Genomic DNA, 112181 nt, shown 5'->3' with positions numbered 1-112181 from the left:
TTTAATCGCAACTCTTTTGCAACATGCCCTTGCTCTGGTGCATGCTTATTGAATAATTTATATTGTTAGGTATTGGTTTCCCTGAAATTATTCTTCGGAACAATCATGTGAAAAAATATATATTGCTACGAACATGCATCCTATGTTGAAGACAAACCTCTTCTGTATGTATCTGAGTGGGGAAAAGCATGCTATTTTAATTTGCTATCTGAAATGCCATGGTGTGTTTCTCATCAGTTCAAGTTCGTTTGCATTAAATGGAGTCTATGTCATGTTTAATACAGCAGTCGATATTCAGGAAGGCCTTTATTTGCGTTGCAATGATTGAACTAAGGGTAACTTTAAATATCAACGTGCGGATTTCACATGATGATTCATTCAATGATATAAAGGATTGTGATTACCTTATAATAATGTATATATTGATAATGATAGCTCATATTTGGGTTAATTACCTAATAATAATTTATTTATTGATAAAGATATAGCTCATATTTTGGTAAAATTACTCAATTAAAATTAAAACTTTGTTCAAGGGTTGTAACTTTTAAACATATAAAGGTATTTACAGGAATGCAACTACAATAATGATGCTGGGACATAACGACGGGGCGGCTTGGGAAAGTACCCCCCCCCCCACACCCCCCCCCCCCCCCGAAAGAAAAAAAAACACATACACCCAAACACGCTTGCCCTAGATTAGTCGCTTTAATGGTAAGGGTATTAAAAGTGAACCCTTCACTCCATTTCAATCGAAAGGTTGGGTGTACATCCTCCGAACCTCGGACAAACTATCTTTGTCTCTCTCAACCCAGGTGTTTAGTGATGTCTGTTAAAATCAGTTCCTTGACCTTGTCTGTCGCAGGTAAATCCTAGGAGTTAATTTTATAATTACTATGAAAACGCGTTAGGACGTTTCTCTGTCAAAATCCGAAATATGCACAATACGATAGTCAAAATGTCATAATTGATATTTGAAGGAAAAAAAAACAGGGGCAAAGGAACAAAAGAATAACAAACTAGGAATACGTCAAATGAATTACCTTTCACCTGTCTTCAAAGACGTCAGCTTTCACCTCGATTTCCTAATACATCATGTTCATCGATCAAAAGATAATAGAACTATTTGAAGTGTCCGCATTTCATTGTGTACTGGAGAAAGATATAGGTTCATTCGATTACACGTTCCCAGAAGCGTGTCCGCCGGCTACCGTCTGACGGTAACATTCATGCTTTCAAATAAACAGCGGAACAGCTGCATTTACTGATCCAAAAACCAGTAAAAATCCAAATTGATTTTCCCCTGGTCGCCTGCTCCGCTTGTCTCCGCCGATGAAATGGGTACCGTACGCCAGAGGAGCCTATTTGACAGCCGCCGACGTGCACGGTCGTTAACTTGCATATCGGCAGCACGTCGTTCGTTTTTGGTGTGTGTGGGTGAAACCTAGCGTATCCATTCATATTATCGGGACCTCTGATTGGCTTAAGATATAATTAGACTGGGCCAGGGTATGCGTGTTTCTCTTGGTGTTCCGTGTAGACATGTTACCCTTGGAATCAAGCTAAAACTTTATCTATTTGCCCTTGAAAGATGTGCAATGCGGGAGTTTGATGTGGGAGATACCGGTATCATGTGAATCATAATGATTTATGCCCCCCCCCCTCCCCCGGAAAAGAGCCTGGGCACAATTACGTTTCCAAAATAATCAGAAAAGCAAAATAAAAAGTTTTGAAACTGATCCTAATGAGCATAAATTTGTCTGACGAGCAAAAAAAGCATCAAAATGAAAAAAAAACATCACTGGATTCATTTAAAAAAAACACTGCAATCTCCTTTCCCTCACATAGTTATCCCCCCCCCCCCGCTCATTTCAACATTATATCTTATATAATTTGTGTGCTTATTATAACTTATGTATGTTTATATGTTTTGTAAATATGTTTTTTGATGTTTTTAACTGATGGGCTACCATGTCGCCCCCCCCCCCCTCCAACAAAAAAAGGCAAATAAATGAATAATAAATAATACAAAACAGAATTTTAAAAGTTTTTCTCCTTCTAAATTTAGCATGGAACGAAGCTCGAAGATGTAAAGATAAAGCGTATTTTTGCCATGGGTATACCATGGACCTACTCCGTGGGTATACTGACCCCCTGTGACCCCTGATCCCCCCCCCCCCCCCTCCCCCTCGTGGATCCGCCTTCATGATCACCATCAAGTTTTGTATTTTTGGAGAACCGCTTGCAGTTATCAAAGGATTTGTGATTTGTGATGCTCTGTAGTACAAAAAATTACACTACCAGGGATGCTTTTAATTGCTGAGAATCATAATAACGGCGCCTGAAGGTTGAAAAAGAAATCATCCCCTGGGTTCCACTTTCCTATCTCCATTCCCTCATCAGCACGTTGACGTTTTAAGTCAATGGCTCAAAATAAATATAAGATTCATGGATGAGACTCCAAACTCGACAACTGCACATTTTCTGCAACATACAAGTTATTGCCAACATAACGAAAATATAGGGTGGGGTGATGCAGTAAAAGTGTTGCTTCTTTACATCTTCGGAAGTCTTCCCTTAAAGGGATTGGGTGTCTTTGTCTCAGGTTCTGAAACAAAATCCTAGATTCAGCTCATGCTGCAATGATAATTATAAACCTTTAGGTCAGTCAGGAACCCCATGACTTTTACAAGCCGATCGCCTGTCTGATTATCAAGATATTTATGATTGGAAATCGAAATTTTAAAAACCGTTTTCCTAACGGTTTTTATAACACTACGGTCTATTGGGAGAAATGAGTATGGTAAAACCGGTCACTCAAAGATTTTTAATTTTTGAGACGCTTCATGGTCACTTTGAAGTGTTTTTGTTTAGGGCTTCAATACTACACCATATCACAGACACTAATAACACGTTGGGCCATGCATCTCAATTTAACATTGTTAACGATGCCTTTAGCAGTAACTGACTGTTAATGTACAGTTGGTTGAAAGGAAATTTTTGCAACATGCTCTATTGTACATAATCCTTTCTGGGCCGTGTTACTGTGGCAATAAATGCACAAAATTATATACAAATAATTTGCTTATGAGTTCAATGGTGCGAATCTTTTCATGAGTTGAAAGATTAACGTTCTATTTGAGTTGAATTAGAATTAACGTTAATCTTTCTAAAAATATTCGCACGAGTGAATGACTGAAAAACATCCATTATTTTTTTTTATACAACTTTGAAGTAGATTTAATAGAACGTTAATCTGTCAAAAAATTATGCCTTGCTCCTGATATCAAAGATAAATTAAAGTTGGAGTCAGGCCTTCTCGAACATTTAGATTGCCTTCACGTCAGATGCACGTAACTAATATAACAATGGGATACGCGCAGGGCAGAGAAGCACGCAGTCTGATTATAACCAAAATGCACGCTCGTTGGATAGTACTACGGCGAACAGTACCAAAAGTGCACGCCCGTGCAATAGTATATATATATATATATATATATATGTGTGACCAACAATCCTCCAATCAAATGACAAGAATCTTTTTAGGTGTTGTATAAAGCATTTCAGTTGATATTGAGAACTGTTTCATTCTCTGCCTTTTCAAGATGCAGCCATTTTACTTTTTACTGGTGCTGTGTAATTCTTGTAATGCTTATTCTTAATCGAAGATTTGGCTTTAAAGGTAATTTGTAGGAGCTGTGTGACGGTTGTTAAATCAATATAAAGAACTCCCCACCCAGACAAAACCCAAAATAGACTTAAAGGTACAGACCAGTTTTGGAACCGCCCCCCTCTCAAAAAATGAGATGGAAGCTCTTAATTACCAATCATGTGAAATACTATGTCTTGACTAATACGTGATGATACAAATTTTGCCAGGAAACCGCCTACTAATATTTGGTAAATTATCATATCTATCCGCCTTCGCGTAGTCCCATATACATCTTTATGTGTACCGTGCTTGTAACTTTACCAAGACTGGGCCAAATTTCGTATCAGTTTGATGATTCCAGAACCTTGCAGTACACGCCAATACTTATATGCTAGATGATAAACCTTTTTTTTACCGATTCCACAACGTTTCTTTCACAATGCAATCGCATGACCAGAACTGGTTTATACCTTTAACGACATATTTTTGTCCTAAACGAAATTCATGCACATTATTCTGTAAGTGCCCGTTTGTCACAAAATATTGCCATATTAGCAGACTAAATATTTTCATTTTATTGTCATGTAACTGTTAAATAAGGCTCAGATACACACCAGCTATCGGGTAATTTACTGCAGTACATTTTCAACTTCTTCACTCTAACTTCCCCTTCCCTATATTTCCTTTTATTGCCCTGGTTCTCTCTCTTCTTCTTCTCTTTCCCTTCTCCGTCTATTCTTCTTCTCTTTCCCTTCTCCGTCTATTCTTCTTTCTCTTTCCTTATTGTTCAATATGAGAATCAGACACAAGCCTATGCTTTGAGGACTTAAGCCTCCTTTCCTGTGTGTTAAAACTGTTGATGCCAATAAGACCGATTGTGTCATTATTTATGTACAAATTATCTTGCTGATATGGAATAAAGAAAAAGAAGAAAAGAAATGTTACTTTGAAAAGAAAAATGAAATGAAAAATATATACGAATATCAGTATTATTAAAATTGTCAATTATGTTTTCTTCAGCATTGTCTTTAGAAAATACGACGTATGCATAATTCAACCTTATTGCTAAAATGTTAAATACATAGGCCTACAGGATTTTTCAGGAACTCTATATTATTTTCGCATTTATATCAGTCCTATTTCTGTCCGAGTGGGCCGTATAGCTCAAAATATGGAAATCTCGATCATAAATTGTCCTGAGGGAAAGGAGAAAATCGGTGAGACGTTATAATATATTTGAAGGTTTGAACGAAACCAGATGAACAATAATTTTGGAAAGTTAACGTTTTCTTTCAATTTCAAATAATTAAAATTATAGGAATGTGTTCTCTCTCTCTCTCTCTCTCTCTATCTCTCACCCTCGTCCTCTTCCCCTCTCTTCCTCTCTCTCTCTTTCTCTTTTTCTCTTTCTCCCTCCTTCTCTCTCTCTCTCTCTCCCTTTGTTCCATCCTCCGACTCTCTATCTCCGTTCATACAATTCGACGTACTGCTAAGATTTTTCAGGTACTGTAAATAATTGCGCCAATCCTTCAAGGATCATGAATCCGTTGGCTTCTTATTATAACTGAACCTTAACAACTGCATTCAAAGTTCGGAAGACTCCGTCAGTTACATGGGTTCCTTCCATAAACAACTATTATTGTACAAAACGTTTGTTTACTTCATCAAATGGATGTTTCTTATGTGATTCACCGTATATAGAAACAACGTATATGGTATAATTATATACAATAACATACAGAAGGGCTAACGTAGTTACAAAGAGCATATAACATTGATAAACCGGTGCCCTTTTCAGGTTCCCGACAACATGTCCTTTTTTCAGTTTGGCCCGAATTCACAAATGGGGTTTGTCGACAGACCTATATAGGTTTAATGTGCGTCATATGACGCGTTTCAACGCGTTTTTTTTTACAAACCTGGTTTGTAAAAACGTATCGAAACGTGTCATATGACGCACATAAACCTACGTTTGTCGACAAACCTCCTTTGTGAATTCGGGCAAAACAAAATATACTCAAAGACTTTCTCTCTCTCTCTCTCTCTCTCCCTCTATCACTTCCCTTCTCTCTCTCTCTCTCTCTCTCTCTCTCTCTCTCTCTGTTTCTCTCACATTTCGCTTTATGTAATTAAAAAAAACCTCCACAATGTAGTCCAAACACTTATAATTGGGGAGTTTATAATCATTAGAGTGGCAATAAAACCAACCAAAGACCATACCGCGATGAGATTTTACATAAAAATGAGATAATGATATAAAGTCAAAAATTAAATGAAAAGCACTCAATTAGAATTATTATACTGATATCACTAATAATCTAACGCTATTCGGTGTCGGGTTTTAACGTGTGTGCATTTGTGAATTGCTACTACATGCATACCATGCGTGCTTTAAAGATAAAGACCAGTTATGGTCATGCGATTGCATTGTGAAAGAAACGTTGTGGAATCGATCAGAAAAGGTTGATCATCTAGCATATAAGTATTGGTGTGTAGTGCAAGGTTCTGGAATCATCGAAATGATAAGAAATTTGGCCCAGTCTTCGTAAATTTACAAGCACTGTACACAGAAAGATGTATATGGGACTACGCACACGTGCGTTTATCTCTCACACACCAATACATAAACTAATTTACCAAATATATCAATTAGTCGGCGGTTTCCCGGCAAAATTGTTGTCATCCTGTATTAGTCAAAACATACTCTTTCACATGATTGGTAATAAGAGCTTCCATTTCATTTTTTGAAATTGGGGCGTTTCCAATACTGGTCTTTACCTTTAAACATTTTTATCAGTTGGGGGAAACGTCATGTGCTATCATGCATTAAAAATCGATGACACGAATTGAAAATTCATTGAACCTACTCATTTTGAGAAGCTGCATGCCTTTATTACTTTGTATTTTTGACATGGCAAGGCCTTTTAATTGTGACATGTGTATTTGAAAAGCGTTAACTGAAATACAGTATGTGGCAGCACCGTAGGGTAAAGGCATGGGGCACCACTCTAAAAACCGAAATGATCAATATCTATTTAAAAGGGCCGAGGAGTGACCACTTTTAATAATGGTTTATTAACACTTTGAACATGCTGGATCCAACATTATAAAGATTAAATCTATCAGGTTATAAGTAAGGTCACTCCTCGGCCCTTTTAAATGGTGATTTATAACATTTCAGTTTTTATAGTGTACCTTTCGAAGCACTGGTATGACCCCCCCCCCCCCCCCCCCCCCTCCCCCCCTACCGACCGCTGCCCATGTATAGTCGGTGCAAGTTGATAGTGATAAGGCTTCCTTTACTTCAAATAGTAGGCAGAGCAAAAAATCCGGATTTTAAGAAACTCCTTCCATAATGAGTAACAATATACCTCAATTGCAAAATGAATATATTATTGAAGGGAGAGAAGGCCTAAAATATACGCCTCCTCTAGTCCCTGGCCCTCTTCCGCACCCGATCTATCCTATATAACATCATTTAAAAAAGTGGAAATGGGGCATCGTGACAACCAATCGCCATCACCTTTTACAGGGGGTTAGAATTGTTAACTTAACGGAGCTGTTTAAAAGCTGATGGGACCCTCTTGTTAGGCTTTGCCGCTTTCATGCAATGCTGGCTCTCGTCCACACCCGTTAGTAGTTACGTTTTATAAGATGATGACGTGGATCCTAATTAATTAATGATTGGTTGAAAGCGTACTCGTGACCAGGCATATATTTTGCCTAACGCGTATTTTGGATAATGACCGGTCATTATCCAATGCGGTAATGACCGGTCATTATCAAAATCATGTTATACAACATTATTTTATTAAAAAAGTGAAATATTCTTATAAAAACAAATAATACACATTATTTTGTTCGGGCATTAGTAATATTACCCACATTCAGTACCTTTAAAACAATCCAAACGCCCCGATAACTGTTAGACTGTTCCAAAGGTACCTCGTGTGGGAAATTCTTACTATAAATGCCCTCACTGATGTGTATTACTTGTATAATATATACCAGCATAGGCAATTAAATATCCCCATCCCCTACGCCGGCCCTCGAAATTTCCCCTTTTAACGAAATTAAGGTTGTGGTATAGTGGTTCATTCACTTGACTCTCTATCTTAAGGTTGAAGGTTCGAATCCCGGCCAGGCACTAACGTCCTTTGGCAAGATCCACATTTGCTTCTCTCTCCCCGGGTGTTATATGGGTATCCGATAGGATGCGAAAGTCATTACAGTTTGCTCAGCACTGCAGTGAGCGTCTGTAAATTGGCGCCTGACTAGAATGCTCCCCAGGGAGTAGAGAATGTGCATACGTTGTGCGCGGGCAAGCCGGAATCTGATGACTGAGGTATTGCTATTATCGGTAAAGCGCTTATTCATGAACATCGCCAATGGTTAAGTGCTATTATAATGTTATTATAATGTTACTAAATCCTGGTGCTGTAACATACATCGGTGTGCATCCATCTGTATATGGATAATCCCTATAAGTGCTGTTTTGGAAAGAAGGAATGTGCCTCAAAAGCAAAACCGCTGTGACAAACATGAGGATTCCATGTTAAGGGTCGGTGTTCATGCATGATATTCAGGGGCACCGCTTATCTAGAGCAGTAGTGGATCTATATAGGGGGGCCTCCCCCTGGCCCCAAAAACAGGTAAATTTAACCTGTTTTAAATAAAAAGGAAGACGGGCCCCCTCCCTCTGGCACAAGGGGGGTGGGTGTTGATTCGGCGCTAAATATTTTCTCACGAATTTGGGAGAAGAACAAAAATGAGTTACTAAATCCTGTTGCTGCCACTATGTAACATACATCAATGTACATCCATCTATATGCATAATCCCTATAAGTGCTGTTTTGGGAAGGAATAATGTGCCTCAACCACAAACCGCTGTGACGATCATGAAGATTCCATGCTATACAGGGGCACCGTTCAGGTAAGGGTAGTGGCAGATCTAGGGGCGGGGCTCACCTGGCCCAAAACAGTTAAATTTAGCCTTTTTTAATAAAAAAAGAAGACGGGCCCCCTCCCCCTGGTGCATGGGGGGTGTTGATTCGGCGCTAAATATTTTCTCACGAATTTGGAAGTAGAACAAAATTAGTGCTCCTTACCCGTCCCCCCCCCCCCTGCTTATTCGCCGGCTGGCTGACTCGCCGCTAAACATTTTCTCACGAATTGGGCCCCCTATTTGGCTCCCTTCCTTGCCGCCGGCTGGATCCGCCCCTGGGTAAGGGTTCGGTTAGGGATTCTCGGCTTTTATTCACGGAAATGTCTGCTACAATGTGGGATTTCTGGAGAAAAACATTGGGATACAGCTTTCAAAGTGTGTGCCTGGAAAATGAGTTACTTGCCTCCCCGCCCCCACCCAAAAAGAAATGACAGACAGTGACAGTTAACTTGTGCAATGGGCAGTGGTTGTTGTGTGTATTTGGATTAAATCTCAGTAAATAACACATAGATTTGTCACATCACTCAGATGATAAATTATCATTTTGATTTCAGTTATTTTAAATATTTATTACAGACAATATTAATTGATTAATTCATAAATTGGCCTGATGAGAAACGTCGTAGTTCGGTCGCAAAACAGGGTTGTTCCATATAGGTCCTACAGTACTTTACTTAAATGCATCTAGAATGAAACAACGGACGCAGTCTGCTTTTTAGACTTTTCATTGAAGTCAGCAGGGCACTTGTGGTGCACAACATGCAGTATCGCGCTTTCATGATACTCCATCAATACAACGGTAGAATGAATTAGTAACCAGGGGCGACGATTTCTTGTCATGACCGGGGAGGACAAAATTAATGCGTGGCAGGAAGGGACTCCATAAAGGAGCAAGAGGAGTTTTCAATTTTGTAGCACTGAAGTTAGCACTGATCTATTTCTATAACTCTTAATCTTGTAAACATACAGTGTAAACGGTCCTTACGTGATACCACTGAATGTACTTGTACATTTTAAAGGATATTATGCAAGGGAGCGAGAAGATTTTTGCATTTTTATCAGTCTGAACGCTGCACTCTAGTGCCCTCCAGAGCCTACAAGAGTGTGTTGCAGTCTTTAGTCAGTAATAACCTGCTATCCATTTTTATATCCATAAATAATTGTGGTGGACGTGCCCCCTCCCCCCCCCCCCCCCCCCGTCCCCCGGATCGCCGCCCCCGAGTATTACAATATTATAATTCCTCAATGTCACTCTCTCTTTCTCTCTCTCCCTCTCACTCTTTTGTATTAGATTATTAGATTATTACTCTCTCTCTCTCTCTTTATCTTTCTCTCGTGAAGAGTGTAGATGCATGCTGTAAATCTAGCTTACCCTAGCTTGCCTTTATGCCTGGGAGGCGAAAAATCACCACCTTCTCACTATGAATGGTCACTTGTTCGTAGTCTCGCCTTATTGTACATCATTATGTATTTCATTGAGTTATAATAAGCTCGTGGTCTAGGGTTTAATATTCAGACTGTGACCAGCCCCACCCCACCCCTCTTTCCCTCTCTCTCTCTCTCACTCGCTCTCTTTCTCTCTCTCTCTCTCTCTCTCTCTCTCTCTTCCTCCCTCTCTCTCTCTCTCTCTCTCTCTCGCTTTCTCTCTCTTGTTAAGATTGTTACACTCTAAAAACTGAAATGTTAAATCACCATTTAAAAGGGTCGAGGAGTGACCACTCTTTCAAAATGGTAGATTAACACTTTGAACATGCTGGATTCAACACTATAAAGGTTGAATCTAGCAGGTTAAAAGAAACAATCTGACATTTTGAAAGAGTGGTCACTCCTCGGCCCTTTTAAATTGACATTTAGCATTTCAGTTTTTAGAGTCTATTGATGCATGCTGTACATATCAATAAGTCGTTGCCAAAATAAAAATAATATCAATTAATCGTAGTAACCTTTGTCTTAGAAAAAGAAGAAGAAGAAGCCGTCTCTTCTTCCAAATCAAACGTTGTGGTTTTGTTTAGCGTTGATGGCGCTCGAACCGCCTTCTCTTCAGAGCCATCCGACTCAATAGCAATGCGAGTCCCTTCATCTTTGGAAAGGAAATGAGCCCATAATATAGTATGGTGTTGATCGGTAATTGCAATGCCTAAATTTACGCAGTTTCGTTCTCGGGTTCGTTCTCCGGCAAATGGATCTTCGGACCATTAATACACGCACACTCCTCTTCGGCTCTTCCTCCTCTTCCTCCGTCCTCCATGTTGCGATCGAAAGCAGAAAAATGAAAGCAGGTGTTTTTGCCTTGTTTTGGATGCGTTCTTTGGGTGCCTTTTCGACTAATTTCTGCCCGGGGGAGGGGGGGGGGGGTGGGAACACTTAATCTAATCCATGCCCACCTAAATAACAGAAATTTAGCCTCAAACGTGTTGGTAACAATCTATCAGTAGGCTACCTTCTTATGCGACATGTACAGGCATACCAGGCGCGTACGCAGGATTTTTTTGAGAGGGGGGGGGGGGGGTAAATTTTAAAATCTTGCCGAAAATTTCGCAACGACTCAGTCAGCCGCTGAATAAGCGGGGGGGGGGGGGGGAGGGGAGGGGGTAAGAGGACATTTTTTTTGGGGGGGGTGCCAAAATTTAAAAATTGGCCGATCGATATTTCGTTTCGTTGGGGGGGGGGGGGGAGGGTAAGGTCAGGTTTTTGGGGTCACCCAATACCATTATTTTTGTTAATATTTTGTTTATAGAAAAAAAACGCAAAGGGGGGGGGGTCCTCAAACATACACACATAAAACGAGTCAAAGGGGGGGGTCAACCCCCCCCCCCCCCCTGCGTACGCGTATGCCTCTGACTATGATTTAAAAAGCAATACTACTGTATATCAACGGTAAAAGGAAAGTCAGCAGTGGATCAAGCCCCTGAAATTTTCTTCACCCCCCCCCCCCAAAAAAAAAATGGATAATAAATGAATTAAGCGGTTTTGTCTTTGGTTTCTTAAGTTTCATTCTAGAATGACTGAACTTTGATTGATTTAAAACTTGAAGAAAAGGGGGGGGGGGTGAAAATGTGTGAAGTACATTCAACTAGCCTGGGTTGGCTATAAACTCACAATAAATTTACCAAACGGTCTACCAAGAATCAATATAAACGTAAAATGAATGCAAGAACACTGAGCCCGCCAACCTCCCCCCCCCCCCCCCCCCCCCCACTGAAAAACAGTAAAAATATGCTATAACCGCGCATGCATATGGGAAAAATAGGCCTATCTTCTACATATAGGCTATCAGGCCTAAATGTTTTGTTTGAGAATCCAACGACAAGAGGGGACAGGTAAAATTCTAGCTGAAGAATTTCGGGGGGATTTTCGGGGGGGGGGGGGCATGGGTTTTTCAGTTTCTACATTTGTATCGCGAACATTGGGGTGGGGGCTGCGGGGGCGGACCCAGGGTACAGCTAGAGCCCCGAACGCAGTTGCAAGGGTGCAATCTCCTTACGTATGAGTAAGTAGGCCCGCCAGAAAGAAAATGAATTGATTAGCTGTTGCCTGTTGGTCGGATGAGACCAGGGACCAAGGGTCATTTTAAAAGTATTTTGCTTCGTGGCGCGCCGGTGCTTTAAATGTCTGTACTATAGACTGCTTGAATGATTACAGTATGCGAGGGGGCGGTGGGGCCGTGTGATTGGATGACAATTTATTTGAAAGCGTAATTTAATGAATGCGCGTGCACACTGCAGGATATGGTAATTGATATCGATTGAAATTATGTATGATTACAAGTAGGCAGCGATATTATCGATCGTCTGCAAAATTAGATAGCGCGTACCGTTAGTACAGTGCGCATCCAATTAGCATGTTGTACGCGCAAATTTTCGACACAGGTTCTGTATGTATACTGTACGTTGGATGGAGCGCTGGCTTTTCATCTTTTCTAGGTCTAGAGATTCTATACCGGTATCTAATCTATTATCCTGTGTACGTGTGTATTCCTCGAAAATGGCATTTTCTTCAGACCTTAGAATACAAGTAGCAATAAATAATCACTGAACTGGCTATATTTTGTCCAATCTGGTGGCTTAAAGATGTCTAACCATGATCAACATTTCGACAGTGGTGGAGCTGGGGCAAGCGACAGGCGGCAGTCTACCTTCCCGGGAGGAGGAGGCAGACTGCGCACACAGCGGAAGAGTGTGGTTGGTGCATTGCAGGCTGAAACTCTGAAAGAAAAACAGGTGGGGGCCGCTGTCTAATTGATCCTTACCATTTCTATTTCTATTCTGCTACTTGCCAAAGCCTGTTCAGCATCTAGACAAGGATGACCTTTTGCCGACGGTGGACGGCTTGTGTGAATGTGTGCCTAATTATAGATCTAGATCCTCTAGATCTAGAATCTAGACATGTTTATGCCTTAGGCTAGGCATAATTTATGGTGCACGTAAAAATGATAACAATGATGATGATCGATGCTTCAAATCCTGACTAGGCCTACACTATTTGCTAATTGCTAGTATGATTGGATGACCAGAGTTCACACAAATATGTATGGCCCTTAAATCCATCCTTTTGTTTAATGTTTAGCTAGATCTAAGCTTTTAATAAATTTTGTAGAAATTTTGTGAAAACTGTTTCTAACAGTCAGGAGTGAGTGCGAGTGTGTTTTGTGTGACTGTGTGAGAGACTTATTTGCTAATTGCTTCAGTTCAATGCTTGTTAGTAGACTAGGCCCTACTCCTAGATCTAAATCTAGGCCTAAGTTAGACCGAATTTTCCGTCTCTTTCGTTCGTTAGCCTCTTATTGGGGTAGGGTCGGCTCTCTCTCAATGGCTTCGTTTGGTAAATCAATGATAAATCAAAATCGATTTTAGCAATTGTCCACCAAAAAGAAGAGAGAGCCGACCCTACCCCAATAAGAGGCTAACGAACGAAAGAGACGGAAAATTCGGTCTAGGCCTAAGTATGATTGGATGACCAGAGTTCACACAAATATTTATGGCCCTTAGATCTAGACTAGACTAGACTAAATCAATCCGTTTTATGTTTAGATCTAGACTAAGCTTAATTGTTTTAGTAGATCTAGTATTTTATTTCGTAAGTCTCGACGGAGACTACGTGAGAAGCCCGCTCTAGCATGTAAGTCAATTCGTTCCTCGCGTGGTCAATGATTGCAGGAAACTACAATCGACTCGTCAATCTATCGATTTTTCGTCAGTTTTTCTGGGTTTTAATTAGCCCCTTCCATTTTGGATTATTTTCTGGATTATACTGATTCTGCTAGACAACTTTCAATTCATGTCTACTTCTAAGAAGAAAATGTCAGAAGGAGATAAATCGGGCTCGGCCGAGCGGGAGCGTGCTCCCGGCAAAGCAAACGAGAACGTGCCGTCGCATCCAGCCAAGCCTGGTGCGGGGGTTTCACTAGCCTGTCATCCTGAGCCCAAGCGCTCGACAGTGCCGACTCAGCAAAAAGCGTCTACCTCACTAACTACGCCGAAAAAATGTAGTTCCAAGAAAAAGCATGTGGAACCAAATCCCGAGATCGAATCGCTCAAAGAGCGGCTGAATCACTTTGAGGGACTCCTCACTAAAGTGGTAGATGCATTGCCCAAACAGACATTTACGTCTACGTCTTCAGAAAATCCGCATTTTCAGCGGGAAGGCGACAACGTTTTCACAACGGCGGATGAATTTTGGGATAACCATGATCATGACATGGCAGCGGGTAGCAGCGGGCCGCTGCAAGCCGATTACGGGGGAAACCCCGGTGAGGAACACGGAGGAATCCCCGGTGAGGAACCCGCTGGATTTGGGCTTGACAGCGACGACGCTCCGGTCCCCTCCTTCGCCGCAAAATTTGCAGTGCCAACAGGCGTGGGGAAGCCGCTCGATTCAGAGCTAGCAAACTCCGCATCTTATTTGATGGGACATAATTTGGAGGAAAAAACAATTGAAGAAACAGCTACCAAGTACCCATGCCCTGCAAATTGCATTTTGATGGACGCTCCAAAAGTGAATACCGCAATTTGGGAGAATCTCCCCGCCGAGACTCGTAGCAGAGATTTGAAACTTCAGCGGATTCAAAAAGCACTGACAAAGGGAATCGGAGCTTTCGTCCAAACCTTGGACTCTCACAACATGTCTGATACGCAACAGGATGCTCTCGCACTCCTCTGTAATGCAAACTTTGAAATGAACTGCATGAGAAAAGACATGATTAGACCAGACATGAATAAGAACTATACTCATCTTTGCAAGCCGGCTAACCCGGTCACAAAGCTCCTGTTCGGGGATGAACTGGGCAAAAAGGTCAAAGACCTTCAGGACCAACATAAGGCGGCTGCAGGTGTTATGAGAGGTGCCGCAAATTTTCCAAAACCCAGCTACCATCCTTACAGGAGATATACAGAGGCTGCAAAACGTCAGGCCCGAGATGCTGGTTGGTTTTCCAACACAGCAAGACACAACCCTGGAGCGGGTAACATGAACACTAACAGGCCTTTTTTAGGGCGCCGCCCGTCGTGGAGGGGCAGACCAGCCCCACACACTCAAACACCCCAGACGGGCCAACGCAGGCCTTTCCGAGGAGGGAAAAAGTAGTCCCAGACGCTAAACAGGCACCTGACTCCAGTGATCAGGTGAGTCAAAATTGTTCTTCTATTTCTAGTGAATACACACTGCCTGTCGGAGGTCGAATAAAGTCTTTTCATGATAAATGGCGTGCAATTTCCAATGATCCATACATTTTGAGTGCTGTTCAAGGCTACAAAATTGAGTTTGATCCGGCTCGATTTCCCCCCTCGAGGGAGAAACCTTTTCATACATTCAAGCGTAATGCTTTAGAGTCGAGACAAATTAGCTCAGAGCTTCTGAGTCTCGAGACAAAAAATGTGATAGAACGCTGTAGTCATTCACAAGGAGAATTTATCTCTAACATCTTTACCAGACCCAAAAAGAGTGGGGGTCTTCGACTAATTCTTGACTTGTCTGAATTGAATAAAAGCGTAGCCTATCAGCACTTCAAGATGGATAACATTAATTCAGCAGTTTTACTGCTATCGCCAGATTGTTTCATGGCTTCTCTCGACCTCCGAGATGCATACTATTCAGTACCAATTCACCCAGAGTCGCGCAAATACTTGCGTTTCATCTGGGAAGGACAGTTATGGCAATATAAAGCACTCCCAAATGGGCTTAGCTCTGCTCCTCGCCTATTCACCAAACTGCTGAAACCGGCCTTTGCCTCACTACACAATGCAGGCCATGTTGTACTAGGCTATTTAGATGATACCCTTATTATCGGTAGGTCTCACAGACAGGCCACAAAGGCGGTTACAGCTACCTCAGAACTGCTCTCTGAATTGGGGTTCATTATTCATCCCACTAAATCGGTGATAGAACCGGTTCAAGAAATCAAATTCCTTGGGTTTGTGCTTAACTCTATTGACATGACCGTGACCTTGCCTTCAGATAAGAAGGAAGAACTAAAGGAAACATGTACAGCATTACTTGAAAATGCCACTCCCTCCATTAGGCAAGTTGCAAGGGTTATAGGAAAACTAGTTGCAGCTTTTCCGGCAGCTCAATATGGGCTTTTGCATTATCGCGAACTAGAAAGAGGAAAGATAGTTTCATTGAGACTAAATAGGGGCCACTTTGATAGGCCCATGAAACTCTTGGACAAAGCTAGAAGGGAACTACTTTGGTGGATTGGTCATATTGACTCTTCTTTTCGGCCGATAAACCGTAGAAACCCTGATTTGGAATTGCGCTCAGACGCCAGTGGGGCAGGATGGGGTGCAACTAACATGACCACCCATACGGGGGGTAGGTGGAACAGTCAAGAGGCAGTGATAGCGAAGGGTAATGAAATTAATTATTTAGAGACTCTTGCTGCTGGCCTGGCACTTAAATCGTTCTGTTCCAATATGTCTCATAAGCATGTCCTTTTACGGCTTGACAATACCACCGCGGTAGCGTATGTCAATGCAATGGGGGGCGTGAAATCCCCACATTGTAATGAGGCTGCCACACACATATGGAATTGGTGTATAGAAAGGGACATTTGGATAACAGCAGCACATTTAGCGGGCCGGGATAACGTTGAAGCAGACACTATGTCCCGTAAATTCAATGATAGGACAGAATGGATGCTCAATGAAAGGGAGTTTGAACGCATTGCTAAACATTTCGGTATCCCTGACATAGACCTGTTTGCCTCTAGGCTTAATGCACAGGTGTCTACTTATGTTTCATGGAGACCAGATCCCCATGCCTTGGCAGTGGATGCGTTCACACTAGATTGGAGAAATCTGAATTTCTATGCCTTCCCTCCTTTCTGTCTTGTCCCAAAATGCATTCAAAAAATTATGGCCGATAAGGCAGTAGGCTTACTAGTAGTCCCGAATTGGCCTACACAGGCTTGGTTCCCTCTCTTGAAGGATATGATTATTGGAGAACCTTTGTTCCTACCCAAAAGTGAGAAACTTCTCAGACAGCCTGTGTCAAACCTCTCTCATCCTTTGTCTAATCTTGATCTTCTTTGTTGCAGGCTTGGAGCTGCTGCTACCGACAACAAGGCCTGAGGGCAAAAACTGTTGATATCATCTCTGCATCTTGGAAGGACTCAACGAAAAGACAATATAAAGTGTACATAAAGAAATGGGAGTCATTTTGTAAGCAGAGGAATTTAAACAAACTCAAGACAAAAGCTGAGAATGTGTTAGAATTCTTAAGTGATTTGTTCTATAATGGCAATGCTGGCTATAGTGTCATTAACACGGCAAGGAGTGCATTGGCCTCCTTCTTAACTCTGGAGAATGATTCTCATACAGTTGGATCGCACACAACTATTAGCCGTTTCATGAGGGGAGTTTTTCATCTTAGGCCCCCAGTTTCTAGATATACCAAGACTTGGGATGTTGGAATTGTACTGAACTACTTACGGGAGCTATATCCAGCAACCAAGCTCCCGCTTAAGGATTTGACACACAAGCTGGTTATGCTTCTAGCACTTACTTCAGCACAACGAGTTCAAACATTATACCATATGAACTTGGACAAGATGAATTTGACGGACAAGAATATGGAATGTGTTCTCGACAAGAAACTTAAGCAAAATCAACCTGGGCGTAGTGGTTGCTCCATTCAGGTATCGGCTTATAAAGCGGATAGCCGCATTTGTGTCATTCGGTATTTGAGAGAATATCTTCGACGAACCAAGGATATTAGGGGTCAGGAGAGATTCCTTCTAATTTGCTATCGCAAGCCATATCATCGTGCGTCTTCTCAAACAATTTCGCGTTGGATAAAATTAACGATGAGAAGCGCAGGTGTCAACACCGAGTTTAAAGCACACTCAACTCGCGCAGCATCCACGTCGACTGCCAAGAGGATGGATGTACCTCTTAAAGACATACTGGCTCAAGCAGGCTGGGCAAAGGAAAATACTTTCCAAAAGTTCTATGACAGGCCTTTGGAGAGCAAGGGCAAGAAGTTTACGGATGCAGTGCTTAACAGCAATTAATAGAGTGTCTAAAGATACGAACTCGTGTTCCTACAGCAAGGTTATAATATATATTCAGTAGTAAGTTAGCATTACTTTCTGTTTATAGAGTTTCTCTATGCCAGTTTATGCAATTAGGTAATTGCTCATAGAATCGAATGGGACTACTGGCTTTAAATTCTCACGTAGTCTCCGTCGAGACTTACGAAATAAAATAGAAAGATTAAATGAAAACTTACCGTTTGAAATTTGATCTTTATTTTATGAGGAAGTTGAAGAGGGAGATTACGTGCCCTCCGCTTCCCTCCCAAACGGTTAAAGTTCGAGTTTTTTCTTTTATAGAGATCTTTCTATTGATTACAACGTTGTTGGATTAGTAGTCCCATTCGGCTTCAAAGATTGACTTACATGCTAGAGCGGGCTTCTCACGTAATCTCCCTCTTCAACTTCCTCATAAAATAAAGATCAAATTTCAAACGGTAAGTTTTCATTTAATCTTTCTATTCTAGGTCTAGGCCTATCTCCAGAGTTACGAGTCAATTTTTGGATAGGTTTCTGAACAAGCGCCCAATTTTGTAGCAATTTTGTGAGTTATGGAAATTATGAATCACTGATTGCTGAATGTCATGATGTGAGCAGGATAACCAGAGACGGGGTTAGAGAAGCTAGAACTTCACTTAGATCTAGAAGCAGTCTTTAGATCTATAGGCAGTAGTCTAGACCTAGATAGTCTAGGCCTAGATCTAGACTAGTCCATGTGATTGTGAAGTTGAGATCAAACCCTTTCACTTTTTTCAGTGTGTAAATATATGTGAAGTGTAGACTTTTATTTGGATGATGCCATATTTGTTGTCACATTTTGTTCCAGTGCTGATTGTAATTATCTGATATGCTTACAGGGGCTAGATGTAGAGCTAGATGTACATTTTAAATCTGGATCTAAAACCCTACTGCCCGAATTCACAAAGGAGGTTTGTTGACAAACCTAGGTTTTTGTGCGTCATATGACACGTTTTTAAGCGTTTTTACAAACCTAGACCTAGGTTTGTAAATATGTGTCGAATTGTAAAAACGCGTCAAATGACGCTCATAAACCTAGGTTTGTCAACAAACCTTCTTTGTGAATTCGGGCCTACATGTCTAGGTCAAGCACAATGTTAGGTCTCGTCTGATTAAGTATACACAGAATATAATCATTCTGTCAAAATTTTTCATTTTCTTGTAGGCACGAGCCAGAGAGGCTAGAGAAATGCGCAGAACCAGGATATCTTCCACTCACAAATATTTGCTTGACATCGTAGCTAGTTACCTTGATATGGATCTAGCTTCTGTGGAGGAATTCATCTTGGATTCTTCTGAGGTAAATTCATCAAAATTTAAGTAAAGAGACCAAGTCAGTATGTGAACCATGTTGGTCTTTGTTGATTTAATTGTTAATTAAAAAAAAAAATTTGTATTGAGGTCCTACAATATTTATATGTGACCACAATGAATTTTTAAAAAGAGGATCATGATGGGTAAATTTATTTTGCTCGTCAGAGATGACGGCCAGAACTTGCCAATGACTTAGGGCATAGTTTTCTGTGAAAATATTATTTCATTGCAGTTGTGATTACAGTAGTTTATTTTTTATTTTTTAATTAAGTAATTTCTTATTTGAAAATGTGGAAGAATTTATTTTAAATGGATCAACAAATGATGTGTAATGGTGTTACAGTGAAATTAATCTAATTTCTGTAACATTCCATCTTTTTTCAGCAAGTAAACCTAATGGATGGTTTCCTTGAAGCTGATGGTTCCAAGGGCCTGATGTTCTTTCTACAAGATTCTGATCCTCCTGGGCATGGTAGGTCCAATATCACATTGTAATGGAAGGATGAATATATTTCTTTGTTGATTAGAGGTATCTCACATCTGTTTAATTGGTGGATGTTTATAAATGCCATTGCACAAATAATATAATGTAATTTAATTATTTTACTCTACAATTTACCTATCAATTCAGCTTAAAGCCTTTGAAGATTCTGAATTTTCCTTGCACAACTTTTCTATAGAACTGGAAGCAAAACATGCTAACAACTTGGCCAAGAGTTTACAATATAAAGATACAATGTTTGAATAAGAAATGAATTGTTCATCATTCTGTTATTAAAAGCAATATATTTCAGAATACTGTCAACTCTAGATCATATGCAAAATCATTTGCTCTCCGGCTATCAGCGATCTCTCTGTCTGAATCTTTCTATTTGCATCCAGAATCTGGACGTATCGTATCGATACCTAAGGGATCCAAGATGCAGCGCCTGTTCATCACCAGTGGCAGAGAGGAAGGTCTCACCGGGAAATGCATGTACTTTCTGCGCACAACTACGCAAGCACTCACAATCAAGAATGTCCATGACGTATGTGTTTTTATGTTACCTATGTTTAATCTTTCTTTGGTTTCCTTTCTCTTATAGATATCAATTTGAATTGAATTATTGTATATGCCATGTATATTTTATCTTTGTATGTATGTTTTGAATTCATGTTTTTATTGTACATGTTTTTATGTGAATGCAGGGCTCTCTGGGAGAGCAGGTCCAGAAATGGACTTGAAATAATACCACACTGTTTAAATAAAACTATAATAATAATAATAATAATGAATGAATTGATGAAAAAGAACTATTTACCTATGGCCTACAACACTGACAGCCGAGAGGACCAACAATGTCAGTCCCATGGACCTTCTAACAACTGTTTTAAAGGATTACTAGACCAACCTTGTCAGTTTTGTGGGCTGTCGGTCTACTGCATGGGATATTAGATTTTAGACTCATAGGCCCAAAGACGCGAAAGAAGTTTTTTTAAACCCATGGTGTAATTCTCTATGCATGTGTCCTTATGTCATGTCATATTGTGTGCAAGAACATTCTCATCATAAACATTTATTTATGGTTCCTAAAGTCCGTGGTGGAGCTCGATAATTTAGACCATGGATTCAATCTAAGTTCATTTGTTATTTCAGACCATATATTGTTGGACGGTGTACCTTTTTATTTTTTTATTTGTTTTTGTGGACATATAAAGTCTATCAACAAGTTACATGTACACACCATAGAAAATGAAAGGCAGAATTAAAACCAGGCTGTGAATGAAGCAAGTTGTGTTAGAACTTGAATATTGCTATTAGAACAGAGCAAGAAAGAACAACATTTCCTAAAATACAAATGATTTATAAACATCAAAGCTTACAGTAATACAATGCCTACATGTATATTGCATTTCTTCAGTGACAAATGCATTTAAATATATATATATTGTGTTGGTCCAATGTCTGACTTACAGGAAGTCAACTTTGGGGCACTGGACACCAAACAGGCAGGGAAACTGACTGTCCTTCCTGCTGCTAAAGAAGCCCTAAACACTGTCTTCAGACCAGCCCTGAATGCACTCGAAAGCTGGGGAGACCTCAGTGAAACACCACATGGAAAGAAGACCAAGAAAAACTTCTGTGACTCCTATGAGAACTTCATACACTTTCTAGATGGTACCGTATGCCTGTTTTATCTTGTAGACAGAATCTGTAGTCTTTAATTCCTCTGCCTGACATTTTTACCTTACTTTTTTCATCAAGAAGTGTAAGACCCCAACTGTTGACTACTGAATTACCCTTTAATATGCAGGCGTCAATTTGAAGCCTGAACCTGCGCTCCTCAGAGGTTTGGTAAATGAGGAAGCTTCAGGTCAATACATTTAAAAATGTTATAATTTGTGAAGCTTTACCTATAAAGTTGATAAAATGTGTGAAGCTTTGACCAGTAATTTGTGTTTTCTTGTGATGGGACATCAAATTCACTACATCGGTCACATTGAAAATATGACAAAGTCGTGGTGTTTCAAATAACTATCAATGACAATTGTCCAGAATGCATGCATCGTAATCACATCACAAACTACTGGTAAAAGGAGAGTAATAAAGTTAGCATCATTTTATATGAGACAATAACATAAATTTGAAATGTATTTTTATGCCTCCGTTACGAAGTATCCGGAGGCATTATGTTTTCGGGTTGTCCGTCCGTCCGTACGTCCCGTTCTCGTGATCGCGTTATCTGAAGAACTGATGGATGAATTCTTGCCAAACTTTGGTCATGTATGTATCTTGCAGAGCCGATGAACTGATTAGATTTTGGGGTCACGAGGTCAAAGGTCACAGGGCTCATTATGTATGCAAAAACAGCTCGTGATCGCGTTATCTGAAGAACTGATTGATGGATTCCTGCCAAACTTTGGTCAGGTATGTATCTTGCAGAGCCGATGAACTGAGTAGACTTTGGGGTCACGAGGTCAAAGGTCACATGGCTCATTATGTATGCAAAAACAGCTCGTGATCGCGTTATCTCAAGAACCGATTGATGGATTTCTGCCAAACTTTGGTCATGTATGTTACTTGCAGAGCCGATAAATTTTTTAGATTTTGGGGTCATGAGGTCAAGGCAAAAGGTCATGCGGCTCATTATGTATGCAAAAATAGCCTGTGATCGCATTATCATTAGAACAGATTGATGGATTCCTGCCAAACTTAGATCATGTATGTATCTTGCAAAGATAATGAACTGAGTAGATTCTTGGGTCATGAGGTCAAAGGTCAAAGGTCATGGGCTCATTATGTATGCAAAAATAGCTTGTGAACGCATTCTCATTAGAACTGACAGATGGATTACTATTTAACTCGGGACATCTTGCAGAGCCAATGAACTGAGTAGATTTTAGGGTCATGAGGTCAAAGATCAAAGGGTCATATATGTATATGCGAAATTGCTTGTTATCACGATATTCTGAGAACCTGTTAATGGATTACAATTGAACTTGAATTTGAAAATTTCTTCTGTTTTGGTTTGTAAAATTGCTCTATGAGGGAGGCATCATTTTCGACTGCGCGCAGTTGAAGTTTCCATCTAGTTAAATACTAGTTTTTCAGAGAGGAAGATATTTAACAAAGGAATACCAGTAAGTTTGTATGCCTAGGTTATAAGAGGACACTTTCAAATTTCAATTCATAACCACTCAAATGTAGTGATTTTTACAAAATGAAGCTCATTGTTGAAAAAAAAAAAATCATTTTCAGGTGCCCAAATTGATGTTACTGGAGCAGTCAAGCTGTGTCCTGGTGAAGAAGTTGAGATAGACCATATCCAAACAGCTGCCGATTGCATGGGAGCTTCCACTAATCCAGAGATAGTGGAAGCATTTGAGAATCTAGTTCATGCATGGTGCAAAGAGATTGAACAGGTACTGTTTTTTCAGCGATCCCTTCTGTATCCCAATCAATATGTAATCAATTTCTCCTTATACACATCTCTGTGGTCTCTCTAGAAAATATGCATGTATTTAATAGCAGTATCAGGCCTTAAATTTCATCATTTTTAGGGCAAGGCCAGTTTGGCCTTAGAGTACCTCATATTTTTAAGGGCACCAAGGCCAAAATATTTTTACAAAAAGGGCATCGAGGCCAAAAAAATTGATTCTATTTTTGTTAGATGTCATGTGTATTTTAAGAAACTTGTGCGGGATCAATTTCCTATGACTTTTAGCACCAGCTTCTTCACAGAATGTATAGAGGTCTACGGTACATAAAAACAAGGCGGCGGCCCGCAAGCCTTAGATTAAGCAGCCAGGAGCAAGGGGCATTTTTTTTTTTTAAGTTGCCCCTTGCCCACGGGAATTTACCAGAGCAAGGGGCAATTTTCCAAAAACAGATAGGCCCCTAATCTAATTATAAGTTCAAAGATGTTAATTTCATAATGTGAATAGAACGACCAATTTAATAACTTTTTAATCTTAACAATATAAACAGGAAAGATTGATTAAGAACATCAAACTTTTTTCTTTGTTTGTTTTTGTTTTTCATGCTACTCTACATGATAGGTGATAGCTGAGAGTGAACAGATGCGGAAGGAGGCAGATGATACTGGTCCGTTAGCTGAGCTAGAGCACTGGCGATTCCTGATGTCTCGCTTCCATTCCATCTTGGATCAGGTCAAGAGCCACCATTGTAGGACTGTCATTAAGGTTCTCCATGCTGCCAAGAGCAAGACTCTCAAGGTTGTTACAATAATATTCCTATTTATGACATAATGTATTCCATTTTAACATGAGATCCAGCTCATTTTGCAATGGAATGTAATATACTGAGAGAAATTCTGCACTTGACTGAACCTTAAATGCAAGTCCACATAATTTCTTCTTTGTTACTAAAGGACTTGGGTTGCAGACTTACAGCACTTTTTTTCATAACCTTACATTGCGTAGTTAAAGATTAACATTGATTTTCGGCTGATTGTTTTGATTCGGGATTCATTCTCTAACATTTGATGACATGGGCAGGTGAATTTCAAAACTATTGATCTGCGCTGTTATCTAGTTAACGTGTTCAATTACAATGATTGATTCCCTTTAAGCCTGTCTGTACTAGTTTGGCCAGGGGGGATAAGACCTTCCTGCAAGGTCACTGACAGGTGGTTATCTTATCAAATCAGCTCTCAAATAACATAAGAAAAAGGGGATCATGGGGAACCAACAGGCACCGATTAGGCATTGTTTGCTATATAGAGGGCGCAAGTAGCTACAAGTGCAGTGGGGATTTAAGGTGTTATCATACTTAGATATGAACATAATATAGGTTAACACTCACTGGTCATTGTAATAATGGAAGGCTTGTGGATACAATTTCATGGGAAAATACAACTTAATTGAAGCAACAGAAAAAATCTCCCAAGGTGTTATCTTGAGAGATATTACAATTATGAATTTTGAAGTGATGTTTATACCATTTCTTTCATGCAGCAATGGCGAGAACTTGACTGTCGCATTACTGATGCAGCTAATGAAGCCAAGGACAATGTGAAGTATCTCTACACCCTAGAGAAGTTCTGTGAGCCCCTCTATCATTCTGATCCGGTAATTATTATAAGATACAATATCATACTTCTTATTCAAATGAATTTGTGTAATTTATTCATTTGCTCTTCTCTATATTTTAATCAAGAAAAGGAAGAAAAATCAATAATGGATCTCTTAAATTTACAGTGTGGATGCTTTTAAATCATGAAGAAGATATCTAGTGATATAAAAAATACTTCTGGTTATATCTTCTGGTAAATATCTCATGGTTACTCTTCTCCAAGATAATTTGTAATTAAAATGACACCAAATATAATATTTTGATGCATATATATCTGTTCACCAAAATGAAGAAAAAATATTGTTCATGGATACATATATTACAACAAAATTTGTTCAATTTGTAATATACGCAGATCACATAGAACACGTAAAAAAGGGGGCGATTCAAGATTTTTTCAGGAATGCTATCAATATTAATTGTTTCTTTAAATCTACAACTATAGATTGGAATGGTGGAATGCATACCCAGTCTCATCAATGCTATTAGAATGATCCATAGCATCTCTCGCTACTACAACACCTCTGCTCGCATGACATCCCTCTTCATCAAGGTAAGAGACCCTATCCTATTCCAGAAGAGCAAAAGTAGTTCCTAGCATTATGTATATTAAATCATTATATACAGATTTATTGCCTTTCGTTTATATATTAATTCTCTGGGATGCTTTTAGTTAAAGCCTATCTGTACTAGTTTGGCCAGGAGGGATTAGACCTCCCTGCATGGTCATTGACAGGTGGTTATCTCATCAAATCAGCTCTCAATTAACATAAGACATGGGGGACCAACCGTCATTGATTAGGCAATGTTTGGTATATACATGTAGAGGGCACAAGTAGCTGTAAGTAGTGCAGTGGGGCTTTAAATGGAACCAATCATAATGTATACTCTAGATTTTTTTATTTTATCATTATCATTATGCGAAAGACCTTCTTTAAACTAAAGCTCAATGAAACAGGATTGATATCATTTCGCCATGCTTTTTGCAGGTAACTAACCAAATGGTGACCGCATGCAAGAACTACATCACTGACTATGGTATGTCACGCATATGGGATCAGTCCTACAAGACATTGATAGACAAACTACAAGTCTCTGTCAAGCTCTACAAGGAATACCAGATCTGTTTCCACAAGGCCAAGAAGAAGATTGAAGCGATTCCAGAGGAGAAACCTTTTGACTTCTCAGAGATGTACATCTTTGGCAAGTTTGACGCCTTCTGCAAGCGCATAGACAAGGTACAGCACTGTACAGGTCCAGAAACCTGTGCTTTATTCTCTCTCTTCCTTCTATCGTTGGCACAAACAATTTCATGTAAATCTCTAAGTGGTTGCATCTTGCATTTAATTTGCATTTGTTGCATGATTCAATTTGCTATAACCTGTGTAAAGAAAAGTTAAATTAATCAGTTTTGTCTGCAAGAATATCAGAAATACCAATGTTAGTCAACTATTTCTTTTGAGAGATTTTCTTTTCTGCCCTCCCTCCCTTTCTCTTTACATATACTTGCATGAGAAGCAGCAGTGATTTGTATACATGTTTAATGCATTTGATGTTATGAATGTCAAATTTCTCTGCAATGTGGTTGACATTGTTACAGATCATCCAGATGCTGACCACCATAGAAACCTACTCTGTGCTGACCACATCCCGCATTGAAGGCATTGAGCCCATGTGCACCAAGTTTCAGACCATCTTTGCCATTGTGAAGAAGAAGCCCTATGACATCCTGGACCACCGCAAGATAGACTTTGATACAGACTTTGAGGACTTCAAGAGCTCTATTTATGATCTTGAGGTGGGTCAGTGATTGATGCCAGTAATGTTCTGTATCTGAAGGAAAATATTTTGCATGATATGAACGCTCAAGATTCATGGTATGGATATATACATGAACATAACTTTTAAGACAATATTTACAATCATATTTGGCTAATGATTTTCAAATACTTATACGTTTCTTGTACTTGTTATTGTACTTATTCTGTTTTTAGAAATGATGTATTCATGCATTGTTGTATTTGCAGTACATGCTGCAAAGCTTCCTAGACACATCCTTTGAGAGAATCCCAACAGCTGCCCAAGCTCTTAGACTTCTTGGAAGGTAACAAGTTTTGTGGGTTGATCATTATATTGTAGGTTTGATGAGCGAACTTTCATTTGTTTCAGATTATATGATCTTCTGTGCAGATCCTAACTGTCATGTATAATCTGCACTTTCAGTATGATTCTATGATACATGTAAATGATTTTGACAAATAATCTTTGATCTTACAAAGAAATCCAATGTGTTGGCCAGTCTGTACCGGTATACACCTATATTCCTGTGTTGATTTTGTTCCATGTTAATCATTTATCTTGAAGCTATCTCGTTATCTATCTATGGATATTCTCTATATATGTTTTTATCTCTTTTATTCCTCTTGCAACTAGTGAGGCGTACTCGTAATTTCTTTTCTTGTTGTTGATACACTGTACTCTAAAAACTTTTCTTGTCAGATTTCAACGGTTGAACTTCCCTTGTCTGAACATAGATGAGAAGTACGGTGTTGTCTTGCATCACTTTGGTTCAGAAATTGAAGGAATCAAGAAGGTATCAATATTTTAACAATTTTTGTAATTCTTCAATGTTGTTAAATATAACCAACCACTTCCTAATAAAAAGATGAATGATGTATACATGACCAAAATTCTGTTGGAGAAAGAGTCCATTATTCCCAGCCTTTTTCATGGCAAAATTTACAAATTCCAAAACCAGTGAAGCTTGTTTATTTTTAAGAAGATCTTGTGCATTCGTTTCAGCTATATTTCTGTCCATACGCTATGTTGAATCACATAAACTTATTCAAATGATGCATATTCTTGTGTCCCATTCCAGTTGTACAACAAGCAGAAAGATGACCCGCCCATCCCTAGAGACATGCCTCCTGTAGCTGGTAAGATATCCTGGGCCAGGCAGCTCTTTCGAAAGATCGAGGAACCTATGGATATTATCAAGGTACACATTTTTGTTTTAAAAATGATCTAATTAGAGATTTTTCCTTTCTGTTATATTTTGCTTTTTTTTATTAATGTGTAAAATGAAGACGGTAGAATGAATTATCCTGAGGAGAACAGAAAGAGCTGTGATACAAAAGATGTGTGATATAACATTTTCTGATAGAAAGAACACAACCGAGCTCATTTAAAAGTTGGGCCTGGAAGAAACTGTGGTGGAAGTGGTAAAGAGAAGATGGAACTGCAAAATGAAAGGTTAATTTGTTTTGTTTAAAAAGATGTTCAAATTCTTTGAAGTGGTTGAGAGGTTTGAAATTAACATGCTTACTCACTTTTGTTAGCACTAAGACAGACATGAAATATCTTCTTCTTTTTTTTCCTTTTTCCATACATATTTAGGAGGTTCCATCAGCGATGAAAGGTGTAGAGGCAAAGAAGATTGTTCGCAACTACAATCGTACTGCGACTGTCCTGATGGAGTTTGAGATCCGCTACCACAGGGCTTGGATTGAGCAAATAGAGGCTGTCAAATCAGGTACGTACTCCTGCGATCTCTACCAAAACCATTTACAATACAAGGCCTAAGCAATAACTACTTGATCACATATCCAACATGTGTACTTGTAACTCTGTAGTCGTTTAAATATGGGGGTGGGAGAGAGGATTGGTTCTATGAAAGAAACTTGAAAGAATCATACACGTTTTGCATTTCATACAAAATGCTGTCTGTCACTTGTCCAAAGTGCTTAATAAACTAGATATTGATATTAGGACAAATGTATGAAGTAAGAGAACTGAAAATAAGACAGGAGCAGCTATATAAATGCATACATATATAATGTTACAGTTATTGAAAGGGAGGCTTTATCAAAATAGACTTCAGACTGCTCTTAGAGTCTTTAGCTTGTTAATCACAGTGCCAGTATAACATATAGTCCATGATAGAAATATTTGGTACTTGGTTGGATAATTCCTTTGGCAGCTCACTCGGAAAGCTATACTGGGATGGTAGGTGAGGCAAGTAACTACAAGGAGTGTAATGTAATTGCTAGAATGGTGTATGGACAAAGCACTTGTTAATTTACAGTAAAATATGCTAAGTCCATGCAGTGCAAGTAAAAACCAAGCTAGTACTAAGCTTATATATTTTTTAACTGAAACATCTTTTTCTTATTAAATTCTTTCAGGATTAAGGGCAACATTATTGATCAGGCACCCGGAGACTGGTCAGTTGATGGTCAACTTTGACCCACTGCTCTACCAGATCATCCGGGAATCGGTCTGCATGGTCAAGCTGGGATTGGACGTGCCTGAGGCAGCTCTTGTCATTGTCATGGGCCAGGATCAACTGAAGGACAATGTCAACTCTCTGAAGGTTATTATCATTTCTACTAATGAATGAGTCAAACTTTTGCATAAATTGAGCCATTTCTGTCAGAGATGAAGCCATTCTTTTCAGGCTTTTGTTAAACTGAATCTATCATAAATGAGAAGATAGAGTGAGTCAACAGTCCTTCGAAGGACTAAACTCTATTGGGAAAAAGTTTGTTTCTTACTGAAAGTAGAGGCATATTAGCCGAATATTCAGATCCAATTTACAATGAATAGCAAGATGTTAAGAGAAATCGTTTTCTTGAGCATGAAATTTCTATTTTCGATTATGGTAGATAAAATCATTGAATTGTAGAGGATATTGTTTCATCATAATTTGTGTATCATAAGACTAAACAAAAGAAAACATTTGCTTTATCTACTTGATTATGTTACTGTTGTTGTCAACACATTGTACTTGAAGGCTATCCTTGAAGAGAATGCAGCAGTGAGGGCCAACATAAGCTCCATTTTCCAGCAACTCATGTCACCTCACACCAAGAAAGTGGACATTGCGATCCAGCCAGGACTGACCATGCTTTCCTGGACCTCACTTAACCTTGATGCCTACTTTAACAGCATCAAGGAAACTCTGAGAAGCCTCTTTCTGCTGATCAAACAAGTAAGGATTCGGATAGGATATATGCTCATGATTTCTTTGGTCTTCATGTCAATCATTTTCTTTAAGTGAATGCAAATGGATTTGTTTGTTTTGAAAGTGAGAAAGCACAAATTTCATAAGGAATAGATTAAATCTATTTGGTGTAATAAATTTTTGTCAAATATTGACCTATTTGCTAGTGATATTGATGAAAAGGTGGAATTTGGGGTGTTTTTTTCTTCAATTTATACATTTGTTTTTGTTGTTTTTGGGAGAGGGGATTTTAGAGAAAGAGAATTGTGCATTTTGATGTAAAGGTGACACCCCAAAAGCACAACAAGAATCTTATGAAAACCATAATAACATAAATTCATTGTATCAAATAATTTGTGTATAAAAGATATATGCTTATTTACTCTGCAGTGGATCTAGAAAGCAGTTGTTGACAGGTATCACTTTACACTCTCTATTTTGTTATAATTAGGTGAATGACATTCGAGAATCTCGCATTGATTCTTGTCTGAATACCATTGCCAACACTTCCCTCGTTGAGTTGCCTTCTGCAGAACCATGGACAGCAGAGGACTTTATCTCTAAAACACAGGTAAGAAAGAACAAATTAGTTTGAGGTAAAGAAAATAAGATACAGAGCTAACAAGAATTCTGGAGGGAGCAAGAAAAAATGATTTTGATATAACTATGCAAATAAATGCTGTGAATCATCATCATCAAAATAAGGTAAAGTAATGGTGAAACAATTTTTAGAAAAGAATACTAGTGTGAGATATTAAATTAAACAGAAAATTTTAACTGTGATTTATGATCAATATTTTAACTGTCATTGTACAAGCCTTTGTAACTTTATGTCATTAACCCTCAATTCAATTCAATTCAATTCAATGATATTAAAATAGTAAATGTACAATACAATAGAACACGTTGACATAATCATATATACGGTTAACATATCGTTAGTGGCAACCAAAGAAGATAGAGATCTTGTGAACCGGTGCCCCTTGTGACAACTGTTAGAATAGCTTATTGTATTATATGATGTAGTGGAGTGTCATACCCTTTTCTAAATCCAGTCTGCCTGTGAGCAGAGGGCACTAGTGTTGGACAAGGTCAGCATGCGAGTGGAGGAGGCTGTCACAGAGCTGGTGGAGATCTTCATAGAACAAGCACACAGATTATCCTTCTCCTCTAAGACCGGCACCAATGACCGAGACGATACTGTGGAAGGAGGTGAAGGTAAAAAGGAAATCTTTCACATTTGATAAAATTTACATTTCAATGCCATAAGGGAGGGACATCTGTAGGATCTCATGGAGGAGAAGCTAATGGCCTAATCTGTACAATCTGATCTTGGAAGATATTGCAGTATTATGAGTAAAATTTTCTTTATTAAAGAGAAGGTTGAGTGCTGGGAAGAGGTGAGAAATAATTTGTGAGCATTATCATTGTATTATGCAAGTGTGGAAGAACATCAGATAAAAAATGTTCCCTGAATAGCATGGCTCTTCAAATGCCTTAGTATGGCATGTAACATCATAAAAATCGGGACAGATTTTTATGCCACATGTTCGTGTAGTCCCATAAATATCTTTCTGTGTACAGTGCTTGTAACTTTACCAAGACTGGGCCAATTTCTTATCATTTTGATGACTCCACGACCTTGCAGTACATACCAATACTTATATGCTAGATAAGCAACCTTTTCTGATCAATTCCACACCATTTCTTTTACAGTGCAATCGCATGACCAGAACTCAACTTTATCTTTAAGAGCCTTAATGCTTTCCTGATTAAAAAATCATGAATTTGGAGAAAAGTCCTGTGGCGTTAATCTGAAATTCATTTTATCTCAGATATAATCTGAGCTTTTATCACAGTGAGAAAGAATACCCTTGATATATATATCAAGTAATCATGCACAAAATGATATTGCAAGTCATTCATAAGTTGTGCAGTGGTGTTAAGTGTCGAAGTTTGCCAAATCATACATGTAGATAAATAACACTATACCAACACTTTATGACACAGACACTACTGAAGTATCCGAGTCTGAGATGAGCTTTGCTAAGGTGTGCAGTGGTCTTTAGTGTCAAAGCTTGCCAAATTCTTACATGTAGATAAATAACAATATACCAACACTTTATGACACAGACACTACTGAAGGTTCAGAGTCAGAGATGAGCTTTGCTACAACAGAAAGCATTGAGGAGGAACAGCTCCTGCAGGAGGAGTGCCAGGAGCTAGTGCTCCACTTCAACCATCGCATCCTGGAAGCATTACTCAAGGCTACAAGGAATGCCCTGGACTCCATCAAGAAGAGAGTCTTTTTCTCCACGTAAGGATTGAGTCCTTGTACAGCATCTGTTGAATCGTCAGAATGTTTTCATTTCTCTTTCCTACTATGCTTTGTGCACATTACGGAGGAACTAGCACATTATGGAGGAACTAAATATTGTAATATATGATAACTTATTGCTTTCACAATAAGACATTGAATTTATGTATGGGCTAATTATGCAAACACAGAAAAATGGTTTCTCTAAAGAATTTCCGATAAACTTGTTCAGCTTTGCACGTTTCTCTACTAAATTGTATGTTTGATTTCCTTACGTAGACATTAATGTAACATTGTTATTGCAATCTCTATACAATGCATGTCTTTAACTCTTATCATGCCACAGGGATAATCCCCATTGTGCCAAGCCCCAAATCCCTCAGTGCCAAGTTTATATTGAGATAATCTGATTAACGCGATGGTTCTATGAATAGCGCGTGCAAAACACAGTACAGCACACTACAATGAGCATGAACAATAACTGCTACTACAAAAGTGTGCATGCATTCACATGGCACCATAGCAGTGGTTTGCTCGCATGAACACAGCACTATAACGATAGCGTGCATGCAGCCACATGGCAGGCTATGAGTTAATAGTGCTTATTGATTGATTAAATGTAGCCTTTTAGCAAAGTACGGTAATAAAACCAAAGATTAGTTGATTTCATTAAAACTGATTTCTTCAGAGTTCAATATTGTCATGTTATTTGTTCTTCCAGACCCATAGGAAGAGGAGGTTCCTATGGAAGGAAAGCTACGAGGAGGACAAGGGAAGCATTCTTCAAAGTCAGTGTGGCTCTGGCGATTCCAAACGTGGTATGTTAATCTAAGTTTTGATTGGATCCATGATTTCATTCCTTCACATTTGTATGTATTTATTTAAAGGTAAAGACCAGTTATGGTCATGCGATTGCATTGTGAAAGAAACGTTGTGGAATCAATCAGAAAAGGTTGATCATCTAGCATCTAGCATCTGCAAGGTTCTGGAATCATCAAAATGATAAGAAATTTGGCCCATTCTTCGTAAAGTTACAAGCACTATACACATAAAGATGTATATGGGACTACCCTATATCTCTCACAGACCATGAGAGAAACAAATTTACCAAATATATGAATTAGTAGGCGGTTTCCCGGCAAATTTTTTATCATCATGTATTAGTCAAAACATATTCTTTCACATGATTGATAATGAGAGCTTCCATTTCATTTTTTGAAATTAGGGCGTTTCCAATACTGGTCTTTACCTTTAAGGATAGAGGTTTACATGTAGAACGAGGTTTTGATTATTATCAGTATGTTAAAAGTTGTATAACATTCATAACAGGTATTATAAATGCAAAGAGTAGTAACTGAGTGCAAATCAAAGGTATTTAACAATATAGTAATGAAAGAGTAGTACCTGAATTAGTAACTCATTTAATTATAAGTACAAGTTCAAACTTAAACATTATTTGACTTAAAAGAGTCATACCTAATCAAATAATGCAGTAAAATGAAAAGGATTATGATGAATTTATGCAGTTATAAGATTCAAATTGTTTTTATTCAAAGACAAGAAATTTGCATGCAGAAAGATTTGATTTAATACCCTTCTCCTTGAAGGTTCTGCAACCGAATCTGGAGGATATCCAGCAAGCTCTGAACAAAGCTACAACTTGTGTGCTTGAGGTTAGCCGCGGTGTAGCCCAGTGGGGTCAGAGTAGAACTAGACCTAATGAGCCAGCAGTCACATTTGAGGAACCTGGCAAACACCGACATGGAGCTCATTCAGGTAAAAAGATCTTAAAGCTTATAAAGTTTCTTTATGTTTTGAAAGGAAATCTTAAACTTATGATAACGATTTTACTTTGTGAGTCTCTTGAAGGGACTTACTGAGATCCCGCTTCACCCATGTGCACTTATTATTGCTTTGTCGCCATTTGGAGAGAGTAACTCTATTCAATTCATATTGTCATAAAGTCTTTTTCCAAGATACCTCCCTCTTAGATAAAGAGGAAAAAGAAAGATAAAGAAATGTATGTATTTGAAGGCTAGTTTAATTATTGTGATATGATTTAATTTGAAGTTAATGCAAGGATTGATTTGTGACATTGCAATCTTTACTTTATCAGGCAAGAATGGAAATAAGTTCATTTGATCGTAGCAGAGTTTGAGAAAAACATGTTTTAAGACTTAGTTGCACATATTCAAACAAAATTGTAATTGTCCAATTATTGGAAATTTATTTTGTTTGCATGTCAATACAGAATTACAGATCATATAGATACCACAAAAAAGCGATAACCCTGAATGAGCTAATCAAACAGACATCTCATCTTCTTTACCTTGAAATAGCCCCACATGTGGAGGTCATCCCGCCCCAGAAGCTGAAGAACTACTACAAAAGTATCGCTGACCACAAAGACATCCAGAAGCTGCAGATGATGCTGAGCAATGCCATTGGTCAATCCAAGCCCAAGATTCAAGAAGCTCTGGTCATCTTCTCTGGCTATCAATACCTGTGGGAGGGAGACAGGGAGGAGAGCGTCAAGGTATTTTTATTGTACAAACAAGATCATGTGATAAGAGATACAGAAAGCAGACTTTCAAAAATGACTACAGATTTCATGTAAACCATATTGGAAATATTGACTAACAAAAGAAAATTGTCAGTACCTACCTACATACTATTTAACAATGAATGTTTGCATGAATGTGTAAAAACACATACTTTGTTGATGGTGCAGTTGTTGTCACAAACCATTCATCAACGAGACCAAAAAAAATATTTGTATTGATTTTGATAAGACACATTTAAGTGGGGTTGTACAACACATGCTCCATGCTCCTGCGACAATTGATTGGCAGTCAATTCATACACTTGCCAAAATATTTCACTTTTTAGCAGCACCCAATACTATACCTAACCTTCGCCTTAACCCTACATTGTTGATGAAATAAAGCCTGGAGCAACAGTCGCAGGAGCAAATGCATAATTACCGTAAGTGGACAAATTATTGGTCGTAATTTTCTCCCTTTTGTATGTTCAGAATTTCATAAAGACGGAACCAATCCTGTCTGAATGGAAGCAAGAGATTCTGAGTTATCAGGAACTAGAATCTCAGATTGAGGAGATCAGCCACACAATAGAGGTTGGTGCCATTCGACTCTACACAGGTAAGACAACCTTTTTTTTACGTTTTCATCTTAGGCAGGAGAGCTATGTACGCATGAAAACATATGGAGATTATTTTGTTTGTGTTTTAATTGTTTTCTTTAAGTATTATCAGTGTGTGCGTTTGCTTGAAAACTTGGGGAGGCTTCTTTTGTTGTGAATCTGCTTGTTTGAGACCATTTTCACATCTACTCCAGATGTGTTAGGACTATATGCATTACAGGTGGTGATTTGACATTTAATCTAGCAGCACTTGCCCTATGCTTTTTTGTTTGTTTACAGTATAGGGTAAGGTGAGGTTTGCGATGGGTTTTAACTTATTTCCATGATTAGTGTTAGGTTTTAGAAATAGTATTGGGTCCAGGATTGAAGCTAGGAATTTAGTTGGTATGGGTATTGATGTTGAAAAAATTGTTGCCATAGCATGCACTGCACAGTCTAACATTTGGGTGCTATGGAAAGCTAGTGAGGCTTTTGTCATTGCCTATTAATTGTTCTGACCCAAAATAGGTGAGATACTGTGTTCATATCTACTGTAGATCCTATTAAATTTGAGATCCCATGCATCATATAAGTGTGGAAATGAAGTTGTGTAGTTTCAATGGCTTCTATCTTTATTCGAAGAGCTTTTGTTATGGCTCATTTTTTCAGCTAGAACAAGTGAGATAATTTGTTCACATCTACTATAGATCCTTAGTAGATTAAAATTTTGGGCAACAAATTGTTTTCTTGTTGTCGCGGGCAGCGTTGCCTGTGAGTTCCAAAAACTGTATGGGCATGAAGATGTGTAGTGGCTTCCTAAATAAATTAGGATCCTATGCAGTATTCTTAGTTGGTAATTAAGAGATCTGAGTTCTCTCAGTAGGGTAAATGCCCTGTCATCATCTACTAAAAATTGTTCATGTCTTACATGTGCGGCTATTTTGTCTCGAACCATGGGGACATTCTTTTACACTCCTTATTACAGCTTGAAATGCAATTTCCTATGGTATCTATGCCTTGGCTAATCATTCATACCTTCAGAACCAATACGCACGTCTCTCACGGTGGAAGCGTGTGCATGGAAGTTGCTGCTTGGACGCAGCCTCAACAAGGAGTACTGTGCCAAGATGGACGAGGTCAGTAACTTTGTGGGCGATTACTCCAAGAGACTCGGTCGACCCATCAAGGATCTTGATGATGTCCGCCTTGCCATGTCTGCCCTTGAAACCATACGTCAGGAGGACATCCGCATTGACATGACCTTGGGACCAATAGAGGTAGGATTCTACAAGGCATCTGTTATAAACAGTAGGCTTATTGGGGGGTCCTGAAAAGGACTGTCGGTAATCTTTCTTTCTTGAGTGTGTGTGGTGTAGTCTTGTAAAGGACTGTTGGTAGTCTTGAGAAAGACTGTAGGTTATCTTTCTTGAGCTTATAATTCTAAGGAGAACTGCGCCGGTTGAAGAGGATGGGTAGTAGGAGTGGCTCAATGTTTCAAACAGGTTGATTATAGTTTTAATTTTTGCGGATTTAGCCTTTGAAATGTATACCAGAGCTGCCAACCATTCCGTTTTTGCCAGAATTACTCCGTTTTTTCCTCCAAATTACGGTATTACGTTTTTTCTTCATAAAATACGTTTTTTAATAATTTTTTTAATTTTTTATTTTTTTTATTTATTTATTTTTTTTTTTTTACATACTGCACGTCAAACAACTGCCCTAAAATGGTGATTTGATCACAAATTCAATAGAAAACTCATTTTAAAACATATTTCAAGAGAAAAATATTCTCAAAAAAAATGAAATGCCGATAATACCAAAATAACCACCAAAAAAATTACCTGCTTGTATGGAAAAAAACAGCATGATGAATGAACATTTCTGCATTGGAAGTGTGTCGTGCCTGGTTGTAAGTTTCGTTTTCATGAATTCCTTTTTTTTGCCATCATGATTCCTTTTTTTGGTCGCACAAGGTTGGCAGCTCTGGTATACAATAAATATCTTTTGTTCATGAACATTAATAAAAAAAATACTCCCCTTTGTATGACTTCTCATCAAGTTAGCCTCAAAGGAGCAGCAGTAGTAATCCCAATCTTGTTAAACTTTTAAGCTTTGTGAAACAAACAAAGTATGTTTGATGGAATCAGAACAATTTGTGAAGTGATGGAAACCCAGCCTGCACTTGGTGAAAATGTGAAAGTGCAGTTAGCACTGTTTTTAGGTGACAGATGGCATAACATTGACAATATCTTTCAGTGGCAGTTGTGTTTTAATCTTTGGTGAGGTGATAGATATGAATGAATGATTGCTGTTTATCACTTCATGAAAAGAAGGACAATTTCATCACCTGTTGTGCAGATTTTAGGACTAACGCTTGGTGGAGAGAAAAAAATGTTGAACACACTTTATTTTTCAGCATTTGAGTGTTAAGTCAAATAATTACAAGTCTCCTTGAGCATCTAAGTAGTTTCAGTGAAAAAGATAAACTAAGTTTATGTTATTTTAATATTCTTTCTACCTTCTTTTTATTTACACAGGAAGCATATTCCATGCTGCAGAAGTTCCAGGTTTCAGTGCCTAGGGAAGAGGCCAACAGAGTGGATAGTCTCAGATACTCCTTCCAGAAACTGAGCAGACAGGCTGTGAGTTCACTGTGCTTAGAAACTATGACAGCTACTGAAATTAAACTGAATGTTATTGTTTTAGTTACAATCATAGTTTATCGGGAAGTATAGTGGAAGAACGAACTTAGATATACCAGGGGAGTGTTTCACAAAGACTAAGATCGACTTTAAAATGGACTTTAATCATGGCAGGCCTTTCATGCCAATATTTGCACTCACCATTTGTCTCTCAATTATGATCTTTTGATCATATTTTTTCCTTCAATAATAAACTATATATATTTTGTAGATTTGTGACCATGATTTTATACGTCCCTTGAGAAACCAATGCAAGGAATGGTTAAAAGAACTAGTGGCATTAACGGCCTGTCATAGTTAAGTTCAACTTATAGTCAATCTTAGTCTTTGTGAAACACTCCCCAGTTGTACTTGAAACATAAAAAATGATTTTGTATTACTCTTTATTAAAGTCTTCTGCTCAAGCTAACCTGGTGAAGATCCAGCCCACATTCAAGGGAGAGCTTCTAAGTGCTGTTGAGACCTTCCATGTCGACAATTTCTCATTTGATGCAGACTATGAAGAGGTAGGCCCTGTTTCAATTCAGTCCATGCATTCTCACTCTGTTTATTTAAAGTGCTGTGTGTGTATATTGGGTTTTTACAGACGTGTATCAATCAGATAAGATTATTTACGTCTGGGGACCGACCTTTAAACGTCACCATCCGAAAGACGTGACTCAGTTTCAAACCTGGGTCCTCGGCTGAATCAGTTTGTAACTTCCATTGTTAGCTGGATTACAGGCGCACTCCACAACGCCTAGTTTTGGCATTTTCACTCTGTTTATTCTAAGTGCTGTTGCAACCACAATGGGTTTTATATCCTCCATGATACCATTAATTATAACTACACTGCCTTCAGAAACAATTAGGGAATCAGCTTCACGGTTCAATATTCAATTTTAGCCCATGTGGTCTTATGGTCAACAGATTCAACTCAACTACAACTCGTATTCGATACTGGTGGTAAAAGTTTAAGTCCATATTTCCATCGTGATAGGGAGAATGAGTTATCAATTTGATCCAAGTACAAAGGTGTGAAATAATGTTGATTTAGATTTAATCATATTTTGCAAGAGGCAGTGACGAGTCAGGGCAAGGTCTTTATTGATCATATCATCTGCTGAGAATCTGGAGGGCCCTAACACATTTCAACACAGAGATATAGGTTATTCTGGCTCTTAATAGAGAATATTATTCTGGACACAACAGGCAAAAGACATGGGCATAGTGTCTGAATATAACATATTGTAAAGAAACTTTTTTATTAAAATGAAGCGTATAAACACATGTGTCTTTACACATAGAATGGACCCATGGAGCAAGGCATCTCGCCCGGAGAAGCCAATGTTAGACTACAAGTCTTTCAGGTAAGCAGAAGTTTTCAATACTCTGAAATGCCAATGTTATCTGTTGGATGCGATCTTAAAAATTTAAACCTGCAGTAATTCACTTTGATTACAAGGTTTAAAATCTTTAGCGTAGGTTTGAACAATTTGCAACGATATGAAATATTAACATTCTGACTGACAGTTTGCTATTAAAAATAATTTTTATGTCAGTGACTTCCTTTTTTTAAACAATCCGAACAGAACATGAAACAAACTGCACTACCACAACCATCCATGATTTAAAACCGAAACATTTAGGAAATGGTTCTCCCTTTTGAATGTCATAAATCAAACAGTATTTTAGTTTTCTGTATAAAGAAGATCATCAAAAATTTTAATTCGCCAATGGACAACAAGACAGGACCTCCAACGTTCCAACTTGTACATTGATTTTGCTTTAATAACAGACTAGATTTGATGACCTGTTGCGAAGATACAACACCTATTCGGCTGGAGAGCAGCTGTTTGGTCTCCCTGTGACTGATTACCCAGCCCTGATGAAGACCAAGAAAGAACTTAACCTCCTGCAGAAGCTCTATGGCCTGTACAATGATGTCATTGACAGGGTCAATGGTTACTATGATATCCTGTGGAGTGAAGTGGATATCGATGCAATCAACCAAGAGCTAATTGATTTCCAGAACAGGTTTGTGTCCGATAGCTTATGATTCAACCTAAATTTACCTCGGCAATTATAATATCATGTTTATAGGCATGTTTGACCAATAACTCTGATATTTTCACTGTCCATAAATTGTCTTTCTTATCATCGTTCTCAGTTATGTATCAATATAGTGATTGATTTTAAATAGCTACAGATGAGTAATGTTAAGTATTACCAATGCTGCTTGAATGGTTGTAAAACATGATATATGATTTTTATGTAATGAAGCTCATGTATATGTAAACATGCACAATTCTGCATTTTGGCTGCCAGGCATTGTTTTTGAATAAAACCATTATTGAATTGAATTGAATTGAATCTCTGTTTCTTTTCCTCAAACCCTTCTCTCCTTGTATTCATATAAGAGGAATTAAATTTCTGTTGTACTCGCCTCCACATGTGAGCTCATCTGTAGTGATGTGTATTCATACTTAACTCAATCAGATGCCGCAAGCTTCCAAAGGGTCTCAAGGAGTGGCAGGCTTTTCTTGAACTCAAGAAGACCATTGATGACTTCAACGAGACTTGTCCTCTGCTGGAACTCATGGCAAACAAGGCCATGAAGGATCGCCACTGGGAGCGCATCACCAACGTCACCGGACACAAGTTTGAGATTGACTCAGATACCTTCTGTTTGCGTAACATCATGGAAGCCCCACTGCTGCGTAGCAAGGAGGATATTGAGGTAATGATATTTCATTTCATTTCATTTTTGTTTATTTCTATTTCCAACAAAATAAATGAAGTACATGGGATTGCATTGTACATAGTAAAACAATGAAACTTAACAATATATTTGTAATTGGTCCACAGTGTACAACAGACATATAAAACAGGTTGGTCATGGAGGGGACTGCTGAAAAGCTGGGCTTGTAGATTGCAGCCCTCTATAACTTATAGTTGCAAAAGTAGTATATCAATAATAAAGGAACGCACAAATACATAAACCAAATAAACATAACATAGAAGGAAACATATGGCTGTATTATGACAATGGATTGCATAATGTATACTTGTTGATTCCAAATTTTGGAAAAACATGAAGAAACCTATTTATGTTATTTGGGATGTATGTAATCTGCACAAACAGTGAAGCAACATTTTATCCTGTACTTAATTCATCTAATAGGATTTTTTAAAATAAATATAGTATTCTTGATATTTACATTGATGCTTTTCATCAAATCAATAACCATTAGCATTAGAACATCAATCATATTTATGAGGAAGCTTAATAAGGTTATTGTGATGGCCTTTTGTGGTTTGTGTCAGTTTTATCCATCAAAGATCTCAGGCCTGTAGTAAAATCATGCAAACCAATCCAAGGTTGATGTACCTGCTTCTTCTTTTTTTTTCATTTTTTAGGATATTTGCATCTCAGCAGTCAAAGAGAAGGACATTGAGGCTAAACTGGCTCAAGTTGTCAGTGAATGGACCAACCAAGCTCTGTCCTTTTCAAACTTCAAGGCAAGAGGAGAGCTGCTTCTGAAGGGAGCCGAGACCTCAGAGATTGTAGCACTGATGGAGGACAGTCTTATGGTCCTTGGATCACTCCTCAGCAATAGGTATGTATGCCATGTATCCCATTTGCAAGAATTGTGTCATCCTATTTGTTGTGAATCCTGTTTCCTCAATTCCTATAAATGATAAGTGTTGTTTTGATTTTAGTTTTCAATCCTTTAATTTCAATCATCTCCAGAAAACTAAATTTTAAATGTAACATGGGATGTTATGGTCTTGGTCCTTCTATTCTTTGTTTTGTTGATTAGAGATATTACAAATACCTAACTTTACTTTACATCCTTATTCAATTTAGATATAGTGATAGCAACTGTACAAATTGCAAGGGATTATCCAGTAGTGAAAGGACGTCAATGGCCAGTTCATGCTTATTTTAGTCAAATTTTGATTTATATATATATTTCTTCAAATTTTCTTTTTAACAAAATCGTAGAATTGCAATAGATGTTAATCCAATAGTTTTTTATCTCAAAACAATTAATTTAAGAATGATATACATTTCAGTATTTAAATTAAGATATCAATATTCGTTCAAATCTATTTTGACCCAACAGATACAACGCACCTTTCAAGAAGAAAATCCAAACTTGGGTACAGAAGCTTTCCAATTCATCTGACATCATAGAGAACTGGATGACCACACAGAACCTGTGGGTCTACCTTGAAGCTGTATTTGTTGGTGGAGACATTGCCAAGCAGCTACCTCAGGTAAGGGTTCATACATTAATGAAGACACTATAAGATATAACATTCATATTAACAACTAGTAATTGCTGAGAATGCAGACAGAATGAGTAGAAATTGGTGGACTAGTATTCTTGTTTAGCCTGCATTAGATAGTCTGCCCAGGCTTGCATGGAATTCATCAACCATCTTTCACCAATCATCCTATGAAAGGAAATACATTCACCTGTAACACAGCAATCTGCATTTATTACATTCGTGATTTAATTTTATCGAGTTGTTCATACACGAATATAATATTGAGTGAAAGAGTTATTTGTGCCTTTTATACAATTATTTATATATTTCATATTTTAACCAATACTGAATCTCTGTTTTCAGCTTTAATACCATTGTTTATTCAGGAGCAAAAGTATTTTCATTTACAAAAGTGTGCTGATATTATCATACATATGTTTCTTTGTATAGACGCAATGATTTCATGTTTGTTCATTACATCAGATTTGCCATATTTTTGCCATTTTATTGTGAAGGAAGCCAAACGTTTCTCAAACATTGACAAGTCTTGGGTGAAGATCATGATACGAGCCCATGAGAATGACAATGTGATTACATGCTGTGTTGGAGACGAGACCCTGGGGCAGCTTTTGCCCCATCTCCTAGAACAGCTGGAGATATGTCAGAAGTCACTCACAGGGTGAGGATTATACATTTCGTACAACTTGTGATTTCTGGGATCGAAATATTGTGTCAGAGTACTTAATTGCAAATGTTTATCTTTTTCTTATACAGGTAAATGAATATTATAAAGACCGCTTTAGGGAAATAACTTAGGCAATCTTCATGGGCAGGTGGACTTTTATGGACACGTTATTTCCTTTTTACATCAATCAGTAACAAAAATGCTGTACTTCTAGATAGGTGGCCTTTCTATGCAGTTGGCCAGTTTCACTGAGTCTTAGTACTTATTCTAGCGACCAATGTGGGCTTATCTAATAAAATACTGTATCATGTATGACAGCTGCCTCAGTTGTTTTCATTGCGTTTGAATTCTAAATTTTTTCCATTTATTTCCTATTTACAGCTACCTGGAGAAGAAAAGATTGGTTTTTCCCAGATTCTTCTTTGTGTCTGACCCAGCTCTGCTTGAAATCCTTGGACAAGCCAGTGATTCCCACACTATTCAGGTAAATAATTATTTTTTCATACTGGCTATCTTGATGAGATATATGAATTTTAAATGCGACACAACTTTTATGTGATCTTTCAAACCATGACAATTAGTGAAACATTAATAAGTAACATTTGGTAATCATGCATGAATTATAAATGCAAAACAACTTTTATGTGATATTTCAAACAATGACAATTATTGAAACATTGTAATTAAGATTTGATAGTGATGAATGATTTTAAAACAGTGTATTTGCATGTCAGTTGCTACAGTTTATTGTACTTGCTGTGATTCAATTCAGGCTCATCTCCTTGGAGTGTTTGAGAATGTGAATGAGGTGGAATTCCACGCGAAGGACTATGACCGCATCATGTCTTGTGTCTCCAGAGAGGGAGAAGTCATCCCTGTAAGTATATTTTCATATTAATTCAGTTCAATTAAATTTATTTCCACTTTAAAAACAATTTACAAATCAATAACATATACATATGAATAGTAGTGGCAAGATCATGAAAAGCACTAATTGGCTCATTGAATTTGACCCCTCATTAGCTGATGCCTTCAAACTTATTGGTTTATGTACATACACATGAAACTGTATTTCAATCTTCAAACATTTTGCTTTCGCTATAAACACTGCGCAAAAGGTATCATATATTTCTGACTTTCATTTTGAAAGTTCTAAAATACATATTCTGTAAGACTTTAATCAATAAGTTAAGCTTGCTGTAGCAGAAGTATTCCCAAATATAAGTTAATGTCATTTTTATAGTTTTATTAAAGCTTATCAACACTAGTATAATTATAATAATAATATGTTGCCATCTGTTTTTCAAGAAATGTTTTTTAAAAATAGCTCAGTTCATAATTACCCAACAAGACATTCAGATGATTTTCATTTACCTCTCTTGTGGACCCTCTCAGCTCAAAAAACATTTATATATGAAGGTCCAAAGTTTTGGAATTCATTAAGTGGTGAAATAAAAAATGCTCCATCGATTAATACTTTTAAGAAAAAATTGAAATTGTTTTTATTAAAATCATATACACCTCATTGAATTATATGCCGTTGTTGCTTTTGCCTAATACAAGATCATTCTCCGCTCACTGACTCAAGATGTAATTTCATATATTATATTGTTCCTTCTCATGCTTATTTCCTTTCTAACACGCATTTCTCTTTCCTTATCTTCTTCTCAACCCCACATGCAGTTCATCTTTTAGTATTATTTTCTGTACCCTCGATCTCTCACTTCATTTTGTCATTGTCTACTCTTTGTATTATGACCGTGTTCTTCTATCTTTGTTGTATAGTATTGTCTTGTCCCTTTCTCGTCTCTGTTGGCATTCCCCTCCCTCCCCCCTATTTTGTAGTTTGTTTTTTTGTAGTTACAGATTATTTAATTTAATTACTCATTATTCCTAAGTTTCATTTGAGGTGTTCACACTTGTACAAGCATTGCTTTTTAGTGGACCCCTCTGTTTCCAACATGTATTTCTTAAATTTGTTTTAAATGCTTATAATTGATTTGTAATGTTTTGTTGGAAACATGAATAAATTTGAAATCTTGAAATCTTAGTGTGGCTAGGAGGGATTAGACCACACAGCGAGGTCACTGACAGGTGGCTATCTCATCAACTCAGCTCTCAAATAACATAAGAAATAGAGGATCATGGGGGACCAACAGGCACCGAATGGGGAAGTTTTCTATACAGAGGGAGCAAGTAGCTACAAGTAGGACAGTGGGGCTACTATTTAACTCAGGATATCTTGCAGAGCCACTGAACTGAGTAGATTTTAGGGTCATGAGGTCAAAGATCAACCACTGTCTGGTTTGTAAAATTGCTCTATGACGGAGGCATCATTTTCGACTGCATGCAGTCGAAGTTCCATCTAGTTTCAGTCTGATTTCAGATGACATTAACTCACTTTTGATTCAGCAGTGTCACTATAGTTGTATTTATCTAGAGTCTTACTTAATGTAAACGATTCTGTGTCTCATTTCCCTTTGTGACTAAAGCTTGACAAGCCTGTGATTGCCAAGGGCAATGTAGAGACCTGGTTGGGAGAGCTACTGGACACTCAGATGAGATCGCTTCATGGTATCATCAAAGATGCTTCCAGAGTCATCAATGACTCTAGCTTTGAGCTTCTCTCCTTCCTCAATAACTACATTGCTCAAGTAAGAAGTGATAGATGTTTCCTCAGAGCCCCAAACACTACCAATATTCTCTCTTATTGATGTATCGTGTGATATATTTTCTATTTTAGCTTCTTGTTATGTTACAGGGAAACAGTAAAAAGAAAATTTAAACATAATTTTGTTGTCTTGTTTTTCAATTATTTTGATGGACCCCTCCATCCTTGCTAATTCATCAGATAATTACATTATTAGATGTCCCACACATTCCCTCCATTTAGATTATACCATTTCAATTATATGTACACTGGTGATATCTAGTTAGGTTTTAATATTCAGGTTGAAATATTTTCCTGGGTATTTAATTATAAAGATTATGACTGTCACCTGGATATTTCGTTTTTGGAATTACAAATTGAATATAAAGATGCTAGAATATGACATATCTTTTGTAATGCCTTGACGAATTAACATGTTCCTTCAATGACCCTCCCCCTCCCCCCCCCCCCCCCCCCCCACCACCACCACCTCACTATCATCAATCAGAATGGTCCTATTTATGTGGATTGAAATCAATAAAATGTGATTTTGAATTTGAATTCCATCACCTCTCAGGTCGGTCTACTCGGTATCCAGATGTTGTGGACCAGGGATGCAGAGGAAGCCCTCAGCATGGCCAGAGCCGACAAGAAGATCATGCCTGCCACCAATATCCACTTCCTGGAGCTTCTCAACTGCCTCATTCAGCAAACCACTCATGATCTGACCAAGGTGGAAAGGATCAAGTATGAGACTCTTGTCACCATCCATGTCCATCAAAGGGATATCTTCAATGATTTGGTAAGCCTTTATTTAGTTGAATTAGTAGTTGGTCTTGTAAATCATTTTCTGTGGGCTTGAGCTGTTGCGTAAAATGCATATGTTCCTCAAAATTTAATTAAATTACTGTACTTTGTCATAATTTGCTTTTGTTTCTCTGTAATTGATGTTGATAATGATAGATTATTATTAATCTTGTCCTTATTTTAATATTTCTTTAGTTCATGAATTAGTAGTTTTGTGTAATTTTATTGTTTTATTATTGTAAAGCGCATTGTTATTTCTCTGAAGATGAAATGCGCTATAGAAGCCTAAGCAATTATTATTATTAACAAGGAATCTTGGAAACAGTAATTTTTTCTCTTTATGAGCTAATTAGCAGACACTTTACAGAGAGATAAGGTCTTGGAAAGAAATCAACCACTTACGAAGAGATCAAAGAGAAAAATAATTTGACTGCTCACTCTCTGTTTGTGCAGCTTGCATTTCATGCCAATTTTTTGTTACATCAACTTGAAACTTGACAATAGTACTAAAGATCTCATCTAGAGTACTGATTTGAAATCTGCATACTGTTTCATTTCATTTTATTCAGTCGGGAAATAAAGATCTTTCCTTGTAGTTTTAAAATGTTCTTGTGAAATTTGGTAGCTCTTTATTTGACTTCATTATCAAAATGATTTTAATACATGTAAGAGCTATGAAGAATCATCTAATATTTATGGTGTGATTATGAATTGTACAGGTGGCTATGCACATTCGTAATGTGAATGACTTTGAGTGGTTGAAGCAGGCTCGATTCTACTTCAAAGAGGATACAGACCAGTGCATTGTGTCCATCACCGATGTTGACTTCAGCTATCAGAATGAGTTCTTGGGCTGTACAGACAGGCTTGTCATCACTCCACTTACTGATAGGTATGCACTCAAAATGGTACTCGGTATATATCAGAAGTCAAGATTTAGATAAACAGTGGGCATGGTGAATAATACCCTGCCATTATGACCCTTATCTGGAGGAAAGGATATGTAATGGAAATATTGTGTAGTCCTCAAAGGTTAGACACAACATAACAGAAATTTAGGAATTTTTGTGTGGAATAATGAGGAAAATATACTGTGTAGTCTTCAATGGTTAGACATGACATTACATAAATTTAGGAATGTTGTTGTGGAAGAATGAATCTCTCGTAATAAGGCAATTTCCAACTATATGACAACAGTTGTTTTAAGTTGTTCCCATCTACCTTTCATTTACCCATTGTAATTGTTGGATTGAGTTTTGTTTTTCAGAGCTAGCTTTTTCATTCATTCATTCAGTTTTTGACTTATAACGTCACCAATGAACACATATGCACTCTTATGTACTGTGTATCATTTCTGTTTGTAATGTGTGTAGCTCTATCCATATTAACCAGTCAATGGATCCATGTGCATTTATGTCGAACAGATGTTACATCACACTTGCCCAGGCCTTGGGTATGAGCATGGGTGGAGCACCCGCTGGTCCTGCAGGGACAGGCAAGACGGAGACCACCAAGGATATGGGCAAAGCTCTAGGCAAATATGTGGTTGTATTCAACTGCTCTGATCAGATGGACTACAGAGGTCTAGGAAGAATCTACAAAGGTAGGACAAAACTTTGGCTGTCTGGATGGATTCTTTTTTCAATTTCTATGTTTCTAAGATCATTGTTCCTTTTCTTGACATCCTGATGGACCATTTCATGACATCCTGATGGACCATTTCATGTTTAAAAAATGATTTATCTTGTTTTTCCAGTATGTTAGTCAAGTCTGCTAAAAATATAAAAAGGTTACTTCTTAGCTGACTTACCAGTTGAACAAGTTATAGTGAAACACAATTTTGTTGTGATTATTGGTAATGACGAATTATTCATATAACACATCCAAAATGTATTTACTAGTCATAGTTTCAGTGTCAGTGCAGGACACCTACCTCAAGCTTCTGTTTACATAATAAAGCAGACTGACCTGTTTTTATGCCTCCGCCACCGAAGGTGGTGCCGGAGGCATCATGTTTTCGGGTTGTCCGTCCGTACGTCCGTCCGTCCGTCCGTCCGTCCGTCCGTCCGTCCGTACGTCCGTCCGTCCGTCCGTACGTCCGTCCGTACGTCCGTCCCGTTTGACCGTTATCACAATATCTCAAGAACCATTTAAGATTTAAACTTAAGACTCGGGAATAGTATTTATCACCATAGGAAGACGATCTGATTAGATTTTGGAGTACGTAGGTCAAAGGTCACAGGTCACAGAGGTCAACTTATGAAATTCCTTGTATTGAGTTTGTTAGCGCGATATCTCAAGAACCATTTGAGATTTAAACTTCAAACTTAAGGATAGTATGTATCACCATAGGAAGACGATCTGATTAGATTTTGGAGCACGTATGTCAAAGGTCAAGGGTCACAGAGGTCAACTTATGAAATTCCATACATTGAGATTGTTATCATGATATCTCAAGAACCACTGGAGATTTAAACTTCAAACTTGGTGATAGTGTGTATCACTATAGGAAAACAATCTGATTACATTTTGGAGCACGTAGGTCAAAGGTCAAGGGTCATAGAGGTCAACTTATGAAATTCCATACATTGAGATTGTTATCATATCTCAAGAACCACTGGAGATGTAAAAACTTCAAACTTAAGGATAGTATGTATCACCATAGGAAGACGATCTGATTAGATTTTAGAGCACGTAGGTCAAAGGTCAAGGGTCACAGAGGTCAACTTATGAAATTCCATACATTGAGATTGTTATCATAATATCTCAAGAACCACTGGAGATTTAAACTTCAAACTTAATGATAGTGTGTATCACCATAAGAAGACAATCTGATTAGATTTTGGAGCACGTAGGTCAAAGGTCAAAGGCCACAGCGCACATTATGAATGCAAAAACAGCTTGTGATCGCGTTATCTCAAGAACCGATTGATGGATTCATGCCAAAATTAGGTCATGTTTGTTACTTGCAGAGCCAATGAACTGAGTAGATTCTTGGTTCATAAGGTCAAAGGTCAAAGGTCATGGGCCCATTATGTATGCAAAAATAGCTTGTGAACGCATTCTCATTAGAACTGACAGATGGATTACTATTTAACTCAGAACATCTTGCAGAGCCAATGAACTGAGTAGATTTTATGGTCATGAGGTCAAAGATCAAAGGGTCATATATGTATATGAGAAATTGCTTGTAATCACAATATTCTGAGAACCTGTCAATGGATTACCATTGAACGTGAATTCAATTTTTTTTTTCTGTTTTGGTTTGTAAAATTGCTCTATAACGGAGGCATCATTTTCGACTGCGCGCAGTCGAATTCCATCTAGTTTTGTTCATATGTTCTTATAGTGTAATATTCATGTCATGATTGGCTGGAATCTGTCCCTCAATAGACGATAGGATTCTGTGCAATGGCAAGATATGGTAAAGTGTTCTGAGACCAGTCCGGTATCTTAATTAGTCCCAATGCTCATGTACATTGGTTATTCATATCATTTACTTATACATGGTTTATATTCTTATGCAGGTCTTGCTCAGTCGGGCAGCTGGGGATGTTTTGATGAGTTCAATCGTATTGAGCTTCCTGTGCTGTCTGTGGCTGCACAACAGATTGCCATTGTTCTGACTGCCAAGAAAGAGAGAAAGAAGGAGTTTGTCTTTATGGATGGAGATGTGGTAGACTTGAATCCAGAGTTTGGTCTCTTTCTCACCATGGTTAGCCCTTAGTTTAATGTTTCAATATCCCTTGTTTTATGTCAATGGTAACTGGGCATGATAATCATGTTATGATAGGACATGACAGTGTATGTTTTCTTTCTTCAGGTAACATGATAGCCACATTGATCTACACCAGTTTACTAGACAGACATTGTCCTGAGATTGCTTTACCGTAATTAACGTTGTATAAACCGCCTTCGTATATTAACCGCACCCCTCTTTTTCGTTTTTTCTTTTTTCTTTTTTTGCCGACTTTTTTTTGCTGACTTTTTTTATTGCCGACTTAAAAAAAAGTAGAGGACCTAGGATAGAACCTTGTGGTATGCCATGTAATAGAAGAAAAATTGGAGGAATTATTATTATAAACTACATATTGAAATCTATCAGAAAGATTACTTTCAAATCAAGATGACAGACAAATTTGAGTGTTGTTCTAGTTTCCAAGTGGTGAGTCAACACACCGATTACTGAGCTGGGAGACATTGCCAGGCATAGCGCCAGGTGGAGGGGCATAAATCGAAAATTTAAAAAAAAAAAGTGCGGTTAGTACACCGTTAATTACGGTATTTGAATGCTTTATTTTCACTTAACTTCTTGTGTGCTGTTGGCTAGTGTTTAGGCCCCAAAACTCATCAGAGCTATCACAGTCTTATACATTTTGTCATGACTATGTATTATGATTGAGGAACACTACAGAAGTAATACCTATCCAAGGTAATTGGGGAATGCATTCAAAATCAGAGATGCCAACCGGTACGATTAAATCACATTTAGTACGATAATAAGAGAGAAATATGATGATACGATATCACTTCTTAAAATACGATTTTTCATCTTTAAAAGAAATTAAAAAATTTAAAACAACACAGAATCAGATAGAAACATGTACATGTACAAGTAAACCTCTGCAACCCCCAAAAAAACTTTGCTTTACAATTTTCTCATTAAATTTTAATGAAAGGGCAAACATTTTACTTGACCGTTCTTACCAGTGAAACATTTTTCTGAAATTTCACTGGCCCAGGGCCAACGGGCCAGTGGTAGTATCGAGTTTTCTTGAAATCTGATTTTTCTCTCCATAATCTGATTTTTACGATATTCAGTCTGCCTTTTTGTGTCAAGAGGTTGGCATCTCCGCAAATTGGCTCTGATAGAGCAAGACTAATATTGAAGTATGATAGACATAACAACCTTTATTTTAGTACCTTCAATCGCAAAATCGCATTTCTATTATCGCATGCTTCTGTCTATTCCTAGAACCCTGGATATGCTGGTCGTCAGGAGCTACCCGAGAACCTAAAGATCCAGTTCAGATCAGTGGCCATGATGGTACCTGACAGACAGATCATCATGAGGGTCAAACTGGCCAGCTGTGGTTTCCAGGAGAATGTCTTACTGGCTCAGAAATTCTACACCCTCTACAAGCTTTGTGAAGAACAACTCACCAAGCAGGCATGTTCCATTGTATTTTTGCTTCTCTCTAGAAAACTCTTAACATGTTTATTCAAACATGTTAATAAGTATAATTGTATTGGATTTTTTTTGAAGGGTGGAGGGGTATATTTTGCCTGATATCCTTCAAATGTGAGTTTCAAAACATTTTATTGGTTAGCTCATGATTGGGTTCTATGACAATTGCAGCTAATTTCCTACACAAAACCAATTCATAATTTGAATTATGGACCAAACACTATTTCTAATCCTATCTCTTGTCCTAACCTAATACACAATTCCAACCCTAGCCTTAGCTGTACTGATGAAAACAAAGCCTAGAGCAATTTTCTCTGAACCAAATGCCAGGTCACCCATTCTAATGTTCTTATTCTTTGTGCAGGTTCACTATGACTTTGGTCTGCGGAACATTCTGTCAGTTCTGCGTACGTTGGGAGCCAACAAGAGAGCTAGACCAGAAGACAGCGAGTCAACCATCGTCATGAGGGTTCTCAGAGACATGAATCTATCTAAATTGGTCAGCAAGAACTTCCTCTATATACACTACTCAAATAAAAATATAAAAAAACATTTCCCCAAAAAAAGATGTGCAATGCTGTCAAACCTATTTTACAACATCTGAAAGATCTTATGATCATGTATATTATCAATGCAATAATGAGAGTAAATCAAACAGATGGCAGAGAAAAGCCTGAAAAAAATGCACATTTTAATTGTGGCACAAGCTTAGGTTAATATGCTTAATGTAAACCACACCATTAAAGGAGACCAAAAGTGCCTGAAAATATTGACAATTCAATTTTGTTAGATTATGTCCCATGTATAGATATATCTAGAATAAGTGATCAATATTATTTTCTTAATAATACCTAGCATTAATTCCCCTAGTAACTAATGATTTTGGTTTTTGTGGAGTTTCTTTCTCAGAAACTTCAATTGAACTTACAGGTGCATTTAAGAATGTGAGTTGGCTGAATGCATGAATGTTAGTTACAGTATTGTAACATTGTAACACATACATGTGTATTATTCGTTTAGGTGGATGAAGATGAGCCTCTGTTCCTGAGTTTGATCAGCGATCTGTTCCCTGGTATCCAGCTAGATAGTGCTACCTACGAGGAGCTCCAAGCAGCTTTATCGGTTCAAGTCGATGTGATGAACCTGGTAAATCACCCTGCCTGGAACCTCAAGGTGGTACAGGTAAGGATGAAATTCTTGCTAAACAAAACTGAATACTTTGGCCAACAATCTGATAAATTTGTATAAGTTGCTCTCTCATGTCTGTTCACCACTTTACTACAAAAGAGATGGTGGATCGTATCACGTGGAGTGATCACAGATTTTTCAGGGCTTTACCTATTGTAATGGTGATGTAAAGTATCTATACAGTCCAGATTTCGACTCATCAAAGATTAGAAAATACTTTTCATCAGCCTTGGCAGTAAATCCATTTGTTCATGCAAGACCTGCACCATTATTTTCTGCACATATGAAAATAAAGCAGTATATTGAAGCTATTGTGTAATGAAAACTTCCATTACAGCTCTACGAGACCCAGAGGGTACGGCATGGTATGATGACCCTGGGCCCCAGCGGTGCGGGCAAGACCTGCTGTATCAACCTGCTGATGAAAGCCATGGGGGACTGTGGGGCTCCTCACAGGGAGATGAAAATGAACCCTAAAGCCATCACAGCTCCTCAGATGTTTGGTAGGTTGGATGTAGCCACCAACGACTGGACAGATGGCATCTTCTCGACGCTCTGGAGGAAGACGTTGAAGGCCAAGAAAGGTGAGTCAGCTAGGAGAAATGTGAAACTTGGAAAGGAATATGATATGGAGAATGTAACTTAGAAAGAGGATAGCAGCATCTGCACACCAGGGGGTGTTTCACAAAGATCCTAAGTCAAACTTAACTCTAAGTTGGACTTAAACATTATGGAGAGCCATTTGTAGCCTTAAAATAGATTATATTAAAAATCAAAAATTCAAGTATTTTAGACTTTTCATAAATTCCACATCAATAACATGAAATCTGCTTGATAATAGAGAATATGGATGATTTTACAAAATATTTTTAAAGATGCTAATGGCTTTCCATAATTGTTAAGTCCAACTTAGAGACTAGTTCAACTTAGAATCTTTGTGAAACACCCCCCAGATCATACATGTGCAAGAGACATGGTTACAGCATTTATGGTTACAAGAATGGAATGAAAGTGAAGGAATGAACATGTCACCATATTTATGAAGGACAAAGATTATTCTCTTGTATGATATTCTTGTTTTGACTACTGGTACCAACCGAAGATGCAACATTGATACAATGAGAACAGCTTAGGCGAGGCGTCAAAAATAAATATACCAGCCGGCGGCAGCTAACTGCACTTATGCGTCTTGGCTGCATTTTTGTAATTAGCTGAGCCGGCTACCGCTGGCGGTAGGAAATGGTATCCAAAAGCATGCGCCGGCTGCCGCCTTTCGAATGGAAACCGAGCCTCGGAAAAAGCTAGAAAACATGAGCTCAGCCTGGCTGCCGCCGGTAGGAGGACAGTGATATGCCGCCAAACTCCAGCCTCTCGCATGGAAGCCGAGCTTCTTCTCAATGAGGTCGTCTGGGCCTAATTGAAACAGCCACCCCGCGGCCTGGCTCACCGCCACATCCTGCCAATCGATATCTTCATAAAGCAGAATCTAATTTGTCAGAGCATAAGAAACAGCGCCATCTTATGATCACTGATAAATAACTCGAAAAAACAGTATAGCCTTGCGAAAATAATCTTTTCAGATTGGACAGCCTTATAAACCCCAAAACAACAATAACAACTTGTCACTAGAGACAAATATGGGGTCATTCTTGTCTGATATGCCTTTTTCAATAAAGAGACCAGTCGTACCGTGGATATATGTATATATATTATAAACCTTACTTTAAGAATCTTTCCTAATCCTGCCATCTGATTAGTTGAAAGTAAAGTCGTGATTTTAACTATGCCCGCCAAAATGATCTGTTGTCAAATATGCCTGCCAAAATGTTATCCTTGTCAAGTCGAGGTGAGGGAGATAATATTATCTTTGTCAAGTCGAGGCGAGACAGATAATATTTATATTATATTATAATATGCCGCCGTCATGTTTTCAAGTTCTGATGAGTTGCGTTTGAAAGATAGAGTTCAGTCTAGAAATCAGGGGTACTTTGTTTTTCGAAGAATTTAGACAATATAAATCTAACGTACATCTCTATTAGTTATTTGGGGATTGAATAGATAATAAAAACAAACATGTCAACGGCAAGCAAGGCAATGAAGCATATATTGTCATATAGCTTTTTATTAAATGAATTTTCTGTAAATATATTGAGTAAATAGGTCGATAATAGAAAAGAGAGATATGTAGATTGCAAATGACTTTAAAATAACGAGGGAGAGAGAGAGAGAAAGTTGGACGTGTTGTTATGTATTATTATGCCATTTGTCTCTCCGATCAACCCCACCCCATCCGCTCAGGATTCCTCTTTAGTTTCCATTACATGTCATGATGCATATTAAAAAAAAATACTTTTTATATTTATTGTTCAGTGATATTCTTTCTGTTTCGATGTCATCAGGTGCTCGTTCTGTGTTTTTCTACTCCATATCGAGGGTTATGGTTTAATAATTTATCTCAAGATCGAAAGGTATACATACTTTCGGAAAAAAAGCAAATAGCAGAAAGGAAAATGTTCACAGAGATGGAAAATGGCCCTGAGAAAGCGAGCGAGACAGAGAGAGAGGCAGAGACAGTGACGTAGAGAGAAAGAGAGGATACTGAGAGATAATCAATCTTTTCTCATTTCATCTTTTCGTCAGTGACATTTACTAAATCACGTTTTTATCATTGCTTTATCTGTCCATGATTGTTATATATTTCAATGAATATTTAATATAGGGTCAAATTTGGTTCTACCCTATAATTACGATTAGCTATTTTTATATATGGGTAGAAAAGGCTACGTCGGAACGCGATCTCATTAAAAATCGCGAAACAGAAAACGCTATTAGAGATGTAGATTGAAATCGACTTTGAGAAAACGAGGGAGAGAGACGAAGTTGGGCGCATTGTTATTTATTTGTATTATGCCATTTGTCTCTCCGATCAACCCCAGCCCACCCGCTCAGGATTCCCCTTTAGTTTCCATTATATGTCATGATGCATATTCATTTTGTTGTTGTTGTATAATTATTGTACAATGATATTCTTTCTGTTTCGATGCCATCAGGCGCTCGTTCCGTGTTTTGTAGCGATTGTATCCCCTGTGACGGAGCGATTTCGGTTACATCGCCAGTAATGGTAAATTTGGCGATGCTTTCTACTTTCATTGCTCATTGCGCCTCATTCAGTCATTTTCGTGATTTTTCGTAAATGTAAAAATTAAAGATCAGACTTTTTCTTTTCTAAAAATATAAGTTTTGTTTATCAATAAGAAAAATAAGATCTGTTATTTTTGAGGGGAATTGCCGTCTTATCTTGCTGAAGCTTCACGTCTTTCCTTTTCAATACACTCACAATACAAATTGCGTAAGCACCGCCGCACGCGCATATCGGTCGATACCTCCTTTCATTTCCCCATTGTCAATGATTGTCGTCTGCTAAAGCTCGGCCGATTATCAACCGAGCCACTAAATAATAGGCCTAAGCCTTCATTTTACATGGGTTTTTGACACATTTTCCAACTTTATTCTGACCAACATTATGCCATGATCTACAATAAATGCCTTTTTTTTTAAATGAGCAAATCAAATATAGAGTATTAGGGAAATGAATTTTGAAATGAACATTGTTTTATTCTCGAAAACAAAAATACCATTTACTTTGAATGCTTTTGACTTCGTTTCTCATAATTTGAATATATTAATTTTGTTTTAGCTTTTGCCTTCCGCTTAATTTTGTTTATTTTTTTCTCTATCTAGTATCTATACATCTCGTAGAACCCTATTTTGATATGAGGTTGCTGTATCAATAAAATATTTATTGAATTGTTGTACGCATATTTGATTTTTGTTTGCAATGGAAAGAGCTAAATCAATGACAGAGATTAGAACGAAATCATAATTCATCACAATCATCTCTCTTTCTATCTATCTATCTCTGTCTGTCTATGTCTGTGTGTCGCTCTCCCTGTCTTCCTCCTACCCCCTCCCTCTCTGAATACGTCAGGAATTTCGTGAAATTGGGATTGTGCTTCAGTGTGTTTTATTTCCGAATCGCGTTGTTGTTGTTGTTGTTGTTGTTGTTTTTTGTTTTTTTTAAGGGTGTGGCTTATAAGGAGTTAATCGCCGTAGTCTTGGTAGTCTTTTATTTATTCGAAAATAAATGATTTGAAAATATAGTAATTCATTGTTATGAATCAAGAAAGAAAGAAGTGCAAAAAACGTGAGAATTTCAATTTATTTGTCTTCATCTCCATCTATGTTCTCGTTCAACATACCGTTTCATTAAAACTTTGATAATCCTCATTTCGTGATCAGTTCTGTAGATGGGATGTAAATGTATACATGAAATGATGGTGATGATGATGCTTACACTATTGTAATAACATAGTAATGATAACAACAAATATTTTCTTCATCTTGCACTCGCTTTTCTTCATTGCCAGAAAACTTGTCTTTATGTTGCCTTGCATTTTTTTCTTCAACAATGGTAGCATCTTTGCCCAGGAAAAGTCGCATATTCGTGGCTATACCGCCGGAGTTTCTCAAGACAGGAGTGATATTCCGTGGGAAAAGGGAGAAAGAAGAGTCAGGGGGTCGTTTTTTCAGAACATTACATTTAAACATATTATATGCCCGCTCAAACCAAGACCGGCTTTATAGGTTGATCAATATATTTTACTCAAACCTGATCTAAAATGGTTACATGCCCTCGTAAAGGATTAAGTTAGAGTGGTTGTTTGTATTGTCATGTAGATTGACCTATTTACCTACATTTAGACCTACATCCTCTTCTTTCAAAACGGTAATCTTCCAGAGTAGTTACTTCTTTACTTTCTTTTGTTCCTCTTAGGGTGGGGAATAAGCCTTTCATAAAAGAGGTCCATACATGAATGATTCGCTAAATTGGTCAAGTTTATAAAATGAAAAGCGTATCGTCATTTAAAAACACTACATCGATAAGGCTTAGATTAGTATATGAGGAAAAAATGCCACACCGTCCGGTAGGGTAGATAAATATAAATAAGTAATCAGGGTCGAAATCGAACTGATAATACGACCCGTAATACTAATATCTGAAATGCGGAAGGGTGCATGGAACTTAGAAGTAGCGTCAAGCAAGAATATCATGGCAAGAATATAGAACGGACGCGCGCGTACGCGTCCGTCTCAAGCTGTACGGGTATTTCGGGTCCTAAATAATCTAAATATAAATAATACTGCAAAGAACTTTAGCACATAATAGGTGATAATAAGCTGGAAAACTTTGTCAACATATTAGGGATATATCTCGGCTTCTGTAGAAGCCCGTCGTCTCCAAAGTGTTATGGTAAAATAATTTATCTCAAGATCGAAAGGAATACACACTTTCTGAATAAAAGCAAATAGCAGAAAGGAAAACGTTAACAGAGATGGAGAATGGCCCTGAGAAAGCGAGCGAGACAGGGAGTGAGAGAGACAGGGACGAAGAGAGAGAGAGAGAGAGAGAGAGAGAGAGATACAGAGAGAGAAAACAGCGAGAAAGAGAGAAAGAGAGAGAGAGGATGGAGAGATATAGAGAGATAATCAATCTTTTTTCATGTCATCTTTTCGTCGGTTACATTTTACTTAATCAATTTGTTCTTCCATTCCTTTATCTGTCCACGATTGTTATATATTTGAATGTATATTGAATATAGGGTCAAATTTGGTTCTACCTTAAAATTATGATTAGCTATTCTTATTTAGGAGTAAAAAAGGCTACGTCGAAACGTGATCTCATTAAAAAACTCGGAACAGAAAACACTATGAGGGATGAAGATTGAAAACGACATTGAAGAAAAAAGGAGAGAGAGAAAGTTGGGCATATGTTTATTAATTATTATGATATTTGTCTCTCCGATCAACTCCATTTTATAATTATTGTATAGTAATATTCTTCTTGTTTCGATGTCATCAGACGCTCGATCGTTCCGTGCTTTTCTTCTCCATATCGAGGTTATGGTATAATAATTTATCTCAAGATCGAAAGGAATACTTTCGGAATAAAAGCAAATAGCGAAACGGAAAAAAAAACAATACCAGAAATGAAGATGGAAAATGGCACTGAGAAAGCGAGCGAGAGAGATGTCATCACATCTTCTTGTTCATTCCTTTATCTTGCATGATTATTATTCTTCGCATGATTATTTTTTAAATTAGATTAAAATCTGGTTCTACGATATTTTTTTGATAACAATTGTTATTTAGGGGTACGTCGTAATGCGATCCCATTAACATTCTTTGAAAACAGTAACGACAACTGTAAAACAACAAGACCCCCCCCCTCCCTCCCCCCGCCCAAACGGGTGGTCTTTTCCCGGCATACGCGTATCCAACAGACCTTTACACTCGGCCACGTCCATTGTTCCTCTTACGTAACTTGGCCAGATTTTGTTTAGGTTGCATTCTTTATTGTATTCATTCAATACACATCATACATGTTGGGTGTGTGGGGAAGGGAGTCGGTGGGGGAGGGGACAAAAGGTACTGCTATGTGCAGGTCAGTAATACTGCGGCCCAAGAAAAGAAGCTTCGTACCTTTGGACAGCTTTGTCTCAGAAAGATATACACATTCATTGTTTATAGTTTGGAACTAGCGGGGGGGGGGGGGTGTCAAAGTGTGTAGATCATCAACGAGACCATGTACAGAGGCTTTGCAACATTTTGCCGTTATCCATGGGTGTCGATCCTTACGTAATACCTATTGTTCAGGGGGGATGAATGAATAGATCATCCCCCCTGAACAATAGGTATCAATGACAGATCGAAACCCATGACGTTATCGCTTCTGATGGAAATGTTTATGCATTAATTATTAACATGTATATTCCGTTTGTAGTCCCCCCCCCAAAAAAAAAAAAAAACAAACAAACAAACAAACAAAACAAAACGCAACGTTGCGCACCTACTTTAACCCCTCTCCCTTGGTTAACCGTTGATTATCTATAAGCTCAATCATTGTCGTTATCTAGGCAATGTTCGTTTACAAATTGAATTGCTTTATGCTCATACAGATAAACGTGAAAACGTTACAGTAAATTTAGGACGAAGTCGTTTGTAATATGATTTCTCACATTATATCCATCAACATTCGAAACGATGTTCTCTTGGGTCTTGTATTGGGTATATATAATTTAATTCTTATTCCATGTTAGAGATATGTACTAAGAAAAAGACTTGTTTCGGGAATTAGGGGTAGTTATAAGTTACAAAGAACGTATGCCTACTCGTCTATTCATCAACCCAAGAAAAAGAGCTTCGCACCTTTGGACAATCATGCTTTGTCTCAGATGAATGTACACATTATCGACGGGAATTAGCGGTGGGAGGCGGGAGGGGGTCGATGTGTGTAGATCATCAACGAGACAATGTACAGAGGCTTTGCAACATTTTGTCGTCATCGCTTATGATGGAAATGTTAATGCATTATCAAAGCATACATGAAGATTAACTGTAGAGATCATATGGCGATTTAAATAAACATATATAACAAAAGTAGACGGTAATTTCCCTGGATGTTGTTATATCAACATATGTATGTAATTTGTAGTTCCCCCCCCCGAAAAAAGCGAAGAGTTGCGCACCTAGTTTATCCCCCTCTCCCTTGTTTAACCGGTGATTATCTAGGCACTATAAGCTCAAACATGACTATATAGCTACATTTAAAAATAAAGTTGAGTTCTGGTCATGCGATTGCATTGTGAAAGAAACGGTGTGGATTGATTTCGAAAAAGTTGATGATTTCGCATAAAGCATTGGTGTGTATTGCAAGGTTATGGTGTCATCAACATGATAAGAAATTTTGCTCATTTTTGGTAAAGTAACAAGCACTGTACACAAAAATATGTATAAATATATATAGGACTACACAAACAGGTGTAAAAAAAGAAGACTTGTGCTCGCATGATTATATTCACCCTTGAGTGGGGACAGTGCTACTTGTCTGTATAGATACACGTAGAACTTTAATTTGTCCCAGCGTTTCAAGATAACTGTCCCCGGTCATTGATTTTGTCATATTCACATGCATGTCCAAATCACAATTCTAACACCCCCTTGAAAATAAGGGTTCAATTAACCCTATCCCCTTTGATCCGCTGCTCTTTTTCTAGCCAATGTTCGTTTACAAATTGACTTGCTTTATGCTCATACAGATACACGCGAAACGTTACAGTAAATTTTGGACGTAATAGTCGTTTGGTTATGGTTTGTCACATTATTTCCATCAACATTCGAAACGATGTTCTCTTGGGTCTTGTATATAGATAATGTACATCTCAATATTTCTTTCATAAGAAAAGTATTGAATAATTGGTTAAAGGTAAAGACCAGTATTGGTAACGCCCCAATTTCAAAAAATGAAATGGAAGCTCTCATGACCAATCATGTGAAAGAATATGTTTTGACTAATACATGATGATAACAAATTTGCCGGGAAACCGCCTACTAATTCATATATTTGGTAAATGTGTTTCTCTCATGGTCGTGTGAGAGATATAGGGTAGTCCCATATACATCTTTCTGTGTAAAGTGCTTGTAACTTTACGAAGAATGGGCCAAATTTCTTATCATTTTGATGATTCCAGAACCTTGCAGATGCTAGATGCTAGATGATCAACCTTTTCCACAACGTTTCTTTCACAATGCAATCGCATGACCATTACTGGTCTTTACCTTTAAGATAATTAAAATGACAGCAAGCTAGCAAATGAAGGGGGCGTTTCCGGGATTCCAATTTTCTTTCTTTTTTCTTTTTCTCCCTTTCTCCTTTGCTGAAAGTGTCAGGAAGTTAATTTCCGTGTCTAAATTTTGGTCTTCAAAATTTGGACGCGGAAATTATGCCCTCTCGTAAAAGTGCGAAAACGACGGAAAGTGTTTCAGAATCGTAAAGATAGTGATCGGAATATGCAGTTCGGTTGTTGAACGGTGTAGAGGACAAAAATAGCCACCAATTACCGACAAAATTAAATGCCTAATATCTACAAATTTAACCATATAAACCCGGGGCCGAAGGCTAAATTGTTTTTCCTATGGACTATCTTTAGTACTTGCGTATGCGCAAATGGTCATTTTCCTCGACGACATAAATATACGAATTATTTCGTTAACTTAGTCAGCATCACAGCTATATATTTTAATGCAGGCGCGGAGCTAGGATCTTATTTTAGTGAGGGGCGGTAGTGAGCAAGCGAATCACCTAAAGAGCGCGCAAAGCGCAAAGGGGGGTGTGGGGAATAGGCCTCCCGAGCGAAGCGCGGAAGCTTAGACGTTCCTTAAATAATTAGGAAAAAAAGACGATTTAATGTACCGTTTTCGACTGTTAATCTTGTCTGTTTCCCTTTTCTCTTTTTTCTTCTTTTGTCTTTTTCGTTCTTTTCTTTCTTTTCCTTTCTTTCCTTTCCTCTCTCTTTTTCTTTTTTCTCTTTCTTCCTCTTCTTTCCTTTCTTTTCCTTGTTTTCTTTTCTTTTTCTTTTTTCTTTTCTTTCCATTTCCCTCTCTTTTTTTCCCTCCCCCTTTTCTCTTTTTTCCCGACGGCAGCGCAATTTTACCTACAATATCCTGACAGGTGGGGGGGGGGGGGTGTGTTGCACTTCACCACACCCCCCCCCCCTTGGAGACGCCCCTGAGTAGACACCAAGTTTAAATGGTGTAAGATAGTGGATATAAAGACATAAAATGACATGAAATATTTGAAATTATACACTTAAATTGTCAAGAATAATTATGATAATAGCTAGTTCTTATATTATTATAGTAGCGCTTTTCAGGACCGAAGGCCTTCTCGAAGCGCTTCACAATTATTACCCTGGTCATCGGATTCAGGCTTTGCCGCACACATACTCCCTGGGGGATCATTCCAGCCAAGCGTCGTTTTTACAAGCGCACACTTGCTAATCCAAGCAATTTAAAAACAGGTGCGTTTCGTCTTAAAAGGCGCGATAACAATCGCCCTCAAAGCTACGTCTAAACTATGTTCCCAGCATCACGGCAGCCACGTTTGCTTGAAACATTCTGTATTCAAGATTTGTTGGGTGTTGCTAAGTTTTTGTCAAGGTCTATCACTGTATCTGTTGCTTAACGTCCATCCCTTTTTGTACGCAAAGCCCGGCGTGAATAGAAATGTAAACATAGCTTGAAATGACGTCACAATCGGAAAATGAGCGCCATTTTTTAGGGAAAGCTCAGTACGTTTCAACAAGTTGCAACTTCAAGCATCAAAGTCCAGAATCTGGCCTATTTAATTTTGATCTCCACCATACCAACGCTACCTATTCCTACTTACTTGCTACCAGCCGATGATGGAGTGATCATTAAATTAAGACGCTCGGCGAAACTCAGGCTGGGCTGGTGGCGCATATTTTTTTTACACAACTGTTTAGCCATTTTCGTGAAACAATTCCAAGAAATGCTCTGGTGAAAGAGTCTAAGTCGTCAGCGCACTATGTGCAAGCCAAGCAAGTACACCCATGACAGGCAAGGAAATTATAGAAAGGGGAAAACAAGGATAGTGGAGAGGATATGGAGAAGGAAAAACAAGGAAATACATAAGGAAAGAGAAGAGGATAAGTCAAAGGAAGAACATAGAAATGCATGATTGAAGAGCTAAGAGGATTAAAGATCTAGACTAAGGAAAAACCGTAGGGAAATACATATAAAGAAGGAGAAAGGGAATCTATCAGATTAAAACAAAGAAATAGATGACGAAGGAGAAAAGGATAGATTGAAGGAGAAACAAAGAAATACATAAAACAAAAGAGAAGAGGTTAGAATAAAGGAGAACAAAAGAAATACAAAACGAAGGAGAACTGGGGATAGATTGAAGGAAAAACAAAATATAACGAATGAGAAAAAGGATAGATTGAAGAAGAAAAAAATACATGACAAAAGAGAAGAGGATAGATTGAAGAAGAACACAGAAATACATAATGAAAGAGAATAGAGGATAGATTTAACCCGACACAAATAACGAGTATACATGTACACACGTACAGCTCCAGCAATCCAACAAAACTGCTAAGGGTAATACTAGACTCTGTCTCTAGTTGTTTGCACAGTATATTTGACTGAAGTGGCTAAACAGTCGTGTAAAAAAAATATGCGCGGGCTGGTGAGCATAATTATGAGTCTGTTGATAACGCCATCTTCGACGGCTTGGATCAAGTGTGGGGAAATTATAAAGGACCGTGCAGATTCTGGACTACAAGCATCACCGCCTGGCTACCGCCACTAAAACTTTAAGCATCTCCGTACGGCGACCGCCAGCTGGAAACTTTAAAGTTGCAACTTTAACAACCTATTTTTGGCGGCAGCCTGGCTGAGCCAATTATAGACGTGCCGCCAGGCGGGGGGTGGATGGGCCGATTACAGATTCCGGGGTAAAAGTCAGATCCCAGCCTGGCGCAAGCCGGCTGGGCTAATAAGTGAAAATTAATTGCCCCAGCCAGGCTCCGGGCGGAATTGCAGCCTCGATCCGCCAATACGTGAGGCGGAAGCCAGCTGGTATCGATATTTTTGACGCCTCGCCTTAAGAGATTTTGATTTCTGTACATGATGACATCAAAATATGATCTCTATAAAGTTTGATGATCACTTCAATTAATAAATTGGTATATGTGCATTGCATTTCATTATATTATTTAGAGATTCAAGGTTTGATGTTTCATCTTGCTGTTTATTGTATTATGTTTTTATCCTGTAATTTCCATGCTTGTATCCAGTCAAGTTTCTCTCTTCAAAAGACAAATATTTGTTTATGTCATGCCAGGTGAACACATCTGGATTGTGCTTGACGGACCAGTGGATGCCATCTGGATTGAGAACCTCAACAGTGTGTTGGACGACAACAGGACATTGACCCTGGCCAACGGTGATCGTATCCCCATGTCACCCAACTGCAAGGTAGTTTTTGAAGTGCACAACATTGACAACGCCTCTCCCGCCACTGTATCAAGGAATGGTATGGTGTACATGAGTAGTTCAGCACTGGACTGGAGACCAATCCTTCAGGTTAGTTATAGAATCTAGTGTTGATATGCTGCTGTTTCTGCTGCTGCGGCTCCTGTGTCCCATTTCACAAAGCCTTTTTTCAATGGAAATTGACAAGAAACAGTGACAAATCTGCTGATAACCAATCAGAAGCAAGGATTTCACTAGCTTATAATAAAAACTGTCATTTGTCACTGATGATGAGTTTTGTGAAGTGGAGGCCCTGCTCTTCCTCCTGCTTTTACTCCTTTTCCTGTTCCTCACACTGCTCCTGCTGATTGCTGCTGCTGCTCCCATAGACCATGAGAATGCTGAGTAAATTCTAGTCAATTGAATGCCATTTCAGAAGATGTATAGAGAAATTGGACAATTTCCTTTTGCAGTCTTCTTGCTTCTTTGTTTGATAACATGGTTACTTTTTAGAGTGCCAGTTACTACACATGGTAGAGATAGATGAATTTAATCATACAAACCTTGGATTGGAACTAAAGGTTGAGCCTACCTATATCTTCATATCTACTGAAGATTGTTAATGTTACAGTTAAGATCAAACAATTATAACTTATCATGTTGTCTAGGAATTGTAGTCCCAACTGTAAACCGCAATCACTGTAGAGGTGTCGTGGTCGAGTGGATATGTCACCGGACTGGATCACAAGGTCCGCAGTTAAGTCCTGCTGCGGCACTAATGCCCTTTGGCAAATCATTGAACTACATTTGCCACTCTCCACCCAGGTGTTAGATGGATACCCAGTAGGATGCGAAAGTTAATGTGGTTTGATGAGCAAGTGTGCGCTTGTAAAAAAGGACGCCTGGCTGAAATGCTCCCCAGGGAGTGGAGAATGTGCATACATTGTGTGCGGGTAAGCCTGAATCCGATGACCGGGGTAACGATATATCTGCGGTCCCAAAATGCGCTATAAAAGAACGAACAATCATTATTATTATCTGAAACAAATATATTTTTCTCTCTTTAAATCTCAGAGCTGGTTGAACAAGCGTGCAGCAGGAGAGGCATCCATCTTACATAACTTGTTCCACAATTGCTTTGATGACATCTACATGTATGTGTCACACAACCTCTTGCCCAAGATGGAGACTTTGGAGTGTAACTACATCAAACAGGTTAGCTACTTTACAAATTGTTTTAGTCCCTTTCACCAGTCGTGCCCATCCAGCTAATATTTTTAGAGATTAAATAAGTTTGAAGAAATACATTGTATCGCCATGTTCAGTCTGTATCAAGCTTAAATTTATATATTTCTCTGTTTGTAGAGGGTTTGATTCATTAGGTAGTTCTTGTTTTCAGCTTGGTATTCTTAGGTGAGGTCCTACTGTCCTCCAATCTTAGGAGCTGAGTTAGGAATGTCCCTTAGCCAGAATTAAAGGAACACTGACTTGGTTTATGATCCAGAATTTCCCTCTCTTGAGGAAACTACTCTAATCATCAAGCTGCATCACACATTGCACCTTCTTATGCACTCCACAAAACAAACAAAAAGGAGAGAAAAGGTTGGGGACTGCTGCATGTATAACCATAAATTGAGATTAGTCATCCTTATGTATATCAATTATTTAGAGTTAAATCCTGTCTGTACTAGTTTGGCCAGGAGGGATTAGACCACCCAGCATGGTCACTAACAAGTGGTTATCTCATCAAATCAGCTCTCAACTAACATAAGAAAAAGAGGATCATGGGGAACCAACAGGCACTGCTTAGGCATTGTTTTCTATATAGAGGGAGCAAGTAGCTACAATTAGTTTAATATCTACTGCAGATACATGTAGTTCATACTGAAGTAAACAAAAATTAACCCAAACCCCTTTAGGCTGTCGACCTGCTGGAAGGGCTGATCCCTAAGAAAGATGAGCATGACCACTCCACCATGCCTGCAGCTCACCTGGAGAAACTCTTCATCTTTGCCGTCATGTGGAGCCTTGGTGCACTGCTGGAGCTGGAAGACAGAGCAAGGATGGAGGAGTTCATGACACAACATGAAAGCAAGATGGATCTTCCTCCCGTCACAGAAGAAAGCGGACACACCATCTTTGAGTATGTGGTGACTAAGGATGGTGAGTTCAGCCCTACTAGCATGTTCAGGAACCCGTTTCACAAAAATCAGTGACAAATCTGCTTATAACCAAACAGAAGCAAAGATTTCAGTAGCTTATAACAAGAACTGTCATTTGTCACTGATGACAAGTTTTGTGAAACAGGGCCCTGATGAAAAGCTCCGTATTACATGCCTGCCGTATTATGCTTATTAATGTTTACCATCTACCCAATGAGTGTACAAATATTCCTTTTTTTGCACCTAATTTTGTATTTCTTGTATTTCACTCATATTCAAGTGAACAGTATCACATTCTCATCTTGGGTTGGGAAGAAAATTAGTTTTGTGGTTCAAGGTAGGATAATCCTCTGATGATTTAACTCAAAAATTGTTTTAGAAATCAAAATATTTGTGTAATCCAATTCAGCACCCAAGTCTCATGTATTTTCTTCCATGTTTTTATAATTACAGTCAAACCTGTCTTAGCCACCATCTGTCCATAACGACCAATAAAAATCCCCCCGTGAGATTTCATGTAGTTAAGAACCCTTGCACAACAACCACCTGCCTAACGCGACCAGCGGCCACTCGTTTTTCGTCTGCTGGCCACCCCCCAAAAAATGTCTACAACGACCACTTTTTGTATTTCCCTTGCGTGGTCGCTATAGACAGATGTGACTGTATATAATTATTATTATCCTTTCAATTTATCCATCTTAGGAACTTGGGAGCACTGGTCTAACCGAGTCCAGGAATATCTGTACCCAGATGACTCTGTCCCTGAGTACTCTTCCATCCTCGTACCCAATGTTGACAATGTCTGCACAAACTTCCTCATGGAAGCAATCGCCAAGCAGCACAAGGTCAGAATATTCTTCATCGTTTAAGTAGTAACTCCAAATTTGGGCAAATGATCACATACTGTAAAATAGTGGCTGATAATGACTCAGTTTTCATTAGGTATGGGAGGAGATCAATACAAAGTTCATTCTTGAAATCAGCATCCTGTCGATCTTGCAGGCTCTCTTTAAATCTTTATACACCAGTTTTCCACAAAATGGGAGTTCATGAAATTCTTTGGCAATGAATTTGTTTTAGCAAAAGATTAAAGTTGGAAACAAAACATTTGATGGAAACTATATCATTCTCAGTAGTAGTATTTATGTCATATGAAAATGATTAAACTCACTCATTGAAAAACAAATTCAGGGAGAGGACTATAGTTTGTTGAACTACATGAACTTGAACTTCAGCTCTTTTAGAACTGTTGTTTTCCACAAATGAATCAACGGCGGTCCCAAATAGGACTCCCACATGTTGTTACCACTAAATCTAATCATACACCATTATCAATGGTGTCAACAATTGTTTACTGCATTTCATTTTTGAGTAAGTATGAGGTTTAGAAGAATATCATGTTGTGCTCCTTGATCAAAATTCCACTCAGCCAGCTAGTCACAATTTTTGTTTAGCAAAACAAGACTCATGAAAAACACCCTCTTTTGGTGGGTAAGTGTGTGTACCTATGATATAAATATTTGCCTCTGCTATTCCATTTTAATACTTCATGATACAAAATAAATCATCACACAAAATAAATCATCACATTATTTGTTATTGCTCTGTTATTCATCCTTTTTTTCCTTTTTTTTTAAAGGCTGTGCTTTTGATTGGAGAACAAGGAACAGCTAAGACGGTCATGATCAAGGGCTATATGTCTAATTACAATCCTGATGCACATGTTAGTAAGAGCTTCAATTTCTCCTCGGCCACAATACCCATGATGTTCCAGGTAACTATTTTGCTTTTCTCTGTATGTCTCTCTCATTCACACTCTTTCTTTACTAAAACACAAACTTAATCCTTTTTCTCAACACACATCCTTTAGCTTATATTACAGTGTATATTCTTAATACATGTGTTGTTCTGTTTGTCTGTGTACCATTTGATATCTATATTTTGTTTTGTTCCATTAAATTATTTGTAGGGTTTGTTTTTATGCATATTTCTGTCTAGTTGTCTAGATACAAATATGGTAACCCAAGATATAATACTGTAGTTTTTAAATCTCTGTACTGAAATAATAGGATATATTTAAAACCAGTGTTTTGATTGTAGAGAACTATTGATTGATAGTTTAAATTTGTATGCCTCCACCCACAGAAGGGCACAGGCATATCGGACACGCAGTGGCATTTGTCTTGTTTTCTATAATTTACCTTTTCCCAATTTAAAATCACAGCGTACCATTGAAAGCTACGTGGACAAACGTATGGGAAGCACTTATGGACCACCAGCAGGAAGAAAGATGACCGTCTTTGTTGATGACATCAACATGCCGATCATCAATGAATGGGGAGACCAGGTATGTCTGTCATTTCCTTTCCACAATATATTTCTTGTTTCTAATTCTCAGAGACAAAGTAAACATTTATACAGTAGGCTTGCGGGTGCACCATGTGAGAGAAGAAGAAAGGGAGGATTGAGGAGTCCTGAAAAAGACTCTCGGTAATCTTTCTTGAGGGTGTGTAGTCCTGTAAAGGACTGTTGGTGTAGTCTTGAAAAAGACTGCTGGTATCTTTCTTAGCTTATAGTTCTAAGGAGAACAATAGCGCTTGGAGAGGATGAGTGGTAAGGGGTTAGGTATTGTGTTGTTTTACATGCTTAATTAATGTGTATTTTGGTATAAAGGGTATTTTCATATTTCAACATGAAAAGTACATATTCATCTTTAGCCAGTGACCCCAAAGGATGGTGATTTGACATTTGTTCCTGTGACATTCCCACTGGGCTTTATCTTGTAAAATGTGTAAGTTTAAGGTTAGGATTATAATCAAGTTTTAGGTTATAGTGTTGGTAGTTGGTAAGGGCCTAGGTATTGTGTTGAGTACATGGTTGAAGTTGAGAATTTTTTAAATACAGGAAATTGGGATTGTACGACACCTGCTGAAGCGACAATTATTCTTCGGTCAATTTCATACAGTATCCGAATTCCTAACTTCAACCCTGTACCAAAAACTATACCTAACCCTACATCTATGATCAGATAAAGCCAGGAGTTACTGTTGTACAACCCAAAGTGTGTACATTGTCATTTCTAAAGTGCTGCACCCTGTATTTAGGTGACTAATGAGATTGTGAGACAGATGATGGAGATGCATGGCATGTACAGCTTGGAGAAACCAGGTGACTTCACCAACATCGTTGACGTCCAATTCATCGGGGCAATGATCCAGCCTGGTGGGGGTCGTAATGACATCCCTCAGAGGCTCAAGAGACAGTTCTCCATCTTCAATTGCACTCTCCCTTCAAATGCCTCTATTGACAAGATATTTGGTAAAAGAAAAGAAATGTTTATACCTATAATAGTTTCAATATATGTTTTATAATCCAGTCATGATAGTATGAATTTAGTACAAAGTCAAGAGGAGCTATGATATTGAAAGGCTCTCTTTGAAATAAAGTTGATTTGAAAGTTTTATTTTCGTGATTATGAAACGATTTGGATACCATGGATCTTTGGCTGTTTGGGAATTTGATACTAAGATTAAAAACTATTATGCAACAAAAAAGCAATCAAAGTTGGATTCCGTCAAAAATATATTTATAAATGTCTTCAACTTTAAATTCTAGGCATTGGCTTGTATTGGGAACTTCTTCATACAATTTAACCTCAGAAATTATTGTACTCGCCTAAATGGCCATTTCATAAAAATTTATGTATTTGACCTATTTGTAGATGCTCACGGGGGAATATTTATTTTCATTTAATTTTCTTATTTTCGATTTCCAGGAATCATTGGCAGTGGGTATTTCTGTCCTACTAGATTTGGTGAGGAAGTCATGGAGCTGATTAAAGAGCTTGTGCCTGTCACTCGAGTTCTGTGGCAGCAAACCAAGGTATGCTGCCCTCTATATATATAAGAAGCATGTAATGTTGGATTGCTCCGTGTTCATTTTCTACTGAATAAGGAGAAAAGGAGAAACCCTTCAAAGGAGAGGTTATAGTGACATTTTACAAAATATTTGTGGACTTTAAGGAAGTATTGATAATTTCAGGTTTTGAAATGAAAACTGTACATGTTTTCTTTAACAAATTTGTATTAAAAAAAATTGCAGGCATGCAAGCAAAAGTATGTGAATTTCGGCTGTATGTTGCATTCATAATCAACAATGGGATTAGGTTGGCATAATCCAATAAACTGTTTTTGGCCAGTTACAAAACATTACTTCTCTCTAGTTAGTGCATGCATATAGCTCTTGCTGGGTTTTGGAATTACAGCAGTTTACCCCCCAACTTATCACTAGCTCACATTTTCACCACCTTTCACCCTGCTCTATAGAAGTACAAGACATGTTCTAGGTATTCTAACCCTATGTCTGTTTGGTTAACTCTGCTTCTTTTTATAAACTCCTTGTAAATTTTTGTTTGTTATGTATAACACTATTATTCTGTATCGAAAATAATATCGCTAGCGATATTATTTTCGATACTACATCCGCAATGGGTAATATATTTAGCATTAATATTATTCTGTTATTATTCTCATAACATTATAGGTCAAGATGCTTCCTACTCCAGCCAAGTTCCACTACATCTTCAACCTGCGTGATCTGTCCCGTATCTGGCAAGGTATGCTGCACATTGCCAGGGAGGAGTGCTCCGACCAGGCCACCGTGCTTGCTCTCTGGAAGCATGAGTGTACCAGGGTCATCGCTGACAGGTTGGTGCTGACTTTTTAATGTCAGTAGGGATTAGGGAATACAATCCATTCCAAAAGAGATATCTTTAGGGCCTGTTTCTTTCAGTTACAAGGCGTTGTACACATGGATCCATGTTTTGGGTAATTTTCAATAGATAGCTCCACAAGACTTCATAGTTGCGCTGATGTATAGCCATACTTTGTAGAAAAATCAGTTGGACTTCAGGATTTGCTCTACTTGTCAGGAGGAAAGACAAGCAGGTTAACAGTTAATGATGGTTAACAGATTCTAACTGAATTATTCATATTCAAGCAGTTTCTGAGAAGAGAGAAAGTTTATGTATATTGATCATCCAGTATTGCACATAAATACCTGGAGAGCAATCTTAGCATGTAAAAAATTATGTAATATTATGTATCTTCCTAAGATTCTTACCAAAAATCTTTTATTTTTTTCAATATCTATACATTTCGAAACTACGTTCCTATTTTCCGTACATTATACTTGATTTGAAATCTTTAATTCTTTTGTGTGTGTAATCTACGCTTATACGCTTGTATAAAATTTAAAAAAAATGTTTTTAGATGTAAATGTGGAACAAATAAACTTCAAACTATATCTGTGTTAAAACATTTCCATCCCCCTCAGATTCACTACCGAGGCAGACAAGAAATGGTTTGAGAATGCTACCTCTAGAGTCCTGAATGAGCAGCTGGGCAAGAGCTATGTGGACCAACTAGCCCAAGAACCCTACTTTGTGGACTTCTTAAGAGATCCACCTGAACCAACGGGAGAAGAGGCAGAAGATGCCAACCTGGATGCTCCAAAAATCAACGAACTTGTAATGAATCCAATATACAGTATTTGATAATTAGATTCACATTTGCTAGAATAAATCTTGATCTTAACTTTTTCTATATTGTAAGAAAAATAAACAAAACATTGATTACAGAGTAATGTTAATGACAGTTTATAAAGAAATAAATGTTTAATATGGCATATGGGTACTGTAACTGTCGGTACTAACTGTGCAGCCATACATAAAGGTAGAGGAACATACACTAAAAAATAATCTCTTATAGTTATTTCAATGACAACCAATAAATCCAATCATATCTCGTGCATTACTGCCAAATGATTTATGAATTAACCATTTCAAATGATTTCTCGTAGACAGATGTTGGCCTGCTTCTTGATAAGGCATACAATATTTCAAATTGGTATATATATATTTGATGTTTGAGAATAGTATTATAAATAGTGAGAATAGAATTGTAATTTGAATGCAGTGTTTATTAGACATTTCTCTTATGTGAACAAAATTAATTACACGAAATATGAAATAAAATTATAAATATTGATTGTTTTCATTGCGACCTCTCTTCACCCCCATTATGAACACAGGTTCCTGACTTGGAGTTCCTTTCTGATAAGCTGCAGCAGTACATGTCCATGTACAATGATGCAATACGTGGAGCTCACATGGACCTTGTCTTCTTCAAGGATGCTATGACTCATCTTGTGAAGGCAAGTTATACTCCCCTTTTTTTTTCTGAGACACCACAAAAGGGGGTGTGGGGGTGTGACACCCCCCCCCCCCCCATTTCCCTTTAATGCAATTTAATTACTAGGAAATGTGTCATATCAGAGCATTTGTAAACTTATTCTTGATCTTTTGCATGAGGGTCAAGAGACAAATGCAACAAATAACAGAACAACTGATTTGGACAGCAGTTTACATAATAAGGAAATCTGCATGTTCTTTAATCTAGACTTGTATCTCTAAAAAAAAAAAATATGTTAGTACAAAGAATATCTACAACTGAATTTAAAACCCTTTGAAGTTCTTTTATTGTTAAAAAGGGATGAAAGAAAATAAGTATCAATTTTATCTAATTGTCCAATGATTTAAAGATGCTACTGTGATAAATGCCACAAATAGACAGATGCTATATTTAAGCAACATGTATGATATCTTATACACGCATGTACTTAAATACTATGTCGATCCTTGATTCAGATCTCTCGCATCATACGGACTGACAGAGGCAGTGCCCTGCTGGTAGGAGTTGGAGGTTCAGGCAAGCAGAGTCTCACCAGGTTGGCTACCTTCATAGCAGGATACAAGATCTTCCAAATCACTCTTACGAGGTTAGTCAGCACCCCTTAATGATTGTCAGTGTTTCATTGATGGTTGTTTACTTTTCTATAATATATGGTGCTTTATGTACCCACTAACACCATTCCAGAATGTTTTCTTTCAGCTATTTTGGCACTTTAATTGCATGATATTGGCACTAACTACATAAGATTAGCCATTTTAGTAACAGAATATATTGTTTGTACCACAAGATCACATCATTCACTCATGTAGTTTTTAATGAATGAATAAACAGGATTATGTTTCTCTTTGCAATGAATAATACAGTGTCTTTTATTCATCTTTGTTTATTTGGTACAATTATTCCTACCATAATTGTTGTTACCATATGTTCCATAATAAAGTTAAGATGAAACGTTAAACTGTACCAAAGGCAAATTGTTTATTGTGAAGTTACTAGAAGATGTTGTGTCAAATATTTTGGTGTTCTTTGCTTAAAATTGAATTTTTCATTTAAATTACTGTTGTTGTGAGTTGCGACTGTTCTTTACACAGAGCAACCATATTCTAGTTCCTTGTTTATTGATATTTGTTCACTTGTGTTTGTTACTTGATGCAGTTTTTGCATGCATTTTTATCCAGTTTAACTTTCTCTATTTTTCTCTTTTTTTGTTGAATTTGATTCATTGTTGATTTATCTCCTGGGCAGCCAGCACAAAAACAAAGGTAATTATTCTTGCTTTATATGTCTTTTCTTCTGATTTTGATGTGACAATAGCAATAGTTTCCTCATTCAAGGAGATAATTGAGAGTCATCAGAGGTTTTATGAAATGCCTTTGTAATTTTTCCCCTCTTAAAATGACTGTAATTATATTTATTTTGGCGTATCCCATGTACATGGTGTTTTGAGGGATGTTTTGCTTATGAACAATTAAACTAGTTAATACTTATACACTAATGCATGATGGACTAGGTGAATCTTTATGGTAGATTTGTTATATCATTATTAATCAATGTAGGCCTGCTATGACCCTTTGAACTAAAAATTTAGTAGGCTGTCTGATGGCAATAGGTTAGATTTAACAAAAGAAGTTTTTCCTTTGAATATATATATGAATAATATACTATGAATTAAATTAATCCCAATCTCTCTGTAGCAACTGACCCAATGTTCCGGAACGATAGTTATTACATAATCACTCCCCCGGGCCCTGTAATAAAAAGAGTTGATATCAATCGTAACTATGTACATAAGAGATAGGAGATTGCAAACTTGCGATTGATTTGGATCAATCGCAACTCTTTGTAAGACGGGGGCCCTGATCTTCACTTTAGTGGTGAAAAATGTGCCCCAGCTAGACCTTGACCTTATTACTGGTTTGATATAGGTCATACAATACTAGCAACTTGATGGATGACCTGAAGTACCTGTACCGCGTAGCTGGAGCAGAGGGTCATGGTATCACCTTCATCTTCACTGACAATGAGATCAAGGACGAGGCTTTCCTAGAGTACCTCAACAACGTCCTGTCATCTGGAGAGGTAAGGTCTCTCCAAGCAACATGATAACAAAATTCCTTTCTCATTTAGATATGTACAATAAAAAATCACACTGACTTCTCCATATACCCATGCAGGAGAATAGCATAAGGTACTTTTACTTAAATTTACATTGTTGTATGCAACAAACTTGAATTACGGCCTCCAATATACTCAATATTTCATAGAAAGCAATATATAGTTTAATTCTTCTCTTATATAAAACATGTGAGTACTATGTTATTGATATCAGTTCTGATTGTGCTTGCACTTTTGCTGTTTCTCTCATTCTCCCTCCCTATCTCTGGTTTTGGGGGTTGTTGCTGTTTCCTATGATCTCTCCTGTGCTTTGTCCTTTTCTCTGTTTTTGTATCTCTTATGTTGTCTCTTTCTCCTTCTCCCTTTATCTACATTACTCTGTCCATTTCTCCCTCTACACTGTCCCCTTACTCTCTTTCTCTCTCTCTCTCTCTCTCTCTCTTTCTTTGCCATACGCAGGTTTCCAACTTATTTGCCAAAGATGAACTTGATGAGATCACACAGGAATTGATCTCTGTCATGAAGAAAGAGTTTCCCAGACGACCTCCAACCAATGACAACTTGTATGACTACTTCATATCCAGAGCATGCAAGAACCTCCATATTGTTCTCTGCTTCTCTCCAGTAAGTACTGCTAGTTCATCACATTATTCTTCATTTGATTTTCTTCTATTATATTCTCTCTGATAGAGACATGAAACAAAGGCCACCCTAGTTTTAAAAAAAAAAGTTTTTGTATTTCAATATTTTGTTTATGTGGACTATTTACTTTTCTAGGCATTTAAACAACAAAATTTTTTAGACTGGCAGAATTTTACACATAGGTATTTAAATGATATTTGACAGTACACCAGATGTGTGTGTGTGTGTGTGTGTGTGTCTCTCTCTCTTTCTCTCTCTGCTATCCCACATAATGTTCATTGTAAGATCACTCTTAACTCCATTTTGATTGTTTGCTTCGCCTACACATCAACACAAACATTTCACTTCAAATTCTCATCATGCAGGTTGGAGAGAAATTTCGCAACCGCTCCCTCAAGTTCCCTGGGCTCATCTCTGGCTGCACGATGGACTGGTTCACTCGCTGGCCCAAAGATGCCCTCATTGCAGTGTCCAACCACTTTCTATCCAAGTTTGAGATCATCTGCCCCACAGAGACCAAGTTTCAAGTGGTACAGACCATGGGCGAGGTGCACGATGGAGTGGCCACTACCTGCATTGAGTACTTTGAAAGGTGAGTTAAGCAGGACTGCACTACTTATAACTAATTGAGCCCTCCGATAGCAAACAATGCCTAAGCTGTACGTGTTTGTTCCCCATGATCCCCTTTCTCTTATGTTCATTGAGAGCTGATTTGATGAAATAATCACCTGTCAGTGACCTTGCAGAGAGGTCTAATCCCCCTGGCCAAACTAGTACAGACAGGCTTTAAATGGTCTAACTTTGTAGATTTAATGAATTTTTGATATTTTTTCTAAGAGCCGGCCAGAAGGGCGTGTATTCACATCGTTCTGCACAGAGTTAACCCCCCTTAAGCCCTAAGAAGTCACTATCTTATGTCAGTGTAAACATGTCAGCTGAGAGCAAGAATGCATTATGATGTCTATTGTATTGGAGATAAACACTGTCCGTATCTGTTATCTTCCTATGGAACAACTGAAGTGTGCTTTATGTTCATAATAGAAGTTCACATCCAAGATTGGCTGTAGAAAAAGCCAGAGTTTGAAATACATCGTGCTGTGAAGAAAAGAATGTTACAAATATATTTAGTTATTGTTTGAATAAAAAACATGCAATGATCACAAAAAAGATTTGCACTTAGATATCAGTTTTGGTACATTTAATTATTTTCTGGGACAAAACAAGTTTAGACTCTATTATGATAATAATAATAGCTAGTTCTTATATACCGGTAGCCCTTTTCAGGACCGAAGGCCCTCTCAAAGTGCTTTACAGATATATATATATATATATATATATGATTACCCCGGTCATCGGATTCAGGCTTACCCGCACGCTAGTCCCAACCTTATCTTGCTGGTACAACTCTTCCTGCTGGTTCTTTATATTAGGTATCGTCGTCAAGCCCATGTAACTCCAAAGTCCTACTTGTCTTTCCTGGATGGCTACAAGTCCATATATCTTGAGAAATATTCTGAGATCTCTGAGTTGGCTCAGCGTATGAATACTGGTCTGGACAAGCTGATCGAGGCTAGTGAGTCTGTCGCAGAGCTGTCCATCCAGCTGGTCGTCAAAGAGAAAGAACTGGAAATAGCCTCCAAGAAGGCTGACCTGGTAAACAATTCAGATTATGCAGATCGAGGCATCCCCTCTTTACTCGCTATAAATCAGTACTGCAGACTACTTTATATATATGCACTACTTGTGACATAAGTTGATAGCGGCAGTCCACCGTTTGTTCTTTTTGTCCACCAAAAGCTAATTGGAAAGAGTTGAATAAAGGTATTGGGGACTACTATCATGATGAGGTATGAACCTGATGAAGAGTTGTGATTAATGGATGAATGTGAAATATAAACATGACTATTTGACTGTAATTAGATCTCTTCTAACAAGTGTTCATCAAAAATAGTTGTACCTTTGTTTTTTTCTTTAATTATGAAATAATATTTTATTTTTTTAAACTAGGAAAAAGCAGATGTGGTTAATTTGAGATAGAGATTTATTGCTTAGCAATCAGTTGACCAATTATAATTTTCTGCAAAACTGACAAATAGAACTTCAGCCAGCTACTTAAGGCTCAAAATTAGATGTCATTTTGATATAATTCACGTCTTTCTCTTTTTATAGTACTGTTTGTACCAACATTAGTTGTGAACAATTATTGTCTTTGTATCAATTAGGTGTTAGCAGAAGTGACTGTCTCAGCTCAAGCAGCAGAGAAAGTGAAAGCCTCTGTTCAGGTCGTGAAGGACAAGGCCCAACATATTGTGACTTCGATCGAAGCAGAGAAATCTGTCGCCGAGGGCAAGCTAGAGGCTGCCCGACCCGCCCTGGAGGAAGCTGAGAATGCCCTCAACACCATCAAGCCCACCCACATCTCAACCGTGAGGAAGCTAGCCAAACCTCCCCATCTCATCATGCGCATCATGGATTCAGTGCTCATCCTCTTTCAGAAGAGAGTCGATCCTCCTTCCCTTGATCCAGAAAGACCCTGTCCCAAACCATCTTGGGGTGAATCTCTCAAGGTTTGTATTTCCCCATGCATTGGTCTATTTAGAAAAAATAAACAAATTCTTAAATAAATGGGTTTTAATGAAAAGTCCTTTTCTTTTGGAATTATCTTTATTTTTTGCAGAATTTGCCAAATCATATTGCAATATGACATGTAAGGGAGGATTTATGGATATACATTCAAGCCTCAAGTTTTTTTCCACTGGGGCTCTTCCACAAAAAACTCCTTGTGAGCCTTCTTACGGAGCTCTTTTATTAATGATGAAGGTTCTTCTTTTAGCAATGATTATTTATAGAAATATTGTGAACTATCAATGTCCATTCCCTTACATAAAGGAATCCTGTAAGACCAGAAACTTTTAATTGTTATGCAAATCTGCCAGTTTAAGTTTGCAAAAGTTTCATGCTGCAAAATTATTGAATCACAAGTGACACAACACAGATTTGTAGCAACTCACAAAAGCTTCTTGCACTGAAAATTGCTCCTGTTTACAAATCACAAGTTTCACGTCATGAAGTTTCTGGCTTCAATTTTAGTACTTGTGTGCTTTGTTTCTATCCAGTTGATGAGTGGAGGTGGGTTCTTGAATGCTCTGCAAACCTTTGCTAAGGATTCCATCACAGGCGAGACAGTGGAGCTTCTCCACCCCTATCTGAGCATGGAAGACTACTCGTTTGCAAATGCCAAGAAAGTCTGTGGAGATGTTGCTGGGCTGTGCTCATGGACATGTGCAATGGCAACGTTCTTTGGAATCAACAAAGAAGTTTTGCCCTTAAAGGTAAGCCTATGTGCTCTTAATGATATTCATGCAATGAAACTTAATGTATGTTTGATCCAAATGATTTCTAATTTTTAAAGCACCCCTTTTCATTCAGTTCTGTGCATCATTTTTCTTGACTTATTGAACCATTAAATATTTATCATCATCATCATCATCATCATCTAATGCCAGGTTTGTTACAGACAATGACCGTCAAAGCCCTCCTTTTCTGACTATTATCTGCTATTCTTAAAAGCTGGTATGGCTTGTTTCATTTTTGGTTGCCCATTTATTTAGACTTTGTTGCCTTCCCCCTGCTTCTCTTTCCAACATTCTTCCCTGTTAATATGTATTTTTTTCTAGATTATCCTTTCTCTATATGTGAGCAACAGATAGCATTCGCCTCTCTGTTATTGTGTTAATGATTGATTTTTTGTTCACGCTTGCTTCTTCTGACTTGAACACATCTTTATTTTTTTTCATCTTTTCTGTCCATGAAATATTCATAATTTTCTAGTGAACCAGGTCTTGAGAAAAAAGATTTCTCAAGGACTTAAAATACATTAAGGAAGACAAAAAACATATTTGAACTGAACTTCTCCAACCTTATGAAATTGTTACTACTTACCATGTTCAAGTGCTGCTGATCCCTACCCTTAATAATATAGAACAGGCTAATAGCCAATATAAATACATATGTATGAATAGAGGAGAAAGAAGACTTGGAGTTTTAAAAAAAATTGTAAAAAAATATGTGGATGGAGATGAAGGCCGAGGTTCCAGCTTTGTGAAATGTGGAAAAGAAATTTATTACTGAGAGGATAGAAAATCAATGAATAACAATATAAAACTTTGTATATACATATCGTTCCTGTTTTCACGAAGTGACGGTAGTGAGGAAAATCCGCACGCAAATTGTATTCGATTTTCATTCACTACGGTCACTTCGTGAAAACAGGGATGATATATGCACAAGTCTGCTCTCAACAGAAATTGGGGCTAATCATCCTATATTGCCTGATCTTAGGCACTGAAAGTAAATTGAAAATTTCAAAACATCATGATACCATGTCATTCTATCCCTTTACATTTGTCAGGCCAATCTCGCAGTCCAAGAAGCCAAGTTGAACATTGCTACCAGAGAATTGGAAAAAGCCCAAGGTCAGCTTGATGAAAAGCAGAGGGAACTGGATGAAGTCCAGGCAAAGTTTGATGCAGCCATGTTGGAAAAGCAGGTTGGTATTGTTTTCAACTCCATTCTAGTGAGTTTTACAGCAATTCAGATTGTTAACACAACATTACCGGGTACTTATAAAACACTGTTGGCCTTACCAGTGGTGTGGAACAGTATTCTCGCTATGATGTTCTAAAATGACTTCATATATATTCTCCAGTAATATCAGGGGAGTGTTTCACAAAGAATAAGATCAACTTTAAGTTGGACTTAAATAAGGCAAGCCATGCATGCCACTATTTTCTCTCATAATTTACTGGCATTGGTCTCTCAAGGTACGTATCAATCGTGGTCACAAATCTACAGAAATTACATTTTGTGATAGTTCATTATTGAAGGAATCAAAATTATCTTAAAAGCATAATTGAGAGACCAATGGTGATAGCAACCAGTGGCATAAACATCCTGCCATAGTTAAGTCCAACTTAAAGTCGATCTTAGTCTTTGTGAAACACTCCCCTGAAGTATTTTAAAGAGAGGGTTTAAAGCAGAGTTAATGCAAGAGTAGCAGCATTGAGGTATAAATTTCCCTCTGCTATCAAATCTCAGGAAAGTATAAGAAATAGTTTTTCATATACAGATCGTTCATTTTATTTACAGTGGTAAAAGTCAGATTGCTCCTCGTTAACTTTCTGCGGTCTTTCAAGATGAAGTCATAATGTTACATGTAGTATTGTGTACATGTGCAATTAAGAAGGATGTCATCAGGGAAAACTCTTGCTAACTGTGCTATTTGAATGAACTGAATATGAAAGAAGCAATTCGAAAGGTGTTCAAAATGGCAAATTGATGTTACACAAGTACATGGCTGCAAACTGGGCAGCGTCTCACGAAACCGTTATAAGTACAAGTTCAGCGACATCCCATTGGAATGTGTGTATTAAGTTTAACACGCGTTTCAAAGGGATGTCGCTGAACTTGTACTTATGACGGTTTCGTGAGACGCAGCCTGGTAACTAACAAACATTATGTAATGTGGGTTTTTTCAGACGCTGTTGGCTGATGCAGAGTCTTGTAGGCATAAGATGACGGCAGCATCAGCGCTCATCAATGGCCTTGGAGGAGAGAAGATTCGATGGACTCAGCAGAGCAAAGAGTTTAAATCCCAAATCAACAGGTCAGAGAGGAAGAATGTCAGAGAATGGAAGTCAATAGAAGAATGATATAGAAATATATAGAAAAAGAAATTCTCATCCACTCTGTATCAGTGGTTGCGATATCTGATAAGTCGGAAACCATAAGCGATAGTACATGGACATTCATTGTAGCTTCCATGTTAAAAACCAGTCACTTGAACTTTGCTTTATAGAGGCAGAAGTAACTGAATCATTGTTGTTAATAACAATAATATTGGCTTATTCTATGGTCCTTTTTCCACTTGATACAGAGTTATTACATGTATACATGTGTATGTTAAAGATTATTTTTCAATGGACTTTAAATTCAATATTGAATCAATGGTTTCACTCAAGCAGAACTCTGATTAAGTCTGTTTCAATGCATGTTTCTATGCAAATAGGGCATCATGAAATGATTCTTCACACCCCAAAACCATTTATCCTCCTTTTCTTTTATTGTTACATTAGACTGGTAGGTGATGTACTGCTTGCTACTGGTTTCCTCTCCTACTCGGGTCCATTCAATCAAGTCTTCCGTCTCATGATGATGGACGAGTGGTCCAAGGAGCTTTCCAAGAGACGCATTCCTTTCTCAGCAAACCTCAATGTCACTAACATGCTGGTGGATGCACCTACTGTAAGTCAATCGAAATATTAAAGTTTTCTTTCTATAGATGGGAATCAATTCAAAAAGTAGAAACTGACTGTTTCAATTTCAGCTGTAAAGCTCCACAACACATTTTAGTATCAATCACATAATATTATAGCTGCATACATACATGTATATTTGAATAAAACAATTTTGGGATATTGCTATAGTATTGCCTTGCATAAAGAGTTCCGTTTGATTATGAGCACATGTATATTTGAATAAAACAATTTTGGGATATTGCTTTAGTATTGCCTTGCATAAAGAGTTCCGTTTGATTATGAGCACAACTTTTCCAGATCAAACGCAAATTTATGATAGATACATGACCAAACGCAAAGTTGTGCCTGAAAATCAAACACAACTCTCTTTATGCAATGCGCAGTTGTGTTTGATTGCAAGTTGCATTTGATCTGAGTTGTGATCCATCGCAATTGGACTTTTATGCAAGAGGGCCTAGAACGGGAATGTTGCACTATTTGCGTACATGAACAAAATTCTTTGAGACCTTGGAAACTATACATGGAATTCTTTCTTTGTCAAAGAAATAATTGGATTATTTGATTATAGTAATTTTTGTTGGAACTGTTAATTTTAATTCGTTTTGTTTATTTAGATTGGAGAATGGAATCTTCAGGGTCTACCCAATGATGAGCTATCTATTCAGAATGGTATCATTGTGACCAAGGCTACCCGCTACCCTCTATTAATTGATCCGCAAGGTCAAGGGAAAGTCTGGATTAAGAACAGAGAGAGTGACAATGGGCTCCAGGTAAATTTACCAGAATCTTAGGAAACCAGGGGGTGTTTCACAAAGACTAAGATCAACTTTAGGTTTGAATTAACTATGGCAGGCAATTCATGCCACTAGTTCCTGTAACTATTCCTGGCATTGGTTTCTCAAGGGACTCACAAATCTACTCAAGAAGACGATTTACTGTCCACTGAGGGTGCATTCAAGCTGCAATACCACTTTGTAGAAGTAATATTTGAAGCTAATGTTATGAATACAGTATAGCAACATGATACCCGTTACATCAAGAGCAAAACTTGTTTTGGTGATTGGTACACATTTATGTTTTATAGTCCTAACACAACATGTAAACTATAGAATATGTCAGTACTTATTTTAACATTATTTCAGAACATAATTTACCTTTTACATGTATTTTTTCTTTCTGGTACCCTTTTACTACTTGAAAACTTTTCATTTCATATTTAACATGCACTTCCAGTGGGTTTAGTCCTTGGATATTCAGAACTTAATATTCAATAGGGGAAGGAATGATAACCATTTCAAAGCTATCAGTGATATTGATAAAATGCCATCTTCCTAGGAATGTAATAGCATCAAACACTCAGTATAAAATTCACAGTGGTAACACACACTAATGTATCATTGTTATAAATTTAGCAAGGCAGGTGTCTAAAAAAATGGGTTGACATCCTGTACTAAAAGTTATAAGTGGTTACTTTCTTGACAATAGGTGACATCGCTGAACCACAAGTATTTCAGAACTCATCTAGAAGATGCCCTGTCCCTTGGGAGACCTCTCTACATTGAAGATGTTGGTGAAGATTTGGATCCTGCCCTCGATAATGTCCTTGAAAAGAACTTCATCAAATCTGGCAGCACGTTTAAGGTAACAATTCATAGATGCTTAACAAGACAGAATGTTCTTCTATGTTACTTTAGCAATACCAGTTGGGATAAAAGTGTATTTGCTCCTACAGTTCTATTTCTATATTATGACTTGTTGTTAAAAAAAAAAAATTGTTTTTCTTGTACCTCTTGTATCTAAATTTTCTAGAAGACAACTCAATGTGTTCAAATTCAAATTCAATAGTTGAGAGGCAATGTTGTATAACATCTTTAAAATGAATGTTGATAAGTTGATAATCAAGTTTAAATTACATGCTACATCAAAGTAGTTTTGTTACTCCTCTCTTGTAAGTTTTTTAGTGATTGCATACATGAGATAATGATGTAGGTGTGGTTAGTAATTGCTAGATTTCATAACATTTTGAATATGAAATGATGAAGGAGTCAAAGAGTGAAAAATTATCAAGAATTCACAGGTTCCTGCAGTTCAATTATTGGTAACAGGTTCTTGGTAAAGGTCATTAACCTGTAGCCATGTAGGTTCTTGCACTCCCAGTCTTGTCAGAATGCCTTTTCTCTATGTTCCTTTTCCAATACGTGTAGTGATGTCTTATTACTAAACATGATTATATTCTGCTTGTAAACTTTTAAATACTGTGAAAAGATTTTAACACAGTTTTGTTTTGTCATCTTTTACCAGGTGAAAGTAGGAGACAAAGAGTGTGATGTGATGACTGGTTTCACACTCTACATGACCACCAAGCTTGCTAACCCTACCTACACACCAGAGGTAAACACATACCTTCTTCAGGTTTTCAGTATTTTGTTCTAATAGGATGGATTCTCAATTAACAGGTCCCCTTTGGGTATATAACAATGCCACAGCTGATATTTTTGTCAACTTTTTTCCCGTTATGCATCACATGAAATTGACGAATACACCGTTGTTGCTAGATGGTGCTGTGAATTCAAATTAATGGTATTGTAATACATGTAAAAAATTATATCGGTTCTATCAATATTTGTTGATTTTTTTTGTTTTACATTGACTCGACACATAGTGCAAAAATATGTTTACGTCTACCTAAGATAGCATTAGCAATATACACACATTATTTTTAATGTGTAGATGACGCCCAATGTGATATCAAGCAATATAAGGCTTTATAGCAATGCACACATGTATCTTCATTAGTAATATAATGAATGGTACCCAGTTATCACAAAAGATTTACATCCACTCAAGATAGTGGTATTGGTGTCTATTACCCAGTTTAATATGTTTCAGTTGACAAGCAGTGTCTAAAAAATGTTTCGGCTAGAATTACCCAAGAGAGTGTGAGTAGTGTACTTTTTACCCACTTTCATACTATATACATTCACGGTTAAGTCAGTAGGTTTACATCTACCCAAGATTGTCTTAATTGTGCATACATGTATTGCTTTGTTCCCTAAGTTATAATGGACTCCCAGTGTTATCATGATTTATATTTACCTTAGGTAACATGAACAACACACATTTATCTGTTCACCGTATTATATTAGTGAAACCCTTTGTTACAAGAACTTTACATTTACTGAAGATGGCTTTAGTTGTTCGTGATATCGTCAACAAGACATATTTACAAAAGTTTAGTGTCTACACGAAAGATAATATTGAAGTAGTTAACTACTTCAAGCAAATCTAATGTGGAATAAATTTTTGCAGCTATTCCTGGAATTGTTATAAACTAAGGAGGGCCAAGTTTTGAATAACATACTGTATATCCTCTTATAGAACTGTCTATTGATGTATCTTTGTATATTTTTTATGCCTCCGTTACGAAGTAGCCGGAGGCATTATGTTTTCGGGTTGTCCGTCCGTCCGTACATACGTACGTCCCATTCTCGTGATCACGTTATCTCAAGAACTGATTGATGGATTCCTGCCAAACTTAAGTCATGTATGTATCTCACAGAGCTAATGAACTGATTAGATTTTGGGGTCACGAGATCCAAGGTCAAAGGTCACAAGGCTCATTATGTATGCAAAAATGGCTCGGGATCGCGTTATCTCAAGAACCGATTGATGGATTCCTGCCAAACCTAAGTCATGTATGTATCTTGCAGAGCCAATGAACTGATTAGATTTTGGGGTCACAAGGTCGAAGGTCAAAGGTCACAAGGCTCATTATGTATGCGAAAATGGCTTGGGATCGCGTTGTCTCAAGAAGCGATTGATGGATTCCTGCCAAACTTAAGTCATGTATGTATCTTGCAGAGCCAATGAACTGATTAGATTTTGGGGTCACAAGGTCAAAGGTCACAAGGCTCATTATGTATGCAAAAATAGCTTGTGATCGCATTATCTCAAGAACCGATTGATGGATTCCTGCCAAACTCGGGTCATGTATGTAACTTGCAGAGCCAATGAACTGAGTTGATTTTGGGGTCACTAGGTCAAAGGTCACAGGGCTCTTTATGTATCCAAAAATAGCTTGTGATCGCATTATCATGAGAACCAATAGACAGATTACTATCAAACTCAAGTCATGTATGTATCTTGCAGAGCCAATGAACTGATTAGATTTTGGGGTCACCAGGTCGAAGGTCAAAGGTCACATAGCTCATTATGTATGCCTATAAATAGCTTGTGCATGCATTAGCATTAAAACTGACAGATGGATTACAATCAAACTTGAATTTAAAAATTGTTTCTGTTTTGGTTTGTAAAATTGCTCTATGGCGGAGGCATCATTTTTGACTGCGCGCAGTCAAAGTTCCATCTAGTTTCTAAATTGTACTTGTTTTTTAACTTATTTATTACTTGTTTAATCTTTATTTGGCAGGTATCAGCCAAAGCCTCTATCATTGACTTCACTGTAACCATGAAGGGTCTAGAAGATCAGCTACTTGGTAGAGTTATCCAGACAGAAAAGCAGGTACATGCTGTGTGACATCCATTTGCATTAAATATGTGAGGAGGATAGTTGGAGCAAACAAATTTGTAACTAGTTTATTTCATCTCAATTATAGATTGCCACTTCCATTACCAGGGCCCTCTACTATAAAGAGTTACGATTGATTCAAATTCATCACAATTGTGTGCTTAGGAGATGGGAGTTGTGACTAATTTCAAGTTGAGATTGAATCGAATTGCAACTCTTTATAAGACAGAGGCCCTTATCTACATTAAAATTGTGGGACAAGTATGAGTTGTTGCATATTGTTGAGGCATGTGCAACAAGCATTGCCAACAAATTGATAAGAGCCATCATTTCATATTTGAAAAATGTGTGTTCGAGTAACAATGCAGAAGCTGAGAACGTTTCTAAAAAATACAGAATTGTTCTAAATCTTTGTACCTGGTAAAATATACATATTTTTACGAAAGATGTGTGTTTATATGTGATCTGAGTTTGACAAAAGTGTATATAAATACTTTCTGATTTTGTATTAGAAGTAGAATGCCCTAAAAACGGTCAACGGTTTGGTTTTTTATTCTAGGAATTGGAATCAGAAAGAATTGCTCTGATGGAGGATGTGACAGCCAACAAACGAAAGATGAAGGAGCTTGAAGATAATCTCCTCTACAGACTTACAAGTACACAGGTAAGTACGTAACCATCATTTTGACAGCCGTCTTCATACTTTAAAGGTACTATGTCCCATTTGCAGGCCAAAAAAATGAAAAAGTTAAATTCCAACTGCATTTGAAAGATAATACTAATTTAGAACTTACCTAAAAAAGGTGGGGCTTGAAAATGTCTTCAAGTGGGAAAATAACGACTATTAGTTGTCAAATCGACTTTAGGGCTATAGAGCCCAAAAGTAATAGTCTTGATTTTTAGACAATTGTACCGAATGGTCATACGTTTTATGCTGCGCAAAGATTCAATCAGTTTAATCTTGGCCATCACAAGAAGTGGGTTAGTGATGTAGACAAATGTTCATGTACCCTTTACAACTCTTTTCATGTATGTTATTACCAAAGAAGAAAAAAAGCCAGTCAGTCACCCAATAGTGTCTGACAGTGAAGTCTAGCAAGTAAACGGGTTTCCTTGCATAATTTGAATATGAGGACACTGCTAACGTTTAAATTTCACAGATAGGACATACATGACATATTCATAATTCCTGCAAAGTTCTACAGAATGTGAGGTTGGCTGCAAAAGGGACATAGTACCTTTAAGATGAATGGTCAGAAGCTGTGTTGATAAGAATTGAATGTGTGAAAGTGGTATAGGATGGGGAAGAGGTTATTGATGTTACAGTGTTACTTGTTTATTGATAAAGCAGGCTGCATGTAGAGCAATATGAAGTACATTATGGATACAAAAACATGTCTATGATTTGACATTGATTTCAAATGTGACTCATATTTGGCTGACTTCATATTCACAATTGCTTCCCTGTTACTCCTTTGATAGTTAACATTAATGGCTTATTTGGTAAAAAAAAAAGATATGTGCAGTTATTTTTATGCCTCCGGTATGAAGTAGCCGGAGGCATTATGTTTTCGGGTTGTCCGTCCGTCCGTATGTCCCGTTCTCGTGATCGCATTATCTGAAGAACCGATTGATGGATTCCTGCCAAACTTTGGTCATGTATGTATCTTGCAGAGCCGATGAACTGATTAGTTTTTGGGTTACAAGGTCAAAGGTCACAGGGCTCATTATGTATGTAAAAACAGCTCGTGATCGCATTATCTGAAGAACCGATTGATGGATTCCTGCCAAACTTAAATCATGTATGTATCTTGCATAGCCAATGAACTGAGTAGATTCTTGGGTCATGAGGTCAAAGGTCATGGGCTCATTATGTATCCAAAAATATCGTGTGAACGCTTTCTCATTAGAACTGACAGATGGATTACTATTTAACTCAGAACATCTTGCAGAGCCAATGAACTGAGTAGATTTTAGGGTCATGAGGTCAAAGATCAAAGGATCATATATGTATATCAGAAATTGCTTGTAATCACGATATTCTGAGAACCTGTTAATGGATTACAATTGAACTTGAATTTGAAAAATTTCTTCTGTTTTGGTTTGTAAAATTGCTCTATGACGGAGGCATCATTTTCGACTGCACGCAGTCAAAGTTCCATCTAGTTTGTTCTGCACTGAACATGAATATAAGTTAATGAGATATGTATTGCTCTAATTTGTAGAGGTGTTGTTGTCTAGTGGATAAGTCACCCGAATTCAGATCACAAGGTACAGGGTTCAAGTCCTGCCGTGGCACTAATGTCCTTTGCAAGACGTAAATCTACATTTGCCACTCTTCACCCAGGTGTAAATGGATACCATTTATTTTAAAGTAATTGATGCTTCAAACGGTTACTAAAGTTTCTTGATATCTCCTCTGATTGTGCTGGCTGAATAGGGTTCCCTGGTTGAAGATGAGTCTCTCATCACCGTGCTTGCTTCTACCAAAGTGACATCCGAAGAAGTGACGGAGAAACTAGTGGTGGCAGCAGATACTGAACTCAAGATCAATGAAGCAAGAGAAGAATTCAGACCAGGTAAGGAATACAAAAAAATTGTTCAATCAAGTCACCTCTTGTATTTCATTTGTAAATACAAAGAATAGAAGAGGCTAAACAGAAGTATATAAGTCCAAGGTAACCTGGGATCAAACACGCTAGAATACATGTTGAAACAAAATTAAATTGTCTCCTCTGGGTGAAATCAAGGGAGTGTTTCACAAAGACTAAGATTGACTTTAAGTTGGACTTAACTATGGCAGGCTGTTCATGCCACTGTTTGCTCTCACCATTATGATCTTTAGATGATTCATATTTTCCTTCAATAATAAATTATCAAAAAAATGTAAATTTGTGACTATGAATTGTACGTCCCTTGAGAGACCAATGCCATTAAACAGTGAGAGCAAACAGTGGCATGAACGGCCTGCCATAGTCAAGTCCAACTTAAAGTTGATCTTAGTCTTTTTGATGGCACATGTAATCATCCTTTGCTTCATCCAAGCATTATTCTTTTGTCTAAACAGCTAATATATATATTCTCAATCATGTCATTAAATTCCAATCAAACATAACATGGTACATCACCTTTAATTTTTTTTTTAAAAGATGCAGCAAAAGAAATTTAACCATAAGCATGTAAATAAATTGTGAATACAGGAGACTTAAACAAAAAGCACACACCAACCAGTGGTACCTACAAGTACTTTGTGATATGTGTGCTACAATGTGTGTAATTATAATGTAATGTGTAATGTCATTTTTAATGATTAATGTCTAAAATATGATTAATGGTTGTTTCACTTGATTGCTTCATTCATTTAGTGGCTAATCGAGGTAGCATCCTGTACTTCTTGATCACTGAGATGAGCATGGTTAATGTCATGTACCAGACGTCCCTAAAGCAGTTCCTCGGTATCTTTGATCTCTCCATGGCAAGGTAATTAAATCATTATCTGTTTCTTATTATTAACCCAATTAGCTACTCACTTCCCTCGTTCCCTCCACCTGGTTCCCTTGATGTTCTACTAAAATAAATGTAGTAATTAGGAAATATAATTGATCAAAATGAATGTCATTGTGTTGTCTCCTCTTTGGACATAGGAATCAATTTTTAATAAATTCTGTTGAGAAAGAAACAATTTTGTTTTGTCTCCTGTTTTTTTTTTTTGTGTTGCTGTTAGAAATAAAACTGACATTGTAATTTATTTGATCTTACTGAGAAGGAAACAAATTTGGATCTTAGAGTTTTTTGCTGTGTGAAACAAAAAGATTTCTTTTTACTTTCAAAAGCTACACAAGTCATTCCATTCTTCTGATTATAATTTTTTTGTGTTTTTACTTTTGTTAACCATGCTGCATGCCACAACTGCAATACATTACACAAGCAAGTGAACTATGTCACTTTCAATGTACATGTATGTTTCATTTAATTTTATCTTTTCTTCTCTCCGTAGATCTGAGAAATCGCCCATACCAGCCAAGCGCATTGCAAACATCATCAGCCAGCTAACGTATGAAGTGTTCAGGTACTCCTGCAGGGGGCTCTATGAGAACCACAAGTTCCTCTTTACTCTCCTCATTGCCCTCAAGATTGATCAGCAACTGGGCAATGTCAGAATCAAAGAATTTCAAACTCTGATCAAAGGTAGGCATATATAATCTAGTTGATTCTGTTTACATCATTCACACCTTGTACATATAGGATGGTGTTTTCTGCTTGAAGAATACGAGTATGCAGTCGTACCTGAATTAAATACCACCTATCTACAAAGGCCACATGTTTTGTTTCCCTTGAAAATGGTTTCTCTTTTAAACATGTACTATAGGCACGTGAACATAAAGACCACCTGCCTATAGAGTCCACTTTTCTTGTCTCCCTTGGGTGTTCTTTATAGACAGATTTCACTGTATATCCAAAGATTTCCACTTGTACTAAAACATTTAACTTCTTGAAAGATAAAGAGCTTCAGATGATTGGTGGTGATCAGTTTAAATTTGAACAGAGAAGTTTGTAATGTTTGACTTGCTTCAAGTTTTGAAGTCATGGATGATCTTCAAACTTGGTATATAAGGAGAACTGATTTCAGTAGATATTCAGAGGATCTTATTGGAAAATCAATTGGAAAAACCTAACACCAAACTAGGATCATTTATGCAATAAACCTTGTGGAATGTGTCAGTGTACTGATTTATCCATTAATTGACATACATGTATCAGACATCTTGCAGCTGATACAGTCAAACCTATGTCAGTGACCATCTGTCTACAAAGACCACATTTATCGTTTGCCTTGAAAAAGGTTTGAAAAATTGGTTCAGTACTAAATTTACACCATGGAATGTATTACTTTTAGGTGGTGCTGCTCTGGACTTGAAAGCCTGTCCACCCAAGCCATCAAAGTGGATCACAGATGTCACCTGGCTTAACCTGGTAGAACTGAGCAAGCTACCTCAGTACTCAGAAATACTTACACAGGTACATGTAATTCCTTCTACCTAGTTGAAATATCATTTGCCTATTAACCTGATAACTGCTGAATTTTCTCCTTTGTCAACGCTTAATACAGAAAGCATTCAAATGCAATATTGGAGGCTATATACTTGTATGGATATAAGCATAGTAAGAACTTTATATAATATTTTTTATACCTTGTTGAGTTCTCAATGTTTCAAGTCACTTAAACTTGAATTACTAGTACATTCTAGATGCCAATCGTTTTGTCATTGTTTGGGCAGTTTTTGCTGAGCAGTCCACATTTATCATTATGTGACTTAACCAGCATCTTTAAATGTAATAATTCATCAACTTCTGAACAAGCTATGCACCCTTTTTCTTCCTTTTTTTTCCAGTTTGATATCATTTAAAACTTGTAAACAATATTATAGTATAACTGACAAGCAAGAACAAATCTATGATAGCAAGTCTACCCTATCTCCATATTCATTCTTTGCTATAGATCCAGCGCAATGAGAGAACCTGGAAGGTATGGTTTGACAAAGACGCCCCAGAAGAGGAGATTATCCCTGATGGATACAACAGTTCATTGGACACATTCAGGAAACTTCTTCTCATCAGGTAAGGTCTTCTTGTAATAATAATAATAATGGTGGCTTCTTATCATAGCGCACCTGTCCATCACATCGTGATGCTTCTGGTGCTGCCCCGATTATTACCCTGGCTTTAGCATTTCAAGGAATAAATTCCTGCCAGGCACCCATTTAAATCACGTGGGTTGAGTGTGGCAAATGTAGATCAATGTCTTGCCAAAGAACATTGGTGCCGCTGCGGGACTCAAACCACAGACCTTGTGATCAACAGTCTAGTGACGTATCCACTCAACCAGGACACCTCTACGTAGCTAATTATGTAAAGCGCAGAGAATTATTTAATCATTTCACTCTATAAAGTGACGACACCAGACTGGCAATAGACCAATCAATTTCATTACTGTGAATGGCCTTGATTTTGTTGGTTATCAATGGGTTCGTAATACATGAGAAGGTTCAGTGGTGTGGACATTGAGAGGTCTTAAAGTGATACATAACTGGTATCAAAGTAGATTTTTAAAAGCTGGTTATGTTCTAATCATACACAGACTTATTACTGCAGGAATATTAATGATGTTGGTTCTGCATCTGGCAAACCACACCTATTGTCTTACAATTAGCAAGGTTAATTTCTTTGTACGTGTGCATACATACTTAAATTTATAAACAAAATAAAACAGAATGATGAATTAGAAAGAAAATATTCTTCAACAATTGGAAATGTACAGTATATATTAGCACATGTATATTGTTTATTTGTGTAAACATGATTCATGCATCTCCCACCATGCATTTCACCACCATCTCAGATCTTGGTGTACGGATCGTACCATCCCACAGGCAAGGAAGTACATCGCCGACTCCATGGGAAGCAGGTATGCTGACCCGGTCATCCTTGACCTTGAGAAGACATGGGAAGAGAGCGATGTCCATACCCCTCTCATCTGCTTCCTATCCATGGGATCAGATCCTACCAGTCAGATTGAAGGACTAGGCAAGAAGCTGAAAGTTGGTAAGTGCCCTGGATATACATTTATTTATTTATTTCTGATATTTATACGGGGTGGCACATATCACTAATTTGGTGGTCTTCCATGAGTCCCTGTTTGGTAAGAATAAAACAAATAACAGCAGCAAAATCAAAATAAATAAAAAAAAAAAGCATATAAACAGGTAAAATACAAATCAATTGGTATCCTCATGAAATAACTGATCATTCAAGGGTTATCCTTGAACATTTACAAGAAATATGTGAATGGAATTTTCAATTTGAATAGAAAATACATTTAAGAAATAAAAATAAAAGTAAAAAATAGATGATAACCACATATTTAAAAGAATTTAAACATGTATTTATACATGTACATGTACAATACAATTTAACAGATGCATGCCCATGTCACTTTATACAAATGTTTTAAGCCTCCTTTAGAGTCCTGTAATTGTAATGACGATTTGACAAAAAAACAGAATTTTACAAAGTGTCCCATTATAATGAGATACAAAAAGGAAATTGGGAGGTGCATTCTTTCGGTAAGAATCCAGGAGGTTTTCTTGGATAATCAAAGTGTCTTACACAAACACACATGCTCTCATGACTGATATATAATGATTTCAAAGTACATGATTCATACTTTTCTCTCACACACAAACAAAGGAGGGTTTCCCCCACAATTCAAGGCAGCAACATGATGTTTTCAGTCATTATTGATATATCTGGGACTATGAAAATATGACTAAGGTTGTATGTTTATGTCATGAGTCTAATTGTCCGATACACCTATGTTAAGGTAAGATAAGGTATTTATTCATCAGTGCCACGAGCGTCACAACGTGACGGACATGTTCGCTATATAAGAAGCCACCATTATTATTATCATTATTATTATCAACATATTGCAACCACATGGCTGAATTGCATGCATGTAGTATGTTGGCGCAAGTAAATCGTGCACATCAATAAAAAAAAATACATACATGCATATGTTGTAGTCCATTTTCTCCCTCTTTAGCCTGCAGATCTATTTCCATGGGACAAGGTCAAGAAGTGCATGCAAGGAGACTCATACACCAGTCCCAAGTGGGGGTAAGTTTACTCAACAGAAAACATCATTAAGGCATCGTTTAACAATGTTAAATCTTAGATGCATGTATGGTCCTATGTATTATCAGTGTCTGTGATATGATGTAATATTGCAGCCCTAAAAAAAATTGTGCTTCAAAATGATCATGAAGTGCCTAAAAAAAGTAAAAATCCTTGAGTGACTGGTTTTACCATACTCATTTTTATGCCTCCTCTACAAAGTAGCCGAAGGCATCATGTTTTCGGGTTGTCCATCCGTCCGTACGGCTTGTTCTTGTGATCGCGTTTTCTCAAGAAACGATTGATAGATTCCTGCTAAACTTGGGTCATGTATGTATGTATCTTGCAGAGCCAATGAACTGATTTTTAGTTTACGAGGTCAAATGTCACAGGGATATTATGTATGCAAAGATAGCTTGTAATTACAATATTCTGAGAACCTTTTAATGGATTACAACCAAACTTGAATTATAAAACTTGCTTCTGTGTAGGTTTGTAAAATCGCTCTATGGCAGAGGCATCATTTTCAACAGCGCACAAGTCAAAGATTCATCTAGTTGTTTTTGTAATCCTTATTCAACTTTCATCTAATCATGGTCTGTACTTACAGTGTTCGTTTCATACCTTTATGTAATCATTGCATGCAGGGTGGTTGGGTGATGCTTCAGAACTGTCATCTTGGTCTTGAGTTTATGGACGAGCTGCTGGACACTGTGACTGGCTATGAGAACCCCCATGCAAGCTTCAGAGTGTGGATCACTACAGAGGTTCATCCTCAGTTTCCTATCAGCTTACTCCAGGTGCGTTCCAAACAATATTTTCTATTAAAAGCCAAAGGGCATTAATGTTGGGTTAAAGAATGTGATTACACTTGTAGAAGCATAGCTCTTTAGTAGACCCCTCTGTTTCCAATATGTATTTTCACATTTGTTGTAAATGTTTATAATTGATTTGTAATGTTTTGTTGGAAATATAAATAAATTGAATTGAATTGAATTGAATTGAAAAGTAATTTTTGCCTTTCAAAAGACATTATTATCCTCTGGTTTAAGGTCCTGAAAATTTTAGTATGCATCTTGGAAACCAAATGCTTATTAAAGATCTTTTTTAAACATCTTATCTTTTAAAAAATGGGCTTTTTTTGTCCTTATCCTGTGAATGAGTTCCAATATCAAAAACAAATATTTAATATGTTCTGTTTTCTTTCTACATGAATTAGAATGATTAAAAAATTATACTGAACATCAAAATACTGCAATATCAGGGCCCGTTGCATACAACTTACCATTGATGATAACTTTGCCATCAATGGCAACTACCATGATAACAGGGCTCAACAGCCAATCAAAATCAAGGTTTCCATGGTAGTTACCATTGGATGGCAAAGTAACCATCAATGGTAAGTTTTGTGCAACTAGGCCCTGGTTTGTTTATTTGTTCTTACTTGTGATTAATAATTAATAACTTTGAGTTGAATGAAATCTCTTTTTATTCACTCACGCAGGCTTCCATCAAGTTCACCAATGAGCCACCTCAAGGAATGAAAGCAGGTCTGAAGAGAACCTTTGCATCTATCACGCAGGATCAGCTTGATGTCATCAGCCTACCTCATTGGAAACCTATGCTCTATGGTGTGGCCTTCCTGCATACCTGTGTTCAGGTACGTAGTATACAAATATACAATACCTTTCAAGTGGGTCTAGCAAATATAATAATATCAATAAATATCCATACATATGACCATTTCTAATATTCCAAAATTTGAACCAGCTGTTGAAAAAACGAAAAAGCGCCTTATACGTTCTATTCCAGCCAATGCCGATGTTGGCTTTTTCGTGTTGGCTGTAATACGCACAACTAGCTGGCCTGTGTATTGTTGATATAAATTAATCAATTTAACGGTCATCATATTTTTTTTAATTGAATTGGTATGATCGTATTGGCTAAATTTCACACATTTTGGGGTCTAAAATTATCTTTATAGCAATTTCAGGCCCTAAAAGAGCACCAGAAATGTCATATATAAGAATAAGAGCAATAACCATGCACTTTGAAGGCATTTGCAGTCTGAAACAAGAACTCAACTATCCCTTTAAATAAAAAGGAAAGAAAAGGTGAATGATTTAACAGATTAAAATTCCTTCTCCTTAGTTTCCAGGAAAATCTAAATTCATCCAAGTCAAGTGAATTTCACAAAAACATGTTTTTAAATGTCAGAACTTCCAAGTAACACCGTCAAACAATTCAATATAAAATCTCAAAGTCAAAGCAAAAACATGAACGTATACATGTATGGCTTTTCTTTGTTTTATTTGTTGAAATTATTGATCATACAGCCATGAAAGGGATAATCTGGCTGTCGATTCTTAATGACGTTGATCGTGTAGGATGCTCTGGTACTAGTGCTCCCAGTAGTGACTGTTGTGGTGGGCTGCCCTTGTGGATTGAATGGAACTGGATCAAGTATTTGATCGAAAACCGGGCAACAACTGGAACATGGTTCCATTAGTATAATCGTTAGGCCTACTGGAAAGGAAGCTGTCCCTGTTTTGCTTCAGCAACAAAACAAGGTCGATATAATCACCCTGCCATACCTTTTCCTTCAACTACAAACCAATATCCGCCCCGAGAGGGTCACAGACGCTTACCACAGGCTGAGGGAGATCTCGTTAGATCTAGATCCAGAACCAGAACAAGAACTACTTTCACCTCCCATGTATCCGGTGCTAGATAATAGAGGCTCTAAATTGAGATCATAGTCACAATTCTCTATAGATCTAGTTTTGTTGAGGCCAGCAATGTTGCAGGATCCGACCTCAGTCGACAATCCCCCCCCCCCAAGCCTTGCACCACCCTAGGCCATGGAGCCCCAGGCCTAAAATCCCCCTGACTAGTAGTACTACTAGATGCGACGTTAGATCTATCTCTATCAGTATCATTTCTGTTTCCCGACTTACGGAGACTTGTTGAGGTACCAGTCCTTGGGTTTGGACTTGGCCTTAGTCATGTTGGTCCGCTCGGCCTACGGAGCTAGTAGTAGCTGGTGGTATAGCACTAGTAGGCCTACCTTGTCCACGGGGTTGCTCATGTTGCTCCGACTCCTTTGCCTTTAAACTCGTCTTCCTCTTACTGGTCTTAGCCTTAGCTTTTGGCATGCTGGTCTCTCTCCAAATTACGGCGCTGAACTAGACTAGCTCCTCCGTACAAACGAAGTTGCAAGGAGTTTGAGAGAAGTTAATAATAAATTTGACGATAGCGAATATAGATTTTTTATTGTCCAAAACAAATCTTGCCTCTACCAAAAGCCACAAGAGAATGACAAAATTTGCATGTGCATACGCTCCCGCACTAGCGCATTTGGAAACGCGCCACAGAAGCGCGCCTTTTCTAGAAGGCGCCAAATTCTTGACAAAATTGTAAAAAAGCTTAATTTTGCATCACCATGGCCAGCAAAACCAAAACAAAGAGCGAGTGGCTTACCAGCCGTGAATAAATATTTTTTGAGAGAGTTTGTAACTCTTTAAAATTTCTTATGGTCAGAAAACATACAAGTTCATCAAGTATTTAGATATATCATAACATTTGTAAGACTTCTTATATTTTTCTGATAAAGGAATGATATATCCCTCTTCTTTTCTGATTATCTACAAATGTTCCCTAATAATTTCTTCATCTTTTTTTCTTCTTGAAATCCCTTCCAGGAACGTCGTAAGTTCGGCCCTCTTGGTTGGAACATCCCATATGAATTCAACTCGGCGGATCAAGCAGCTAGTGTACAGTTTGTACAGAACCATCTTGATGACATCGATCCCAAGAAGGTACAACTTTTCTGTAATAGTCTGTCCTTCCATGTGTTGCCAAACACAGCTATATCATTACCCATTCCCTTTCCCATCAAAAAAAGAGACAATAAAATGATTTATATAATTTTTGAATGATTTAAGAAGATTCAATTGAAGTAAAACAAGTATTTTTGCTTTAATTAATAGAGATTTTCATGGTTGCAGTCATCCCAATTAATTTCATTTCATAATTTTTCGAGAAAAAAAGATGTAAAGAGATCTGTTCAATTTAGTTCAACGTAGGCTCAATGGAATAGAAAGCACTGTTTAAATGATGTTGATATAGACTTATATGGAAGACTAGTTTTCTTTTATAACCAAATGTCATTATTGAAAAGGAGTAACTTATTTGATATGTAATCCATATTTTAGCAAAACCATGCTACTGTTTCGCCCTTCAGAAATTACAAGCTTTGCTGTAACTTTGATAATACATAAAATCTGATAAAATGATTGACCTTGTGTATTGATATAGGGTGTATCTTGGAACACTGTGAGGTACATGCTTGGTGAAGTGCAGTATGGTGGAAGGGTAACCGATGACTATGACAAGAGGCTTCTCAACACATTTGCAAAGGTAAGCAAGTATCCTGATATGATGTTCAATAGTAAAGTCAGAGTTATTGAGTAACATGTCCTATTTATCAAGATACATTATTGAAATAGCCAATGAAATTGGTGATAGTGGTGTCTTTCCCTATTACCTTCACCTTTTGCGTTTAGATTATTCAATTTATGTGATAAACTCAATGATGTAGGTATCAACTTCACATTTTGAATTCAAATCTCTTGTAATAGAAAAGACAGCATATTTGAGATACAAGTTTTTAATAAAATAATGATCTTTCTTGAGTTAGCTGTACATAACATATACAGCTACATGAATTATGTGATTTTTAAGTTTATTATGAAATGTCTGTTGAGAAACAGAAAGGCATTATCTTTTATTGTAGAGTATACATTTATATATATATATATATATATATATATATATGTAATTTTCTTTTGGTGTTTATGAGTTAACACCCTTCTGGCTGTGAACATACAAAATGTGTTATCTACTGAAGATGTGAGCTTAGTACTTTGTTGCCTAATGACGTTCTATATGTCTGTCACTTTATCTCTTCATACCCTTTGACTATATTTCTGTCTGAACTGTCTTTCCAGATCTATTTATCTATTTTTTTCTCTCAATATATTGTTTCTTCTCTTCTGTTCTTTACTTTCCTTATCCCGTTTTCTTTTTGTAATTTATTCCTCCGTGCTCATTTTTTGTCTTCATCCTTTTTTTTTCTTCATACTCTTTGTATTATTCACACTTTGTCAATGACCCCTAGGTGTGGTTTGGAGATCATATGTTCCAGGAATCCTTCAAGTTCTATACCGGTTACATCATTCCCAAGTGCAAGACGGTACATGATTTCCTGGAAGTTATTGAGACCCTCCCACTCACTGACTCCCCAGAAGTGTTTGGGCTTCATCCCAATGCCGACATCACGTAAGTATGTCATTTAAAGCCTGTCTGTACTAGTTTGGCTGGGAGGGATTAGACCATCCAGCGTGGTCACTGACAGGTGGTTGTCTCATCAACTCAGCTCTTAATTAACGTAAGAAAAAGAGGATCATAGGGGACCAACTGTCACCGCTTAAGCATTGTTTTCTATATAGAGGGAGCAAGTAGCTAAACGTAGTATAGTGGGGCTTTGAGATCATAATCACATGCAGGTTGCTCAAAATTAACCAATGAGATTTCCTTTAAACGCTCATCGTGGTAAAGACAATCATGTTGAATTATTAAGTCATTTCACTGTAGACTCACCAACATGACAATTACATCTAAAGCATCATTCACACTTGACATGGTAAACCACCTGTTAAATATAAACATTTTTTTTCAATATATTTGCACATAAATAGCAAGTGGGGTTGAATAAAAAGTAGCCTGAGCAACAAAGGCCATATTAGGTATCCATATCTCTGTAATAAGATACAGATATGTGTCTCACTCAAGTCATGTTATTTCCCTCTGGTGTTGTTTCTTTGGTTTGTTTGTAGGCTGTTTTTTTTTCTCTCTCTCTCTCTCTTTTTCTGTTGACCATGTCATATTGGAGCAAGGCATAATGGTTGTGCGCTCCCCATTAAGAAATTGCGATAAAGTATGTGAATTAGTAGTGAATGACACCAAATCTCCATTGAAAGCTAGAACATTTGAACCTTGAACTTTTGTATAACCTGACAAATCAATTGTAACTGTATTTTATGTTTGAAATATATATTGAGTCTTTTAATTGTACATATGACCAATTTAGCCATTGGCTGCAACACATGTTTTTAATAAAATGTGAATTGAATTGAATTGAAGATGTATTATCAATTGTCATGCAGCTATCAGAGTAACACGGCTAAAGAAGTACTGGATACCATCCTCAACATCCAGCCCAAGGATACCGGTGGAGGAAGTGGAGAGACGAGGGAGAGCATCGTCTACAAGCTAGCTCAGGACATGCTGGAGAAACTACCCCCTGGATACATACCCCATGAGGTATCTCAAACATATTTGATGAACTATGTCTTGAAAGGATAGAAAAGTGTACACTGGTGTAGTTTCGAGCCACTCGCCATTTTCACACGGTCGTGAAAGTCATTGAATCATTCAGTAATTTGGCTAAGAATATAAGAAATCTAGCAACCCTGTTAGTTTCAAGAAACCTAATGAATATTTACAAAGGGATAATGTATACAGTATGTTTATTTATTTCAATGAAAACAAGAAGAATCTTATTCATTTCGTGGTAAAAAATTACCGAACAAGCCAATCGTAATCTTTCTTCCTATACCATTTTGGGCTGATTTTGCACAGCGAAACTTTTTACATACAGTTTAAATGTTAAAAAACAGCTTTAACTTTGACTTCACAAGATAAATTGATGTTTAGCAGAGTACCGGTATGCATAACGCAAGGTTGTTGGGAACTATTAAACATTGACCCTAATTTTTGTTCACACTATTCAAATTGACAGGTCAAAGCTCGCCTAGTGAAGATGGGAGCCCTGACTTCAATGAACATCTTCCTTCGTCAGGAGTTAGATCGCATGCAGCGTGTTATCAGTCTTGTACGTACCACACTCACTGATCTCAGACTGGCTATAGAGGGCACCATCATCATGAGTGAGGTGGGCATATATATATTGAGTTTGTATGCATTGCAGAAAGAATAACTTGCTCGTTATACAATTGTAAATATTAAAAAAAAACATGTATTAGGTTTTTTAATGATTTTGATGCAGATACATATGTTAAGCTAATAAGACATTGTTTTTCCTTGTCATTAGGTATCTTCTCATAAAATAGAATGAATAAATCTATCCATACACAAATTCACAGTTATATTAAATATATTTTGTATGGGCAGCCACTATTCTCTTTGTAATCTATTTGATGAAATATGATTTAACTAAACCACCTGTCAATTTTATCTGTATTTTATTGCATACCGTATATAGATATTTCACATGTTTGGTATTGAAATGAATTATATATGATTAAAACAACTGCTTTTGAGATCATCACAGTAAATAGATTTTGAGAAATTGATACAAACTTTTTGTAACATGTCAAAACTTTGTTATTTCCTGTAGATGTTTTAAATCATAAATGCCATTATTTCCACGTTAAAGTCAGTTACAGCATGTACTCCTTGCAAAAAAAAATGTTTTCTTTTGTATTCTTTTAGAAAATTTCAAAGATATCCTCCATTATTCTTACATGTTTTCATCACTATTCAGAACTTACGAGATGCTCTTGACAATATGTACGATGCCCGTGTTCCGGCCCTGTGGAAGAAAGTATCTTGGGAGTCGTCTACTCTGGGATTCTGGTTTACAGAGCTCATTGAAAGGAATGGTCAGTTCTTTTCATGGTGCTTTGAAGGTAGACCTTGCGTCTTCTGGATGACTGGATTCTTCAATCCGCAAGGTAGATAGCAAATAAGTTCATATGTATTTCATCTTATAAGTAGTACTTGACACTGTTAAGGTAGGTGTTACAGGAAATCCTGTACTCTGGTTTACGGAGCTCGATAAAGCGGTCAGTGCTTTTCATGGTGCTTTGAAGGTAGACCTTGTGTCTTCTGGATGACTGGATTCTTCAACCCACAAGTTATATATGTAGTATTTAATCTTTTAAGCAGGATTTGAACACTGTTAGAGGTACTTGATGGTTGGAATTAAGTGTTTGTATCAAAAGATGCATAAGATGAAAGACTTCATGGCACACACAAAATATTCTTGAACATACTGTAATTAGCACATAGGGAGATTGATTCTGGCCTCTCCACACTCTCCTCTCCTCTGGACCCTTATGCTTTTATTTTCGTAAATTTAATATCGTAATGAAACATTATTTTGTATTTTGCTAGTGTCCATGTATATTCAACTTTTGTATAGATGTACATGATTTTATTTTATCATCAGCTGTGTGCATATATGCAGTCAAACCTGCTTAATTGACCACCTGTCTACAAAGACCACCTGTCTACAAGGACCACATTTTTAGTTTCCCTTGAAAATGGTTTCTCATTGAAACATGTATTAAAGGAACCTGTCTGCAAAGACCACTTTTTGTGTTTCCCTTGGGCGCTCGCAATAGACAGGTTTGACTGTATATACATTTTTGGAAAAGTTCAAACTTAATGGCCACAGTTTAATCAAGATTAGTGTGGCAGTCAGGTAGGAATACAAATCAATTCCTATAAACTTGCACCAAGATCAATGCACCCATAATATAATTCTGTTCTGCTTGTACTTGTCCTTTATTGCACAGGATTCCTGACAGCCATGCGGCAGGAAGTGACAAGGGCTCACAAGGGTTGGGCCTTGGATTCTGTCACCTTGCACAATGATGTCACAAAGTCATTCAAAGAAGAAATTTGTGCACCCCCTAATGTAAGTGCCATTGTGGATATCATGATTAAGTACACAATGTCTGCTGTTTTAATGACCCTCAATATAACTGGTGATGAAAGGATGAAAGAAATGAATGAAAGTATGAAAGAATATTGCAATAGTTACTGATTTGGTAGTTCTGTAATACTTTGACATTAGAAGACTGTATGATTAGCTTGATAACAAAAACACCTGCTATTCTAGGGTCGCAAGGCATGAGCAAGGTCAGAGTATCACCAGGCATGTTCAAGATGTAGATAAATAAAAATTGGACTATAATTTATATCTTTGTATTTATATTTTGTCGTATTTCACCATGCTACTTACTTTTGAATGTAATGTTTTCAAGAACAATTAAAAATGTATAGACTTCAAAATAGAACATCCTTTGCATGGATCCTGAAAAAAAATAACTACTAAGGTTGAATGGCCTTGAACTACGTACCAGTCTAGTGATTGTTTATTTTAATATTTTAAATATTTAATATCAAAAGCTTTAATTCCTCTACTTGACTTTTCATTGTCCGAATGCAGGAAGGAGTATACGTCCATGGTCTGTACCTCGACGGAGCCGGCTGGGACCGACGTGGTGCCAAGTTGACGGAACCCACTCCAAAGGTCCTCTTCACCCTCCTTCCAGTGATCCACATGTTTGCCATCAACTCCACCGCCCCTAAAGATCCTCGTCTCTACCAGTGTCCCGTCTACAAGAAACCCTGTCGTACAGATCTCACTTTCATCACCTTCGTTATACTGAGGACCACTCCTTCACCGGACCACTGGACTCTGAGGGGCGTGGCTCTGCTCTGTGATACCAAGTAGATCTTCTCTATTAAAGTCACAAGATAAGTGGCTGTGGTGGCTTAGGAAATGTTTGCTGGAGCTATTCTGCGACATTAGCTTGTTAGTTTTTAGAAAGTTCCAAATCGATTCATTTGATTTTGCTCTGAATCAGTTAGAGAGCCTTTTGAAACATGAAAAAATATATATGTATAAATGAAATGAATTATATAGGTTTTTATCGTGTTTGTGTTGAGTTTTGCTCCATGAGAAGTCGACGATAGCATCATTAATTTGTTCCAGAAGAAATGTAGTATTCTCTGCTGACAAAAAGTAATGAAACTGCAACATTTATGGTGTGCCATCATTCTAAATTGTCGCTCAGTTAGAGAGCTCTCTAAAATATGAACAAATATATATTCATAAATTAACTGAATAGATTTGTATCGTGTTTGTGTTGAGTTTTGCTCCATGAGAAGTCAATGATAGCATCAATATTTTGGACCAGAAGAAATTTAGTATTTCTCTGCTGACAAATAGTAATGAAATTGTGCAGCATTTATGGTTTGCCATCATTCTAACTCATCATTCTATGGTGCAGATTGTCTGTAAATAATTTATTTCAGATAAACGAAATGAGCAACAATCACAGTGTTCTGTTGATCAAAAGGATGTTTATGAATATCAGAATTTTTATCTCACTCATTCAAAGTTCACCAACTCAAGTTTCATTATTTTAGATTTACTATTTCAAGATGCATATCTTCCTGTAGAACAGGAGATAAACTATTGCCATTTGATTGCGGATTTCAGACTGAAAATGAATCAATGGAGGGGGAAAAAAGGCAATACTATATGATATAATCTCTCTTTAAATTGAGTGTTTCCTTTAAATGTTTGCATATCTTGCCATATTTGCAAAGACTATGAAAATGTTATCCTTTTCTAATAAGAATTGAATTAAAGTCACACTTGTCACACAAAGAACAAGCTTGGAAATGTCGCCTAAATGTACATTTTTTTGTTTTTTAATATTGTGTAAAATACAACCATAATTTTACTTTTATTGTTTAGAGTTCTAATTTTCAATCTATTTTGAACAGAATTATAAGTGTGATGAAATGTCATATTTATTTGTTTTCATGGTTCAGGTACAACTTGCTAGTTATTTTAAATGCTTTTCTTGCCCACTTCCGATGAACTTCCAAAATGTCTTTATGAATAAATTTCAGCATGTTCCATACATATTTGCCTTTTGACATGATGAACTTTTTCAGCATTTTGATTCTTATGAATCTTTTAAACCCTTCAAATTGATATATCTATTTGAAATAAAGCAAGTTACAAATACAAATTCAGTTTTTAGTCTCTTTGTGCTGTGTCTACGTGGGTTGTTGCATTGGAATGATCAAAATTCAGTTCGATGACAGACTAGACAGTTCAACATCATTATACAAAATATAAAAATACATCTACATGAGAAAGCCTGAATATAATTCCATGAAACCTGCCCCTTCTATACAGCAAATAACACATATATTTTTCATTCTAAGTATTCCTCTTTTTTTATAAGGGGGAGGGGGGGGGCTTAACAATTTCCTGAATGCATATTATATAGACCATCTATATTTTACCATTAATTGTAGGGATACTGAATCTTTCTCCATTAAGAATTTCTTTGCTTTATTCTGTTGAATCCATAGATCACAACACATTATAATTTAAGCTGCATCTCTTTACTACCTACACATCTCTCTTCCTCGTTGTTTCCGAAATGGTCCATATTCCTCTATTTGATTTTATTCATCCCTTCATTACAAATTCTGTTTCTTCTTCTTCCTCTTCTTTTCTCATTTTTCATTTTCCTCTCCTTTTTCTTCGTTTTTAATTTTTTTTTTCCTGTTTCTTCTTCCTCTTTTTTTCATTTTCTTCTTCTGTTACTTCTTCCTCTTCTTTTTTCATTTTCTTATCCTTTTTGTTCTCCATCCTCTTCTTTTCTTGATTTTCGTTTTCTTCTTCTTCCTCTTCTTTTTTTTTCATTTTCTTCTTCTCCTGTTACTTCAACATCCTCTACTTTTCTTCTTTTTCACTTTATTCTTCATCCTTCCTTTTCTTCATTTTAATTTTCTTCTCCTTTTTCTTCTTTTTCATTTTCTTTTCCTATTTCTCCCATCATCCTCTTCTTTTCTTCTTCTTTCAGTATCGTTTGTACCTATGTGCTCAATTCTCTTTATTACTGGCTGCTCTCTCTCTTTCACTCTCCTTTTTCCTTACTGCAACATGCAGTCTCTTCCACATCTACCTTCTACTCTCAGAGCAATTTCTCTCCTTTCTTCAACCCTTTGATTACTGTCTTACACACCATACTGCACTCTCCACTCTATTTATCATCATGCAAGTCCCTCCTCTCTCTCTCTCTCTCTCTCTCTCTCTCTCTCCCTCTCTTTCTCGCTATCTATTTATCAATCTACCTCCGCTCTCCATCTCTCTCTCTCTCTCTCTCTCCCTCTCTTTCTCGCTATCTATTTATCAATCTACCTCCGCTCTCCATCTCTCTCTCTCTCTCTCTCTCCCCCCTCTCTTTCTCTCGCTATCTATTTATCAATCTACCTCCGCTCTCCATCTCTCTCTCTCTCCCCCTCTCTTTCTCGCTATCTATTTATCAATCTACCTCCGCTCTCCATCTCTCTCTCTCTCTCTCTCCCCCCTCTCTTTCTCGCTATCTATTTATCTATCTACCTCCGCTCTCCATCTCTCTCTCTCTCTCTCTCTCTCTCCCCCTCTCTTTCTCGCTATCTATTTATCTATCTACCTCCGCTCTCCATCTCTCTCTCTCTCTCTCTCTCTCTCTCTCTATTTTTTCAATGTTTTCCCTAAGGTAATCTCTTTGTTATCTTCATCATAATTATAGTCCTAGTTTAGTCTCCTCTTATTCTCCTCTCTGATTTTGCTTTTTATGACCTCATTAAACATAATTATATTCCTCTTTCGTGCAGTCGGGTTTGTATCTCTATTCCTGACTTCCCCCTGTTCAATGTCCTTCCTGCCTACTTGTGCTATTCTGTTTTTATTAAAACGGCAATCCTTGCATAGTCTTTATCTTCCTTTCCCTTGGTTACCATAACAACAGTTCTTCCTGTTTCTCTGCTGTCTCTTTGCCCCCCCCCCCCCCAACCCCTTCCTTTCTCCCTCTCTCTCTCTCTCTCTCTCTCTCTCTCTCTCTCTCTCTCTCTCTTTCACTCTCTCTTTCACTCTCTCTTCATCTCTATCTTTCTCTGTCTCCATCTCTTCCCCCCCCCCCCAACTTCCTCCAACTCCCTCTCTCTCCCTACCTCTCCTCGTCTCGATCTCCTCTCGCTTCTGTCTCTGCCTCACCAGACAATAATCCCTCCGTCTATTGAATTTCCTCTCTCTGCTGGCTGTCTCCCATCCCTCTCTCCATTAGATGACATTTAGATGAAGGACGAGCAAACCGAGCGATGGAGTCAGTTACATGCAAGGCAAGATTCTCAGATTGTGGAGATGAGAGAATCTGCCTTATCTTGTCCCTCTCCATCTGTTTTCCTCTTTCTCATCATCATAATGCATGCAATCTGTCTCCCTTTTTCTTGCCGTTATGTATTTCGCCATCACATTATGAAGGTATAGATCCGAAACATTCAATGCCCAGAAACCTTTCAGAAACATGTTAAAAAGCTTTTATTTACTCAGAGTTACTAATGATATTATGTTGTTAAATTCTGGAGAGAGATTTGTGTATTTTTGTTTTGTATAGCGCCTTGAGTTATGATTAGATAAGTGCGCTTTATAAATATGTATCATCATTATTATTATTATTATTATCAATTTTCTGTATGAGAAATGTTGTCTCCACCATTACTTTTACCAGATAACCAAAATAATTTGATACTTTCGCTATCTGCTTGATAGCAACATTAATCATGAAAGTGACTATTCCATCATGATGTTGTCAATATACTAATTCAATTTTGTTTAAAAAATAACTTATTATTCTATTGCTTACACGGAGGTGATTAATTTCTTCTACTCCTAGCACACTTCTTCGTGCATTTATTCCTTTCTTCTTGAATTTTATCAATACAACACCATCAATCAATTCTCTCTGTTTTCCTATTCTTGTTATGACGTTTTGATAATTTTTAACTTCTCACCTCACATATATATTTTCCTTTTTCTTTTTTTTCTTAACATAAATCCACCACTGGGCAGTTCAATGTCCAACTCTGTTTCTATTAGCTCATTTTATTTGTTGAATAACCATTTTAATTATGCCTCTATGTGTAACTCTCAATAATTTTCTCCTTGTCTTGTTAATTTGTCTCCTATCCTATACTCCACCCCTCCCTTCCCCCCCCCCCCCCCCTCTCTCTCTCTCTCTCTCTCTCTCTCTCTCTCTCTCTCTCTCTCTCTAGCCCTTACAAAAAAGTACTATGGTATTTGGTTTTTTTTTGTCCAAATTACCATCCACCATGGTAACCATGGTTATCATGGTACCAAAACAATGAAATACATTGTTTAATGACCCAATGTATTTCATTGTTTTGGTACCAAAAAATTTGGACAAAAAAAACATGGTTACCATGGTATATTTTTGTACTCTCTTCTCCTCTCTCCCCCTGACCTCACCCCTCTCTCTCTCTCTCTCTCTCCCTCCTCCGTATCCGCCCTCTTCTCTCTCTCCTCCCTCTATCCCCCTTCTCTCATCCACCTTTGCGTCCCCTCTCCCTCCTCCCTATCCGCCCCTCTTTCTCTCTCTCTCTCTCTTTCCCCTTTATCTCCCCCTCCCCTCCTCCCCTCTCTCTCTCTCTCTCTCTCTCTCTCTCTCTCTCTCTCTCTCTCTCTCTCTCTCTCTTTATCTCTTTTCCCGCTCCCTTCCTCTCCCTGTCTCTTCAATGTATTATTCCTCTTGTCTCGCCCACTTTCCACCGCCAGCAATCTAATCCTGCTTGTCTATTGAATTTCCTCCTTTGCCTCCCTTTCTCTCTCTCTCATCCCTCTTTCTATTAGATGACATTTAAATGAAGAACGAGAAAGCCGAGTAAGGGAGACAGTTATCTATCGCGGGAAGCTATCAGAGGGAAAGATCGCTCTATATTGAGAGAAAGACTCCCTTTCTGCTCGGTTATACTCCTAACATGGCAGAGATAGGAATTCTTCCCTTGAGCTCATCATCATACTCAGAAAATGGATATTCATATGATTATCTCTCCTGTCTTGTTTTCCTTTACCTGTTTAGGATAGTTTTCTTCTTATATTTTCAAATGATTATAGACTAAAATTAGTACTCCGATGTTCAGTTACCTAAATTAATGTTTTCATGGCATTCGTTATTGGGATCATTTTGTTTGGTATCTAAGTTCTTCATTCATTCATCTATTCATTCATTTATGAGGTAATAGCAATAACATGGCACGACCTGCGATAAAAATCCACTTTTTGCCCTTTCGTCATAATTCCAGCCTACGAACTATCCTATATCTATTGTCGAAAATTGATTTGGCCAACAATAACACTGTATGATTATGTATTATTATAACATTGATAACCCTAGATGTATTTCTACCAATAATATAAATAACTCCTTTTCTTCTTCAATTTAAAGCAGGTTCGTTAACCGAGCATAAAATCACTCGAAACAGAGCGTCAATCTCAGGGGGCAGTTGCCCCTCATAGAAAGCCTAAACTTCAAGTATTAATCCCCCCCCCCCCCCCCAACCGAGAATAGATCGAAGCTTTTCCACAAAAATACTAACATTTTTAATGTAGATTTGATTCTTAATATCTTTCCCAACATCAACATTCAGGCCTTGGTTATTTTCTATGTATTATGTTTATTCATATTTATGGTTCCAATTTGTAGAAGCCAAATTATCCACTTGTTGAAATGATTACAATTTTTGAACATGTATATCAAATACCTTCAGAGTAATTTCACTCCACACTTAATAATAATAAAGTCATTTTATATAGCGCACAATAATATATTCTCTATGCGCTTTACAACAATCTACTAAACAATATTTTACATGAGTGATCTATATTGTATACAATGATGAAAAATCAGATATACTATAAATGGTATAAACTTATGAACCTAATTATAATAGTTGAATAATTACGATCTTATTGTAGTAAGGAAATAACATTATTTTACATCTTTCTTCATAAAATGAATTAACATTGGATTCGAACCTGAAAGGAGAAAAAAAATAAAGTTGTTGGGACATCTGGATTGAGGGCAGAGGAAAGCCACCAAAAGCTTTTGACGATGTATGGATGGAGTGAAGGATGATAGGTGGATGAGAATTAGGTAGATAATAATTATATCTAGATACAACTCGCTCTTTGGGGGAAAACATCAGAGGATAACGTATACACAGGTAGTATGTTGCATAGTCCCTCTTCGCCAAGTTATTTTATTCAGTCACTAATTTTGTCGAGCAATTTTGATAATGCATTTAGGATTCCTAAAATAATTTGAAATAGTTTTATTTATTTTATAGTACTGAAAATGGCTCTGAGGAAACAAAAACTATGATTATTTTATTTTTTAGAATGATGGAACCAAGATTCTCTGACCAGGAGCGGAGGGGAGGGGCACACATCCGCATTTGAAGGTCTTAAAGATACTATGTCCCTTTTGCAGCCAACATCAAATTATGTAGAACTGTGCAGGAATTATGAATATGTCATGTATGTCCTATCTGTAAAATTTAGACAAAAGCAGTATCCTAGTATTCAAATTATGCAAGGAAACACGTTTACCTTCTAGACTTCACTGTCAGACACTTTCTAGTGACTGACTGACATCTTTGTTGTCTTTGGTAATGACATACATGCTGTAACGGGTCCATGCGCATTTGTCTACATCAATAACCCACTAGGCCTACTTGTAATAGCCAAAATTAAACTGATTGAATCTTGTGCAGCACAAAACGTACGACAATTCGGAAAAAGGGTCTGAAAATCAGACTATTACTTAAGTGATTGCAATCACTTAAGTCAATTAGACAACTAATGGTTGTTATTTTCCCACTAAAAGCCATGTTCAAGCCCTCTCGTTTTGAGGGAAGTTCTAAATTAGTATTGTCTTAGAAATACCATTGAAATTTAACCTTTTCATTTTTTCGGCCTTCCAATGGAATCGGGGCACTAAATGAAGGCACTTTTTTCCAATAAATTATTATCAGCTTTTAGTATTATTCACCTTTTTATTAAATTTTCTCATTATTATTATTATTATTTATTTGTATCATTATTATTATTTTTTGTTTTTTGAATGCGTTTATTTATTTATTTTATTTATTTATTTATTATTATTATTATTTATTTATTTATTTATTTTTTTTTTATTTATTTTTTTTTTTTTGGGGGGGGGGGGGGAGTCGGTAATTCAATGTGTATTTCTATATGCCAGATTTGCTTTTACCGGAAGCATGTGTGCCCCCCCCCCTAAACCCAACTGAAGTTATACAACTTACATCGGCCGACCAATATCTTGCCACAAAAAATACCATAATTGTAAATCCTCTTTGATGTGTTGTTATTATCCAATAATGACAAATACAAAATTACAGACCATTTCATACAGGATGTTTAATGAATAATATTACGTTTGTAAAAAAACGATCCTCTAATGATAATTGTTACAAAATGAATTACAACCGTTCTTTTCATGAAGGACAACAGAAACGCATCTGTACTTCTACTTCTATGGTAATACTCATCAACGCCTGTTCAGCATCTAGATGAGGGTAAAGCATAGAGTTGTTATAGCTCTATGCGGTACAGTTCCTGAAAACTAATTTATTTTTTTTCACTCAACATCCTGTACACAGGTCTGAGAAGTGTAGACTAGCGGATTGGATTGGAAGGAGATCTATATGAAGGAGGAAAGAGGAAGTCAGCGAGGAGGAAGTGAGACTCGATGATGGATAGATGGGCTGATGAAAAGGCACAGAGCCGAGATCGGGACGGTGGTATATAGAAACATAGCAGGAAGCATAAAGAAGAGATAAATACACTGTACGGCTGTACG

General features: G+C 37.4%; 1 protein-coding gene across 1 annotated transcript; it reads left to right on the top strand.

The window, feature by feature from the left end:
• The first annotated feature begins 12546 nt into the window (after positions 1-12546).
• On the top strand, positions 12547-104896 carry LOC763294 (dynein heavy chain 8, axonemal). Its single transcript, XM_030976312.1, has 87 exons — positions 12547-12817; positions 19310-19444; positions 19843-19930; positions 20341-20486; positions 21415-21616; positions 23198-23361; positions 23998-24174; positions 24916-25029; positions 25479-25586; positions 26023-26271; positions 26634-26831; positions 27061-27137; positions 27533-27626; positions 27912-28031; positions 28430-28565; positions 29218-29405; positions 29826-30023; positions 30487-30606; positions 31091-31253; positions 32169-32352; positions 33074-33170; positions 33960-34128; positions 34692-34888; positions 35387-35513; positions 36535-36770; positions 38031-38135; positions 38588-38701; positions 39482-39544; positions 39973-40211; positions 40674-40914; positions 41595-41794; positions 42305-42458; positions 42968-43131; positions 43519-43621; positions 43910-44014; positions 45630-45791; positions 46365-46589; positions 47314-47486; positions 48019-48197; positions 50122-50309; positions 51570-51764; positions 52147-52281; positions 52803-52964; positions 53308-53554; positions 64738-64979; positions 65943-66083; positions 66788-67031; positions 67733-67875; positions 68670-68804; positions 69255-69377; positions 70135-70348; positions 70806-70912; positions 71573-71736; positions 72365-72557; positions 73121-73243; positions 73737-73867; positions 75207-75360; positions 75856-76020; positions 76404-76630; positions 77469-77691; positions 78261-78605; positions 79155-79370; positions 80450-80587; positions 81576-81703; positions 82173-82341; positions 82970-83125; positions 83841-83996; positions 84657-84746; positions 86785-86877; positions 87443-87547; positions 89324-89462; positions 90249-90363; positions 90881-91071; positions 91781-91902; positions 92384-92502; positions 93284-93486; positions 94487-94560; positions 95205-95357; positions 96062-96217; positions 98259-98375; positions 98875-98976; positions 99737-99897; positions 100785-100941; positions 101420-101572; positions 102185-102374; positions 103221-103342; positions 103877-104896. Exons 1-87 carry the CDS (start codon positions 12668-12670, stop codon positions 104162-104164), a joined length of 13878 nt encoding a protein of 4625 aa, XP_030832172.1. The 5' UTR covers positions 12547-12667; the 3' UTR covers positions 104165-104896.
• The last annotated feature ends 7285 nt before the right edge of the window (positions 104897-112181 follow it).

Source organism: Strongylocentrotus purpuratus, unplaced genomic scaffold (genome assembly GCF_000002235.5).
Source record: "Strongylocentrotus purpuratus isolate Spur 01 unplaced genomic scaffold, Spur_5.0 spur5_scaffold_9, whole genome shotgun sequence".
Classification (NCBI taxonomy): domain Eukaryota; kingdom Metazoa; phylum Echinodermata; class Echinoidea; order Camarodonta; family Strongylocentrotidae; genus Strongylocentrotus; species Strongylocentrotus purpuratus.
This window is presented reverse-complemented; position numbering and strand designations above follow the sequence as displayed.

Bases quoted from the DNA above. Each gene is read 5' to 3' on its own strand.
- LOC763294 (XM_030976312.1), top strand. From the start codon at position 12,668: ATGTCTAACCATGATCAACATTTCGACAGTGGTGGAGCTGGGGCAAGC. The intron at 19,931-20,340 runs GTAGGTCCAATA...ATTTGCATCCAG, and splicing joins TTCTGATCCTCCTGGGCATG to AATCTGGACGTATCGTATCG. The intron at 87,548-89,323 runs GTAAGTACGTAA...CTGGCTGAATAG, and splicing joins ACAGACTTACAAGTACACAG to GGTTCCCTGGTTGAAGATGA.